Raw genomic sequence first — 144,179 nt, 5'->3', positions numbered from 1 at the left:
TCCATCTCACATAAAATCCCTTGGACCATCCTTGTGCCTAAACCTGATGATAGAGATCCCTCTTTGAAAGGGTAAGAAATTATACTAGTAGCTCTAAGATGGTAACAGTCTCTCAGTAGTTAACTCAGCATAGGAGATGATAGTAGACACCAGAATTTTCAAGACACAAGATAAGGGCCTGGGACCAACAGGAGCTCAGGATAAAAAAGAAGATGCTAAAATGGGCAGTAAATGGCATACACCTCTCCATCGCCTAGAGCTGCTCTTGTGTGCACATTCAGTTGGTTCCATTCTTCGGTTTAAATACCTTTTCCTTAATTTCACCTACTTTACCTGAGAGCTCTCCCCTCACCTCCATGTGAAACTCAGATCCCTCCCGAATACAGAGACTGGATTCTGTATCCGACCTGCATTTCCTCCCACATACTAACCCCCTCCAAATGGGCCATTGCTGACATGAAACAGTATCATTTTGTAGAGGACATAGAAAACCTCTTGTGTATGACAAGATTATGCTGAAATGACAACAATGCCTTTTATTTTATACTAGCTTACAGCAAGAACTTAACACACAGTAACTCACTTGATTTTCACACAGATTGTATGAAATGGATGGGCACTCTTATATCCCCACTTACAGATAGGGTGGCCGACAAAGACAGCAGTTAAGTAATCTGCCTAGAGTCACACCATAGATGGGGCTGCCAGATTCCCAGTCTGAGGTCTCTTGTGATTTCATTTTGTCTCTGAATCCTCTACAGTACGCTAGCTTTAACACATGTTTTGATATTCATTATCTTATTAGTTTTTCACATAACCCCATTGGGGATGAATTCTTAACCCCATTCTACGGATAAGGACACTGAGCCTCAGAGGTCGAAGGCTAACTCTTCTTTGTATGGTACATTCTAATTAGACTTTCGCTACAGAACATTCTTGAGAAGAGACGGGAAGGGGTGGCTCATGAATATGAAGGCGGAAGACAGCGTGGGATGCTAAGACATCAGTTCAGAGGAAGAGTTCCTTACCTCCTCACCCCCACCCCAACAGCATGGGGGAATAAAACTTAATCATCTGTTGTGAAGAGCTGTTTTCAACTCAAGTGAGAAAGGCTAGCCCCCTGGGAGCAGATAACTCTGGTGGATTTTATAGAATTAATGAAAAGGTATTTAAACAGGAGGATAAGGGAGATAATGAGAAAGATGACTTTACCAGAGTGAACTTAAGCACCGTACCTTGCCTCACAGAAAACCCACATACATATTTTTTTTTAATTGAGTTGAATCCAGTCCTTTGGTATGAATTTACCTCTTGAACAGTATAAGGACAATTAAAACGTAAAAGGAACAGTCTGCTTTCTAAAACATTTAGACTTTTTCAAGACTTCAGGTCCTTCAGACTCCTATAATTACCCTCACATTATTGCTACATCCCAATTTAGTGTCCAGATTGAAAAACAGAATAAATGTTTACCAGAAACCCATTTACTTGTCAACCTCGACAATGAATCTGGGATGAGAAACAATATTCTCTGAGCTAAAAGGTGTAATTTCACCACCCGATGGAGTTGTCAATGTTTCATCAATTGAAAATCAATAAACTTCAATCAATTCCTGGGATCCTATTACTTTAACCTTTGGATGGCCAAAGGGCCCTCTCTGTTCCTGAGAGCTGCAGGTCTTAGTATGGTTTTGGCTTTTTCATATAATCAGCAAAGCTCGAACTGCTTCCTGATTGAAGAAAATTGCTCAGCAACCCCTGGCAAATGATCAGAAAGTGTTTTCTTGTTTCCAACAATGACCACAGGAAGTGAATGCAAGTGGAGAAGGCCAGGTTCTCTACAGGCCCTTGTTCGTTTCTTCTTTTTCCTGTTTTATTTTTATATTTTAATATTTCCTACATTTACAGTGGTGACTTGAAGTTACCTGGGCCTCAATCTCCTCCTCTGAGGAACAGAGTGGCTTCCAAGGGAAGACTGCTTCAGGGAACATCCTGCTTTGCAGCCCCAAATATTACCTCCAGCCTTTCTGCCTGTTCTAGGAGATCTCAAGATTCTGCTAGACACTCCTGCTCAAGTTCGGGTAGGCTTTTCCTTGCACTCTTCTAGCTAAATCTTGGGATAGTCGGTTCTTCCATCTATCTGCTCCCATGTATGCTGTTTTGCCAAATTCCTTCCAGTTACTGGCCTATTGATAGCACTCTTCACTGTTTTTCAGAATAATTTTTTAACCATATTCTAAAATATGTTTTTGGCCATTTCCATAGGAACTTGGGAAGAAAGGGAACAGTTAAATATGCAGGCTCAAATCAGCATCTTAGAACGGAAGTCTTGACATCCTTTTCAAAAACAATTACTAATACAATTTATAGTCCTGTTTATGGCATAAGACAAAAAGCCCACAAAACTACTCAGTGCTGTAGGAAATGAATGGTTTATTAAACTGTTGACTGTGCTCTAATCCTGGCTTCAGAATGATTAACTAACAAATCCATCATCTGGGGGAAAGCTGGCTTGCTAGAGATTAATCCTTAAACTATTCTTATTTGGGGGCATTGTTGTTTAGTTTTTATTTGAGAGAACTTCGAGAATTGTTAAAGAACAGGGTATGTGTTTGTTTTTAAAGTTAAAATAGGAATACTTGTGTTTTATACATGGCTATAGATACACTCCATACATTTTAAATGATTTTGGTTTTCTAAATGGTGAAAAGGAAAGAATTCCAACAAAGGGCTCTAAAGGCATTTCATTAGTACCAAAAAGGAGAGAAGGTATACGTATTGGTTAGGATTAGATTGATTGCAGGTACCAGAAACCAACTTATATTAACTTAAGATCAAAAAGAGAATTTATTATAAGGCTACGATAGGGATTGGTGGGGGAGGAAGGTGAGTCTCCCAGAATGTGCAAACATAGGTGGACCTAGAGAAGGATCTCAATTACAATGTATTTAGTGGCCAATCACAGTAAACTAGGTATAATGGACTTCTTCCTGGCTGGAAGACCAGAGGTAGGAAGGGCTCCTAGGTTGCTTTGATTGAACAGGTCAGTGATGTGATCAAGTGTCCTTCAGCTGTCCACTTGGCTTTCACAATCCCTGCTTCCTCCTTACGCTATGTTCCATATTCCCATGGTCACAAGAGAGTTACCAACGGTTTGGGAGGTTAAAGCCTCCTTGTCTGTCTTGGCCTGAGTTCTCAGAGACTGAGGCAAAAACTGATGTGTTGACACTTTATTAGGGACTGGAGTGTGATTCAAAGACACAGGATAAGGGGAAAGGAGAATGAGGTAGAAAAGGTGAGACAGCAAATAAAACAGGGGGCCTGCAGAAAGGGTGCACAAGTTATTGTATCCCAGGACCATCTGTTTGGGTGCAGAAATGGAAAAGAATTTATCCACTAGAAACTTCCTGGCCCTGGTTTTCCACGAATTACAGTCATCCCAATGGAAGCTAATTCCTACTGACTTCCTGGTTATATCCCCAGGTTTCTCCAGGCAAGTTTTGGGAAAGCCGGGGCCACCCTACAGGAGCAGAGAGGCCAGCACAAAAGTGCAGCAATCTCTCTGCCAACTTCTCCACCTCTGCCAATTGCAGTGGCAGCAACAGTGACTGGGATCCGCAATCTTGGGTACAGCAAGACTGTTGTTGGGGCCTTATTGGACTATGAGCAAGGCAAGTGCATAGATCTGGGATGGCACATAAACTGAGCCCAGACTGGGCGTGGTGGCTCATGCCTGTAATCCCAACACTTTGTGAGGCCAAGGCAGGCAGATCGCCTGAGGTCAGGAGTTCGAGATCATCCTGGCCAACATGGTGAAACCCCGTCTCTACCAAAAACACAAAAATTAGTAGGGTGTGGTGGCAGGCACCTTTAATCCCAGCTACTCAGAAGGCTGAGGCAGGAGAATCACTTCAACTCGGGAGGCGGAGGTTGCAGTGAGCCGAAATCATGCCACCGCACTCCAGCCTGGGCAACAGAGTCAGACTCCATCTCAAAAACAAACAAACAAAAAAACAAAACTGAGCCCAATACATCATCCCCATCTGGAGTGGCGGATCCTTTCCCGAGGCTGCCCTAGAAGACAAAAAAAGTCTCTTTCCTTGAATCCCCCAACAATAATCCTACCCTGCAATATAGTTTGGGTGTATGCCCCCACCCATATCTCATATTGAAATATAATCCCCACTGTCAGAGATGGGACCTGGTAGGAGGTGACTGGATCACGGGGGTGGTCCCTCATGAGTGGTTTAGCACCATGCCTCTTGGTATATCTTCATTATAGTGAGTTCCCATGAGATCTGATCATTTAAAAGTGTGTGGCACCTCTTCCCTTGCTCTCTCTTGCTCCTGCTTTTGCCGTGTGACATGCCTACTCCTGATTCACCTTCCGTCACAAGTAAAACCTCCCGAAGACCTTCCCAGTAGCTGAGCGTGTTGGCCTCATGCTTGTACAGCTTGTACAACAATAAGCCAATTAAACTTTTTAAAAATAAATTACCCAGTCCCAGATATTTCTGGGATAGAGAATAGAGTAATACACCCTGTTTCATTGGCTCTACCTAGTAGCCACATTTATCTCTGAACCAACATCTGCACCCAGGGAATAGGATTATGAAAAATTTAGGCTGTAGTCATTTGCTCATTTCCAAGGGCTGCTTGGCTAGCTGTAGATATCAGAGTGAAAACTAAGGCAGTTCCCAAAAGAAGGAAGAATAAATGTTGAGGAGACAACTATAATGTTCACTTTTAAAAATGCTTAGAAACAGAACCCAGAAAAGAGAAGAAGACTCTATGCTTCTCCCCTGTATTCATTCATTTTGCATTGCTATAAAAGAATATCAGAGACTGGGTAACTTATAAAGGAAAAAGATTTACATGGCTCATGATTCTGTAGACTGCACAAGAAGCATGGTACCAGCATCTGCTTTAGGTGAGGACCTCATGAAGCTTCCATTCATGACAGAAAGCAAAGAGGGAGCAGGTGGGTCACATAGCAAGAAGGAGCAAGAGAGAGGAGAAGATGCTAGGCTTCTTTAAACAACCAGCTCTTGTGTAAGCTCATTACCACTCATTACTCTCAGGGGGGCACCAAGCAATTCATGAGAGATCTGCCCCCATGACTCAACACCTCCCACTAGGCCCCACCTCCAACATTGGGGGTCACATTTCAACCTGAGATTTAGAGAGGACAAATATCCAAACCATACCATTCTGCCCCTGGCCTCCCAAATCTCATGTCCTTCTCACATTGCAAACTACAGCCATCCCTTCCCAAGACTCCTCCAAAATTTTAACTCATTCCAACATTAACTCAAAAGTCCAAATTTTCATTTAAGACTCGAGGTAACTTCTTTCCCTGTAAAAATCCAAAACAAGCTATTTACTTCCAAATATAATGGTGGTATATGCATTAGGTAAACATTCCTAGTCCAAAAGGGAGAAATCGGCCAAAAGAGAGGAGCAACAGGCCTCACGCAAGTCTGAAACCCAGCAGGGCAGACACCAAACCTTAAAGATCCAATATAATACTTAACCCTATGTCCCACATTCTGGGCATACTCATGGAAGGGGTGGGACTCCAAAGCGTTGCACAGCTCTGCCCCTGTGGCTTTGCAGGGTGCAGTACTCTTGGCTGGTCTCACAGGTTGGAGTTGAGTGTCTGCAGCTTTTTCAGTCTCAGGCTGCAAGCTGCAGGTGGCTCTACTATTCTGGGGGCTGGAGGGTGGTGACACTGTTCCCACAGCTCCACTAGGCAGTGCCCCAGTGGGAACTCTGTGTGGGGGCTCCAACCTCACATTTCCCCTCAGCACTGCCCTAGTAGAGGCTCTCTGTGAGGGCTTCTTCCCTGAAGCAGCCTTCTGCCTAGGCATCCAGGTTTTCCCATACATCCTCTGAAATCTGGGTGGAAACTGCAAGCCTCCTTCACTCTTGAATTCTGTACACCTGTCAGGCTTAACACCATGCGGAAACTGCTAAAGCTTATGGCTTATGCCTTCTGGAGCAGTAGCCTGAGCTGTACCTGCAGCCCTTTGAGCTGTTGTTGGAGCTGGAGCAGCCTGGATATGGAAAGCAGTGTCCAGAGGCTGGGCAGGGCAGCAGGACCTCACGTCTGGCCCCAGAAACCATTCTTTCCATCTAGGCCTCTGGGCCTGTGATCAGACAGGCTGCCTCAAAGATTTCTGAAACGAGTTCAAGGCCCTTTTCCAGACACTTAGATATTAGCACTTGGCTTGCTTTTGTGCTTTCCCCACAACCCACTTGGATTATTCTCTTGAAAACAGTTTTTATTTCTCTACCACAGGGAGAGCTGCAAATTTTTACCCTCTGCTTCCCTTTTAATTATAAGTTCTAACTTCACATCATTCTTTTGCCCACATCTGATCATAGATTGTTAAAAGCAGCCAGACCACCTCCTGAATACATTTTTGCTTAGAGATTTCTTCCACCAGATATCCTAAATCATCACTCATAAGTTCAGCCCTCCACAGAGCCCGAGGACATGGACAAAGCACAGCCAAGTTCTTTGCTAGGGCATAACAAGGGTGACCTTTGTTTTAGTTCCCAATACGTTCCTCATTTCCATCTGATACCTCCTCCACTTGGTCTTCACCATCCATATTTCTATCAGCATTTTGGTGAAAACCACTTAAAATTTTTCTAAGAAATTCCAAACTTTCCCTTGTCTTCCTGTCTTCTTCTGAGCCTACCAAACTCCTCCAACCTCTGCCCATTACCCAGTTCCAAAGCCAGTTCCACAGTTTCAGGCATCTTTATAGCAGCTCCTCACTCCTCAGTACCAATTTTCTGTATTAGTCCATTTTGTGTTGCTATAAAGGAATATCTGAGACTGGGTAACTTGAAAAGAGGTTTATTTGGCTCATGGTCCTGCAGACTGTACAAGAAACATGGTGCCAGCATCTGCTTTAGGCAAGGACCTTAGAAAGCTTCCACTCATGGCAGAAGGTATAGGGGAAGTAGGTGTGTCGCATGGTGAGAGCGAGCAAGAGAGAGAGAGAGGAGGAGTGCCAGTTTCCTTTAAACACTCAGCTCTCGTGTGAACTCATTACTACTCATTATCACTGGGAGGACACCAAGCCTTTCATGAGGGATCTGCCCTCATGACCCAATACCTCCCATCAAGCTCTACCTCCAACAATGGGGGTCACATGTCAATGTAAGATTTGGAGGGGACAAATATCCAAACCATATTATTTTCCATATGCATTTATGTTTTTCATCCTAGAGACAGATTTTGTTTCATGCCCAGGGCATAAAATATGGCCTGCAAAAGCATGAAAGCTTAATTGTTTTAAATCTAGTCACACTCAAAAGACTGAATCTTTCCTCTGTATTTAATTGACCCATTTTGAGTTGTGTCCTCTTCTAGATCAATCCAATGGCAGTCAGGGCAATAGGGTCACATAAAAATGCCTGAAGAAGCTCACTCCACAAAAGAACCATGTGGATGAGAGAAGGGTGTTTATGGAAGAAAATAATATTCACAACATGCCCCCAAGAAAACCATTTTTAAAAATTTTAACAATAAATAAGTTAAATTGCATGTCTATCTCCAACATTGCCTACATATGACATCTCTGACCCTATTCAACCTTTCCTGGTGCTAACTAAATGTGGCCAATACCATTGGCCTGTTGCTGGGCAATATCCTCTTAAGTTGCTGTTACATATCCTGTTTTTATTTCATGGATAGTGACAAAACTTCCACCCCATTCCTGAAGATACTTTAAATTCAGGTTGTTAAAGTTTTACTACTTCTTGGAATATCCACAGAATCATTCTCAGCCTGAGTAGCCAATGTATTGTGTAAATGCAGGCATGACATCTTAAAAATATATTCCACTGACTTCAGGTACGTATTCAAGTATCACTTGCCAGGTAAACAGGTGAGCCAATTAATACAGTTATACCACCTGAATACTGAAGCTGCCAACCAAACACTCTGTAAACCCTGCCATTTTTATGTTGAAATAGTAGTTGAATATGCTAATACAAAGAAGCGAGAAATTTATGGTTGCCTATTAAAGGTACCAAGTAGAAGTAAAAGAGAGTCCTGAGGATTAATCCAAGAACAGAGAAGTAGAAAAGAAATGGGGCTGTCCTTTAATATGTCAGTAGATAAACAATCCTTGGTATATCCACACAATGAATGGAATGTTATTCAGTGATAAAAACAAATGAGCTCTCAAGCCACAAAAGGATATGGAGGCAACTGAAATGCATATGGCTAAGCAAAAGAAGCCAGTGTGAAAATACTACATACTATCTGCTTCCAACTATGACATTCTAAGAAAGGTAAAACTTATGGAGATGGTAAAAAGATCAGTGGTTGCCAGGGATATGTGTGATGAACAGGTAGAGTCCAGGGGATTTTTAAGGCAGTAAAACTATTCAGTATGATACTGTCATGGCGAAAGACTGACACTAGACATTTGTCCAAACCTATAGAACTGTATGACACAAAGAATAAACCCTAATATAAGCTATGAACTTTAGTTGATAAGAGCATATTGATATTGGTTCATCAGCTATAACAAGTGTACCACACAAATGCAAGATATTAATAATAGGGCAAACTATGTGTAGTGGGAAGAAGGGGTAATGGTAATGATCTACTTTCTCCTTTCAGTTTTTCTGTAAGCTTAAAACTTTCCTAAAAATAAAGCCTATTATTTAAAAAAGAAAAGAAAAAGAAAGAAAGAAAGAAAGAAAAAAGAAAAGGAATTGTGGTCAGGGGGTGCCGTGCAGGGTGGGGAAGAATGAAATTCCCCTGGATAAACATGAAGGAAAAGGAAAAGACCAATCTCAATTAGCCCTTGACAGCCTTTCCCTTGGATGTCTGGATATAGTAGTAGGTTGTTTCTAGCTCCATCACCTTGGGAACTTCATTCTTCCCCTACCATGAGACTGTTTCCTGAAAGTAGGCTTCTACCAGGAACATTCCTTATGTGACTGCAGTTAGATAGTCCCAGGAAAGGACACACCCCTCAAGTCAGGCTGACAAGACTTGAAGGGGAGATTTGGTTTCTTTGGTTATCTGTGGACTTGTAATTATATGAACAAAAAATGGCCCAGCCAAATACTCTGTTATCAGAAAATAGATTTTGCTATACTTTATAATTTGTTTCCTTCTAGAATTTTGCCCAATCTAGTCTATTAATAAAGGAAATATTTTAGGAAATAATTCAGATCTCCAGAATATAAACTCCTTGAGGATGAAAATTCTATCTGCACAGTCAATCCTTAAAAAACATGTGTTGTCCATGATAGCAACGCTAGTCATGATAATGATGATGGAGGAAGAAATTATTCAGCAAATGTGATACCAGTCCAGTCACCCATAAAATAACATTATTTTTCCATAGATGTCAAGATAGATTTATCTTTCCATAGATGTCAAGAGGATGAATCAGGGTTGTCGGTGCATTCCCCTCAGAGATGTTACTCTGCTAGCGTGAGCTGTAGTGAACAATGTGCACCAGAAGCTTGAGGCTTACTTATTGTTGAGCCACAGTCTACCCAATCTCAGCTAGCCGCTGGTGGCAATAGGCAGGTTACCAGGAAGAATAATACACAAACCTGCTCCTATGACAATGTCATTGTTACACTTACTATTTCACTTTCTCTTTTCTGGGCTGAGAGTACTTCACAATATACAATCTCTATTCTTGGTCTTCCTGTGAGATAGGCAGTCAGAAGAAAATGGGAAATCTTAGCACATCTGAACAATAGTAAGTCTTTCTTCGCAGTGTTGTCTGAAGAGTGTTGCTTGATGACATCAGCAGCCAGATCTGTGTCTTCCCCCACACAATGAGGCTGAGTTTCTGTGCATGGGTGAGAAAGCATCTTATGAGCTGAATGATAATTAGGAAAACCATTGAGAAAATGGGAGTGACATCCTGCAAATTAAAGGCAGTCGTAATGTAAAAGGAAATTAAATCTTCAGTTTTTAAGAAAGATAGGCAATCTTGCTCACAATATTTTGACCCTTTTCCTTTATTTCTTCCCAATCCGTACTTCTCCTTTATCTTTTCTTGGGCCCATGTTCATTTTCTCACTGAGTTGATACTGCTTCAAACAGTTTTGTGGTTTCTGTAGGTGTGTCATTAAAACAAGGACATGGCTTCTAGACATCTGTGATGACTCAGCGAGTCCAAACTCTATCTGCTGTGTTAGTGCAATGGATCAGCCTCCTCTTGCTGAACAGAACCTGCCAGATGTCCACGGTGCATGGCAGGGCTCTGGTTGGGCATTCATTGTTTTATTTAATCAGTTATGCCAAGGATTGTCAGTTGAGTGGCATGGGGCATCATATTACTTGTCTGAGGCTCCTAATGAGGGAAGTTTGCCTTAAGAGGCCCTTTTTTCTTTGCCCTGTGGAACACTAGTGGCACGGTGTTTGGTACTTTTCGTAGTTTAGCACCAACTCTTGTAACCATGGGTTGCTCCTTTGGGGCTGTGGTTAGACTCACCCAAGTGGCTTAGCTTGGTGCTTCCTAAACATTAACATTCATATACATCACCCTAGATCTTATTAAAATGCAGATTTGGATTCAGTGGGTCTGGGATAGGGCTGCCTATTCTGCACTTCCAACAGATGCTGCTGTTCCATGGACCACACCTTGAATAGCAAGAGTCTTGCTGATCCCAGCTGAGCACATCGTTTTACGACAACCTGCCACCATTAGCAGACAGGAGAACAGAAGTGCATGTGCCACTGGATTTTTTCAGCGTTTGACTTCCATAATAGGGAAGTCAACTGATAGAGCCTTTATTACAGCCCAGGCGCAACGCCTAGATGTCAGTATTTAATTCTATTATCCCATTGATGAGAATCTGAGCAACTTGAATAAGAAAGTGATTACTTAAAACCTGGTTTGTGAGTCCCTCCCCTTTCTGACATCATGAGTAACTAGTGTTGCTAAAGCAACTCAACAGGCCCAAGATGCCAAATCTGAGAGGAGGGGATGTCAAGAGAGACTGAGAACTCACAGCACACTACAGGAAACCCCAACTCCAAGAAAGACCTACCCAAAATAGAGGTGTGCTGATGCAAATCAGTGATCACTGCTGTTCTCAGGGTATAAGAATAGGTTGGAAACCTCTCTGGTGACTCATCAGCCTTCACAGTTGCCAGGAGTTATCTCTAGCTATAGTCAGGCAGCCAGTCACTCCCTGGCAGAGGGAAAGCCTTTTCTCAAGAACATTCTGATCTGAGGAAGAAGCTGGCTTGAGCTCATTATTCAGGGTCAGGTGGCACAATGAACTACGCTGCACCACCTAGGATGGCCTTTTCTGCAGGGGTCGAGAGCCAGATCAGGTTGTCACAGGTCCCTACCCCTTCTGGCCCAAGCCCCATGCATGGAGAAGTGGTGGCTGGTGGGTGGGAGTCGGGGGCAGGGGCAATGAGTCTCTGAAGCCAGGTAAAAACCCATTTCACTGGGATACTTCGATGTTTGGCTAAGTGGATGAGGGCCTACAGTGTCAAGATTTGCACACTCTAGGTATCACAGGGCTGGACCATGCATCAGAATCCTAGATTGGGTTCTCTGTTGGAAGCAGATGCCTTAAAAGGTTTCTTAGCTGAAAATGCATCCCCCAGACCACACATTTTTGTTCTCCTCTGACCGTTCCAATTCAGAGCTACCTCTTCCAAGGTAGGGCTCCTCCTAACTGAAGACACTAAGAGTAGGTGATTAGAAATGGCTTTTAATGATGTCAGGTCTTCTGAAATGTTTACTTCTCTGGAAAGTATTCTCAAACACCAAGCTCCTGGCCTAGAACTGTTAACAGAGCAGAATGTTTCTTTGGAGTGCTGAAAAGAATAGCATATGAGAGGATTATCAGTATTGGCTGGTAACGTATTCTGAGGATCCACTAGGGTTATGACATCGTGTTAGAAGCTGTGAGCAATAACGAAAATGACACCTCAAACCTTTATTATCGGATGTGGAATAGGAGTTATATATTCTGGCTTATTAAATAATAGATTTTTTTCATAATAAGAACCGCAGAGGAGAAAAGACTTTCCCTTTACCCTCTGAGAATTTGATAACTGAGTCTATAAAATACACTGACAGCAATCATATTAACAGGAAAATAGGCAGACAAATATGTTATGTACATGGCTGCTTCCCAGAAAAGAAAAGGGAATATTGCAAAACCCAATGAGATCTAGAAGTCTGCATGGCCTTATTGTAGGGGAGGGAGAATGTAGGTAACTTAGGGAAGAGTAAATGATTTGAGGGAAAGATGAATGGGTGGTAGATGAGATTCGAGGGCAGTAGTGGGCAGGCTAAGTGGGAGTTGTGGGGGATTCATGACGATTGAGTTATTTCAAAGGATCTGTCTTCAGGCAGATAAGGGAAGTTTAGAGAAAGCCCCTTCTTGCATTAGCTTTTCCCTGAATGCCCTCAATTTGAAGTCATCAGCACATCAAAGCAGCATATTTGGGGTGGTATATTCTAAACTCCTTCAGAACAAACATGTATGGCATGTTAGAGTTTACAGAGCACTTTCATATAAATTATGCAATTTGGTTACTCACAACTAACCTGCAAGATAAAATATACATACATATATATATATATATATATATATATATATATATATAAAGATATATAAAGATATATATATATATATATATATATATATATATATATATATATATATAAAGTGCATTTTGTTGATGAGAAAAATGAACCTCAAAGAGGTGAGGATATTTTTTTCAAAGTTAAATAGGTATCCAGAAGTGGATTTGAGATTAAGCTGAGGCATTGGTTTTTTTCTCTTCATCACAGTATCCAGGGCACTGGGGAGAAAATGGAGAGTGGCTCTTCCCTGGTCTTTACCCCTTCTCCTAGAAGAGTCCTGGGTGTGTGTATCTGGCTTATGGGAGGTGTCCGCAATCCATTTCCTCTTCCTTCTATGGCCCCTCATTCTTCAAAGGACACAGAGTTCTCTAGTGCAAAGCCCATTACCTTTAAAACACCCTGCTTCCAAAAAAGCCCATACCTCTTGTTCCCAGGACTTTACCTTGGCCTGGTCATCGTCATTTCCCTTGTTTAAATGTTAAAGAAGTGGGTTATCAGTGTGCGTGGGATGAACCACATGGGAGAGAGACCGTATTCTACCCTGCATTAGGGCTATTTTTGCCAATCACAACTTGGTTGTAATCTGTATTCTCCTAAATTGCTTAAATAAGGACTACCTTGTCTTGCCAACTGATCACCTGTCCATAAACATTTCAGATATGGGATTGTGTTTTATTCGTTCATGGAGTTGCAGCTCCTAGAAGACATTAAGATGTTAAGGGAGAGCCTTAGACAGTAAGTGTTTGATTACAATTGTCAAAAAACAAAATGACAACAAATTTGGTTTAAAGACCTTAAATTGGCTTTTATTTGTGATTCTAGAACGGGACAGCACCTCACTCTATAAAATAGAGTGGATGTTCTGATGAGTGGAGCAGAGGAATTTGGTTTTGTAGACAGGAAACAGCTGAGGAAAGCAGAAACAGAAAACAAAATACAAATCCGTCATTTCAAAATTAGTTTTCTTGTAAAGGTTAAAGTAGAAGGGACTTCTTTTTGCAGATTAAAGTTGCCCTGTTTGGTGGTTTGGCTACTATCTCTCTCATTTCTTGAAGGTCAGATAAAGATCTTAGTTTTGGCTCGGTGTGTGGGGTTTAGGGCAGGGGCTCAGTCCAAACCAATGGCCTCCTATAAATATTGTTTGACAAAATTGTTAGAGTAATTCAGGGGTATTAAGAAAAAGTCTGGACTGGGCGCGGTGGCTCACACCTGTAATCCCAGCACTCTGGGAGGCTGAGGCGGGTGGATCACAATGTCAGGAGATCAAGACCAAGCTGGCCAAGGTGATGAAACCCCGTCTCTACTAAAAATATAAAAAGTAGCTGGGTGTGGTGATATGCACCTATAATCCCAGCTACTCAGGAGGCTGAGGTGGGAGAATCGCTTGAACCCGGGAGGAGGAGATTGCAGTGAGCCAAGATCACACCACTGCCCTCCAGCCTAGGCGATGGAGCGAGACTCCATCTCAAAAAGAAAAGAAAAAAAAGAAAAGCCTGGAGAATTCCTCTTTTTGTCAGAAAGTACCCTATCATCCAGGATGCTCTTTTGTGGGGAAAAAAAATTGCAGACCATGGATTAACTCTGTCCTTGGGAATTCAGTGGCAGGAGTTCACCCCTGGGAGGTGGAGAAGGCATTCAGAGGTCTCCTCAGCTACACCACTGCTCTAGAGTCTCATTCCCTCATTCTTCTTGCCCATCCTCAGCCTGGTTAATCCCATTAGGCTCTGGACAAAGGCGGGAGGTAAATTCCCACCCAGCCCCTACCCAAGAGATGCTGGGTCTGTAGATCCGGGTGGAGTACAGCTACGTGTATTTTTAAAGGCACCCAAGGTGATTGTTATTCAGGAGGCTCTTAAACCACAGTTTGAGAAAACAATGTGTTAAACAGAAATTGCATGCAGGGCAGTGGATACCATTCCTCCGGGGAACCTCTAATATGAGTCACACCCAGTGTGGTTGCCCTTCAGCAGACAATTAAGAAAGGCATTTCTGGGTCATACGAGGACCATTCTATGGGAATATGATGCTTCTGGTCCATCCTCCAGCCAACCCCTCCATCTACTAGCTACTAATAGCAGCATTTATTAAATGCTTTCTATTTGTCAGCCACTGTGTTGGGGCTTTCACATGGGTCAGATAATCCTCACAATCACGTGATGAAGTTATTTCATTATTAGAGATGATAAACATCCAGAGAGGCTAAGGAATTTGTCTAGACACAATGTGAAAGTGGTTGTGTTGGGATAGGCATCCAAGAGGCCTAGTTGCACAGATCATCCTCCTCTTACCACTCTGCTATGCTCTCTCCCATTGAAATCACACAGGTCTGGGACTGGGGAGTAAGGGAGACTCAATGCTTGTCTCCACCTGAAGACATTCTGTCCTCTACCTATGCTGTATTTTCATCCTGTGGTCTAGTTGGAATTTTTTTCCTTCCTTGGCTGTTGGTTCAAAGGACTGAAATGAAGGTTAAGTAGGAAGACTGACAGGGAGGATGGGAGCTGGAGAATTTACTAATGAAATTGAATGAGCCTGCCTGTCTGCCATGAAATTTGCCCTTTGCCCGGTACCCCAACATGACCTCAGTGGAGCACAGGCAGCCCCTCACCAGGGCTCACCAGGGCAAGTTTCAGTGGGAACACAAGTGCAGACCAACTCATGGATGTGTTGGTTTTGGCAGGATCTGATCCATGTCATCCTGTATGTAACGTTTGCCTCTGTGTCCAAGTTAAAAAAAAAAAAAAAAAAGGAGAGAGCAGAAATGAAGAATCAGCAGTAAATACAACAGTTCCTAGGAATTGGTGCAAACTCTTTGTGACAGACCCACAGGCTATCTATTTGTTCTATATAAATTAGTAAATGTATAAATGAATAGTAATAAGTAAATTTTATTATAAATTAATAACCTCTTAGTATTTTTTTTCTACAAAATGTAAGATAGAGAACACAGAGTTTGGATTAGCCATAACTGGTGTCCCATCCTGCTTCTTTCAACTCCCTGGGCAAGTTACTTAACCTCTGTGCCTCAGTTTCTTAAGATTTAATTGTGGGTAATATCTGCTTGAAAGAGTGAGATGTAAAGATTAGAAATAATGCATGCAGGGGGGCTCTCAATAAATGGTAGCTAACATTATGATAACCACTCTAGAATTCATTTCCAAAGGTAATGGAATGTCTAATGATGAACCATATGAAAAGTATAGAGTTTTGGTCTGTGTGATTTCAAAAATAACGATACAGAGTTTTGATGCCTATATTCCTGCTCCTGTGAGCTAAAAATACTGCAGGTAAATAGCAATTCTGTATTCTTTTGATCCTTATAAAAATCCTATAGTATATAATAGGGTATTATTTTCCTAATTTAAAAAATTATCATGTTAAGGATGAGCAAAGTTAAATGGTTTACCCTTAAAATTTATAAAGAGAAGAGCTGAGACACATACCAGTCTTCTGAAACTGTATTCACAGCTCATTCTACCTGACCACACTAGAATCTATATATCAGTTCTCTTTGAAGCACCCGATGAAAATTCATACTCTTGCCTTCTCTCATATCAATTTTTAGAAAAATTGTATCCCAGAGATGGAAAGAGAGTTTATTCAGATCATACAAAAAATGAGCAAGAGGGATTGGAATTTGTAAAAGGAGACTTTAGTACGTAACCAATTAGAATGCCCAAGGGGATTCTGAAAAAGCATGAGTTCTCCTGCTTGCTAGCTGTGCAACTTGGGCAAGTTAACCATATTAGGCTGGAGCTTCTCAAGTTCTCAAGTTTGAATGAAGAATAACAGTGTCAACTTCATAGTGCTGCTGTGGTGACTGAATTCGATAATAGATGTGCACCTGGAAATCGATGCTCAATAGATGTGGGTTTCCTTTACCTCACGCCTTAGCTTGACAAGTAAGCACTTGGCAAAGTCTAGTAACCAAAGCCCTGGAGTCATGAAGCCTTCTCATGCCCACAAACTAGAGACAGTGGATACTTGGCAGGGTGGCCAAGCATCTCAGCAGTTCTCAGCCTCAGCTGTCCAAAGCAGAGCTGTTCCTAGAAGGGGCACTGAGAATACTCTGGCCTCTGAAGGGAAATTGATTCCTTCTGTAAGTGGTTTGCCAGTAAGGGTGTTAATTCAATCCAAATGTTGGAGTGGTTTGTCTGTTCTGAGTGACTTGGATGCTGATAACTAATAGATGTGGGAGCACTAAAGTTCAAGCTTAATGTGAACACATGGTCACCTAAGAACAAGACTGGGACCATTAGCTCACAGTATGAGGGCTACAAGTCTCTATGAAAGGATCACAGCATTCACTTGCTATGCTTCTGAGAGCAATAGCAAGTTGTGGGCCCCATTAACAATGATCGAAGCCTCATTCTTCTGACCCTATTGGTATGCCACCTGCACATGGGTAGCATTATACCAAAGATGGGAGTGAGGAATCCATCTGATTCTAAGGAGGCAAGCCTTTCTTGCTAGTGTTCACTTCTTCTTGGCAGACAAGGTAACTGAAGACATTAGAAAGTTTTAGCTTTCTCTGTTTGTGTGTATATGGGTATTTATGCAAGCTCATAAATTACCTGTAAAGGAGTACTGTTCTCATAATTGTCTCCTTCTACATGACCATATGGAGCATACTGTGAGTCAACTCATGTGAAGATTGTTAGAAGAGTCTCTGGGCTGGGCGTGGTGGCTCACGCCTGTAATCCCAGCACTTTGGGAGGCCGGGACGGGCGGATCACGAGGTCAGGAGATTGAGACCATCCTGGCTAACACGGTGAAACCCCGTCTCTACTAAAAAAATACAAAAAAACTAGCCGGGCAAGGTGGTAGGCGCCTGTAGTCCCAGCTACTCAGGAGGCTGAGGCAGGAGAATGGCGTAAACCTGGGAGGCAGAGCTTGCAGTGAGCTGAGATCCGGCCACTGTACCCCAGCCTGGGAGACAGAGCGAGACTTCATCTCAAACAAACAAACAAAAAAGAGTCTCTGTTCTCAAGTCCAGGCTGTGTGCATGCCTCTCAACTTGGGCTCATTTTATAGGTCTGTGGATTTGGCCCTGACTTCTTGGCCTGTAAAGTTTGATTTCTTGCAATGCCCCATGCAACTGGCCCTGGTGAGAAAATATCCAGTTATTTGTGTTTTGCTTTGGCTTTAGTATGTTCTAATTGAACATCTGTATTTCAGGCGAGGATGGCAATCAAATGATACACAAACTCCGGGCAGACTTGACTCCAGGAAGGACCTAAGGGATGAAGAAGGCCTTGTTCTCTGGTACCTTCTTCATGTTTGGTCTACTCCCACATCACAGGAACCATGACATCTGCTTGCCTTGTCTGGCCAGTGTCCCCTTTCATCTCTGGGAGTCAGCCTAGGAGGTCTCTGCAGCCCAGTCCTCATCCTGAAAGGCTCAGTCATATCTAAACCCCTCTGTGCCTGTGCTTGCTGGGGTGAGGGTGCTAGAAGCCTGAGCCACAGTGTGTTAACTTCCTATTGCTATAGTGAAAAATTAAAATAACTTTAGGGGCTTCATTAGCTTTAGTGGCTAATAAAACATAGATTTATTATCTTATAGTTCTGGAGATCAGAAGCCTCACAAAAGATTCAGCTAAAATCAAGGTGTCGGCAGAGTTGCATTCCTTCTGGAGGCTCTAAGGAAGAATCTAGTTTCTTGTCTTTTCTAGCTTCTAGAGACCACCCACATTCCGTACTTCATGGCCCCCTTCCTCCGTTTCAAAGCTAGCAAGGTGAGGCTGAGGCCCTATGCTGCCATCTCTCTTATTCTCTCTCTTCTATTTATAAAGACCCCTGTGATTACATTGATTTCACCTGGCTAATCCAGGATACTCTTTCCATCTCAAGGTCAGCAGATGAGCAGCCCCAATTCCATCTGCAACCTTAATGCATCTTACCATGTAACCTAACATATTCAAAGATCCTGGGGATTAGATGGTAGACACCTTTGGGGGGCATTATTTTGTATACCATACACATTCATCCTTTTTCCATGAGGCAGAGCTTGTACAGGACCATTGCTGAAAGCAGTCCTGGTCACATGCTGGACTTAGGGCAGCCCCACCCATTGAACTGTCTCCTCCTGGTCATTGATAAATGATGGTGATCAGCCTCCCTTGGCAGCCTTCCCAGACATGTGGTCTGAATCAGCTTCCAGGGATCCTAATGTCCTTTCCCTTTCAGCTGACACATGCTCTGTGTTCTCAGTAATCACCCTGTGACCAGTTCACCAAACTCTACCTTAGATAGAAATTTCACTTGGGGGAAACATGGCTGAACAAGTTTTCCGAGGCTTTAAACATCTGATTGCTTAGTTTGCTCCAAAAAGATTATTAGCCTTAGGTCTAGTCCTGGGGCTATTGGTAAGTCCAAAGTAGTTAAGCTGTGCTTCCCCCACCAGTCCTAGGGATAGCAAATGACTTAGGACCAACAATCAAAGTATTCAATCCTCTGGCCACAGTCCTCACCTAAAGATGAACGTATGACCTGAGCCAACTGTGGCAGAGACAGTAGTCCTCGTCTAACATTCTAAATCCTCCCTCCTGTTCCTAGTCATCTTGCCGTGTAGCTAGCTGTGGCCAATAAAATGTAAGAGGAAGTGCTACGGATCACTTCTGGACTGAAGCAGTGAAAATCCATGCCTGATTCTACAGTCTTTTCCTTGCTCTACTACAGCAATAAAGAAAATATTAAGTTGCAGATGGTGGAACTACAAATGGCGGAGTGTTCATCATCCCGGGTCCCTAATGACCAAGGATACACTGGGCATGTAACATGAGTGAGAAACAGGCTGGAGTGGTAAGCCTCGGATTTGGGATTTATCGTGCCCACAACAAAACCAGTGACTCTGACTAACATACCAGCCCAATAAGAGGGCTTCCTGAGGCTTTCCGGAGCTCTCAGGAAAGACTCCATCTCTTTTGTTCTCTGACACTGCCAGCAATAAAGACATTTTGGGCGTGGAACTTCCGGTGGCCATCTTGCCTCCATGAGGAGAGGGCCTATCTGAAAATGAAGCCTTTCAGAAGCAAGCAGAACCAAGGGATAAAGAAAACAGAATCCCGTTGACCTCATTTGAATCCTTGGATGTATTGGAACGCAAAGGCTGCAAGACCCTTTGAACCTCTCACTGATGTTGTAAAGATGTTCCCCCCCCCCTTTTTTTGAGCTAATTTGAAGTATGTTTTGTCCTTTGCAATATTGAGGGTCTTCACAATCATAGCCTTTTCTGCAGACTCATGTGACCATCTAGAATTATCTTTTTCTTTTCAGAGACTCCTTCCCATGGAAAGCAAGACTACTGCATATCAGAGTGGGGTCCTCAACACATTTGGTTGCCCCAGAGGCTATAATTCTTCTATATTCTTTATGAGTGTTCCCCTGTTGAAGTATAATTACATTCCCCTTTTCCATTTCCTGAGAAGGAAGAGTGTGTTAACAGTCAGCAGCAGGGACTTGAAACTGCTCCTGTTTTATTTTAATCACCAAATCACTCAAGGGAAAATTCACCAGTCATCAAAAATAAAACAAAGGGAAAATGAATATTGATCATCTTGACTTGCAAGTAAAAACAATGAAGAGGTTGGATGTGGTGGCTCACGCTTGTAATCTGAGCACTTTTGGGAGGCTGAGGCAGGAGGATTCCTTGAGCTCAGGAGTTGGATGCCAGCCTGGGCAACATAGTGAGACCTCATCTCTACCAAAAAACAAAACCAAAAATATTTTTAAATTAATGGGCGTGGTGGCATGTGCCTGTGGTCCCAGCTACTCAGGAGGCTGAGGTCGGGGGATTGCTTGAGGCTGGGAGATGGAGGCTACAGTGAGTCATGATCACACCACTGCCCTCCAGAGTGGGTGATAGGGCAAGACCCTATCTCTGAAAAAAGAAAAGAAAAACAATACAGAGAAACTGGTCCTGCCCTTATTCCACTATAGTACTCTCTCTAGGCATTGATTTGCCTTTAGGCATTTTCCAACCATTAGTTTGGGCCTTTGGGAAAAAGATCAAAGGTTTTGAGGTTTCCCCCAGAAAGGATGATGAATGTTCATTGACTCATCCACAGTGGCTCTCTTGTTCCCTGTCTGAACCCAAAAGGTGGCATATAGGAGACCACTTCTTGGAAAGAGGTTAGAGTCTGTGGTGGTAGAATTATAAGATAAAAGGTCCACAGAGGAGTCAAACCACCAAAGTTGACCTCAGCTCCATGCTTTAACCAACTGTGCCAAATTCTGACCAGCTCCCTGGTCAGTGGGGGGCTGACCCCCACTCCCCACACATCCTAACACGTGTTTCTTCAGAGTGCCTTGAATTGACCAAATAGAACCTCCAAACTTAGAAACGGCCAGTGGGCTGTAGGCGGCAGACTCAGAATTTCTTCAACTTTGACCACAACTGTGAGTCAGTGGATAAAACTGAGTCTTTGTCAAGTATCCCTCAAATACTAACTCAGGAATTCAGCAAGATCTCTAAGATGGATGGCACAGAATATTAGGTTCAGTTTTCAAAAAAACCCATTATTACCTGATTGTTTTTGTTTAGCAAGGGAGCACACATACATATTCCTGTGTGAATATGTATTGTTGACCTGGAAATTGTAATTAGAAGATTGCCAATCTCACTTTCTTAGTCATGCTAACCTCTGGTGAAGAGTCTTCAGCTTTGCCCATGCAACTGCTATAATATCTAATAATAATATAATAATAATAACTGCTATAATATCTAACTGCTCAAAGTTGGAATACCTTAACACTCATTTCAAAAGAATTCAGTTCTTCCTTTTAAGTACTACTAACTTGGGCTCATGTCTAACTTGGATGAAAAGAGTAGGATGCTATTGATAGTATTTCCTTAAATTATATTTCTCATTATTCCTGATAATTATGATATTAACAATATATTTATTAGTTGACAAGATGTGATGGTCCCTATATACTTTTACTTAGAGAATTATAGAATTTCATGTGAAGAAATTATCTAGCCTACATGCTCCAGTTTTCTTGGCAACATTCTCCACTACTGTCTTTCACCCTTGAATGCTGCTCTTCCACAGGCCATCTGTAGCAGGTATTGCTAGTGCCCCAGCACATTGCCTTGGCGCAGCTTGGATTTCAATCACAGCTGAGACCAGACTCACTTTGAGCTGATAGTGTCTCACATCAGCTGCTGGGTGCCCCAACTATGTCTACATCTGCCTAAGACCTTCTCCCAAACTGCTGACTATGCAAGTGTAGCCCGGACGTAAACCATGCATCTGTGGGCTTCGAGGCAGTGTGGCAGTCTACCTCCCCTCAGGGGGTTGATTCCGGGAGGTTTCCTGCAGGATTCTCAGAGGTCTCTGGCTTACAGTGGCTTCCCCTTTTTTCCTGTCTTACTCCCCCTGTCCCCTCTTTTTCGTTACTTAGGGTCACCTCCCAAATAAGTGGCTTGCATTCAAGCCCTAATTACCTCAGGCTCTGACTTTGAGGGAATCCAAACTAAAATACAGTGTATTCCATTGCGGTCAGTAAGCATGTGGACTTTGGACATACACTTCCTGACACTACTAGCTCTGTGACCTGGGGCAAGTTTCTTAAACCTCTTTGTGCCTTGGATTTTTTCATCTATAAAATGGAGATAATAATAGTATCTACATTAATATAGCAGCCATTGTTTCAGAGCTTTTCCTCATGGTGAGGTGAAATCTGTCATCCTGTAAATTTCATCCTTTGGACAGAAATGGCCAACAGCTTCAGGTCACAGCAGCTCAGTTGGTTGAGATGAGGAAATGAGTTACCATTTACTGGGGTTTCCTAAATCACTTGGTAAGTCATTTCCTCTGGGCCTGGCTTTGGCTTAGTACTAAGACCATTGGAAACAAGAAATTCTTCTCTTAGAGCTTTAGTGCAAAGAACAGTGATGGGGCAAATAGATTATTTTAATAACACCTCTAAATGAATGGCAGTTAACTGTTATAAAAATATTAACAAAATGCTATTTAATGCAATAATTTTCGCCTTTTCAATTCTTTTCTTTTTAGATGCAGCATTATAAATATCATCAGAATATAATATCTAACCTCCTGACAACCTGAATTTATTTCAGTAAATGTTCTACTGGTAACACCTGCTTCCCTTTGATACAGAGCCTAACGCTATGTTTAGATTTAATTTGCAAGTATAGAAAGTAAGTTTCAAGGAAGTGATGAAAATCAGAGACTGAGAGGCCACAATGGGTATTTGTTCAGGTCACTGAGTGGCAGATGATGTGCGTGAGAAGGAATACAGGGAAAATACATGAAATTGAAATTTTAGGCTCCTATGAGCCCTTCCCATACTTACCCAACCCTCACTTTGTCAAACCTCTTTACTGCAAGTATGATCCACGGACCAGCAGTGTCAACAACACCATGGAGCTCAATTACCATTCATAATTTATACTTTTAATATTTATCCATAGCAAGAAATAGGGCTCCAGCACATTTTTTATCTCATTTTTATTATGGTATAAGATACAAAACGAGGCAATAATTAATAGCCTACCAACCAAAAAAAGTCCAGGACCAGATGGATTCACAGCTGAATTCTACCAGAGGTACAAAGAGGAGCTGGTACCATTCCTTCTGAAACTATTCCAATCAATTGAAAAAGAGGGAATCCTCCCTAACTCATTTTATGAGGCCAACATCATCCTGATACCAAAGCCTGGCAGAGACACAACAAAAAAAGAAAATTTTAGACCAATATCCCTGATGAACTTCTATGCAAAAATCCTCAGTAAACTACTGGCAAACCGGATTCAGCAGCACATCAAAAAACTTATCCACCATGATCAAGTGGGCTTCATCCCTGGGATGCAAGGCTGGTTCAACATTCGCAAATCAATAAACGTAATCCAGCATATAAACAGAACCAAAGACAAGAACCACATGATTATCTCAATAGATGCAGAAAAGGCTTTTGACAAAATTCAACAGCCCTTCATGCTAAAAACGCTCAATAAATTCGGTATTGATGGAACGTACCTCAAAATAATAAGAGCTATTTATGACAGACCCACAGCCAATATCATACTGAATGGGCAAAAACTGGAAAAATTCCCTTTGAAAACTGGCACAAGACAGGGATGCCCTCTCTCACCACTCCTATTCAACATAGTGTTGGAAGTTCTGGCTAGGGCAATCAGGCAAGAGAAAGAAATCAAGGGTATCCAGGTAGGAAAAGAAGAAGTCAAATTGTCCCTGTTTGCAGATGACATGATTGTATATTTAGAAAACCCCATTGTCTCAGCCCAAAATCTCCTTAAGCTGATAAGCAACTTCAGCAAAGTCTCAGGATACAAAATCAATGTGCAAAAATCACAAGCATTCTTATACACCAGTAACAGACAAGCAGAGAGCCAAATCATGAATGAACTTCCATTCACAATTGCTTCAAAGAGAATCAAATACCTAGGAATCCAACTTACAAGGGATGTAAAGGACCTCTTCAAGGAGAACTACAAACCACTGCTCAGTGAAATCAAAGAGGACACAAACAAATGGAAGAACATACCATGCTCATGGATAGGAAGAATCAATATTGTGAAAATGGCCATACTGCCCAAGGTTATTTATAGATTCAATGCCATCCCCATCAAGCTACCAATGAGTTTCTTCACAGAATTGGAAAAAACTGCTTTAAAGTTCATATGGAACCAAAAAAGAGCCCGCATTGCCAAGACAATCCTAAGTCAAAAGAACAAAGCTGGAGGTGTCATGCTACCTGACTTCAAACTATACTACAAGGCTACAGTAACCAAAACAGCATGGTACTGGTACCAAAACAGAGCTATAGACCAATGGAACAGAACAGAGTCCTCAGAAATAATACCACACATCTACAGCCATCTGATCTTTGACAAACCTGAGAGAAACAAGAAATGGGGAAAGGATTCCCTATTTAATAAATGGTGCTGGGAAAAATTGGCTAGCCATAAGTAGAAAGCTGAAACTGGATCCTTTCCTTACTCCTTATACGAAAATGAATTCAAGATGGATTAGAGACTTAAATGTTAGACCTAATACCATAAAAACCCTAGAAGAAAACCTAGGTAATACCATTCAGGACATAGGCATGGGCAAGGACTTCATGTCTAAAACACCAAAAGCAACGGCAGCAAAAGCCAAAATTGACAAATGGGATATGATTAAACTAAAGAGCTTCTGCACAGCAAAAGAAACTACCATCAGAGTGAACAGGCAACCTACAGAATGGGAGAAAATTTTTGCAATCTACTCATCTGGCAAAGGGCTAATATCCAGAATCTACAAAGAACTCAAACAAATATACAAGAAAAAAACAAACAACCCCATCAAAAAGTGGGGAAAGGATATGAACAGACATTTCTCAAAAGAAGACATTCATACAGCCAACAGACACATGAAAAAATGCTCATCATCACTGGCCATCAGAGAAATGCAAATCAAAACCACAATGAGATACCATCTCACACCAGTTAGAATGGCAATCATTAAAAAGTCAGGAAACAACAGGTGCTGGAGAGGATGTGGAGAAATAGGAACACTTTTACACTGTTGGTGGGACTGTAAACTAGTTCAACCATTATGGAAAACAGTATGGCGATTCCTCAAGGATCTAGAACTAGATGTACCATATGACCCAGCCATCCCACTACTGCATATATACCCAGAGGATTATAAATCATGCTGCTATAAAGACACATGCACACGTATGTTTATTGCGGCACTATTCACAATAGCAAAGACTTGGAATCAACCCAAATGTCCATCTGTGACAGACTGGATTAAGAAAATGTGGCACATATACACCATGGAATATTATGCAGCCATAAAAAAGGATGAGTTTGCGTCCTTTGTAGGGACATGGATGCAGCTGGAAACCATCATTCTTAGCAAACTATCACAAGAACAGAAAACCAAACACCGCATGTTCTCACTCATAGGTGGGAACTGAACAATGAGATCACTTGGGCTCGGGAAGGGGAACATCACACATCGGGGCCTATTCATGGGGGGGGGGAGGGGGGAGGGATTGCATTGGGAGTTATATCTGATATAAATGACGAATTGATGGGTGCTGACCAGTTGATGGGTGCAGCACACCAACATGGCACAAGTATACATATGTAACAAACCTGCACGTTATGCACATGTACCCTAGAACTTAAAGTATAATAATAAAAAAAATTTAAAAAAAGATACAAAACATTTATCATTTTAATCATTTTAAGTGTACATTTCAGTGGCATTATAGGCATTCACATTATGTAACCATCACCACTATCTACTTTGAGAACTTTCACTTCCCCTAAACAGAAACTCTGTATCTACTAAAAAGTAACTTCCTATTACTCCATTTCTCTAGCCCCTGGTAACCTCTATTTTACTTTCCATCTTAGCTTATTTGTTCTTAATCGCCATATTGCATGTCTTCAATAAATACTATACATATTATCTATTCCTCTATTGGGCTAAGATACTATATTTGTTTTCTATTACTGCCAGAATGAATTATCACAACCTTAGTGGCTTAAACAGCACAAATTTATTATCTTGCAGCTCTGTAGTTCCAAAGTCCAATATAGGTCTCACTAGGCTAAAATCAAGGTATTGGCAGCGCTACATTTCTTTCTGGAGGTGCTAGGAAAAAATCCTTTTTATTTTTGTCTTTTCCAACTTCTAGAGATTGTTCTCATTCCTTGGCCCATGCTCCCCTTCCTCCATCTTCAAAGGCAACATCATGACAGCTCCCTGACTCTATTTCCATCATCAGAGCTTTTTCTCTGACCCTCCCCTTTTGCTTTCCTTGTTCACTTTTAAGTTGGACAATTGTGGTTACATTGGGCTGACTCAGATAATCTTCCTTGTTTAAGGTCAGCTGATTTGGTAAGCTTCATTCTCCCTGCAGCTGTATCTCCTCTTTGTCATGTAACATAAGACATTCACAGGTTCTGGGGATAAGAATATGGACTTCTTTGGGGAAGCCATTATTTTGCCTATCACAGTTACTAAAACAATGTTGCTGTTGATATCCATATATATACATCTTTCTATTGGTGCTCTCATGTGAGAGCTCTCTTGGCAATACATCTACAGTAGAGTTTTATTTTCCTCCTTTACTCTTTGAGGTCTTTTTGGAGTCAGATTTGTCTTTATTTTGGATACAACCCTTGCTGAGACTGACCCTAAGGGAACCCAGCTTTGTTCAGGTTGCATATGAATGGAGGAGTTGGCCTCTGCCTGCAAGGCCTGGCCCTTGTATGTACTCCCTCACAAGTTCATAGTTTGAAAGCTTTAAGATCTATAGTGGTAATGAAGAGGAAGATGAGAAAGCACTCCAAAAGTCCAGGGACGAGTTAGAAGCAGTGGTGTCTAGGCTATGTGCTCAAAGAAGAGCTGTCTCTGGGATAAGGGAAATTAGTACCAACAGTTCAGGGAGGAGAGTTGGCTGGGGAGCAAGGAGGTGGCCCTGACATTTGGCTCAAAATAAGCCTGGAGGTGCTCAAACCCAGGATATGTGTCATATGTGTGTGTGCGTGTGTGTGTGTTTGTGTGTATAAGTCACGTACAATAGACCAGGTGCAGCCAGAATGCTTTCCCTTTGGAGTTGATGTATAACAAAGATGCTGCTTTTGATGAAAATATTTCTGGAATTATGTTAAAACCAAAAGTACATTCTTTTGACTATCATCAGAGCAGGGAAGTCACCTTTTGAGAACAGGTTTATTTTGAAGATAACCAAAGGTAATTACAAGTCAGGTCTTACAAAAGAAGTTACCAACTGAATGACAACATTTCTGGTCAAAAAAGGACGAAAACTGATTTTCTTACGTGACCGTAGAGCAAAGTGACCACCCATTCTTGCCACCCAGTCTGGGTTTTTTATGATTATCCCAATATAATTTATTAATAGCACCCACTATTTTTCTCAAAATGCCCCTATGTGCATGATACATTATTATACACTATCCTGAAGGCAATTCTAAAAAAGAGGTAACAAATGTGTAAGCAATTATATGATTTTGGGATTAGTGCTCAAGTTGCTAACGTGACTGCTTTTAAGAACACATTGATATAAATGTACAAGTTCTGATATGTTTGCTTTTAAAAATACTCAAATAAACCACTTCCTATACTTTCCTTGGCTTTATTATAAATTCATGAACACACAGCAGGCAATAGAGTTGTGATATGACCATGACTGGCAGCAAACCACCCTCCTTCCCTTTCACACACTGTCAGAATGAGTTTTTATGACTTTCCTCCTGCAGATTGTCCTTGATATTATTTACTGTAACTAGGATTTATCTCAATAATAATGCGAGAAGAAAATGAAGGACCTTGTGTAGTATAACATGTTCTGAGTCCTATAGTCCCACAGGAATGGCCTTGACTAAGGGCATGGTTTTCTTTTGGGGGCCAGTATAAAATCAGAAGTAGTGGGTTGAACCATGACACTCTAATGAGAAAGTTGTGAGGAGAAAGCGTGAGAACTATTGCTCTAATGTGGGCAGATTATTCTTGCACAATGCCAAGCACTTAATTCCATACACACTCTAGCTTCTTTCACATATTGAGGAAAGATATAATGGCATCGTTTGTAAATATGATCTTAGTCATTATCATAATATGCTTTCCCAAAAGCCAGAGAGGGCAAAAATACTTCGTGGGGACTTGTGAATATTGATGTAACATCATGAGATTGTATTAGAAACATGAAGACATAATAATGACACTTCAGACTATTTTAAGCTAAAGAATGTAAATAGACAATGTTTCAAATAGAAATATCCCAACCCTTCTGATATCAAAAATAATAACTTTGCAACAGGCTGCATATCTGGGGGTTCTGTCAACAAAGGATATCAGAATAGAATCAGAAACCATAGTGATAAAACGCAGAATCAAAATTAAACAGTTTCAACTGTTTTTATTGAACTCTTTCCTCCCAAGGAGGTCAACATAATAAAGATGCTTGATCATCTTCCCAAGCTGGGCTCTCTTTGAGAAGGTAGTATAGGCAAGACTGGGTCAGAAGAGGGGTGGGGAAATCAACAATTGATAAACAAATGTTTCCTTTTTTAACTTAACTTTTATTTTTAGTTCAGGGGTACATGTGCAGGTTTGTTATGTGGGTAAACTCATGCCATGGGGGTTTGTTGTACAGATTATTGGATCACCCAGGTGTTAACCTAGTACCCATTAGTTATTTTTCCTAATCCCCTCCCTCCTCCCACCTTCCACCCTCTGAAAGGTCCCAGTGTGTGTTGTTCCCCTCTATGTATCCATGTGTTCTCATTATTTCGCTCCCACTCATATGTGAAAACATGTGGTATTTGGTTTTCTGTTCTCACATTAGTTTGCTAAGAATGATGGCCTCCAGCCCCACCCATATTCCTACAAAAGATATGATCTCATTCATTTTTTATGGCTGCAGAGTATTCTATGGTGCATATGTACCACATTTTCTTTATCAAATCTGCCATTGATGAACATTTAGGTTGATTCCATGTGTTTGCCATTGTGGATGGTGCTGCAATGAACATATATGTGCTTGTGTCTTTATGATAAAACTATTTATATTCCTTTGGGTATATACCTAATAATGGGATTACTGGGTCAAATGGTAATTCTGTTTTTGGGTCTTTGAGGAATCACCATGTTGTTTTCCACAAATGTTAAACTAATTTACATTCCCACCAACAGTGTGTAAGTGGTTGAACAAATATTTCTTGCACGGCTATCCTGTGCAGGGCACAGCAAAGTGGTTGAACATATGGGCATTATATTTACCAGCTCCACCACTTACTCCACTCAGATGACTGACTTCCCTTTCTCTGTCCTAGCTAGCCAACCTAATGTTGGACTAATAACAAGACCTTCTTCATAGATTTGTTATGAGAATTAATCCATATAAAACATTTACAAAGTGAGTGGCACAGAGCAAGCACCCAAATACTCTAGTTAGGAGGAAACAATATACCTGCAGATAAAAACACAACTGCCCAAATCAGGTAGCATATCATACATATGAAATGGTAACTGGCAAATTACAGGAGGAAAGATCACTGTGAATTAGAGGCAGTGGGGTTTGTCCAGAGTCTTAACATAGAGGGAGGAGAGGTGCTTGTTAAGAGCATCTCAGGAAGGCCAGGATGCAAGTGTCTCATGTTCTTATGAGAAGGGGATGCAATATATAAGCCCTTCTGGCTGAAGCATTGGGTTCATGCAGGAGAGAAGTGGGAGAGAGGTGGTAGAGGTGGTTTGCGGTTAGTTTGTGATAAGCTTAGATTTTAGCCACTTCCGGTTTTTAGGACAAGCTTGTGGATTGGTGTAAGTTGTGCCCTTGGAAGCAGATTGGGCAGGGACCCGCCAGCCTGGAGGAAAGATGACCTAGACCATGAAGATCAACTGTACTGAGCCTTTTGCACTGCAACAGAGGTCAAGTGTGGGGGTCTAGACTAGCGGGAGGCAGCCAGAAGAGAAAGTCTCCTATGGATTCAGCCTGATATGAGAGGACTCAGATCAAATTGTGCTAACTGATCCCAAGGGACCTTCTGGTGTGCAGGGAAGGACAGAGACTGAGGTCCAGCTTGAGTTACTAGAAAGGAGAGGTCTTAATAAAATGACTAGTGCTCGCACTTACTTTTTTCTATTGAACAAGAATATTCTCAGAGTGACACTACTTATTCATCACAAAATATTTGGTACCTACTTGTGCTGGAGACAGTCAGAAGAAATTAAAAAAAAAAAAAAAGATCATCATCTAAGGTCCCTAAGGATCTCAAAATCAGGATGAGGGGAAGTGACAGGCAGTGTTTGGGAAGAGGCATTTGTTCAGAAGGCCAAGTATGTGGCCTCCTGTTGTTAAGTAAGTTTCCAGTGAATAATGTGGATACAGTATGCTACTGGAAGGCCAAAAGAGATTCCTATAGGCTGCAGTGGTTATAGGAGCCTGATTTGGTTATTTGTTTTATTATAAATTAAGATTTTTTTATTTTTAGAGAGAAAAAATCCAGTAGTTGGTTAAAGTGGAGACCAAATTACAAAAATAAAATTCAAAAATGTTATTTATCTTTTTAACTCTTATGCACATTAGACTTGAATGTGCAAAGATATTTAATAATAATTAACAGTCCTTGAACACTTATTTAGTGTGTGGTACTATGGTACACTATTTACATATCAGCTTATTTAATCCTTACAAGCTGTTAATCAGGTATACTCTATTATCTTCATTTTACAAATGGGGAAAGAGGGGCTTGGAAAGAGGCTGCTTCACTTCTCAAAAGATTGGCTTTGCTGGAAGCATTGTTACTGTCCCATGACTAGACTCTGACCTGGCATTTCTTTTGTTTTTGTTGCCATTTCCACCACCCTTTTGAGACTGATAGCTTTATGTTTAGGTAGCTTTGACTGCTGGGATCCTTACACTCCCACTGAGAGGGAGTTCAGAGGCACTCAGTGCAGATTCAGTACTGGGTGTCTCACACCATCGTAATTGTCCCAGATTTGATCTACGTGTATTGTTTGAGCATTTCTATCAGCCACTGCTGCTAGCAGTTCCTCCATTACCCTCAGTCCTGGCCACCTGTTTTGCCAGGGAACACCTGTGTGGTGGTCAGGAAGCCGACTGCCTATAGAAGTTGATGAGGCATTTCTGCTTGGATCTGGTGCCTTCCTCCACTCCTTGATCATTGTCAAAAGGTTCTGCAGCTCTTTATAATTCAGTCACTTCCAGCACTTCATCTTACTAGCTGTGTGATCTGGCTAAGTTGTTTAACCCTCTAATCATCAATTTCCTTACCTATAAAATCAGAATAATAATAGTACCTACCTTGTAGGGCTGTGAAATTAAGTGAGTAATGTTAAAGCACTTAGAATAATGCCTGGCATATAGTAAGTGCTCAATCGATGTTTTTTATTATTGTTTCCAGAACTTCTCAAGTGTTCATTGGAAATATTAGGCCCTAAAATCAAGCCACAACTTAAAAATAATAATTATATATAAGAACAAATTGTAACATGGTTATAGAACAAGACCGAAAAGTGATTTTTTTTTTTTTTTTTTTTTTTTTGAGACAGTCTCACTCTGTCTCCCAGATTGCAGTGCAGTGGTACAATCTCAGCTCACTGCTACTTGAACTTGCAGCCAAGTTCAAGCGATTCTCATGCCTCAGCCTCCTAACTAGCTGAGATTACAGGCGTGTACCACCACACCAAGCTAATTTTTGTATTTTTAGTAGAGATGGGGTTTCACCATGTTAGCCAGGCTGGTCTCAAACTCCTGACCTCAAGTGATCCTCCTGCCTCAGCCTCCCAAAGTGCTGGGATTACAGGCATGAGCCACCACACCTGGCAAGTGATTATTTTACAAACATACTACCATGTTATCATTAAGCAATAACTTTACTTTTTTTAATCAAATAGGAAGTAAAGCAAAGGGGAGGACTGACAGGGTTGCAGAAAGAGAGCGCAGCACCCCATTATTTGCATGTGAGTAAAGCTGTCAGAAGTGTTGATCAAAGTGCAGTCTGAGGACCACTTGTCTGGGCACTTTAAAATATGTATATACCTGAATCCTACTGATTCAGAAGCCCTGGAAGTTGATTTCTTCTCTTTCCTCTTTCTCCTTCTTCCTCCTCCTCCTCCTCCTCCTTCTTCTTTCTTCTTTCTTCTTCTTCCTCTTCCCCTTCCCCTTCCCCTTCCCCTTCCCCCCCTTCTTCTTCCTCTTCTTCTTCTTCTTCTTCCTCCTCCTCCTCCTCCTCTTCCTCCTCCTCCTGCTCTTCCTCCTCCTCCTGCTCTTCCTCCTCCTCTTCTTCTTCCTCTTCTATCATCCATTTCTGCTTCTTCTGTTGCTGCTGCTTCTACTTCCTCTTCCTCTTTCTCTCCATCTCCTTCTTCTTCCTCTTCCTCTTCCATCCTTCCTTCCTTCCTTCCTTACTTTCTTCTTGAATAAGTACACTAAGTGATTGTTAAGCATTTGAAAGTTTGATTTGCATCCATCCAAGGATTGAGAAAGAGCATCCCACTAGGGTCAAAGTGGACTTGCAGCTGGACAAAAGCAGGCCTGCATGTTGAAGTTTGATAAGACAATCCCAATTCCTAGGCCTTCGGGACATCAATTGACCAGAGAGATAATAATGAGCTGGCTTTATACGACATTTAAATTGAGTACAGAACATATGTCATTTTAGGATCAACCTTACCTGATATCAACTCTGTAGAACACCTGGTGATCAAAGGGCATAGGGTTTACCAGCAGCAGAGTAACAATGGCAAAGCCCATTTTCGTCTCAAAACTCGCTCCCTTAATAACAAGAATTACAAAAATCAGCATCACTTTCTTTCTCATGATACTAGAAGCCAAATAAAACCCTGAAACACCAGATATGGTGACAAAAAGCAAATGGAAGATTGCTAAATGACTTAGCTAAACAGTACAAGAAAAAACTAGAAGTCTATAGAGAAAGAACTGAATTAAATCAATTCATCTGTGGGACTGTAGAAAGGCATCAAAATTGGTAACATCAAGTATTGTAATATATAGGAGGAGACTGGGGGCAGGGGATATGAAAAAAAAATGGAAGGGGGTGTGGTTAAAAGCTACATAAAAACTACTTAAACACCCTGAGTTCCACCCTCATCCTGCAGTTAGAAAAATATACTTCTGGAGAAACAAATTACCTTCCCATCTCTTTTGTCAGGAAACTCTTGGATGATGTACTGACCAACACAGGGACTAACCTAACAGAGAGGAAGACAGGGATTTTAGGAAACCGGAGACCACACAGGAAGGAGGTAAGAGGGAAATCCCAGGATGATGGCAAAGGGAAGTCCCCAAACAACAGCTGTGCAACAAGAACAAAGAACAATCAGAGGATCGCTTGAGCCTGGAGGTCAAGGCTGCAGTGAGCCAAGATCATGCCACTACACTGCAGCCTGGGCAACAGAGTGAGACCCTGTCTCAAAGAAAAGGACCTGTCAGCCCCAAGTGGAGCAGAACAGAGGGTCCTGGGAGGAACGTCCTCAGAAAAAGATATTCAAACACAGTTATCTGAGGAGTTTGAAGATGTAAAAAGTTCTATTGAAAGCCATTGTACATAGCGATAGGAAGACATGCTATAGATTAAAAAATAATAACCTAAGCAAATCAAAATTAGGTAACAAAAGTCCAGGAAAAACAAAAACTTATGTAAGATGGGAAATGTAGACAGTGTACATCACTTAACTCAGAAATGAACCATCATCAAAAATAATAAAAACACTGATTATGAATTTAACAAAAAGTTGTGGTGATAATTATAGTGAAGGATATGAGCACTAAAATGCTCATTTACCATAATAAGAATTAAATAGATTATGCCAAAGTTATAAACCAAGATATGTTAGTATACAAATATTGTTTACAAGTAGAGTGGTACATACCAAAGATACACCTCAGAAAATTGAAAGTAGTTGCCTCTGAAGAGTAGGACAGTGAAGGGTGTGTGTGTGTGTGTGTGTGTGTGTGTATGTGTGTGTATGTGTGTGTGTGTGTGTGTGTGCACTTGGAATCTACAGTTTTATTATAAAGTTTCTTGAAGGAGAATATCATAATACCATGTCTTTTTTTTTTGGAAGAGACTTGGTAGCATTTTTTTGTCCAGGCTAGAGTGCAGTGGCTTTTCGCAGGTGCGATCTTAGTGTACTACAACCTAGAACTCCTGGGCTCAAATGATCCTCCCATCTCAGCCTCTCGAGTAGCTAGAACCACACGTGTGTGCTGCCACACCAAAGAAAAACGGCTAGAGTTGAAATTCTAATGCCACTACTTACTAACTTAGTCACTTGTGACCTTAAGAAAGTTACCGATGCTCTCTGTGTGCCTCAGTCAGTTTTAACATCAGTATAGTGGGGCTGACACAGATAGTACTCAACTCATAGGGTGTGCTGAGAATTAACTGAGACTATCCTTGTAAAACATTTAGTTTGGTGTCTGGCACATAGGAAGCATTTGATGCATCTTATCCATTATCATTTCACTTTTTAAATTATGTTCATGTATTACTTTGATAAGAAAAAAATATAATTTAAAAGAAAGCAGGGCCGGGAGCAGTGCTCATGCCTGTAATCCCAGCACTTCAGGAGGCCAAGGCAGAAGGATCACTTGAACCTAGGAGTTTGAGACCAGCCTGGGCAACATAGGAAGACCCCATCTCTACAAAAAAGTAAAAAAAAATAGTCAAGCGTGGTGGTACATGCCTGCAATCCCAGCTACTTGGGAGGCTGAGGCAGGAGAATCACTTGAGCCAGGGGGTCAATCAAGACTTCAGTAAGCCATGATCACACCACTGCGCTCCAGCCTGGGCAACAGAGTAAAAACCCTGTTTCAAAAAAAGAAAGAAAGGGAAGGAAAGGAAGGGAGGGGAGGAATGAAAAGAAAGAAAGAGACAGGGAGGGAGGGAGGGAGGAAGGAAGGAAGGAAGGAAGGAAGGAAGGAAGGAAGGAAGGAAGGAAGGAAGGAAGGGAGGGAGGGAGGGAGGGAGGGAGGGAGGGAAGGAAGGAAGGAAGGGCGAGCAAGCAGGTAGGGCAAAGAGAGATCCCTGACAAGGGAGCTTTCGGGAGGCTTTCTAACCACACCAACCCTGAAGCTGCATTGCAGTTCACCATGCCTAGAAAAAGACACTAAATTAGTTGTGTTTCCTGTGAAGTAAGAGGAAGGGAACAAGGATGTGTGTGTGTGTGTGAGAGACAGCGAGCGAGAGAGAGAGAATGAAGCTTCCTGTTAATGTTGCTATTAAAAATAGATTTGTTTCAATAATATTGTCATTAGCTTTCCTGTGTTCAGATATGCAGAAATAGTCCCTCTTCTAGCTCTGTTTCTTTGAAGGTGGGCAAGAGGACAACCTGTGGATTTCTCCTCATGAATTGTTCAGGCCTTGGCATGGTCCTCTTAGTGCCTTTGTGGTGAGAGTGTGTGGATTTACAGGCCTGAGGATGTTGGGCTTTCCTGCAGCCCTGTCATCTCTCTACTCATCTAGATGAGGAAAACGACAAGTTGGGATTGGAGATACACGGAGCTCACTCACGTTGCTTTCGTGAGTGTTGCTAAATCAAAATAGCTAATTGGTACCTTTTCCAGCTCACTCTAGGTGCAATTGGCTGAGAAACAGCCGTGATAGCTGATACAGCTGGAACTTGATTGTGTTTCTCCTGGAGAGGGCTGTCTGTAGGGCTCCTATTAGCAGCACACAGCATCTGCTGACTCGTTCTGCTCTGAAGCTTTTCAGGCCAGCACTTCTCTACTCTAGGCTGTCCTCCTGTGGACCCACTGAATTCCAGGTGTCTGGAGTAGAGCTTCTCTTACTTACTGCCCCCTCAGAAGGTGTTCATTGATGTCCCTGAAATGCCACTCCCTCCACAAAACTGCACCCAGTACTGACCACTGGAGATTAGTTCCTTACTTGTTCTTATCTGGACTTGGGACTTTAAGGTCCTCCTTCCTCCTTCCCCACCCCAGCTATTCACTTAGCCTGGCTCCCTGCCCTTTGTGCACTTATCCATGACCTAAATGGGTAAATTCTTTTGTGTCTATTCACCATTGAATGTTTATTTTAGGCTCAGTGACCTATCTTGTCCATGTTTTAAATTGTGAACGCCCAAGGGTTAAGGGTTGCGTTTCTTTGCAATTCTCTTGTTGCAGTATTTGCTACAGCAATACTGTGTTTTGAATGTTTATGTATTTCCAAAATTCACGTTGAAACCCAATCCCCACTGTGGTAGTATTAAGAGGTGGGGCTTTTAGGAGGTGATTAGTTCATAGGGTCCACACTTGGGAATGGGATTAGTGACTTTATAAAAGAGGCTTGAGGAAGCCCATTTCCCCTTTCTGTCAAGTGAGGACACGTAGAAAGAGGGCTAGATCACCGGACACTGGTTCTGCTGGTGTCTCATTCTTGGACTTTCCAGTTTCCAGAACAGTGAGTAATAAATGTATCCTGTTTATAAGTTACCTGATCTAGGTGTTTTGTTATAGCGGCCCTAAGAAACTAAGACAAACATGTAGGCGTTTCTGTGCTGCTTTCATAAGTGAGGAAGAAGTGAAGGATTCTAAAGCTCCGATAGTGTTTGGAAAAGTAAAAGAAATCTCTGGATTTAGACATGAGAATAAGAAGGTCAAGTTCAGGGACCAAGCAGCATTTTGCAGTTCATTCCTTCAAAGATTGAAATCTGTGTGGAGAGTCATTAAATAAGGAGTCCAAGGCTGCTGAACTCCTTGGGAAGATGAGTGAGGTTCACTTGCTGACCTTTGGTGAGTCACTTCTAGTGTGGTCTTTTGATTTCCCTATTTTAAAATGACAAGAATAATAGTTTCACAAGGTGAGAGAAGACTGAGGAATGCTTCAGATAGCCTCCAAGAATTGAGAGTTTAAACCTCAGTACTGTAGTGTGACTTTGGTAAGCATGACTGAGAGGGGAAAGAAGAGGTTATTAACTTTAAGGTCATCAGAGGTGGGTTGGCGTTTATTGGTTCAGTCTGGAACCTGGAACACCAAGCTAGAGGGAAAGTCAGAGAGTAGATAAGTCAAAGCTTATGTCAGCCATCAAAAGCCAGAGGCAGGAGCACAGCTTGAGGCATCGTTCCATGTCAAAGACAATGGCAAACATGCCCATGCAAACTCAACAAATTCAGGGGGCATGGAAAGCAGCTTTCTGATTACTCTTATAGTTTTCTGTTTCTGCTGCAACCAGTTAGAACCGCACAAGTTTATCATCTTAATGTCTGAAGGTCGGAAGTCTAAGATGGTTCTTATGAGCTAAATGCAAGGTGTTAGTAGAGCAGCATTCCTCTGGGGGGCTCTCAGGGAGAATGTGTCCTTGCTTTTTCAAGTTCCTCAAGGCCTCCTGTACCCCTTGGCTTGTGGCCCCACTGCTCATCACTCTACCCTCTGCTTTTGTCCTCATATCTCCTGACTATGATTCTCCTATTTCTTACATAGTCTCTTGTGATTACATTCTGCTCCCCCCCCGCCCCACCAAATAGCCAGGATATTCTTTCCATTTAAAGATCCTTAATTTAATCACATCCAAAAAACTCTCTTAGTAAAAAAAGTACCATATTCAGGGATTATGACCATGGACATCTTTTTGGGGGGTCATTATGCAGCCTGCTACAACTACCCAATGAATTTCATGCTCTTTGTTAAGGGCTTTGTTTTAGTGCTAAAGCCATTACCTGCATATAAATATAAAATAAACATATCACAGATTTAGTTTAACTCATTAAGGAACAGTTAAAATGATACAACTGTTTCAAAGGAAAACTGAAAATTCCCACACATCTAAAGACCTTCAGAAATGCTGAAAGAATTTGCAGATGGATGTACATTGGTCAATATGGGACACTAATTGGGTACATCACACAATTCACATTTCTATGAACAAAATAGTTTGCATCACTATCATCAGTACTGTACAATTTACAGAGCTGTGGTTTCATTGAAAAGCAGATAACCCAGCCTGCGATCCCAGACTCCAGTCATTGTTTTTGCCCCTTTCAGTCTATTGAAATGTTTCCTGATACCTTCTACAATGAAAAAATTCCCTTGGATCCTCAGAGACCCTCCTTTGTAGCCTTCCACCTCAGAACAGTTTCCACCCTTCTTAACCACCTGCGTTCTCTCCACCCCTACATCACTAGGTAACTACTTCATTGATATTCATTTACAATGATCAGGTAGCAACTTAAAATACATATACTCCTGGATGGCTGTAAAAGCAGGAATCAAAGCTTTGTAAACTGAGTGCGATAAAGCTGAACGTGTAGGCGGCAATTTTCACTCCCCTTAGAATCACCTGGGAACTTTTTGGAACCTGTCAATGCGGGGATGCAATTCTAGATCACTTCTGAAGGTCTCCCCAGATAAGTCTCACGTGAATTCTTATGCAAATCACTGCTGTGGACCTTGCTCCTGAGAACGAGGTCAAGAGACTGGAACATGCGCAACACCTGCAGCTTGATAGAGCTATCAGGTCCCAGGACCCACCCAGACTTTCTGAATTGAATCTGGAAGATTAACAAGATCTGAGGTGCTTTGTATACATGTGAAAGTTCGAGGAGCACTGGGCCTTTCGAGTGGTCTTCTGGAAGGCACTAGGCTTTCAGGTGGAACAGTGCTTCTCAAACTTTGACCAAGCATCAGAATCACCTGGATGGCTTGTTAGAATTTCAGATTCAGTAGGTCTCAGTAGCCTCCAAGAAGTTGACTTTCTTACAAGTTCCCAGGAAACCACACTTTGAGAATCACTGGTGTAGAACATTAAAGAGTGAGAGAATTTTGAGAAAGCGTCAGTTCTTTCGGGGTTAACTACACCATACTGCTGGCTTATCCATTCCACTGAGCCGGTTGGTCCTCTAAGAAAATAACTGGACTGACACACCCAAAACTCTTCAGCACCATCCTAAAAATAGTTGCTTTTAGCCAGACAGGGAGATTGTCTTGAGAGCAAGAATGTGCAGGTGCATCTCGGGCAGAATCAAGTTGGCTGTCCCTCTAAAATCCCTCAGGATCCCTCACTCTTTGGAAGGCTTTCCTGGGAGCAAAAGGGTTGGGCCAGACCCCTATTAAGTTCATTAGGGATGGCACCAGGTGCAAGAGGCTGAAGAAGAGAGTTGGACCCAGCGAGTAAGAGATAGGGTTTATGGAGGGGAACTTACAGAGCAATCCAATGGTGGTGGGCTGGATAGGAGAACCACTGCCTCCTGCAGAAAGCATGCTGTTGAGGCTGGGCACAGTGGCTCATGCCTGTAGCCCCAGCATTTTAGGAGGTCAAGGCGGGAAGATTGATTGAGGCCAGGAGTACTAGACCACCCTGGGCAACGTAGCAAAACCTCATATCTAAAAAATAAAAATAAAAAATTAGCCATGTGTGATGGCACACATCTGTAGTTTCAGCTACTCAAAGGCTGAGGCAAGAGGATTGCCTGAGCCCAGGAATTTGAGGCTACAGTTAGCTCGGATCATGCCACTACACTCCAGCCTGGGTGACAGAGCAGGCTAAAGACCTTCCTAAAGACCTTCAGGAATGCTGAAAGAATTTGCAGATGGATGTACATTGGTCAATATGGGACACTAATTGTCCCATCACACAATTCACATTTTTATGAACAAAATAGTTTGCATCACTATCATTACAATTTACAGAGCCGTGGTTTCATTGAAAAGCAGATAACCCAGCCTGCGATCCCAGACTCCAGCCATCATTTTTGCCCCTTTCAGTCTTTAGAGACTATCTCTAAAATAAATAATTTTTAAAAAGAAAGCATTCAGTTTATATTTCATTTTCACTTAGCACCCTCAACAACTTTCACCTGACCGTCTTCATTTAACCCAAAACACAGGGCCTCAATCCTCTGTGAGGCCCACGTGCCATGGGACAAGATGGTTCAGATGTTCCTCAAAGATAAGGAATGACTTTTTGAGTGGGCCACTCCTGTATTCCTTAGCTTGGGATTCCAAACACACATTCAGATGCGTCTGCTGTGCAGGGTCATTCTCAGGGTATGCTTAAGTGACTCCTGTCAGGTGTGTCTGCCATACAGCAAGCCAAAGACTTATTTTTGAGGCTGGAGTGAGTGGGAATGATGTTCACTTATAGGTGGAGTTAGATTTTTAAAAATTTATTTTATTTCTTTCTCCTTCTCTTTTTTTTTTCCCTTCCCCTCTCCCTCTCTTTCACTTCTCTTGGAGAGTCCAGGATGAATCACTCATGGCCGGCATTTAACTCACACCTGTTATCCTGAGGCAATTTCTTTGAACAGTTCACTGCTTCATACTCCCTTCCTGGGATAACAGCAGGGGAGGGTTTTATTCACGTCACATTATGGATGTGGCATCTGAGGCTAGCCTGCCTGCCACAGTTACTTAGCCAGTTGGTGCTAAGACGTGGTCACTACCCACAAATGCCCCTGGGGCTTTTCAACAAAAAGCCATGGGTTCAGGCTGGCTTTCTTCAGCTATCCTCCTGGGAGAAAATGCTACTGAGGTAAGTCAAGGTGGGCAAGCCTGGGGTGGGGCTTGCAGTTGGGGACAGGGGAATAATGGAGGTTCCCGCATCCTTTCTTCTAAGCAGGTGCCCACAGCCGCACCTGGAGGCAGTCCAGCAGGCCTGTGGAAGAGCTAAGGCTGAAAGACAGCGATGGGGAAATTCAAAGCCTAAGGGCCTGCCCCAGCCCTGTGCCTGCTTTGAAGGGAGTGCTGGTGATAGGTGGGTAGCCCAAAGAGTTCACTGACCCTGTAGTCTGTTTCCTTCATGTCTACCTTGTTATCAAAGAGCTGACCTAGGGCTGCTTTCTCAGGGGACTTGGGAAGGTAAAGGCTTTTTTCCAGCTGTGCAGGAGAATTCATTGTAACATGTTGGTCTAGTTCTCCTTTTCCTTTTTTCATCTTGCTCATTCTGTCCACCCACCTTCTCCCACTTGTTGGCTGCTTCCTCCTCTCCTCCCCTAAAAATGGCTTTGACTCTTCTCCCCTTGGCCTGATCCAGCCATCTGGTAATATCACATGGCCAGCTCAACTTTTGATGAGGGCTTCATTTTTGAGTGACAGAAGCCCTTGTAAGGCAGTATGGTGTGGTTTGCTCTGAAAGAACTGATACTGATATGTCTTCAAAACTCTCTCATGGGCTGGGCACAGTGGCTTACACCTGTAACCAGCACTGTGGGAGGCGGAGGTGGGTGGATCACTTGAGGTCAGGGGTTCAAGACCAGCCTGGCCAACATGGTGAAACCCTGTCTCTACTAAAAATACAAAAATTGGCAGATGCCTGTAATCCCAGCTACTCGGGAGACTGAGGAGAATCGCTTGATCCCAGGAGGTGGAGGTTGCAGTGAACTGAGATTGCGCCATTGTATTTGAGCCTGGGCAAAACGAGTGAAATTTTGTCTCAAAACAAAAAACACCTCTCTCCTGTTTCCTAATGTTCTACACCAGAGGTTCTTAATGTGTAGCTTCCTGGGAACTTATTAGAAAGTCAGATTCTTGGACTCTGAGATTTACCAAACCTTCAACTCTGAGGGTGGGACTCATCAATCTATAGCAAACCATCTGGGTGATTCTGATGCTTGGCCAAAGTTTGAGAACTGCTGTTCCCCCTGAAAGACTAATGCCCTCTTAAAAGAGCACCTTCCCTCATGGTAAATATTGGCTACTCTCTAGGAAGTTCTTTGTGTACTATTCTTATGGATGGCTAACATTTGCTGGGAGTTTTCTGGCGTCAGGCTCTTTACATATTTTTTTCTCATTTAATCCTTCTAATACCTCAACACACTATTGTACCCATTTTATAGATGAAGAAACTGAGTCACGGAGGGTTTACATAAAAATGTTTAGTATGTGTTACTCCAGAATACTGTAGCTGATCTTTGTGCCAGACCCTTATTGACTTCAATAGGGATGACATCATGTTCGAGGCTGAAAAAGAGACCTGGAGCCAGTGAACAAGATATAAGGTTGAGGGGACTGATGTACAGGGTGGTGCAGCAGCAGTGGGCTGGACAGGAGAGCCACTACCCTTTGTAAAAAGCATGCTATATACAGCTTTTCACTTAGCACCCTCACCCTAGCAAACTCCACCTGATAACCTTCACTGGACCTGAAACAAAGAGCCTCAATCCCCTGTATGACCTGCGTTCCATGGGATGGGCTGGAGGTTCAGATGTTCCTCCTAGACAAGGAATGAATCCCTGTGTTGGCCACTCCTAGATTCCTTAGGCTTAGAACTCCAAGCGCACATTCTTCTTGACTATTGGGTCATTCTTGAGGTAGGCTTACATTAAGTTATTGGTTAGATGCATCTGCCATACACTGATTTCCATTAAGGAGAGACCAAGGGCAGGTTACTCCAAACCCCTGATGCAGTCAATCTTCAAACTGAGCTTTAGGCAGAGGGATGGCAGAAAGGAAGTGTGCTGAGTTGTGTGTTAGCCAGGTGAGTAGGCTACAGGTGAGGCCATGAGATGTGTGGAAGCTATAGTCCTCCTCTGTCATTAAACCTAGGTGCTTCTTTTTACTCTTTAGTCCTGGGTTTCTTAATCTGTAAAATGCAATGGTTGAGCTATACTGCTAAGAACTTTTCCAACTGTGACAGCTTGTAATTATCCAAAGGCAAGGTGCTTTAGAAAAGTTGAAGCCCCATTTGACTCTAGGTATTTGCTCCACTCCTGTGTGTGAATATGAAATGAAGCCTGCCTGTTGGAAAAGTGGACCAGTGGGGGATTTGACTTGGTATTGGCCAGCAGGATTTGGCTGGACATTCCCTACCACAATGGCAGATCTCAGCTGCAGAAAGGTGGCCAGAATAGTTTGCTATCACCTATATGCCCAACTTAATTCCTGTTTTATTGTCCTGAAGAAAGGGGTTGCTTAAATCTCTTATGTCTATGGTCCTTTCCTTGATGTGGTCTGTGCTGAGTAAACATGGTTAACATTTAGAGCCTGGAGAGCTTCCCTCTAAGCAGAGAATTTGAAGTGTGAACATAATTTAGTGGCCACATAATATTTTTTATCTACTGAAACCAGAGATCTTCTGGAAGTGGAGGGTGGTATTCAAAAAAAGCTATGATGGGGAAAAGATAGGAAGAGGAGTCATGGAAAGTATGGGAGTTTCTTTTCTATCCAAAACTTTACTCCAAATACCTGGGAAGGTCTTGAACCATGTGAGAGTGACATACCACAAATGTAACCATGGGCTGAGACCAAGCATCTAGAGTAGTCGTCTTCCCCTCGTTACTTCAAAACCTTCTTTGGAGAGAAAGATGATCAGAGGAAGACTATATCTTTGATCCCAGTGAGGGCCTAGAGATCCAAGCTGGTGACAACTTGAATAAAACTCATTCTATTAAGCTAGTGATCCATTGCTCTGGGGCAGGGAATTAAATGAGGACTCTGTCATTTTCCTTATGCCTCACTGGTATAGCAGAGGGCCACAGTGGAAAACGTTCCAATTAGAAATCAGGTAACCAGGGCCCTTGGCCAGACCCCAACATGTATTAGCAATACGATCTTGACCATGTGCCAGTGTGATGAGAGCCAGTGTGCTCTCATCAGTGGAGTGTAGATTGTTACACTGATTCTTTCTACTTCATATTAGGCAGTGATGAGGATCAACTGACATAGTGAATACTGAGATGGTGAGCATATTAGTGGCTTAAAATAACAAATATGTTATCTCACACAGGTTCATTAGGTCAGAAATTTGAGGACAGTTTAGCTGAGAGCTTTAGTTTGAGAACTCTCATGAGGTTGCAGTCAAGATGATTTCCAGGGCTGTCATCTGAAGCCTTGACTGTGGCTGGAAGATCCACTTATAAGACGGTGCACTCATGTGGTGTCAGGTAGATGCTAGCTTTTGGCAAAAGGTCTCAGTCCTTTACCATGTGGACCTCTCCATAGAGCTGTTTTGGTGTTCTCATGACTTTATAGCAGGCTTCCCTCAGCAGGCCTTCCCTTGACCATGTAAGTTGGCCCTTTACAGTACACAGGAACATGAATACCAGAAATCAGAATATCAGGAGCCATCTTAGAGGCCATTTGATAAGCTGCTACTGCAGGTGTCATTAGATTTATTGTTCTGAGAATGTTGCTGTAAGTTGGAAGTACTATCTTAGGAAAATACTTTGGCTAACATTCAGGCTGTTTCTCAGCCCAGTATCTCATTCTGTTCTCTGAATATAGGATGTCAAAATGCATCTTTCCAAAGGTCATTTGGAAGAGCAGGATGAGCACAGGTAATAGGTGTGAGGAGGCAAGGAAATGCTGTAAACACTTAATGAGTTAAGATTTAGCAAAGAAGCTCAGAAAAGCTTCAGGTGCACTAAGGCTGCAGGTTCATGGCCAGCCCTCACTGTGCTTGTTATAAGACAGAAATAAAGTCAATAGTTTAAAATTTCCACCCCACCAGACCTGTAATCAGTCTTGCCAATGAGAGCAAATGTAAGCCTAATTTCCTGTGCCTTTTCCTACTCAGCCTCTGTAAAGGGTCAGCCATCACAGAAATGGATAGAAAACGTGGCCAAAACAAAAGGTGTTGGGCCCAGCAACCTCCTTTCTGCACCATTTGTTGTATTTTTTTTTCCTGCAGTGGGAAAATACAATGAAGTCACGATGTAATCTCTCACAGGTCTTCTCAATGTATTTTCACAACTCAAAGGTTGTGTCTCAGTCAAAACTTTATCAGATAAAGCATCAAAAGAATGCTCCTTATATTTCTAGGATATGTATTTTGTACTTAATTAAATTTTGCAGATATTTATACAATACCAACAATGTACCCTAGAACTCTGAGGCAATGGTGAGAAGCAGAGAGGCACAATGAAGAGTCTATTAGGGGTAATAAAGTGTTAAAGAAAAGGCTGAAAAATACAACAATGGCAGATACTATTGACAGTCTGGCCCAGAGGCATTCAGTACCTTCTCCCTGCCCACTTCCCAGTATAGACGCAGAAGTGAGCTATTTGCTTTCCTGGCCTCACTGGAAGCTAGAGGTGACTACATAACCCAGTCCTGGTCAATGAGGTGTAGAGTCAGCTGGAGGCAGTTCAGAAAGTTTCCTTTCCCTTATAAAAGAGGAAGGTGTGAAAGGAGAGCTCACTGGCACTGCTCCTTTTCCCTCCTGCCTGAATATAAATGTGATGGCTGAAGTGGGGCAGTCACCTTGTGCTCATGAAACAATTAACATTTGGCTGAAAATCCCATACACAGAGCAAAACATAAAAGGAACCACAGTCTTGGATGGCCTTGTTGTACTACCAAACCAATTCCAGCAACTATCTACCTGCAGACTTTTAGTAGTAGTCATTTAAGCCACTTTTAGGTGGTTTTTCTCGTATTTACTGATTATTCCTGTTGAAGACTAAGGCCAAATGAGACTGTTAGAGAGTAAATGCACTGAAAGATCAGTGAGGTCAATTCAGCAAGAGCTGGAGAGATGTGAAAGGGCTCGATTGGTGGAATTGGGGTCAATGGGGAGTGCTTGAATAGATGGAAATGTAGCAGATGGGATGAAGAATAGCATTCCAGAGTGGACGTACCAAGAATTTATCACTGAATCCATATCTCTAAAGACAAGGTTGTCAGAGGTCCCTGATCCCTAAGATGTGACACATGGCTGGGCCATTTTGTATAATTAGGGGCAGCACAACATGATATGTCACATCGAGGGCTCTTGGACTAGATAGACCTATGTTTGAGTCCCAGCTCTGCCACAAACCAGCTGCATAACTTTGAGCCTGCTGCATAACCTACTTAAGCTTCAGCTTCCTCATCTTTCAGTTGAGGGCAATAAAAATTAAACAAGGTGACATATGCAAAGTGCTTAGTATGTAGTAAGCATTTACTAGCCTGAGTGGTAATTACTACTATCATCATTATAGTGATCAGATATTATATCCATCTTTACATGCCACCATAGGGATGCCTGCTTAACTCTAGAATCCAATTTACATCTATCAGATGGGAATGTCATCTCTCAAAGCTGTATTACCTGTTAAGAAGGATCCTTGAGAAAGTTTCCTCGAAACCAGTTTGCCTGGAGTGTGTAAATAACTTACAGCATTTTGTTATTTTTAAGCCCTTTAAGTAGATTTTTGAGCTAAAAATCACTATGATCTCCCCCATCCCCCCACCCCCAGCAGAAGATACAAGAATTATGTAAGGCAAGAAGATGAAAACTTTAAACAATGACCTTTAGACTCAGTGAAGGGTTCAGGGTTGCCATTGTATGGAGTAAACTGGCTTGGACTTTGGCAAGTTCTAAAGACGTTTGGACTTCAAGGCACACTGTGGAAAACTCAAGGGCAGGAAGCTCTTTTCTGGTAAGACCATTTTGTTATGTGCTGTCTCTACCATCCGCAAAGGATGGGGGCTAGAAGGGAAGGTTGAGGTAGAACAAAGATAGTGTCAAGAAGAAACCTGGAAGGTACCATCTGAATGTGCTCTTGAACTCATAAATTCCCTCACAGTAACTCAGTTACTGGTTCTTCAGGTATGTGATTGGATCTGAGGCTGTAATTGTGCATGTGCACACGTGAGCACACACACACACATACGTACATACACACACATTCCTACCCCTCCACACCTTTCTTCCTGCTGCCATCCGGTTGCCTTTCAAAATCTTTTCCCTCACTTATTTACAGTATCTCATCAAAGACTTTTTGACACTCCCAATTAAATTTACTACTCCTGTGCTTCCTTAGACATTTGCTTTTAACTTTTCAAATTCTGTGAGTGTTCCATGCTTGCTGAGGAAAAACATACATTCAAAAAAATCAACCATGTAATTTTATTAACTAAACCCAATAGACTTCCAGAATTGTCATAAACATACTCTATAAGATATAAATGTATACACATATGTTGAATGAAATGGAATACTTTTTCATTGTTTAAAAATATATTTTGAATACATAAAACATAGATTTATTTACATGCCAATAAACAGGATATGAATGTATAACTTTTTAATTGCTGATGGTATCCTTCTGACTTATACTATACCATTATTTATTCAATAAGTCATTTAGATTAATTTCAGTATTAAAAGGAATGTACCAATAAGCATCATTGCTCCTTGATATTGACACACTTGCCTAATCTCTCTCCCAGCTCTCAGGATTATTAGAATAGTTTGAACTTTTACATCCATCTTAGTTTTTTAAATCTTAATTTATCTTTACATATATTCTCATTCAATACTTTCCTTCATTATTTTTCATAAATATGTTAACTATTATTTGGATATTGGTTCCGTTACTGCTATCATTGTTCTCTACCATTTTTAGAAGACAACTTCCTTCTACTTGTGTTCTTTTTATTTGCTTTTCATTTGGCTGGAAGATTTTTAGGCTTTTTTTTTCTCTGAAAAGGTAAAAGTGGTCACTCTGGCATTATGTCTTAAATTTTTGTTGCCTCCTAAACATAAACAGTTATTTGTCTTATATAGCTGTTGTCATATCCTTTTTCTGTCATTAAGTGCTATGAAGAAAAGTCATTATTAACCTTTTTTTTTTAAGTTTTAAATTTAAGAGATGGGGTCTTGCTCTGTTGCCCAGGCTAGACTTGAAATCCTGGGCTCAAGTGATCCACTCACCTCAGCCTCCCAAGTAGCTGGGACTATAGGCATGTGCCACACTGCACTTGGCTTAAAAATTTTTTTTGTAATAGTAGCCTGTTTTTGTTTGGTTACTTATAAATTTTTTCCTTGAACCCTAAGAAAAGTTACCAAGCAATTTGGGTCTTATTATTTTATGCTACTCAGTGGGTCCTTGACATGTGTAGGCTCAATCCTTATTTAGCTCAAGAAAATTTTCTTCTATCAGTTCTTTGATTAGTACTTCTCGACCTGCTCTGTTGTCTCCTGAATTCCGACTGTGCATGTATTAGATCTTTTCAATCTATTCTCTAGGTCATCTCTTTACTTATCATGGTCATCTCTTTTCTCTTATGTCTGTATTCTGAGAGGATATCTTGAATTGTAAATTCTATTTTACTAATTTGTCTCTGTAGCATCCAATTTGTCTTTTACTGATAACCCTCCATTTTTAAATGTGCTAATAGTGTTTCATGTGATAGCAATTAGCCCTGAGCTCAAAACTTTTTCCTATTAATAAATACAAGTTTCTCAAGTTTCAGAGGCGTTGGTTTGATTTTTCCCCCTTTTCCTAGAGCCAATTTGTTTTGTATGGGAGACATTTGCTCCAACCCTTCTTTTTAATTACTGAAACATTTCATATGCCTTGTGATTGGCTGTAAAGCTTCTGTAGCAGGAAGGAGGTTACTGTGTGACTGAGTAATGAGAATCCATATGAATTTTGCCTGAGATTATATAGGTCTTTGTTCAAATCCTTTAACCCCAGATATCGGAGAGGGGTGAGGAATTATATGTATGTTTTAAATAATTTAAAGTTTTTAATTTAAAAATATTTAAACTCTAAAAGGTTTGATTTTTCTAGACTAGATAGGAAACATTTTTCTGTGAAGGGGATAAGGGAGAACTTGCACTAAATTTTTTTGTATGTTTACTGTGATAGACCTCAATGCCAGGACATAGTCTGTTCCTCCTAACTGATTTTGTTAGGAACCTGATATGGAGCTGCTTCTGCTTTTCTTAGCAAATATCTTTCCAAGCAGAAGCTGGATGTGAGGTCCACAGCCAACTGGTGGACGTTGACATCTAATGCATGTCCCAAAGCATCCTTAAACTTAAGATTTTGCCCCTTCCAACTGCCAGGGTGTGCTGTGGCCAACTCAAACCAAACCCTGAGAGCCAATGGCTACATTTTTCGGGCATTTTGTGAGCTGGTTGTGATACACAGCTATTATTAAACATTAAATGATGTAAGCTTAATATCACATAAATTATAATTACAGGCATTATTAAAAATTAAATCATAAATTTACAATCAAATACTAAAAACTCACCACTTCCTAATTGTTTCACTTTGTTATCAATACTCCTGAGATTACTTTTCATCGATTGCTTCTGGATGGTGGCAATACTATATATTGGTGTGCTACTGTGCACCTCCTCCCAATTGTGTTCAGTGACATGCGGAAGAGCTAATGATTGAACGTTTTCCGGTGCACCCTTGCTGGTTCACCCTAAGCCCTAGCCTCAATTTCTCTAAACTAGGGAGATGTGGGAGAATATACTGTGCAGTTTTGCTAAGGATTTACAGCCACTTACCAGAGACACTTTCCCTTATATGTTATAGGCTGGTTAAAACTTCCTTCATTCTACTGTGATTACCGACTTTTGCAGAAATTCCTCAAAAGTTCTATATATTGATGACAACCCTTCTCCTTGGGAAAAAGCCAGAAAACTTGAACTTCCAGTTTACGGGGTGTTATTAAAATGTATCATTGGAATGTATCTTTGAGAGACAAAATTTTAAAAGTAGTAAAATGAACTTGAAACTAGGATATTCTGTGGGGAAAATGATGAATGAAACATAGTGCCACATGAAGTTGGGCTCCAGACCAGATGAAGCTGATGTCTGGATAAGAGAGTGGAGTGGCCAGTCCCCCACAGCTTTGAGATTTGGCACTGCCTGAGATGTCACAAGGACTTCCCGAAGAGAGATTCACCACTGAGCTGCTGGCCTGGAACAGTCTAGCAAATAATCAGCGGCCCTGATTTTGTTGGCCTTTCTTTCTGTAGAACTTGCAGGGCAGCTTTCTCAGGCATGTTGAAGTGGGTGCAGCCCAAACAGTACTAGGAAACAGGCAAGATGCACCTCGAGCAGAGTTCTGAAGCCAATGTCACAGAACCTCCTTTCTAGGACAATATTCTGCTTCTGCCACAGACTGAATAAGAAAGCACCATATGGAGAATGTATCTGAAGAACCATTGCTAATCGAACCTTGTGTAAGAGGCGCTACCGCTTGCAGAGATCTCTTTGACAGATTCCTCTCAAGTGTCAGGGCAAGAGGATCATTTAGTTCACACTAAACTGACAAGCTTCCTCCTCCCAGAGCACTGAAACTATGAAAGCATTGTGTGCCCCTTTTTTTTGCCTGGCTAATAGGAAGCTTTGTTTTCCTTCAATTATTGAAACTTTCCTTAGAGACAATTAGTTTTTATTTTCAATAACATCTCCCTTCCTTTCTTCCTTCCCTACTTGTTTTGTGTCTATTTCGTGGCTTTACTTTTTTGTCATACTTGTGTTTAATATTATACAATGTATATTAATGTATACAATGTATTTAATGTTATAAATACATTTAATGTATTTAATGTTATAAATACATTTAATGTATTTAATGTTATAAATACATTTAATGTATTTAATGTTATAAATACATTTAATGTATTTAATGTTATAAATACATTTAATGTATTTAATGTTATACAATATTTCAGAATAATAGAACAGCCAATCACATACATCGGTGATTTTTAATCCATTAGATGATGAGTAAATCAATGCTGTGTACCTAAGAGCCAATAAAAGGTAAATACTTCCTGGAAGTAGGTACAGATATGAATAAATATAAATATCTTATATAAAATATCTTAAAAGTTATACATTTTGGGTGGTTTACCATGTGTCCAGCCAGCCCTATCCTACAAACGACAGGAAATCGAAAGCGATAGTTTTGGGGAATGTAATCTTGATAGGCAAGACTTATGACTTACTAACAACCATATGTATTGCTTTCCATTGATTAAATGCCAGCCATGTTGCAGGTGCATTCCGTACATCTTATTTAATGCTCACTCCTAGAGACTCCAAAAGTTAGGTTTTCTATTAAATGCATACCCAGGTGATCCTAATGTTCAACTAGGGTTGAGAATTTCTCATGTAAAATAAAAGGAAAAGGTACAGTTGCATGCAGATCACATCTAATGTGCCAAGGTAAAGAGCCAACTGAGGCCCTGGCATCTGTCCCTGGACAGGGAGAGAAGTGGCTTGCCTGAAGCTGAGGTGTGTGATGTCAGCTGTCTGAACCACCTGCAGCATGGGAACTTTAGATAGGAACATTCAACTCTAGAGAACTTATAATGTAGATAATGCCTTTGACAGTACTGAAAAACCAAACATGTCACCTGAAAAGTGATTATATTTAAGAAGTGCAATGGTCTAGGCTCAATAGAAGTAGCTTCCATGAAGGCTGGTGGGAGGAGCAACCACCAGGAGTACATGGGCCTGTTTTACTAGAGTAGGAAACATTTGAAATGTCAACTCCTCTCTGAAGCTTGGCCTAGCTCCTCATGCAGGCCTACTTGAGACTTAATGTTCATTCCTCTCTGTATCTCTTATGATAGAGGGCAGTTGTTTGAGTTTGCTTTCACCAGCAGACTGTAATCTTTGATTTCACCTGTTTTATCACTGGACCTTCAGAGGGAAATACAGTGTCAAGCAAATAGTAGGCGCTCAATAAAGCTTTGAATGAATCAGTACATTAGACACCTCATCGGATGTCTTATCCTCGCACATCCAAAGAAACAGATCATCACCACTGTCAACAAAACTGTTTTAAATAGTTTTAAACATGGCACTGGGCCTCTGTTAGAGGACAGTAAATATGGCACAAAGTGACTAGCACATTGTCTCCATTGTGATGAAGTTATCTATATTTTCTGGTTTCTGAGGGCTTGGACTATAAATCACTGAGCTCTGAAATGAGAGCTCCATAAATAAATTGGTTCCAGTGAGTTAGTCTTACAACGTATGGTATATTTCACAGTCAAAACTATAATTCTAATGAGCAGTCGTGGTGATGAATAGACCTCCCTTGTAACTTTCTTCCTAATGTGATTAGTGGTGGTAGTTAGAGGTTGACTGTCCTGTTCTCATATTGTAGGCCAAACCTTTACACCTGTCAAGACAGGTATAGATTTAGAATATTTTATTTAACAAGTTAAGCCTGAGGTTATGCTTCAGACTGTTATGATTGAGTGCTACAGAGAGAAGGGAATTTCTCATTTCCTTCTGGAAAGCAAAATGCAGATTAGCATGTTGGTGATTACTCATTTATCCTCCACACCCTCCCTCCCCCAAAGCATCTCAGCGGTTTTCTGTTGAGTTGATTTATGACAGCAATACCAAACTGGGGGTTACAAAGTGCTATCTTTTGAGAAGATAATCTGAAGTTTGGATAGTGAGTAATCAGTTCTATCTATTTAAGATATTGCAATTGATTTTTATTTTTAAATAGACTTTTTAAGGGACAAGTTCAGGGAAAAAAAGTGTCTTAAATTGACTGACACTGTATCAGGTCTTAACAGACTCTACTTCCCTGCCTCCCACCATGCCCCAGAGGGTTTGGTAGGCCACATTCTTTTAGCACTTCATGCTTTAGGTAGATGGGCAGAGTGTCATTTCCAAATACACTCCTCTCCACACTGTCAAGAACTTGGCTGCCAATTTAGATTCACCTCAAGTACCACGTTTAAGATGTCAGCAAGTAAAGTATACCCCAATTCTAGGCATGCTTTCACTTGGCCATAGTCACTGGCAACATAAAAGACCACGAGTTGTGGGTTAAAATTGGTGGTCAGGTTGTAAATGGAGAATTGGGGGACTGAGAAGCTTCATTCAGCTCACTTAATCACAGCATATGCTCTAGAAGGAGTCCCAGAGGCCCAAACCTTTATCTCACAGATAAGGAGTTGGAGGCCTGGAAGGTGCCTTGAATTGGCCCACTTCCCACAGCTGCTTAAAGACAGATAAAAAGACCAGGCTGGGTCTCCTAAACTGCAAATCAATCTATTTTCTTTTTTCTATGGCCTATACTATGAACATAAATTATAAAGTAACATATCACTCATTAATGGCAATGGTTTTTAGTTAAAATACTAGACGTACTATTCCAGTAAGCAGGTGATCTAAAGTCGTGTTCTTCAAACTTTAGTATACATTAAAATCACTCAGCTTGTTGAAACAGATTGCTAGGCTCCAGTGTCAGAGTTAGTAGGTCAGGGGTAGGGCCTGTGAATTTGTACCTCTAATAGGTTTCCAAGTGAAGCTGATGTGAATGCTGTTAATCTGGGAACTACACTTTGGGAACCACTGGTTTAAAGCAAGCCCAGGCTATTTCCTGCCATTCATCATTGGCCACCTGTGCACTGTCTACTAATTAAAAGCCACATGGTTACCTCCCCAGCAAAATGTTAGCAGTGAGCTTTTTTTTTTTTTTTTTTTTTTTTTTTTGCCTTCTCTTGTGCATTTTCCCTTGAAAGGCTGTTACATTACAGCATAGGGGCAAAGAGCTCTGGCTTGAGAAGTCTATGCATTCAACTCTGCTCTCAGATGCTGCATGATCTTGAGCAAGTCATTTCACATCTATGCCTGTTTTCTCATCTAAAAAATGGGAATATAATCATCTTACCCACATAATTGTGGAAAGAGTAAGACAAAGAGTTTAATAGATGATGATCACTTGATATGTCAGAGACCAGTAGGGGGAAGGGGTGGGAATTACCCTAGCTCTTACTGGAATAATTGAATGATGATAATTACTTGGGTGAGGGAAGGGCTTGGAAACCAAATAGGGGTGGTGAGGGAAACCAGACATTTAGCAACAGCATAAAGCTGCAACCACTTCTTGAGCTAGAATAAAAATGGGAGGAGGTAATGTTTCCAGAGCCTTCTCCTGAGAGCTAGAGCAGAGGGGGTTTGCTCAGACCTGAAAACGAGGGTCTATCTGGCAGGAGCTAGAGTCAGGGAAGAGACACCTAGAAGTCGGAGGGCAAGAGATCCAGGGAATATAGTTCTCTGTGATACCAAACAGAGCAGGGGGAAAGCAGAAATTCAGTCTTGGAGCTACTGCCCATACTCAAAAAATATTAATCATTGTTGCCCTGAGAGTAACTATTTGTATGTCCCTCTCCCCTCTACTACTAGACTATGTCTTCAGGTCTAGACCCTCACCTTCACATGTGCCTACATGTAAAGTAAACACCATGTACATGCAAAGCGGTATTGCCTTACATCCACTTAGCAATAAAAACAAATGGGAAAGTTATCTACAGTAAGACTTGTGCATCTTGACTAGGTGATACAGTGTAAAATCTGCGTTTGGGGTATAGCTTAGCTGTGGTCTACAGCCCCATGTCATCCCTGCACTGTGAGTATTCAAAATGTGCAGACTGCACAACAGAGACAAAACTAGACACTTGGTTCTTAAGGGTGATTCTCAAGGTTTGGGGATGAATGCAGAGGCGGCGAGAATTGAGGGATGATGGGCATTCTAGTTTTCCTATAGCGAGAACATGCCTTGAAAGGACATCACCTAGAGGTATTTCCTCATTTAAGATGGTGAAATTGGCCGAGCGCGGTGGCTCATGCCCGTAATCCCAGTACTTTGGGAGGCTGAGGTGGAGCGGATCACGAGGTCAGGAGATCAAGACCATCCTGGCTAGGTGAAACCCCATCTCTGCTAAAAATACAATTAGCGGGGCATGGTGGCGGGCGCCTGTAGTCCCAGCTATTCAGGAGACTGAGGCAGGGGAATGGTGTGAACCCGGGAGGCGGAGCTTGCAGTGAGCCAAGATCACACCACTGCACTCCAGCCTGGGCGACAGAGCAAGACTCTGTCTCAGAAAAAAAAAAAAAAAAAAAAAAAAGGTGAAATATATTAACAACAGCTCAATATTACTTACATGTGAACACTCAATGTCCTTCTCAACTTTGTAAAAATGAGATACTGTGATAACAATCAAAGGGGGTGGGTGGGAGAAATAGAAATAGCAGCAATATTTATAAGCCAAAAGACAGCTGTTTTAGAAAGATTTCTTAGGTGGTAAGTGAAATTCCAACCCAAAACTTAAGTTTCAAAACAACCTTTATTCTGTTTGAAGATCTAATACAATGCATTAAAGCAACTTAAAACAAGACATAGCTCCACTGAATCTATAACTTGAACGAAATGTCAAGGAGGCACACTACCCCCACCCCCCACCCCAGTTGCCTTGTGAAGGCAAAATTACAACTGACCGTGACATCCTCCCTCTCGTCAAAAGACCAACTTTATTTTAACAATGTCATATAAACAGATTTGTAAAAACATTGAACTGATTGTAGCTTTAAAAAATACACAGGTATAAATGAGTTTGTTTTGCTCTTTTTTTAAATATATATATATATATTCATATATATATATATATATATATATGTATATATAGCAGCATCCTGGGCAGTTAATGCTATCTCATGGTGACAAGTTTCATGTTAAGTTGGATAGTCTTTCCAATTGACTCAATTCTATTTCCTCCCCACCAGTATTTTCTAGAACTAGTTTTTTACAAAATAAGAATTTGGCATTTTGGAACTTTGTCCCATGTGAGACATTGTGCTTTAAACTGCCCCTTTCTAAAAATGACCCTAAACTCAAACAGATCTCAGGGTCTGCGATTCAACTAACTTGGATACCATGCATAGCAAAAGCACAGTTGTTAAAACCAGCAGAATTTTTCTTCCAAAGGAACATCAGTAGGACTTCCCAAACATGTTACTAGTTCATAACCAGCTATATGACAAAGCAATTGGTTCCCCACAGTGACAGCTCACATAAACACATTTTGACTCGACACACTGAAAACAAGGATTTCCAAGCTAAGGAAGTCATCTGACCAGCTCCCTAAAAGGAGTAACTTTTAAAAACACAAAAAAGCCAAAGAAATATGAACTTCTCACTTCACTTGCAAACAATTTGCACCTTTGTAAGACAAAACAAAGCAACCTCAATGGGAAAAATCCCATACACATATATAAGAATTGTACTAGACGTTTGCTTGTTATGTACTTGAACTCAACTACTGTGGATCTGTTTTGGCTGAAAGGTACTGGAAACACAGTCCATGCACATATACATATATACATATATCAAAAGGCCGTGAAGTTATCAGATGTTGCAAACACATGCTTTTTGCTTTTTCACGTGGTTATGATCTCTCGTGTGTGTAATGTGAGGTCCCAATGCTCCCACTTCTATGCCCTATCACAGCCTCACTGCAGCTTAGCTTCTGGCTTTATCTTTAGGATGCTACACTGGGTGGGAAAAACTGATGTATGGATAAAATCACATATCAGGAGTGCCTCTGCTGTTATCTATTCATACTCAGCCGTTCAGACTATTGTTAGGAGGACTGTCTGATGAAACTCAAAGTGCCCGGCTAGCAAAACATCTAAAAAGACAAATGCGGTGAGCAAGCTACACCGCAATCAAAAAGGCATTGGGCAGAATAGGTCTGGTGTAACTCAGTCATATGGAATGATGAATCCTACTTTGCTGTTCAATGAAAAGATCTATTGCACTTATGTTTGTGAGATGCAAAAATAAGGCAACTGCCTAAATACCATGTCATCTTGCAAAGACTGTTGAAGCAAAAATTCACAAAACTGTAGCTTTTAATAAAAATAGTCAATCTCAGATCTTATATTTTAGAAATAAAAATTTGTATGTAATAGCATACATGTGCTACCAAAGAAAACCCACAAACCTAGTTTAAAAACTATTAACCAATTAACTGTTAGACTTGTGTGTGATCTAGAAGGATATCACAATAACTTTAAAGCAGAGACACAGACTAAACCAGGGAAATCATCAGTTGTCTGGCGATGAGAGGGAGATGGTCAGATCAGTGAAGTCAAGTTTGAGGGCTAACAGTCTTGCTGTAAGACTGACTTTTGCTTAAGTATGAGTAGCTTCATGTAAAGAGGAAAAATACATTCTACAGATGATTCACTCAGCTGCAAGACTGATTCTTTCAAAAGGAACAACATTAGAAAACAAAGGAACAGAAAACCCTCACCCTCGTACTTAAACAGAAATATAGCTGTGGGTAAATCTAATATGGAGAAAGGGAAATTTGAAATTGCAAGATTTCATTTAAGTCTATTAGGGTAGTGACCATATTATGGTTGCTAATTAGTCTTTATTCCTCCTAACACATGTACAGTTCCTACTGAACATACCAGCTTTTGCAGATCTAAATCAGGAAGAGAGATCTCTCACTCCTGCCCTAAACGGGAAACATTATGCTAACTATGCTTCCTTTTCCCCGTAGTGAAGCACATACAATGATTAGGATGAATTAGAAGGACTGCCACTTGGATTCCTGCAATGGCCATGACCTTAGCGAGCTCCACACAGTCCAGAGCAGTGACAGTACGATTGTGTCCATTTGCTTTATGTTCTAAACCGAATGGAAAGCTAGGAGTAACCAACATCCCACCAAAAATATTTTTTCAGATCATGCTTTTTTTTCCTAAAATGAGTATTTGCTGGTCGTGATGGATAGTCCAATGTGACAGAGATCATCCCTTTAAACCACTGTTCTAAACAAAGGTGAGCATTGTTCCAGGAACCCAAAAACAAGCTTGGCACTTCCTTCCTAAGAACTGAAATACCTGACCAGTCACACTGTGTTAGTTACAGTAGGTTTGTAATTGTCATTAATTGATAACTAGCAAATCAAAGTGAGAAAAGACTGAAGTAGAAGAAGCAACTTCACTTTGCAGTTATTCACTTCTCCGTAAATCATGAGAAAGACAAAGTGCATATAACCTTGCCTCTCCCTCCCACCACCCGACCTGATACATCCCTTCACTACATTCCCCCCTCCCTAGATTCAAGAAGTTCACAATTCTTTATGAAATAAACATTGCCAGGTACCGTATTTTAAGAGTCTTAAAACAACATTGTTGGACTCAGCAATACTTTGTCATATTCATATATCTTTTTCTTTTTTTTATTGAATAAAGCAGCTTTGAAGCTTATCAGGCACTGCCCAACAAAACAGTCCAAAAAAAATCTGTTATGAACTTTTTAACCTTGGGCTAACAGCCAAGTACTCTGTACAAGAAAAACTGTAAAATATTTCATAGTTTTAATTCTGAAGCCATTTTTTTTTACTGGCATCCTGTACATTTCTTTTAAAAAAGGATAACAAAAATGAATATTAACAAAAATCCAGGACAACAATATTTTCAAGCAACAAAAACTGGGGCAGGGAAGCTTATTCTGAAGGTACATTTAAAACTGAAATAACAACTTAATGAAAATTAAGAATTGCATAGCGCTGTGAATTTAGCCTTCAGCAAAACAAAACAGAAGCTATTTGGTATTGATACAAATCCATCTATTTGATAGTTAGTCATCCAATGTTATGTACATATTTTATATACTGAATGTCATTTTAAGTCCTGTTTTCCAAACTCCATTTTTCTGTTGCTGGGTTTTTGTTTTTTGACAAGTTTAAACACTTTCTGGCACTTTCTATGACAGAATTTCTTCTGAACATACATGAACTGACATTCTCCCAAAGCGTCCCTTGTGAGTGGAAGTGCCTTTCTGCTACATATCGTTCATTTGTTAGAAAATGAAATAATCCACAGTGCGATGTGTCTGGGTCCACCGTGCACAGCAACATCCAGGCTAAACGAGGCTGGACCGAACCTTCTCAGGCCAGGATTCTTCTGCCTCTCTCTCCTCCTCTCTCCACAGTCCCAACTTTCAGCTGGTAAAGCTTCAGAAAGCATTAACAAGCACCATGGTTAAAGGCCTCTTTGTCCCTGCACGCAGAGATTTTTGCATTTCTTTTTCTCTTTGTGTTGTATGTGGTTGTGGCTTTAAATTAAACCAAAGAAAAAAAGAAAAAGAAAGAAAGGATAAGCACTCCAGCTTAGAAACGTGTGGTCATCATACAGCCCTAGGCTGCATATCTTCCCCTACTTCTTTTTTTGTCAAAGAAAGCTCTAGTCCCATCCGAAGACAGATGGCTTCGTTTCTGCAGCTCAATTCACAGATCAGACTGGAGAGGAGCCCTTTGCTTTCCAGAGGCCTCAGGGTGGCTGAACTTCAGGAGAAGGATCAGAGAGTAAGCGCTTCATCGCCTCTGCTGTGCATATACTGGGTAGGCTAGTGTGACATTGAGGGAGTCGTTGTGCTGCACGAGGGAGGTGTGTTGGTAATGTAGCACCAGTTCTTTCAGAGAGCTGTACAAGTTATAGGGCTCGGCAAAGCCATAGCCAGTCGCTGTTTTGTTTATGACACAATGCTTTACTTCGCCGTCCACCCTAGAGAGGAGAGAAGAAAAACTGTCTTTTGAGCTTGCCCAAGACAATTCACAACTCTACAGAGCATGTTTAATAAAAAGCATCATTGTGCAGTCTCAACTTGGGGAAAGGGTCCTAGGTTACAGTAGACTCTTGGCCCTGTCACATGGTAGACACTTGGCTGAGTGCCTTGGGTAGGTAACCCAGCTTCACTGACCTACTTTATTTTCATCTTTAAAATGGTTTAAAGGGAAGACAACAGTAAAATGTATGTAATACAGTTACTTTGAGAAATGAAAGGAGATCATGCGTGCAATATGCTTGAGAAAATGCCTGACATGCGGTAAGCATGCAACAAATGGTAGCTTCCAACCATGATGAGGACAACTATCAGCAGTGCTCCATGACTAGCAGTGTTACTATTACTCCCAGGACGATTATTCATAGGATTCCTTCTTTCTGGCTGTCCTTGAGGTGTCTGCACAACTCTCCATCTCTGCATGTGCCCTTAGACAAAGTAAGGACAAAAGGACCCTTCTTTGCTGTAGGAATATTTCCCTCATTAAATGAAAGGTGATCATGGAGTATAACATACTTTTAGAACCATTCCCTACTAGAGGACATTAATTTCTCTGAAATGGTGATGTCAGTGATCCATGTGGGTATACCTGTCTCAAGGATAATGATCAGAATCCTTTCTCTTTTTTGACCTGTTCCTGATGAGTATTTTTCCTATGGGTGATGTTCTCACATAAATTACCTCAGATTCTAACTATAGTAGCCTTGAGAGGCAAAAAAGGCAGGCATTGCCGCTTCCATTTTAAAGACGAGAAAAAAAGGTTTAGCGACGTCTCGTGATTAATTAGCACTGAATGGGAATCCAAACCCTAGTCTTCCAGCTAAACAGTAGGTATCTATTAGACTGTATTAACATACATGTATGTTTCTATTAGATTGTATTAACATATACTTCTGGCTAGACTTTAAAATGGTATTACGTCTGCTTTGGTTTCTCTTCTACATTACTGTACTATAAGCTTATTCAAGACTATTTCAAAACTCAATGAATGAATGAATGAAACATCTCTTCATGAGATGTTGTGAAGAATAGTTTGCTGGAGATACATACACTACAGAGCAGGCGTAGCAGCCCTGTTTACTGCTCTCCCGGACAAGAAAAGTGCCATCTCGCTTCCCTCGCAACAGGTTTTCAGCTTTGTTTCGGTTGCTGCTTCCAACATTCCACGTCTTCTCATCATGATGGGGTAAATCTTCATCATCTTCCACCAGCGAATATTGGCTAGGCAGGCAGGACAGAAAGTTTCTAAATGAACAGTGCCAGAGCCATCAGCCTGCCTTGCTGTCTTCCCTAGGCATACCCCCCTCACTTCCCTCTTGGCCCCTATGGCCATCACATGCCTGCCTCTGCCTGACCTGAGTTTTCCTCTCCTGGTATTCAGCCTCCAGTGCAACCTCCCAGGACAAAGAGTTAGCAATCAATTGTACTATTTCTGTTTTCAGGCAACCACACTCAGGTACCTGGGCAGAGTGGAAGGTATTAAAACAATCTTGTTTATCCAGTTTAGATCAGGAAATTGACTAGGAAGATTGCCAGTTTTTGAATAATTCAAACAAAGTATATACTTAAGCTTTAAAATATATTAAGCATAATTATTTTTTCTCTGGCTGTTCCAAAAATATTTTGGGATTTTTCAGATGTTCGGGGACATCATTATGGACACAGAGTTGTTTCACAGCATTATGAGTAAAAATAAATCCTAGTCCTCCTTAGCTAAGCTTTCTTTTTTTAAAATTCTGGATAATGGCACTGAGTTTATACATTTTCTCCTACAAGATGTTCCAAACTCAGTAAAATTCCTCACTTGTTCTAAAAACAAAGCAAGTCATGCATTTTCCTAAAATGAGAAAAATCTTCTGCTGTCACCATCTTTAGTAACTACTTACTCTTCAGTGTTTTCATTGCCCAACCACTCGTTCAACTTCTTTTGCCGAACACCTTTTTGAGTCAACCACCTGAAAAACAGTTGTGAAAAAAGAACGCATTAACTCATCCTGAATTGTAGCAATCACCAGTTATTCATGTATAGGATTCCATTTCAAATACTTACATCAAGTATTGGTCTCTCGTCTTTCTCAGCTGGATAAGGTCTGGTTTAATGCTGTTCATACGTTTGTCAATTTCTCGATACTCAGCTGCCTGCTTCTTCAAGTCTTCTTCCAATCTTCTCCTACTGTCAATAATTTCACTGATTCGAGACTTCAACTTATCATAATTATGCATAATCCTGCAGGCAAAAGAAATGCATTTGTCATTATCTGGGTACGTCATGAACAGTCCCCAGAGTTTATGAAAAGTTTCACTATGGTTTCCCAGCAGTTTTCCTCAGGTAAAGCGTGGCTTCTCTTCCTGTCATTTTTAAATCATTCAAAGCACAGAAAGCAAGATCATTTTTAAACGGTTTTAGAGGATTTTGGTTATCTCTAGCACAAGAACAAGGGAAACAACCATGGTTCACTAACCTTTGTATTTCTTTCTCATTGCCCTCACGTTTAAACTTTTCTATGTATTCTTTGCTGTAGCGCTCCTGGGTCTGGCACTGTTCTTCAAATATTTTGATGGTTTCATTAAATGCTTCAATAGCTGTCCTTTTCATTTGGATTTCCTGCAACATAATTTTAAAAAGATAATGTCACACCTTTCATAGAACAATTTCTTACTGCAAGACACTACCAGGACATTTGATCTGTATTATTAGCAGAGTGGGACTCAAATTCATAAAATCCATTAAAATAGTATCCCAGAAACAAATATTTCCTCTGGAGAACCTATGAAAAATGATTGCTTGGCAATTTCCCATACTTTTTATCTTCCTAAAAGCTATTGTAGTTTCTATAGCATCTCTGTTGTTTTCTATTCCCTCTGGCATTCCCAGATACATGAGTGACCAGTGAAGAGTAAGGGTCTAGAAAAACACAGCAGTAAATGTAGCCCTTCCTTTTTGTTGCAGGATATATATGAATGCCTAACTCTCCGTTTCAGGGATTAGACAAGTCTGTGAAACTTCCAGTTATTACTAACTTCCAGTCTAAATAGGATCCTTCTATCAGGAATTAAATCAACTTGAAACACAGTGACTGCTTCAGGTATCACGTGAACTTAATTTATTATTCTGATACTTAAAATTTTTGGTTTAAAGGTTTAGAGATATGCTAGAGTAATCAACAATGATTCACAAATAAATGATCTCACCCCCACTTCATTCATAAAAACCTTTTAAATTCTTTTTTCCATGTTAGTGTTTAAAAACTAAGAGTTCTAAACTTTTAATCTGATTTTCATAGAAAACTCACCTGGGATGTACGGGTATATTCTTCATATAATCTATCATATTCTCTACTTTTTTCTTGAAACTGAGTGTTATATTCATGTAATTTTTTCCCTACAGCTTCAATATTATCTTCTTTGACAACTTGATCCTAGAAAGATTAAAATAAATTCAATGGATGAGGTATTTAATCAAACAACAACTGTTTAACAAAATAGCTGACATGGAAACATCTTTAAAATTGCAATTATGTAATTACAAATGTAAAGTTTTTTAGACTTGATTACATGTAATTCATCTGTTTCAAATGTTTTCTAAGTATTCAAAGTATCTTGTCTAAACATCGTAACTGGATAATTCATTCAGTTTTTATTACCTGTTGGTATTTGGATACTGGATAAAGTAATTTCACATCCAGCTTGGGATTATACTGAGCTAGAGATTCATTCCGGTAGTGGTTTATTAATTCAACCACAGAATTGAAGGTTAATGGGTCAGAGAAGCCATATTTCCCATCTCGATGAAATATTTTGATTAATTTGTTATTTCCCCCTTTCCTGTAAAAATAATATAAAAATAAAGGTATTAACATTTTCAAATAAAGAAATATGTTTTACTATCAGCCCAAAACCCTAATTTCAGCTATATTCCCCGGCTTACCTTAGTGTAAGAGTATAATCACCATGCATTTTAGTAGACGCATCTCGTACCAAAAAGGTCCCATCTGCTGTATCTCGAAGTTTTTCATTCACTTCTTCCCTGAAATGAAAACACAAAACAATGCTCATCTTAAGGTTCAGTGACCACAGATTTATATTTTTTCAAATAGACTATTTTTTAGAGCAGTTTTAGGTTCACAGCAAAATCAAGTGAAAAGTACAGTGAGTGCCCATATTCCTCCTGCCCACATAGATTTAAATGAATTGCATTTTCAGAGCTTACTAATAAAAGCTTACTAATAATTTGTTTAAATAGAAATGTCAGCAATTGCAGTCTCATCACAAACAGGTGCATATCACTTTCACTACTGGTGTATCTGTGGTACTAAGTTTTTATTTTTTCAAGTAAACATTACAATCTCTCTGACAAATGAGCACATAAATTCATGATCTCAAAAAGGTTTCTCCAACCTTACTCCCCCTTCCCAAAGCTAACATAAAATGGCATTGTTTTCTTACTGTGTTAGACAAGAATTCTTAGAGTTGTGCTTAACAGATAGAGTGCCTTCACACTCTGTCAATAATGAAACTTCCCAGGTATTTAATTTCCTGTGGCATCCAGCACCCACAGTTCTCCAGCGCTCAGTGACTTTTTCTGGTCGTCTTTGGAAGAGAACCAACTATGCTTCATGCTTATGTTGGATGATATCCTAAAAATGGAACTTAGCAAGCTGGTGCTTTTCTTTCTCTTAATCTAAAACTCTCTGTATCTAGTGAAAACGAAGTTTCTGTAGCCTTACCTTGAGATATCTCCCCAGTACCATTCAGCATCTTGTAAGGACATATTGTTATTCATACCGTTGTTGGCTACAGTAGTGGGTTTTGGTGGTTTAGGAGGCAGTGCTGCAGATGAAAAAGAAAAAGTTGTTCACAATCCCAACTACATTAGAACTAAATTTCTTAAGATGAGTACCTTTACTTTAAAAAAATAAAAAAATTAGAGTAACTGAAATATACAGCATTAGTTCACAATTCCATGCAATATGGAAGAGAATTTTCTTAAAAAAAAAAAAATATTTCAGAGCATGGCTCAAAAAGAAATGAAACTGAAAAGGAGAAAAGAGAGAGAACCTTAGAAAGTGACAAATAAATTGGGCTGGCCATGTGAATAAATTTCAAAGTAAATCCAGAGTCATGACATTCTATACTTCTAGATTCTAGTTATATTAAAGTTTCATGCCTGGTCAAATCCATCTACAGTAAGAAACTATGAACATATGAGTAGCAGGAATAACATGAGTTGGCTTTAATTTCCTCCTCTTATTTAATTATGAAAGACAGATTTGGTCTCTGTCCTCCACAAACGCTGTTGCAGTAATAAAAAAGCTCATCTACAGCAGTATGTTTTCTACAGCAGTATGTTTTAAGAGGAGGAATTGGGTTTCTCTAATCTTAGTATTTCAGGCACTGTTCTGCAAAAAGCCACTTTAAGAAACTCTCATCTGTGCCCTAAATCTCTTTAGTATTTACGTTAATATTCTGTTGGACAAATTGTGCTCTATATGCCAGGTATGATTAAAAACCATATCCCCCTTCCTCAATGTCAAATCAGTATTCATATATACCAATTGGTGACAAATAAAAGACTGCAATATTCCTGAATATCTTAAATGGGGGCAGGGGAGCTAACATTGGAATAAAACAACTTAGGAAACAAAACAAATCTAGGATTTTTAGGTAAATTCTGTCATAAGTTTTAAAGCACTGTTACTATTTTAACTTATGCAAAAAATGATTTCAGTTATCTACCAAGAATATTTTACAGACTAACAATAATGGAACATCAACTTCCTTTTTCATTATAATATCTTAATATAAGAGAGGACAAGCAAAGTCTCAACATCTAGAGAACTGAGTTGTAATCACTGCTACATTTTACATGCTTTCTAAAGTACTGTTATCACTGCAAAGTGCCACACTGTTCTCATCCACTGGCAACAGAGAAAAGCAGCACAAAGGATGCATCATTTTAATTACAGGGACAATAATCCCACAACATAACTCACCCAGGGAAGGATCTCGATTAACAAAAGATACCAGTGAAAAACTGGAGTTCAATTCATATCCATTCAAGTAAGAATAAGCATTTACCACACACAGCCTGAGCTGCTTGCTTCCAGACAGTCAAACAATCTGTTTAATTTTTAAGCCATGAGCAAACTAATTTTTATCAATGAAACAAATTAATAAAAACAGAAATCTAAAAAGGATCTTTTTTACAGTAGCTTTCAAAAAATTAAAAAGCCACGAAATTAACTAATTCTAATACCGCAGTATTACCTGGTGGGTCCATTTCTATATAAAACATCAAGTCTGTGCCACAATTTATATCTGTCTTGGCATATTCTAAATCCAGGTCTTCCATATTCCAAACAGTATTGTACATTTGTGCAAGAGTTTCCTTGGCTGAGCTCAGTTATAAGAAAAGAGTCCGGCTTTCTTTGTAATGGTGTCTTGGAATTCATTTTAAAACCTATAAGGGGCTGCACTGAAACCTATTACATCACACACCCCAGCCAATCAAGTCAGAAAAATGTCACCAGACCACTCCTGCTTCATCAGTTCTCTTCTATACCAGCCTTAATATAATGCCAACCTCACTGAGAAGCTACATTTAAGAGAACTGCAATATATACACGCTCATCCTTTCAAAAAGGTGTTTAATTTGACTGTTCTCCTCCAGCAGCGAGTTTTCTAATTCCTTGTTTATTACTCCTTGCAGCATGGTACGCTCTGCTGTTGGCAGGTTGACAAAAGCTGATATGCTGCAGCTCCGAGCTTTTCTCCCCACTTAGTGCATCTGGGTTTATAGATAGCCCAGTCATTCCTTGGTTTAAAAATCTTACAAAGGCATTAAAAGGGTATACTGAAGCTATATTTTATAGTCCTTAGATCTCTCTCATGTATAAGAGAAGCAGAACGGACTACTCGTGGTATTTAATTTCAGTCCTCCGTAATTCACTGAAAACCCAGAATTTAAACACTGTCACAAATGTACCATATTAGAAAGGACAGTTAAAAGAAAATGTGTAGATAAAATGTCCTCCTCTACCAAACATTCCAAAGTTAAAACTAGACTTTATAGACTAACAATGCAAATTCTGAATAGGAATGCAGATGCTTATTAGCAGAAATAATAAACGTAATTGTCAACATTATTAATGAGAATTTTAATGTGACTGCCTAAAAAAACTGGGCAAAGAAAATGCTTCTTCCAAAAAGAAAGAGGCTATAGATCAGAATGCAGAGTAGAGGTATATTTATCTTTGCAAAATGTTTCACTGATGAACCCATCTTTACTACTAATACTGCTTGAACGGGAAGATGATGTAATCACTTTTTTTTTTTCTTTTTCCCCTCTATCTCAAATGCCTCACTCCGGGACAATTATTCCTTCTTAGCACCACTTAATATAAATAAATCAATTTTGGTTCTTCAAAGTCATTCTGCATATAATTCTGTCACCCTTATAGGAGCCTACTGTACATTCTCACTGTGAACCAATCTCTCTTTACATTCACAATATTATGATGGCAGGGGGAGGGCTCTTCCCCCACGTAAATGTGGCTCATTTAAAAAACTATAGTGGGCTCTGATCTATGTACACATGTATGTCACATATGTGTGTGACCATTTAAAAAACACAGAAACCCTTGAGACTTTCTGTAAAATTTGGGATCATAAAATATACGAAAAAGCAGACCAGAGGCAAGGCATTCTGTTCTCTGACGTCCCCCGTCTAGTTTAATTCATTTTCCCATTATTGGGAAAAGCAGGCTCACCTTGTCCCCTCCCACCCTCTCCCACTTTTCTATTTGCCTAAGTTTAGATAAACCTGAACTCAAATTCAAATAAAAATGGTAAAAGTGGCGTTGTGCCCTCAGATAAGATTCAGAAAAACATTCTTTTATAGTTTAATGTCGACCCTCCCCCAAAGCAAGGAGACAAGTTCTCCGAGCAGCTGTGGCCGGTGTAACAGCCCAGAGTGCCAGTCCATGCATTTGGGAACCGTCGGTGCAAACCAGTCTGGCTGTTGGATCTGCTGTGGCAAAACCCAGGGAGAAGGCAGGGAGACAGGTGATTTTCCATGGTCTCTCCAAGCCCTGGCCTGGCACCAACTTCCAACCAAACACGTTGTAATTAGTACCTTCTTCCTGAACTTCCAACCTAAACCCTATCTTTCCCAGCCACTGTCCCTCTCGAGGACAGGGGGAGTGTCTCCCCTAATCTCCCATCTGTCCTCCCCAGGCAGCGCTTACAGGGGCGCACGCACACACACGTACTCCAAGACAAACTACAGAAAGGCACCGCTCAGATAAACCACAGGGAAGGAACAGAGAAGTGCACAAATTCAAGGCAACTTACTTTGCAGGTTATGCATTTCAACGGTTTCCCTTTGAAATGCCTGTATCCGACAATGAAAAAAAAAAAAATCCCCAAAGCTGTTCTTCCACCAAGTGGGCCAAGCCCCCGCACCTCCCCCCCAGCCTGTTCCGGGCGGGCAGTGCTCGTGCCCGGCGCCGAGAGTGCGCGCAGGAGCGGGGGCGCCGCCAGGACCCTCCGGGCACGCACAGTGGAACAGCTCCGCTCGGCTCGGCTCGGCTCGGCTCGTCCCTCCGCCCCACGCCCCGCCCGGCAGTGCGTCCGGGCGTCCGGGCGTCCGGGCCACCGCCGCTCACCGCCGGCTCCTCATTGAGAAGCCAACTGGATTTCGCTACTGTACTGGGGAGGAAAGGAGTCCAGGCGCTCGCACGTCTCCCTTAGATAAAGATCGCAGCTTCATGATTAACTTGGGCAGGTTCAAATATTTGCTGAGCTAGGGATTTCGGGAGGGGGAGGGGAGCCCAAGTCAAAGTTGTCATCGGCTGACAAGTGGCCAGTGCAAGACCAACTTGATCATTTTCGCCTAGGAAATGAGAAGGCCATTGTGAGAGGACCTAAAATAGTCTCACTGGCTGCTGAGCGCGCTGGCTGGCTCGCGAGGCTCAAGTAGCCGACAGTGAAGCGAGGCACTATGCACCGCCAAACACAGGAAGTGGCTGAGCTAGTTCAGCAAAAAATAGAATCAAAGCCTCACTTGTAAAGGCCTGAACCTCTTGGAACAACCCAGAACACAGTGCCTCGCTCGTGTCTACCTCTTGCACCTCCTCCCACACACCAGCACAGACAGCCCCGCAGGTGTAACAGGAAAGCCCTTGTGAACAACTCGGGCAGGGAGCAGATTACAAAAGTGTTCAATAGTAAGTAGTAGGAGGGCATCCTCGGACGAATATTAAACCCCACACCACATGCATACTATACTCCATGATCATGTGACGATTCAGAAAAAAAACAACACTGCGGCTATTTTTATGAGGTTGATTGCAACTCGCATTTAAATGGCCATATGACCTGCTAATTAAAAGGTGTCTCTGCATTAGGTTTATGTGCCAGCTAATGGGGTAAAGGATAGAAGGGCAGAGAAGGGCATAACTTTCTAGTGGATGTTTGCCCTTTATTTGAGAAAATGGGCAACAGACAAGACTTGGGATTATTGACTACTATTTAAATAATTAAAATTTGATCTCAGAAAATTTTCAGTTGCATCAGCATAGATAGCTTTAAGGTTATCCAGGGAAATCACCAAACTTTACACCAGAAAGTAATTTAGAGATCAATCAATTCCTTCATGCCATGGGGGGGGCGGGGGGGACAAAATCTGACCCAGGGAGGTGAAGTGGTTTGCAGAAGGTTATGGCCCTAAGACTAGAACCCCATCTTCTGATGGTTTCAAATGCCCTTTTCTACCCACTGTCCCTGGTCCTCACTTCTCTTTGCTAGAGAAAGTAAAAAAATGGACAAAACTGAAGTTAATCTTTTAAGCCACATGCAAAAAATTTCACACCCCCAACAAAACTCTAACTCTGTTTTCTATTTTTAGCTTGCTTAAATTAAAACAAAACATTTCATTCCCTTTGAAGACATAGGTTCTTTCAATAATACCCTCATACTCTGCAAGGGAAAGTGATCCAGTGGTCACATAAAGTCCACACAGGCCAACAGCAGGAACCAGCTTCAAGGTTACTCGAAATATCTGGCAAGTGCTGTTAAACCCACGATGAAAGTGATTTTACAAACTTTCCTTTCGTGCAACTGATAAAATATTGAAAAACTTTCCCAATGGAAATAAGTCTATAAGTGAATCTGCCATCTGATCACAGGGACATATGGTTAGTTCAGAGAATACCCTTGCATCCTGAGCTGCATAATCTTGCCCTACTTTTAAAAATAGCCTTTCTAAAGCTAGAAACATTGGAAACATCAGTCTCCTAAGCATACCTGTCTGGATTCACATGATGTTTCATGTCAAAACCTTCTAAGATTAAAATGCTCTGTTAAGTCCAACAGTATATTTTCTGTTTCAGAAGAAAATGAGCCACTGGAAAGCAGTACTCTCTCAATGCATAGAAAGTTAAGTCTTGAAATAGGTTGGAAAAACTTTGCCTTAAACAAATTTCTCACAATATGTACAATCATCTACCAGAGAAGTCCTATTATATTAGGAAAGTGTGAGCTGAATCTTTTTCCCGTTTAATTTTAGTGTTTAAAAAGTGATCTGCAAGACACATGTTCTTTATTAGCTTAAAAAAGGGAGCCCTCTGCTGGTAGAAATGAATCGGTAACTCCTGCTTTGGGAGAAAACCATCAACTTTCTGTATATTTTGTATGTCCAAATTTGACACAAACTAATGCACATAGTTATATTACTGTCACTTGATCTATATGACTCACTAACAAATAATCAGTAAAAAGTACACTTTTCACGAAGCTGATAGTCTTTTAGGAAAACTTGTATTTTAATGTCAGCATTTCTCTGGGACCTCAAAGGCCTAGACACACTGGAAAACTAACTTTACCTTCTGGATACTTGAAAACAATATGGATCATTTTCCCTTTCCTCCAAGTTTCAGAAAACTCATTTCAGAGGCCATTATTTCACATCTCAGCAGATATAGTCAGGAAAATGTCTCTTGATCCTTAAACTGTTCAAAAGTTACAAACTGAATACTGTATTTCATACGTGCAAATCACCATCAAGTGGCAAATGTTGCACAAGCAGCTTTCAACCTAGAACACTTCTTTTTGTGGGACATCATTTATGAACAAAGACCATGAAGAAAAGAATAGACAACAAAAATTAATTAACCAAAATCTTCATCTAAGGGTAAAATGAATACCTCCCTTCATAACTTTAAGACAGTGTAGAACAGAGGGCCTTTTAGGGTAATTCAAATTATTTGCTCCATATCCACTGGTCTTAATTGATGTTGTGCTACCGAAAACATCCATTTAAGTGTATAAATAAGCCCAGGTTTACATATGTATAAAATCTGACACATTCTACCAGATTTCTGAAAAGGCACCCCCACTGCTTAGCAGAATAAAGAACTCCCCCCCCCGCAATTCTCCCTCAGATCCTGTCCCTTGAGATAAAGAGAAGTCTGCACTGTGAAAACAAAAGTAAAACTGACTATATACCCCTCCTAAACACATACATACCAAAATACCTGTGTCTCTCTTTCAGGGCACAAATAAAACTATTGTTTGACAAAATCTAGCGTGGCTTGCCTGTTTAGTTCTACACATCTAAAAACATGTAATTTTTCAAAGTTGCATTTTTCGCCTTTGAAGCAACCCTCTAACGTCAGACATTTTAAACCCAATAAAAATTAAATCAGAGAAAAGTAAAACCCTTCGAATGTCATTTCCCTCTACCTTAGTGCTTGCCTTTAGTCTGGGTTGAGAACCAAGCCCAGAGCATTTAAAACAAGATTTATGAATCAGGCTCTTCAGGATGAATGTTTTGCAATGTGCCAGTGGTTAAAAATTAACTTTGACAGGTGTAGAAGGGCAAGGGGGAGAAAGAGTCATTTATTTTCCACTCTGGGCTTGAGGGTGCAATATTAGACTTCAATTATACTACATTAATATTTCTGAATATATCCATGAAATCTGAAATATGTAAATACACTTATAATGGGTTTCATTCAAAGGCACCCTGTGTTAAATAGACTTATTTTTACCTTGGTTTGCCTACAGAAATCTACTTTACCTACCTAAGTATTAATTGGGTAAAGAGAACACAATGATTCAAGAAAACTTGTTGTTTGGCTTTAAATATTTTTAAGACTTATTAGTAACAAAATAGAACAGCAAACTATCAACAAAGCTCAGAGAGCTTACTGTGTGCCCTACCTTTTCCAAATCTTAGCTTCCCTCCGTAAATGAAGAGAATCCTTATTTCACAGGATTTCTGGATGCACTGGATGTGTTGATGTGTGACTATTCTTTGAAAGTTGGAAGTTTATCAAAGAATAAATTTGGATAATTATTATGCTGTATCTAGTTCTCTGCTAGGAAGAGCTCAAAAGGAGAAGAAGCCTTTACCCCTGCCCGTTAGAAATGTAATTAAGTAGATTAATAGGAAAAACTATAGACAGTTAAATATAAGATGACAGAAAGCTTAAAGGCATAAACATACTGAAAGGGTCGACTTAACTTGCATATAAAACAGGGGAAGGACCTACTTGAGTGGAGATAAAATGGATGGCACTGCTTGGGGCAGCTACGTATGGTTGCATATGTTGTGCACTGTGCAAAGGCACCTAGGCAAGATGGAGGAATGGTGATGAAATCTAGGCTGCTCCATTCACCAAGCCACATATAGAGGAAGGGCTTCATACAAACGCACCTTCCTCCCTCCAAGCAACATACCCACATCAGGGAGGCAACTTCCCAGAGTGTCTCTTTTTGCCCCCTACAGGCTCCTAGAGGCCGTAGCTCTGCTGGCTGGGAACATGGCGTAAGGAAAAAGGCCTGACAGAATTCACACAATTAATGAGGAATAGGTGGACTGAAGGAATCAGACCTGCTGAATGAGGACAGCTCCCATAAAAGCTAGAGTTGATGCGATAGATAGTAGAGAAATGATCAGTTCATTAAATCTCATACCAACCCCAGGAGAGAGGCATTAACCCAGTTCCACAGTCTGGAAAACAATTTGGAAAAGCTGAGCTTCTGGAAAGAGTTGAGATTCCAATCCAGATCTATTTGAGTCAGAAGCCCACTGTTTTTTCCACCGCATGGCTCATGGAGTGATTTGGAGCCTTATCCTGAAAAGTATAAACATTGCCCTGACATTGTTTACTATGTGTGACCCATGGGGGCTAATTTCACATATTTTTAGTTTATTACATGCTGGAAACTTCAGAGGAGTTTTTGACTGGACACTGAAAGCAGCCTCATTGCTCATGAAGATTCCAAAAACCCAGGCAGCAGGGGCATGGCAGATAGAACGGGCTGGAGTGTAGGAGGCGGCTCCCGGGCAGACCCGGTTTGGGCCCCTGCTGGCTGGGTAGCACACAGCAAATCTCTGTCTGTGGGTCTCGGTTTCCTCATGTCTAAATTGGTAAAGCTGGACAATGCTTTCAACTCTAAAATGATGCTTCTTTTGTGATACTATCACTTAAAATATGTACTGCTTTTGTAAAATACCAAGCCATTATTTTGTACTGTGTAATTTATTTTGAATAGGTCTTTAAACTCCATGCATCAAAATGCTATTTCTCCTTTGCCTATTCAAATTGTACCTATTCTTCAAGACACATTTCAAGCCCTATTTCTTCTATGAGCCTTTTCTGTCTACTCCATTACCCTAGATAGTCACCAGCTGCATCTCTAAAGTCCTTTTTGTAGAGTATGTGCACTCCCACCTACCATTTAATTAGATACTATGTGCTAATGGGTCTTATTTGAACTGATACTTTGCCTCAAACATCATAAGCTTTGTCATTTCAAGTTCTATCTGGTAATAATTAGAAATGCTGTCTATCTGCCCTATAACAGAGTCTTGCTTTTGTCTCCCTTAAATATCATTCAGGTACTCATTTGTGTTCACAACAACGTTACTGTAAATGGCCATTCACTGGAGATGTAAGGTGCTATGCTTTCAAAGTTCTGTCTGGTACTAGCACATGCTGTGGCAATGCTGAAGGACTCTAAGAAATTATTGCATTTTTTAAACCAGGCCTAAGAATCATTTCTTCAACCCAGGTTGCCAAACTAGTCATTTGTACTGGAGCCATTCCTGAATACAAAGATGTTCTGGATGGGGATGTTTTGTTCCTGGAGTGGGCAGTACAATGTATGCACACGTGACAGATACTACAACAGCCATTTAATTCCAAAGGTCCTATACAAATCACACAAAGTTCCTGGGAAAACGGCTCAAACTAGAGTTTAAAACCTACTTGGATTTAATTTTTTAAAGAGGCCACATAAATACTGGGATGATCCAGCAAATGTTCAAGGCTTTGTCATTCTTTAGCAGAGCTGATGGAACTAATCCTCCTTTGAAACAGGCGCACCAATTGCTCAGTAGAGAAATATAGGGTCCTTTGACATATCAAACAGCTTTCTGGGTGGCATTATGAAAATAGTGCAGATACCCATTTTTACTTTGGTGGAATTAGGATGCAACTAACAAAGACATTAAACCAGGTGACAGCAGTCAGGCTAATCAAACTCTACCACTGATTCTACTATACCTTGTGTAGTAGAAATTTTCCAAAATTCCATGTGATAAATTCATTTGTGGGTATCTGTCAAACCCTGTCTGGCATTGCCTTCCATGTGTCTCTTCCCTCTAGAGGGGTGGCCACTGAAAAGATCAGGACTACCCCCACTAGCCTTCACTTAAAGCAGGGTCCAGCTCTCCCTAGTCTTTAACATAAACCTCAACTTAAGTGCCACATGCCACATCCCTATGCCCATTCTTTCCCACTAAGTCCAAAGGCAGCCTCTGAACACCAGCACAGAGCTGTCAAATCCATTCACAGTGACCTGTGTACTCACACGAGATGAAGCCTTTTGGCCACCCCCTGGACTGAAGTCCTAGGCCCTACCTGTTGACAGTCTTCTTTGACGTAGTTTACCTAGAATTCTGGGCACCCTGGTAAACATTCTGCTTGCTGTGATTTGGAACATCCCATGCTTGCCTTATCTACTATACCTGATGCTTCTCACCTCTGGTACCACAGGTACCATTTTGGGCCTGTCCACATATATCTTTCCCAATACCCACATCTTCAGTGTTTACCTACCCGATCCTCTATCCTAGCCCCTTGCAGGTGGCTTTTGAGTCTAGGCCCTGGCCTCTCTTAGGCTGCCCCATCCAGATGCAAGTAACCAAGCCTGGCTGTGCAATACCCAATTAAGAAAAAGCACAACTTAACTCTCCATTGCATGATGATGAAACTGAGTCCCCGTGCCTGTTCATACCGAGATAAATATGGTAATCTGCACATATTACCTATAATAAATATATTCATGGAGTTTCATTTAAGTTCCAGGCATAAATTAAGACTACAAGCAACACCTTTTACTCGTCCTGAAACTTCACATATAGGACCCTAATCACTATGCTAAATCACCAGTGACGATTAGCTAACTTTTAACTAGTATATAGCAAAATGAAGTTGTTTAGACTTTCCACAGTAGAAGAAAAATACATCAGTTTAAATTAAATGCATTGCTAACACGGTCTACATTTCCTGCTTTGTTAAATGGCTAACTGAACAGCAACCCGCTTTCAAAGAAGTGTCTGGCTTGCTCAAACTTGCTGCAGTGAACGCTCTGGTTTCATACTGCTCGCATTATTGAAAATGTTTATTTTGACAGGCATTTCTCAGCATACCCACTTCCAAAAAACACATTCTAAAATACTTTAAATTATATGGTAATTATAAATCCCCTACTTTATAAGTATTAGAAAGAAAAACAAAAATGTCAACAACTAAAATGAACTCCATAAATTTCTTCAACAACCTGAAGCATAAATGTTGAAGGGTACAGGGAACTCTCCAAACTCTCACCTAAAACCAAGTTTAATGTAAAATCCGCAAATGTTGAAACTCAGATAATAATTAACATATACACTATCACTCAGCTATTTTTTTCTTTAAATCACAAGGTAACATATTACCACCATTCGTAATTCCACAAGAAGCTGTATTACTTCAAAGGAGGTTTACAGCCACCATTTTTTAAGGCTCTAAAAAAAGGAACAATGAGAGAATGTTAAGTGTTCAAAAAGCATTACCTGGTGCAGGCTGTCGTTCATTCCATTCAGTTGAGATTAAAATTTCTATAACTTTTATGAGGTTTTCAGTATTATCAGAGCTGTAAGAAAGAGAGTTTATTAGAAACCTTTTCCCTAAAAGCAAACTCATTTTCATTATATACACTCAAGTGAACGTGTGTGATAGCATTTGGGCATGCATCTCTGGAGTAGTATATTTAGAATACATTGTCATGACTAATCCATTTAGGACCACCCTCATCACCCCAAACTACATGTTTGTCTCCTTTCACTTACCTGGCTGCTGAGAATCTGAAAAGCATAGGGCTGAAAATTTCAGAGAGTACTCTTGCATTCAACAGATTTTTGCTGGAGGTTTGAGAGAGCTTGAAGAAATGTTTTAACAAATACTGAAGCGTAAGCCAATACTGATGAGGTATGCTAGGCGACCTAATAAGCTTCTTCAATAGCTGAATATATTCTTCGGAGCTTTGTACTTCTACAAGTTTAAAAAAAAAAAAAGAGAGAGAAATGAGTAAGAGACTATTTCCAGGTATCAGTGAATAAACACCGAGAAAAGCTCTGTTCTTTCTTCAAGCTATAGGAGTCATTTAAAAAGCTGTTGGGAGAAGCACACAGTACATTTGTCCTTCTCATTAAAAAATGCATTATGAGAAAGAAGAAATCTCAGGTCAAATGGAAAAGCAAGAAGCTTAGTGTGTAAAAAAAAACCACAAGCTGTTTAGGGTGTGCTGGCAGCAACTTACCCAGTATTGAGCAGCTTCAAGTGTGATTGGCTAACTCAGAGGAGCATCAGATAAGTATCACAGGTTTTAACTTTGAAGGTTACGAACCACAGTTTCCTGTCCCCAAAGCACTTAACTGAACCTTAGCTCCTAAAACTGAGAGCCCTCTTCCCTCAACACATTCTGTTATGGCCACTCAGGGAAGGTGACAAGAACATCCCCCATCACTGGATCCTAGTCCCGGTTCCTTGAATCTGACACTAGTACTTGGAAGACCATGTCCTTCATGGACGTACAAACTTTGTTAAGACCGATAGGTTAACAATGAGCCATTTCTGATTCTGACATGCAGACGGGCTTCGCAAGCAAATGAGAATCTAGGTCTTCTCTTGGATGCTTGGGTGGAGGAGGAAATTTGAGGTGGTATTGTTGGGGGAGGAACAGGTGGCTACTATTACTATTTTCTAACCACTATCTCTATATGCAACACATATACAAGCATGTCTACATCTCCATGTATGTCCAATGAGGTTCTCAGAAGAGAAAAAACAAACCTTGAGCTAAAGAAATCATTTCACTGTAAACGGCTGCTGGAATGACAGGATTTGGTAAGTCCAGGAGATAGCGTTTGAAAGCGTCGGCCAAAATGTGCACATCGATCATTTCCAAGTCCACAGAGGCTGTATCTAGGAAACATTTCAAGAAATATTTCAGACATTTATTTTATAGAATACATCAGTTGGCTAATTTTCTGAACATCTGACTCGTGTGACCAAAAAAAAGGAAGCAATATGAGGATAAATATGACACAAAGTATTTGTTAGCTGTACTTCTTGTAGGAGTTGATCCTGGCATTTGGGGTAGAACAGTTTTTCCTATAGAAGTCTGTCCGACATATTGCAAGCATTTGGGATGCCTGACCCCCTGCCCATGATGCCAGCAGCAGACCTCTGAACTTTGGGGCAACAAAAAATAATACCTTTGTTATGGGCTGAATTGGGCTGCATCTTCAGTGGTTACCTACCCCATCCTCTATCCCACCCCTCTAAGCCCAAACCCCTAGTGCCTCAGAAAGTGACTGCATTTAAGTTGAAATGAGGCCATTAGAGTGGACTCTAATCCAATCTAATTGATATCCTTCTAGGAGGGGAAATGACACAGAGAGACACGCTAGGGATGCACAGGCACAGAGGACAAAACGCTGTGAGGACACAGTGAGCAGGCAACCACCTGCAAGTCAAGGACAGAAGCCTCAGAAGAAACCAAACATGCCTTTATCTCGGACTTCTAGCCTCCAGAACCACAAGAAGTAAGTTTCTGCTTTTTGAGACGGAGTCTCGTTCTGTCGCCCAGGCCGGAGTGCGTCTCTGGTGTGATCTCAGCTCACTGCAACCTCCACCTCCCAGGTTCAAGCGATTTCCCCTGCCTCAGCCTCCTGAGTAGCTGGGATTACAAGCGCGTACCACCACGACTGGCTAATTTTTGTATTTTTACTAGAGACAGGGTTTCACCATGCTGGTCAGGCTGGTCTCGAACTCCTGACCTTGTGATCCAACCACCTCAGCTTCCCAAAGTGCTGGGATTATAGGCGTGAGCCACTGCGCCCGGCCACGTTTCTGTGTTTTAAGCCAAGCAGTCAGTGGTAACTTGTTATAATTGCCTGAGCAAACGAATATAGAATCCAAACATTTCCTAACACCCTGTGAGGGTGGTTCTGCCCTGACTGAGAAGGGTTCTGACTAGGAATGGTTAGTCATATAGTAAATGTTTCCTAAAACCTCAACTGGAAAATTTGAAAGATGCATAGTCCCAGATTTCCTAAGACTTGAGTTGATACATCTCAGAATTCATGTAAATGTCACCGACAGAGTGGCGGATTCAACAGTAAGATACTACAGACTTTTAGCAACCAAGCTCAACAATATCTATGAAAATAATTTCAACATTTTTATAATATGTCTCCCTAATTCTGGCTGAGTATTACTCATCTAACCTGTGGACATCAGACTATCTCAGAAAATAAGATAAGCATACCTGTCCAGTAAATGCTGCAGCTGGGAAACAGGTCAAGCGATCCAATAACGGGGGTGATACTAATCAAAACCACTCTCCAGGCGCTCACTATGCATGGCACTCTGAGTACTTGGGTTGGAAAAAGACACAATGCCCCGCAGAAAAAAGAGATGCTAGAAACAAAGATCTGGGGGCAGGGGTGACCACGGGCCTCCAGAAAAGAAGAGGCCTTTGGCTGCTGCTGAAGGATGTACACTAGCAATGTGAAGGGTAACTTGAGGAAAGTGATCTGGGGACTTGTGTACTCAGTGGAGAAAAGGTGGGCTGATGGGCAAGATACTACATTTGTAACAGCTTTACTAATGACAGTGTTAAGAATAAATTGGAAAGGAGTGCTGCTAGAAGTAAAACTACCAGTTTTAGTTCTCTGAATCAAGGTGATGGGGGTCTGAATTCTAATGCAGTTAGAAATGTGCAAGATATTATCAAGACCTCAGTGATTGACTGCATTGGGCTGTGGCCTAGGAGAGAATGAGGAAGTATGAAAGTTTACTGCAAAGTGTTTGAGTATAAGTGAGTGGGAGAAGGTAGTAGCCTAGATACCCTTCAATGAAGTATGATAGTACAAATCATTCGAGGTTGAGCCTAAGACTACAAAAATTCCTTGGACATATCGTTATCATAAACCAAACCTGCCCCACTAAGTAGGCTGACGTTCCAAAAGTGAGTCACCCAACCACAGAGCTCTAAGAAAAGTCAGACTGGAATAGGATATGGACAGGTCAACTTGAGGAAAAGAATTACTAAATTTAAAAGGTGAGAGACAAAGTGTTAAACCACTTAAATGTCCTACAAACAACTAACCAGAGACCTATCACGTGTTTAACAAATGTAGGAGGGGCAATACCATTGCAGGTCTTTGCCTAAAGGATCTATGTTGAAGGTAATGCAATTGTGGGCATAATTAAATACCGCCAAATAAAATCGTGTGTGTGTGTTGCTATAGGAATTCTCTATGGTCACCACTCTTGGCCGTGCTTCTGGTTTCCCACACACTTTTGCCCCTGTGTGTTTCATCTAATGTCTCTCTGCCCGGAAAATTAGTATTACTGAATTTGCTTATCCTAAAATATGTGATAAAACATTTGGTGATGCAATATAAACGTTAAGATAATAAATATACACACATCCCTCCCTCAGGCAGGGTCTCCCTCTGTGCTTTTGCAGTGCTAATGAGCCATCGCTCTATCAAGACACTTCCCAAAGAGTATAATCATCGTATGGGATTATGTTTCCCCCTACTAGACCAAGGTATGTCAAGGGCAAGGACTGTGGCTGTCACCTGCTCTTCTCGCATCCCTCAGTGTCCAGCACATACAACGTGTTAAATGTTTGTGGACTGAACTAGAAGGCTCTTAGAGTGAAGTTAATTTATCAAAGCCCTTCTCTAACACATGAGGTATATCAAAAGAACTTTTATAGTGTATGAATAAAATTATCTTATGCAGGTCTTTGGGTAAACTTGCCTTATGTCAAATTCTACTAGAGTCAGTGACAAAGTCTGTTTTATTTATCTGACTTCTGCTCTCTAAGAATCCTTTTCTGCACTGAAACTGGCCTAACATGCTCTCCCACTAGCTATTCACACGTGTCATGTGATGACTTTTGAAGAGCTACATAATCTTTAGGTCTTGGTTGGAGGAGTTTGCATTCTCTCCTACCTCACTTTTCACTGAGTCTACTCGTGACAGGTACCCCGTAAACTCTCCAATTCTTCACTCCTCCCTCCCTCCCCCTGGAATGGAGTCCCCTCTTCTTCAGGTCTCTCCCTAGATGTCTGGAGACATTTCTGATTGTCACAACTCGGGGAGAATGCTGCTGGCATCTCGTGGGTAGAGGTTAGGGATGTGGCTAAGCTTAATCCCACAATGCATGGGACAGGCTGCCACTCTTCCAGCAAAGAACTATCCAGCCTAAAATGTCAATAGTACCAAGGCTAAGAAAGCCTGAGTCAGGTTAGAAGAAACCAAAAACTGTCAGGTGAAAATCTGAATCACTAAAACTTGCATGAGACAAAGAAACAATTTATTTTAGGGCAAAATTTAAAAACAGAAAAAATTCAAGGACTTTTGGAGTCACTCAGCTACTGAAAACTGTGAAAGAAATTATTGACCTGAGGGTCAGCTTTCTTTTCTGGTGAGTTAAAGTTACTAGGATGTACATCACAAGGTTAGTGTGTGGATGAAATAGCTTAGCAGGTGCTAATAAAAGTGGGCTATTGTCTGCCATGTCCTGTCCTTTTCAAACACTGGTAATTCATAAGGTTAGTTAAAAGCCATAATTTTTTTTTTAGGTGTAAGTGACTATTTTGGAGCTTCCTCCAGGGTATTATACAATATTTTTATGTATTGAAAAATCTTTGAGTTGGAAACAGACCTGGCAGATCTACTCCCAAGTTTGGACAACATTTATTTATATTTGGTGGGGGGGGCACAGAATTCACTTTTTTAGCACAGACTCCAAATGAAACCACTTTTCTATGTGTTTTGATCTCACTGGGGAAGGAAAGCTGTCGGTCAAAATGTACTGCTGACGTGAGTCTTGGTTGTTGACTCTATCTTGCGAGTGGTGTGAAGAGTTTTTTTCTTTTTTTTAACAACTAAACTGCATCATTTTGTGTTGATCACATTACAAACCTAACCACTATTTCTCAAATAACTTCCACTTCATCAGGCTCTGATGTCTAAACTTTTCCTGTGACTAAACATGTTCATAATTTGACCAATTTTCTGACCCAAACATGTGTCTTTATTTCAATTGGCTAAGGACAAAATTCAGCATTTCCTTAATGCCCTGATAAAGCTGTCAGAAATACCAAAAAACAAGCCTTTTCACCTTGAGTGTTCTGCATGTTAACTTCTAATGATCTGCTCTGTGGGAGGTGCAGGAGGCAGAGCAGCAAAGAGGATATGCCCTGTTCGCATGCAACTGATTTCCATGTACAAAGGAAAAATGAAGTTAAACATTTTTTTAACTTTTAAAACATTTGGTCAGAACATTTCAAGTGTAAGAATTTACTGATACTGATAAAGGTCTAGTCTCCTCCTTTTCTCCAAAAAGACCTCTTTTCTAGAAAGTCTCAGAAGCTGCCTCATTTTGAAACTGCCTCACGCTTCAAATTCTCATTTACTATCATGTGGGCATTCTTTGTACAATTATACCTCTGAAGGAGTGCAAAACTGGGTTTCACTCTTTTCGGTTTAAACACCTAAGTTCAGTTAAAATGATGTGAGGCAGTATATAATTTTTGTTAAGTGTTATGAGGGAATGAAGGATCTTGAGAGATTTTAGAAGTCAATATAAGAAGATGACTTGCTGGAATGCTAGCAAGTAAATTGATTTGTAGTTTTTTCTCTATGCCAAAGGAGGAAGTGGGTGTGTGGGGTACTAACGTCCTCTTGGCTAAATTAATTAAGTGTCATTTAACCAAACTGTCCTCAATTCTTCCCAGTTCCACATCCAGTGACATGTTGGTTAGCTTGAAATAAGCCCCGGTGGGAATATTCATGCCACAAAAATTGGCAGACGCTACAAACCAGGGCCTTTTTCTTCCTAGAGAGTTGGTTTATCAGCACACCACTGAACATAACAATATCATGATGTTACTTAATGTACTCAACACAAGAAAAAGCAAGAAAGAAGGCAAGCCAGAAAGAAAGGGAAAGGGAAAAGGAAAATGGAAGGGAAAGGTAATAAAAGAAAAAGGATGTCAGAAGAGACATTTCTTAAGTGACATAGGCTTAAAAAAAAAAATATATATATATATATATATATATTTTTGGGACGGAGTCTCGCTCAGTCGCCCAGGCTGGAGTGCAGTGGCGCGATCTCGGCTCACTGCAAGCTCCATTTCCCGGGTTCACGCCATTCTCCTGCCTCAGCCTCCCAAGTAGCTGGGACTACAAGCACTTGCCACCACGCCCGGCTAATTTTTTTGCATTTTTAGTAGAGATGGGGTTTCACCGTGTTAGCCAGGATGGTCTCGATCTCCTGACCTCGTGATCCGCCCGTCTCGGCCTCCCAAAGTGCTGGGATTACAGGCTTGAGCCACCGCGCCTGGCTAAAAATATTTTTTCACTGCTTCACATGAAATAGATGTAGCCAAATTCAGGGTCAAGGAAAGATGGTAGATATACGGAGAGAGAGAAACATCAAGAGGTGGTTTCTCTCCTCTGCAGGACCCAGGGCCTGATGGCTATGATGATGGCCAACATGCCTGAAGGGAGGCATGCACACACTTGCAGCCCAACTCAGGAGAAAAATGTCAAAGGTTTGCACTGTTACCATAACAGGGCAGGGGGAGCTGTACATGATTTGAGTTCCCTTTAAATTTAGAACATTGCATAGATTAAATTCAATTTTTTGTGTGTGTGCATTACCTGAAACAAAAAGCCAAGACCTGTCTTTCCCATTTGTATTTCTAGCTCTGTGACACTTACCACAATCAAGAAGCTGTCGTAATTCTGCCAGGTTGCTGGAGCTCTGTGTTCTGTATAGAGTTGAACATTCCAGACCTAGGACACAAAACAGACCACAGACTATGTATGCAAAACGCAGCTCTCTGGAGAACCTGTGAGCCTGCTGCCAGAGACATTCCAGTTTCCATCCAGTATCTGTTCTAGATGCGTACCAAATATTCTTGGAAGTCAACTCCTACTATTAATCTTATCTGGCATGTAGATAATTTTGGCAAAACCATCTGGCCTCTAAGAAGAAAGTTAATCGTATTTATTAAATTATGAAGAATTTAATAGTTTCCATATGGAAACTACATGTTAATCTAGAGTTAGAAATTATAGACCAAGACATTTTCCCCAGTACTTAGCCCTAAACAGTTTGAGTGTCCAGCAGAGTATCTGGACATAGCTGATAGTAGGAAATTTACTTAATGAATGCACAAGAGACAAATAACAGCCATGAAATAAGGGTGAACTGATGCCCTCTGGCAGTCTGGTTACCTTTCTTTTCAATGGCTTCCACGAGCTTGATAAGAAGAGGCGGGGCAACGTCAGGAGGGGCAAACTGCTCTGCAAGGTCCGGGAGAGTCAAAGCTGCAAACAACAAAATCCTACCATTGTATTTAATTTGGATAGTTGAATGCATTAGACCACAATGAAGGACGTACAAAATAATTTAATTACATCTGATCTTAGCAAACTCAGGCCCGAGCAAGAAGAACCCCCGCTCTGGGCTTTTGCACTGTCCAGGCCAAAGTGATATGCCCACTGCTTCTCACCCAGAGTCTGTTCAGAGTAATGCCCCAAAATTTCCTGCTAAATGGCCTCTTACGGCCTTTCCCCCAGGTCCACCCTCCCCAGGGCAAACCCCCCTGTCTAGGTACACCCCTGGGCCCCAAAGTTGAGGGGAGTGGCAGGATGGATGGGAGTTTGGATGTGCAGGGAGAAGCCAGGGATGAACCAGGATCCAGCTCTCTGCATAATACCACACTCTAGGGCAGAACTCTCAGGAGCCCAAGAATCTGAATTCAGATCTCTCCTCCTGGTTATTAGGAAGAAATAACTGTCCAGAAAGGACGGGACAGATTTTATTGAACAGATAATAAAATTTTATTGGACAGATTTTATTGATTTTTTTTGTTATAAATCATGTTGACATGATTTGTAACCAAAATATTTAGGCACGGGTTACTTGGGCCTCTTTTTTGCATTCTTGCCCCAAGCCTCACAAATGCCAGGTATGGGCTGAGTCTCAGATCCAGAAGCCAATATGAATGAGTACTGCCCACTTGATATCAAATTAAATTTCTGTGTAACTTTGTCAAAGCCTTTGTTTATATATTTTTTGGTCAGTTAGTAGTTTTTAAAATGTGGTGTTTTCATAAACTTTTTCCATGCATTTTAACCATTTGTAATGATACCAAAAAATCTAACTGGATGACACTCATAAATAACATTCTTCAACATTACATTGATAATCTTATTCTCAGTCCAAAAAAATAAAACCATTGTAAGCAAAAAAATTCTCAAATTATGCCAGAAGAGGGAGCTAAATATATTCATCTTAAATTTGTGAAACTGTAAAATAAAGGTAAATTAAAGTCATTATGAAAATATATGTACAACCTGTTTATTAGCCTCATCACTTGCAGTCTTTTCTAGGAACAATTTATATAATCTGAGAAAGACTAAATATTTGCAGTTTTGTTTCTGTGAGATTTTACCAGTAGAGCTCTTTATTATAAGCCATATACTATGGTAAACAAATTTCCTTTTTTTCTTTTTGAGACAGAGTCTCACTCTGTCACCCAGGCTAGAGTGTAGTGGCATGATCATGGCTCGCTGCAGCCTCAACTTCATGGGCTCATGTGATCCTCCCACCCCAGCCTCCAGAGTAACTGCGACTACAGTGTACAGCACCACTCCCAGCTAATTTTTTGTATATTTTTAGTAGAGATGGGGTTTTGTCATATTACCCAGGCTGGTCTCGAACTCCTGGACTCAAGCAATCCGCCCACCTCAATCTCTCAAAAAGCTGGGATTACAGGTGTGGGCCACTGCACCTGACCAACAAATTTTTAATTAAGCCTGTATTTCAAGTACTAAAAGTCAACATAGAACACATTCATGCTACCAAAGTAGTGTTACTAAATTTTGATCTCAGAGAATGAAGTATGATTAAGTCATTTTGCAAAAACACTCAGACTGCAGTACGCAATGTGCAGGACATAGATAGACACATGATCTTTCCACCTAATTCTATTTAGCATTGCAACTACCCAGGATAAAAAGAGAAGAGTTACATTATGAAGGAAAATCTTATAGCAGCACTGTCTATTAGAGTTTTCTGTGATGATGGAAATGTTCTACAGCTGTGCTCTCCAATAAAGCAATGCCTAGCCACGGTGACTATTGAGTAAAATGCAGCCATTCCAACTGAAGAACTGAATTTTTTGTTTTAACTGATGTAAATGGAAACAACCATATGTGGCTAGTGCCCACGGTATTAGAGAGTATAGTCTTATCTGCCTGCACAAGGGCAAATTTTGTCAATGGCAGATGAAAGATTCCCGAGTCGGCTTTGTGTTACAGACCCCACTCTAAAGCTATCCCTGAAGACAAGGCATCTTAACATAGAGCTAATCAATATTTGAACTCAAAGCCCTGCAATGTTTACCACTCGATTTCCTGAGTGACTTTGTCCTACTGCAACATCACTGTAACACATCTTAGGTTTCATAAAAGCATGAACGACCAGCCATTAACTTTCCAGTCACTGTGCAGAGGGCTGGGTGGGAACTTCACCATTCTCCAGTGTCTCCCACACCTGCCAGAGCTAAGCACCACCTGGAGAACGTGCTAGAAATACTGATTCCCAGGTACCACCCTAAATCTTCAGAATCAGAACATCCAGGAATGGGCTAGTAATCTGTTTGGGGTTAGAAATAAGCTTTAGGACATACTCTTTTGATAAGAAAATTCGTGTGGGTGATCCTATGAAAAAGTTCAGCAATGACATCTCTCAAATCTCTATATGTTAAAATGTAAATATATCTGAAAAGCACTTAAAATACAAATGTCTTAAAGATTTCATAGTCTACTTAAAAGCATTAAAAAATTTAAAAGAAATATTATAAAATGAAAGGGTACACCATTTCATTTCCTCTGATAAATTATAAGCCACTTCCCTTTGCCTTAATATCAACTCACAAAAGTATCCTCTCTCACAAACACCTTCTACACTGAACACAATGAAATATCCTATCAGCATATATAATAGAAGGGAAATATACAGGTAGAGAAATGATGTAGAAAAGTGTTATTAAGATCCATTATTGTGTCATTCCTTAGGACTCTCAAACTAACAAGACTTAGCACACCCCAGATCTCAAAAAGCTAAAGATCACATAGTAAATACATATCCATGCAACTCTCATGCAACCAACATGCCAATTCCTCTTCCCCTTTTCTCATAAATTACACAGGCATTTTTTTTAATTAAAAAAAACTTTAATGTTGGCTCTGAAAAAAGAATTACTTAATAAAGGTTTGCCTCAATCCAGAGTCTTATCAACACAATCATTTCTGCAGGCAAATATGAAAGTTAAATTAAATGATAATTAAAGATTTCATCTAATTGTGATTGAAATACGCATCCAAAAGTTGTTATATTGCTGGGCTGGCAAATGCTCATACAGAAGGGTTTCCAGCTCTCTCTTTCTTCATTAAGCTTGAAAAAAAAATTTTAAAAAAGCAAAACCTGCTTGCTTTCCTTTGTCTTTTCAATGTTTTTTTTTTTTTTGGCAAAAAGTGTTAATTTACCTGCAGTATCCTGAGCTACAAAACATCGTATGTTTTATGCATTACTCATTCAGGTGTTGGACGAAGTTTCTGAAAAGCACTGTGCTACACCAAGTCAGGTGTCTGTGAGAACACTGGAACTTTTCTCAAAATGCACACCAGACTGCTTTAAAAAGAAAAAAAACAAAAAAATACACATAGGTACTAGGAAGAATAAGTACTCTTTTGGTAATGTATTGAGTGACTCCCCACTGAATTTTTAATATTGAAAAAAGCTTTATCGCTCAAATGTATGAATCATCATAGCTTGTCAGGATTTTGCAACTGGAGTTTGAAAATGGTAAATTTTACAAGGTTGTTTTTTTTTAAATGGCAATTCAAAGATTTTCTATTCCTTAGTACAAAATGTCTGTGAGTCAATCCGTTTCCTCTTTAAAATATTTAGACTTGGGGAATGTGAAAGTTCTATCCAAAAAGCTTTAAAGTTTATATCATCTACTTCCAACAATAGGATCAAGTACCATTGAAAGTCTAAAAAGTATTTTAAAACAAAATATTAATTTTTATGACAATCCTAAAATCAACTATGCCTTTAATTTTACTAAATACACAAGGTCAGGAATCACTTTTCCATTAGATTCAATTTTAAGAAATTCCAACAGGAAATGACAATTGCTAGGAATTACCAAATTTGGCAAGTTGTTCTTTGAAAAGTCCACGATAAAGCACCACGTTACGAAGTTTGATGAACCAAAAAATAACAGGACTAAAAACAAAAAGATGCAAATATTATCAATTATATGGGGGGGTATGGAACAAACACAGATTAACAGAGCACCATCCTCCAACAGTTTACATACAAATTATCATTGCAGTTCAGCTTTTGATTTTTATACCTGAATAAGTAATGGGTTTTGGTTGTGAAGCTTGCTGTAGCACAGTGTATAAGTCTGGAGAACCAACTCCACTCTTCAGAATCAGGGCAAATTTGTTGATTCCTTTACTACAACCCAATCCCAGTTTTTCACTAGCTGAATCATTTTTCATTGAGAAATCAGTATTGATTAGAAAGAAAAGGATAAATATCAGCAGAAATGTTTAAAACTAGTGAATCCAAGACATGCATTATTTCAAAAGAAAGGAGGATTCAGCCTTCAATGTTGACCAGAACACCAATGAACTAGGTGTTCCAGGTTGTAGGAAGAATATTTGATGACACATCCGATGCTGCATTTTCCACTAGTTCTGGTTTTCCCCCTTTGCCCTGGTGACAGCCAATCACATGGAATAGAAAAAGAGCCTTCTCTCCAAACTTCAGCCCTTCCCAAACCACTGACATGGACAGGCCTCAACAGTCCTTGGGCACCAGCAGTGTGTGGGAGACAGTGGCATTCTTTGCGTTAAGTGGTGCCAACACCGTTATGAAGTGCAAAATGAAACCAGCACACAGCTGCACCTTCGGGAAGCATTCTCCATAAAAAAAGATATTTTCAAGTTAGTGCCTGGCAGGGCAGAGTGGAAAGTTTAAGCTGAAACACTGGGACTCCAGAGGCTGCCCAAGCCAAATATTTCATTACCGATGGAAGCAGTTTGGAAATGTGTGAAAAACTGCCACTTACCTCTAAAAATGTAATACAAAGAAAAGAAAGTGTATATGCAAAGTGTGGATCAATATTATATCAAGATGTCAGTCTGTCTGCTAACTGCTACTGAGTCAAAGCTATTTCTGTCTGAATCTCTCTCAGGACTTCAAGTGAAAAATGTATATTCTGGTGGGCAAATCTAATCCCAATTCTTTTCTTAAACAAACCTTTTAAGTATATTCATACTTTATGCTTATAATGATTAACACCCTGAACTTTAAACGTATTAAGCTTTATGGGCGACACTACAACAAATGATGGCCTGTGTTCTTTAAGCAAAAACAAAGCAAAAAATCCAACGACGAGTTCCTTAATTTTGGGACACATCTGTTTAATCAGTAGTAAAAAAGTGATTAGAAGCAGAGCTTTAAAGCCAAAGAAGCTTAGGTTTTAATCCTTGCTTTGCCACTTACTGAATTCAGCAATCTTGGGCAAGTTAATTAACTTGAATCCCATTCATTCATCTGTAAAATGGGAATACTTATGTGCAATAATAAGGATTAAATGAATAATATATATATATATATATATATAAACATGACAAGGCTCGTGCCCAGTATGTAGAAAGCACAAACTAATAGGTAGTTATTATTGTTAGAATTAGTCATGTAATCTTTATTATTGTTTAGATTATGGAAATACACCAATTGCAACTGCAGGTTTTAAGACCAGAAATGATCATACTTAGAGTCTTCTCAATACTCTTCTAAGGAAGCAAGCTGGAAGCATATTTGGTAAACACTTGCATTTTGCCTTTGTATATATACATAATACTCAAAATCCTCGGAAGTCAAAACCAAAATATTTTCAATTTATCACACTTTTCCCCAAAAGGACCACAATACTAATATATTTGAGTCACTAGACTTCTTCACATTCAGAACACTGAATGTGAAGAAAAAATGAAGTTGGAACGACTGTGTACTAAATTATATTGAGCGTGGTGGAAACAAGAACTTTTTCTTTTTTTTTTTGGAGGAAGGAGAAAAAAAGTATGGGCAACTGAAAATGAGAGTACAAAGAGTAGATGTGGAAATAAATCTTCAGCCATAACTATATTATTTTCAGAGAAAACTAGCAGGAGTGAATTAAAAGACTTGCCAACAGATTTAAACTAGATGTTTGCAAATCTCCTCAGATACCCTAATTAGTCTTTAATATCGTTAAGTTTATCTTCTCCCATTTATCTCTCCTGCTGCACAGCTAAAAACAAATGAAAGGGATTTGAGATCCTCTGTCCATTCGTTTTATTTCTAGACAACAGACTGGCATAGAAAACAAACAGCAGGCAAAAATCTTATTAAACATAAGCAGACCTAACAGCTTTGTTTCTGATGGCCTTAGCTAAAGCCTCAGAGTTAAGAGGTAACTGAAATGCAAGATTACATTTAATCTTTGACAGGCTAGCCTAATTAATTGTGATCCTTATCACCTAAATTGGAGTTTGATTCTAAGATTACAATTTACAGTGTGTAGCAAATTAAAATGCCAGGCAGGATATAAATGGGGAAGAAAGGGGCTTCCTCCTCTCTTCACCAGAAAAATAATTTATACTTGAGTCCACAGGATTTCTGAAGCCAACGATTTATAAGGAAAGTTGGTCTTTCGGTGTGCTAAGAAACATTTCATACAAAGTGTGACCCAGAAGCCCCCAAAAAGAAAAAAGACAAGTCATAGGCCATACCACGCAATGGGCGGTAGGCTGTTTGCTGAATGAATGATTAGTACTGAACATCAACTAGAAGCCACATTCCCACAGTAAGTATTTTACAGAAATATTTTCATTTATTTTTCATAGCAGTTCAAAGGTATATAGTCTCTATTATCCCCAATTTAAAGGCAAGGAAACTATTTGGCCAATGTCACAAAGTTCTTAAGTAGTGCCTAGGTATTTAGTTTGGGCTTGTCTTCCCTGTGCCACAGTATACAAGTGCCAGTCAAGGAAAGAAGCTTATAGTAAGTTTCCCAACACTTCTCGCAAGCCTCCCTTCTTTAAAAGGTATCTGCAATAAGGGTGTTACGAAACACACAGATATCTAATGGTCAACTCCACAAGGGAATAACCTTAATACTTTCTGATTATGTTCAAGTTAAATGATCTTGATAATAGCAGTTTTTGTACTTCTTCCCCAAATAACAAGTTAATATATTCTCTCTCGTTATGAACTACTTTGAAATGCAGATAATTAACACTGTACATGGAAAAGCAATAGGAGCCCCTATTAATAACCAGAGAAAGGCAGGGGCATTCCAGATGAACCACACTATCTCTGGCTGAGGGCAAACTTGTAGAGACACTTCTCTCCTACTTATATGTGATGATAAATTTCGGAGTCAAACTTATAAATGTCATGTTAGAAATGCTTAAAAATAATAAAGCAGAGTCTTAAAATGTAACTTGAGAAGCTGCGATGTCACAAGCAATTGAAAGATCCCTTGATTAATATTAGGACAGGGCAGGGGATGGAGAGGAACTGGACAGAAAGATGCTACTGGCAGACTAGAGACCAGAAAGAAGCTTTGGATACAGGCTGGGACCTCACTGACAGAGCAGAAACAGGCCACTGGCTGACCAAGGAGAAAGTGAGTGGGAAGAGAGAAAGGAACTGCCAAAAAGGCAAGTTTGTCCAGCCAGACCGAATAAGCACTCTTAAGAAAGCCTGGATGGAAATGAGGAGAAAAAAGCAGCACCAGATTCCTTTCAAATAACTACAGAGAGTAGGGGTTTTTTTCTCTGACATTTTTAAACATCCTGAAAAGTTGAAAGAATTGTTTAGTGAACGCCCACATTATCTTTCACCTAGATTCTATAATTAACATTTTATCATATTTGCTTTATTTACATGTTTATCCGCCAGCACATCTTTTTTTTTTAAAGACGCATTTTAAAGTCAGATGCGAAGTCAGCTGCTACAGACTGAATTGTGTCCCTTCCCCCCAGATTCATGTTGATGTCCTGACCCTCAATGTGATAGTATTTGGAGACAGGGCCTTTGGGAGGCAGCTGAGTTTAGAGGAAGTCCTGAGGGCAAGTGCTCTCACCACGGGATTAGTGCCTTTATGAGAAGCAGCACCGGAGACCTTTCTTCCCACCCTTCCCATGTGAGATCACAGTGACAAGGCAGCAGCCTGGGGGCTAGGGAGAGAGCCCTCACCAGAACCCAACCACACTGGCACCCTGTGAGAAATAATTTCTAAGTGTCTATGGTGGTACAGACATAAACACCAGTCTGTGGTGTTTTGTTATGGTAATCCTGACCTAATACATCAGTACACTACACCCAAAGAAAGGAATGGAACCCTGTTTAGAAAATGTCAATGCCAAACACAAATTCTGTAAGTGTTTAGTAAATACCCTCTATGTGTCAGAATATTACCAAGAGCAGTGGTTTGAGGCAGTGGTTTCCCAAATTTAATGTACATATTAACATCCTGATTCAGGTCGGGGTGGGGTCTGGGATTCTGCATTTCCAGCAGGCTCCAGGTGATGCCCACACTGTCAGTCCTTCCACCACAACCACACTCTGAGTAGCAAGGATTGAGGCTGACCCTACCTGCCACAAAGAGGAAATCCAGACCACTGTGGGAGACAGAATCCCAATGATTGACCTTCTTACTGATAACTTGTTGCCTACATGCCTGAGTTTTACAGGCTGATCTTACACCAGACCCCAGCTGATGCTTATGGACTGGAGGGTCTAGCTATCATATCAAATTCGGTCTGATACCACAATGAATTAGGTATCAAAAGAGAGACTAGCAGCTGGGAGCTCTGCTGCCCTGTGCATTGTGTACTGATGAGTGGGGAGGGATTATGTAAGCCACAACTGGCCCAAGGTCCCACAGGAAGTTCAAGCCGAGGACCGAGGCCTCCTGATGCCCATGCCAGAGCCTTTCCCACCTCACCACATTCAAGAGGACTTTGCTCTTTGTATTTCCTGTGGGGTGGGAGGAGTTAGGGAGGGACGGAAAATGTTAGGCTGATGACAAATTACTACTACTGATGATAATTCCCACGTAGTGAACACTTAGTGTAAGAAACTCTGCTCAGCGTTTTATCTCATTGAATCTGTACAACGCTTGAAGGAATTATCATTGTCCCCATTTTACAGGTGAGAAAACTGAGATTAAGAAAAGTTAAACAAGTTGCCTAAAGTCATACCAGTAGTAAGAAATAAAGCTAGGATTTTAAAGAACAGATGGGACTTCAAAGCCAATTGTAACCCCTCTGAATCTAGGTTGCTTTTTAAGGCAGACATGCTGCGTGACGCCATATGTGAGGTTAAAAAATCTTTACATGACACTGATGGACAAGCACTTGGTGACAGTTGGAACCCTTAGTGACAAGAGGTGCATTTTTTCAACTTGAGCTTGGACTAGAAGGCCAGCTTCTCACCATCACCTCTGCTTTATCAGTATTGAAGCCTTGCCAGCCCACTCAGCCAGGCTAAATATTTTCAAGACAGCATTTATTAAATATTTTCTCATAAAGCTAAACAAAGCACATTCTTCCCCAAGGATGTAATGGGTTTTATACAGCTAAATATAGCTGGCTAACTTATCACTTTTAGCAAGGTACAAAAGACTCTTCTAGTTAATCATCAGGTGGACAGAGGGCCCCGCAAATAACTTTTTAAAAATACATATTTTGTAATATATATTTGCAAGCACCCCAAAATGAAATCTTAGTAAAATATGCTTAACAAATATATGAAGGGATTTGAAGCACCCATGATCAAAAAGGGAGAGAAAGGGAAAGCAATGACCTGCATGTGGAATTGTGAACAAAAATAAAGGCAAGAAAGGCAAGAGGCCTGGAAATATTGTACAGAAAATTCCCTATCAGCTGGTGCGGAAGAAATGCTTAAGATAATATTTATTCAGACTTCATTTTAAAAGTTTGAAAAGATCACTGATACAAGACTATATATATTAAAAAGTAACAATTTTGAGATAAAAGTAAACACAATCCTTAATTGTGTAAGGAATCAGAGTTGAATAAAATGAGGCAATATACTTTCACTACCTCAGACAAAAACAGACTGTGATCAGCAGTGAAATGAACAAGAGGCTATTCACCTCTCTGCTAAAGAAATTAATGAGCTTCTTCTGGTTATGGTTTTAGCATTATAACTTGAGATGGGTCAATCTGGGCAGATGTTGGACCCTATCACTACATTCTCAAAAAAGCTCAGGGTAATAAATAGTACTACAGTTACTTGTGCCAAACCAATGCACTTAAAAAAAAAAAAAAACATACAAAACTGATATACAGAAGACCCTGTAGATAGAGTAGAACCAAAATATAGAAAATATATATATATATATATATATATATATATATATATATATATATATATCGATTATAGAAAGAAGCCTGGTCATGTTCTCAAAAAGATTCCCAGAAATAAGCCAACAGATACAGAGAGGTGATATTTGAGTAGTGAGTGAATTCTAATAATTGCTCAAAAGTCAGCAGGGAGAAAGTTATGTCAATATAGACTAGAACTAACTGGTGAAAGGGGTAAACTAAAAGCTTCACTCAGAGAGGGAACTATTCAATCGTTCATTTTAATTAACACTTTAGATTCCTGATGGAAATACAATGTTAACAGTCTGTAGATTGAACACAGCAAAATGTTGGCTTCCTATAATGAAAATCCGTACGATGTTGTTAATGAAAAAGTAGCAGTGACTCAGGCTGGTGGACGGCCCAGAGGTGAAAGCAATCATTTATCACTGCGGGGTATTCCTTTCTGCATTATCATCTCAGAGTCGCCTCTTCCTTAACAACCGTAACAACCTATGCTCCACTTCTCTGTTGCGCCATTTCTGTCTTCAGCTGAAAGGGAAGTGATAGGGCCTGAACCACAGGAGGGAGTTTGTACATTTTGTTCTATTAGATTAGGCCTCAGTAACTTTATGAATTATAAGCTGTCAACTACTTTTTCATCTGCTATAGAATATGCTTCTTAGAAATTGTGGCTATAAATAAAACAACAGATGTTTTTTGTTGGCTCTAATAGGAGCTTGAGTAATTTTTTTAAAAGGGCTAGAAGTTAAGCAAATTATCTAAAAGGCTGTTTCAGGTTTCCCCCTGTTGGTCATCTTTTATGTTAGCCTTCTGAAGACATTCATTTTAGCCCATAAATTACTTTTTGGGGCCATTTAATGTAACCTACTGGAAAAACTAGAAAGGGGTTTTCAATACAATTGCTTTCTTTGACTTTTTTTTTTTTAAAGAGTATTGATTAAATCTCCTACCTATTTATGATTGTCACTGTATCATATAAAAAGCAATTGAAAAGGCACTGTGCTAGTAGAAAAAAATCAGACAATAGATGAGGCCATATGTTCCAGATTTTTCTGCCAACAACATGTTGGTAACTTTGGGCAAAACATTTAATGTCTCCGGGCCTCACTGTCATAACAGTGAAGTGGTAGAGGTTTAACTAGATGTTCTAAAATCATTTATAGTTCTTAAATTCTGTGTTTTAGAGAAAATGTCAAGGAGATCACATGTCCCAACATAAAATTACTAAATTTACATTTAATCACAAATTACTTAAAAAATAATTCTATATTATCTTTAGCCACTATGTGTTGAAAATCTGGAAGAAATCACAGGCATCTGGAGAATGACTGGAGTTGGCACCAAGTGAAAATTACTTCAAATATGGAGGGAAGGAAGTTAAATAAATGGGAGAATGGCAACATTTAATTATACTTCACTGGGCTACACTAACTTATAATTTCTAACCCAGGGGATAGGTGGTTTAAAATAGTGTTTTGGTATAAATTTTCACTTTGCCAGAATGAACAGTAAAATTCAAAATGATGAAAACATTTCTGTGACTTCTGTATGTGGATCTAACAAAAGACACCAATTCCATGTTCTTAAATGTATTCCAAAGTTACAGCAGCAATAAATCAGAGAATGTAACTTGGCTTCTATAAATCATGGGGTTGGGGGGAGGAGGAGATCATGAAACTGAGAGCAACATGAAGAGAGAGAGGTGAACTGTCACTACCCTAGTCATTTAGGTTATTTCCTTGAGTCATGATAACAGCCTTGTGAAATACATCAACCTCATTTTGTATGTGGGAAAGAGACTCAGAGGTTTGGTGACTACACCAAGATCACTTAACTCATGTTTGGCAGAGCAGATATTACAACCCCTGTCTGGCTGTATCCAAGGGTCCTTCTCTTGCTACTTCATCTTTGATTTTTTTTTCTCCTCCCTCTTTGAGTTTCAGCATTAAATTGCTAATAAATGCAATTCATTTGGATAGTTTTGAGATTTTTAACTAATGCATGCACAGCACTGCTGAGCTCTAAAAGATGATGGGAGGGGAGAGTCCACGCAAAATTAGCTCATGATCTACACAGTGAGTACAAATGTCAGGGATAAAACAGATAAAGGGGCTTAATTAGAAGTCATGAAACTTAGAGGAAACAGCTCCATTTCCAAAACCTCTGTGGGTTTATCCATTCCCCTCTGAGAGTCATTTAATTCTTTGGAAAAGAATACATTCTTAAAAATGTGGTATTTCTGATTACACAAGATCAGAAATAATACACTAAAAACTGCCCTTAGTATCTGAGGCTCTCATTACCAAGAAGCCAATAATAATCATGGCCAACATACACAACATACTTAGTATGTATCAGGCTCTATGCTAAGTTGCTTTACCAAAATTATCTCAGAAAATATAATCTTTCACAACATTATAAGAAAAGTTCTATCATCATTTTCATTGTACAGAGAAGAAAAACAGGCTCAGACGTGATTTGTCCAGGCTCACACAGCTGTACTAGTCAGCACCAGGATTTAACTGATAAGAGATGACCTGGTTTAGAGGACATAAAGGCAGCTCCCTTCCAAGAGATCCTTATGTACTAAATGTCATCCCATGAGGTCCCACAGGGCATATGGTTTCCTTACAAACTACCCCTTTTGGGGGGCAGCTCAGTGCACTACTTTGGACGTTAACTGCCAAAAGCCAGGCAACAAAGTTAGAAAAAGAGTTCTCTAGCCAAAAAGACCTGGAAAGTAGAGAGTTCAAGAATAGCCACTCTTTGATCTATTTCTCTACTTACTGCAATTTTCTTTTTGTAAGATATTCTATGGATGTTTAGCATATCTGGTCTATGTTTACCAAATGAGAACAGAACCCCTACCCTTCATGGTGACAACTAAACTTCCTCACTCTTGAAAAATCACAGTAGGAGATAAAGTGTTTCCATAGTCATGCCTTCTAGCAACTTCATTTTGGAAGAAAAGGTGCAGAAACACAAAATAGTCAATGAGTAGAGTTTAGATAAGGAATTAAGGGGAAGAATGACTTTCAGTGCTCTGTAAATAGTGGGGTCTTGCTGTAAGCCACACATGTAATTTTACATTTTCTAGTAGCCACATCACCAGCAAAAACAACAGGTGAAATTTAATCTCTTATTTAGCCCCATATATCCAAAATATAATCATTTCAACATACAATCAATATAAACATTATTAAGCAGATATGTTAGTCTTTATTTCTCTCGTTTTCCGCTCATAGCACATCTCAATTTATAGCAACCACCTTTCAGTGGCTCAGTGTGGCTTTGACACGTGGCTGGTGGCTCCTACATTGAGCAGCATGGCTCTAGAGGATGGCCTTCAATTTTTCTTTAGTGTGAACTTGGTTACTTGAAGAATGTGTTAGCTTTGAATTCAAAGATAAGTATAAAGAAAAAAGTACCATATTCCTTAGATGTTAAGAGGGTCAAATAAGAGTTCTGTGTCCTTTTACTGTTAGCATGCATTAGATTAAAACAGTTTAACTCTATTGGAAGGCATTTAGTCAAAGTTGACAGGGGAGCTGGGGGCACTGATAGTGTTTGTTATATACTAAGAACCTGCTGGAATACTAGGAACTTGGCATCCTGGCGTTTGTCACAATGCAGGCTGTGGAGTCAGAACATCTTCAGAAATGGCGTGATTAATAACAGTTTCATCTGATGGCTCTCCATCTGCCACTGGCTTCCCTTAAAATAAGCACCAAAAGTATCTGTGCACCTCTCATTAGAGACAGTCTGCTGACAGCAGAAGACAGAAGGTTCCATGATCAGGGAAAGACTTGTATGGTTCAGCTATTAAGTCAGAAAACCGAAGGCCTGCTTAGTTTCACATCTTGACATTATGAGCTGCAATAATTTCATTTATAAAGTTAGTGGTCATTAACATGTCCGATACTGGCTACAAGACAAATGAAAAGAATTTAAAGAGGGCAGAGGTCGAAATATGTACCTAGTATTAGAGGCAGAGGCAGGCACCTTAAGGAGCTGCTTTTCTTTCTAAGATGGCTCAGAGATGTATATAACACAGGAGCCTCAAATTCAAAGTCTCTAATACATCCTTTTTCCAGAACATGCAGTTTAATGAATCCATCCCTATAGAACATGGAATCTATTTTTCAATTGTGTTGGTTACAATGTTAAGTGCATCCTGGGCTTCAAACTCCTGCTAAAAAGGTAGCATCCCAACGAGCTGTGGAGGATTTTGAAGCAATTTAGCACCTCGTGCTGTCAGATGCTTTCTTACAACAGGTGCCCACAGTGCTTGCTCTAGTCCTAAAACCTGACTCTAAGTGCATAGACTGTGAAGCTTCAACCCAGCTCCTAATTGACTCTTCTAAGAAAAAATGTGCTTCACAGCTATCTGCTTCCAGTTTGGATCCCCAAGAGAAAACTGTCTTCTAAAAATTCAGGATGCTATTGTTTTCCCTAAGTATCAAATGTGTTTTAGGTGTCAGAAACTGGAAGTGGCAAGCAGTTCCCAAACTCAGATTATATGATAACATTATAAATAGCTAAAAGGTACTGAATCAAAAATTATTATTCAGGAGAGGCAACAAGAAGAGAACAGGGAATTATAGGCAAGGGAGTTTCCTTTGGAAATGTTAGTTCCTGGGGAACAGAGGCTATCTACAGTGGATGTCTGAAAAAGGCAATGAGGAGAGGACAGGAAATTAATATTATAGACACGGAGTCTTCTTTGGAAATGACAGTTCCTGGATTTTAAAAGTGCTATATATAGTGAATGTTTGAAAATGTTAAACTGCTCTGCAAAAATTGTCTAACAAAGGAAGGAAAACATAACTTTCCAGCATAGGAGTAAAAGTATTAGCAGAACATAATAAATTCAAAGTGTAGTACAGCCCATCTCTCCCAACCCCAACTGGCTGTCACAAATACATTACTTCCCTGCAGGGCCTGTCTTTGCACAGCCAGCCAGCCAAAGGGGTAAAAAGAACAACATTAAATTATAATTACCAGCCCTTTCTTCATGGGTTACTCCTCCATGGCTATGTCCGCATTTCCACAGGATTTCTGGCAGACAAGATGGGGTGAAATGTGTGGGTAGGGGGAACTTCATGGCTCTTCCTCTGGATGGAGCAGCTATCAGCCACCTGTTCAGATTGCCTTGTGTTATGTATACTTTTACTTGCTCCTATAATTTAAAATGCTGAAGGGAAAAAAGCCGTAAGATTTTAGGGTAATCTGGGCTTGGCCGGGCCAGACAGCTCTTGCTTCTGTGGTGCTCCCACCTCAGACTGGACCATGAAAGGTCCTGGGATCCTGGTGGCACATATCACAGTAATGGCTGAGTAGGCCCCATACAGCATGTGTTCCCTCTCCCTGGCGTGGCCACACCCTGAGAAACATGCCCTGTACCATAGGACAAGTACTAATGTACTATGTCCCTGCCACTTGCCAGGTAACCAAGTTAGCTACAACTGGCCAGGTGAATGTACTAACCTTCTTCAATAGGGCTAGGGCTAGGCCAAACTGAAAAATAGGAGGCTTGTCTTGAGCACCTGTTTTTTCTTTCCCAAATTTTTTTTTTTTTAACCCAGCTTGGCATTATTTTTCGTTCTCCATTATCTCACACTCTTGCTAATCACGCCTCTCAATCCATGAGACTGCATAGCGCCTTATGGTCTTCTCTAGTCTTGCCCCACTCAAAAGCTAGCCTCTTAGAGAAGAGTCTATTAAACTCAATCACACTGAAATGAAAAAACAAAAATGAAATGGAAAAATGACCAGTGAAGCTTTATGTGTTATATTACAGAGATGTTGCTGATTTTAACAGGGCCTCAAGCCAAATTCTAATTGTAGAATTTCAGGCACAATCTTTCTTGAAAACATAGCTCTTTAGTACTTTGCTGTGAATAAATCACTGAAATAGGTCTAATTAATATCATTAAAATGCTCCCCTCAATAGTGAATTTTGTTGTTTTTGCTGTTGTTGTTTTTTATTTTTTTGAGACAGGGTCTTGCTCTGTCAGGCAGGCTGGAGTGCAGTGGTGAGATCATGGCTCACGGTAGCCTCGACTTCCTGTGCTCAAGTGATCCTCCCACTTCAACCTCCCAAGTAGCTGAGACTACAGGCACATGCCACCATACCCAGCTACTTTTTGTAGAGACGGAATTTCACCATGTTGTCCAGGCTGGTCTCAAACTCCTGAGCTCAAGCGATCTGCCTGCCTCAGCCTCCCAAAGTGCTGGGATTATAGGCATGAGCTGCTGTGCCCAGCATGAATAGTGGATTTTGCACAGCTGAGACTAGATGGTCATTCTGAATAACCATGCATGCATACTGTTGGTGCTTCAACAACAATCAACTTCGTAAGGTAACAGAAAAGAAGTATAGCAATAATACCTTGAATTTATGTAGCACTTTAAAACATTACAAAATGTTGCTGGGTGCGGTGGCTCACGCCTGTAATCCCAGCACTTTGGGAGGCCGAGGTGGGTGGATCATGAGGTCAGGAGATCGAGACTATACTGGCTAACACGGTGAAACCCCGTCTCTACTAAGAATACAAAAAGACTAGCCGGGCATGGTGGCAGGCGCCTGTAGTCCCAGCTACTGGAGAGGCTGAGGCAGGAGAATGGCGTGAACCCGGGAGGCGGAGCTTGCAGTGAGCTGAGATGGCGCCACTGCACTCCAGCCTGGGTGACAGAGTGAGACTCTGTCTCAAAATAAATAAATAATTACAAAATGTTTTTATACTTTTTTTTGATACTCAAAGAGAAAAGCAGAGTGGGGTGGTCATAATGGAGAAAGACCCAAATTAATAACCACGTTCAGGCTGTTTTCATTAAAGAACATAAAAACATCTAGTTTAAGGAATCAAGGTTGCTTTGAACTACGCACTATTTTGAATAAACAGATACTTGGTGTTAAAGATTTCTGTGAACATGCCCCTATGAATTCAGCATCCCACTCCTTTCAACCAGGTGCTTCAGTAGAAAGAATAAAACCACACCACAAAGGCAGTCAGTTACCAAGCCTGCAAGGCCCATGGCTCTGTGGTTTTTGAAGATATTATCAGCATTTTAATGTGAACAGTCTTGCAGACCCAAAGCCCCAAATAATCACCACTTTTTGGGAATCTGTAATTTTCCAAATGACAACAAGAGCATTTATGACTCTGTACATTAGAATCTGTTGATTACAAGAGCTATTAATGACAAGAGAATTCCAGTGCTATAGGCAGCAGCTTTTTCACACTGACAGCCAGTATGTTTCACTTTCGCCATCTGATTTCCTTCCAAGTTAGAAAAAACAGTGGAGACAATGAAATAGGCTAAGAAGTAAAATGAAGCTAGAGCTCAGAAAAGCAAACTTAAGTGTTTTCCTCAACTCCCATTATCTTCATAAAATCACTAACTCATTTCCCCACAAGCACTATTTTTGGGGGCAGGGCTTCAAGTTAATGCATAGTCTATAAAGGTCACGAAGAAGCAGCTAACAAGTGACATTTGTTTTACTCCACTGCTGAAGCACAGGATGAGGTTGAATCAGAGGCTGACCCAGATAATGATGGTATTGGGATATAGCTTAATGGAGAATGAATACCTCCAAAGACTCCCAAGAGCCCCGAATCACCATTTATTCCTTTACAACACTAACTTCCCTTTATCAGTAAGAGTGGGTTATTTATTATATTCATGGCATGGAAAAATCTTTATCTGATAAAAATTTTGAGAGGACCAAAAAGTGAGTACTTTGCAAATCAGGGACTGAAACAATTCTCCTTTGGTCATTTTAGAAAATCAGATGCTGTTAAATTTCATCACCTACTTAGAAATCTCAGAAGCTCTAATAAAGCTCTAGAGCAACCCAACGACAAATGTTCCAGGCCATTCTAGATTCATTTCCCTTGAAGGATCTCTCACCAGTAAGTGCAGCCTCTGAGCAGCAGCTCGTCCATTTGCAGGAAAAAAAAATTGTGGCCTGACTTGTGTCAACTAGGGACAAAGGCAGGAGAAGAATTTGGAGGTTACTCAGTGGAAAATTTAGGAATGAGAATCTGGAACCTTAAGAAACCTTGATTTAATTTAAGATACTGCTTTGTTTGCATCATAAAAAAAAAAAAAAGAAAGAAAGAAAAAGACTGTACTGATGCAATCTACTCCCCTGTATTATATAAAATTTTAAGACCTAAAAGAACACGATTATGGGTATGAACCATAACTAAGCGTTTCCAAGAGTGTCTTCCCTTAAATCACATTAAAATTGTAAAAGTAAGTTACAACTGGTGACGGGCCACTTATCAATCCATTCAGACCAGCTCCAAGATAACAATGACTTAAATATCAAACCAATATTCCGTAACCCTCTCTTTAGAATTCTTGACATGAGGTCACTTTTTATTGAAGGCTTCGCTAAAATAAAGTCTTTGTAAAGATACCCTTGGGGTTAGAGGCCTAAGATGAAAATACCTTAATAAGATTTCTCCTTTATAGAGAGATTCCAGTGTCCCAGCAATGGATCATTTATTCTTTGGGGGGGTTTCATTTTTTATTTTTTGGCAAGTTTGTAGTAGATGATCCCTCTGGTCTTTTTCAAATCTAAAATCCCACGATTCAAAACTCTTTTCAGTAAACTTCCAATTTCCATACTAATTGATGAAGACAGAGAACAAGAGAAGGGGCTTGACCATACAAAAAAATGAAACATCTCAACAGTTTATATGTAAGTTAAGGATGCAGAATAATTCTTTTCTTGGGAATAAGTCTCTCCTGGTTTATCTTTGTATTTGGTGACTGTGCCAGAGAACAGGGAGTTCACAGAGCAATCCTGAGAAGTTTTCTCCAACACTGACTGGTCAGCTGATTTATATAACATTCGAGTGTGCAGACTCACATTTACTTGCTGTATTTATGACCAAAGGGCAAACATTTAAAAATCACTCAAGATTCTGGAAAGGTCATAAAAAAAAAAAAATAGGGTCCACAGGAAAATAAAAAACATGACATTTATTAGCTCTTTCTTCGAGTAGATATAGATGCGTTTATAGTTCATTGTTTTCAGTTATCCTCTCACTAAATAAACTTTCCACCTGCTTAGTCAAGTGCTGAGAGAATATGACTACACCAAAGGATGTATGAAGCATGCATTTAATTTATTATAAAGAACTGTAATAAGGCAAATGTGTGCAGCTGGAACTAACTTGTACCAGATTTCACCAGTCCCCAAGCTCAAGGTAGATACTTGCAAACACCTCCAGAAGTTCCGGCTGTTTTTAATTAATAGCTCATGTTGGGGGCATCTTGCCTGTGCCTGACTTACTAGAATGTCATTTTATTTAAAATAGGGTTCTGAACCTTAAAAAAATATATAGATAGATAGATAGATAGATAGATAGATAGATAGATAGATAGATCCCTTTATTTTCAAGTCAAATAAATGACCCAAATAGAAATTTAAGTTTGGCTCTTTTAAAGGCAGCAATATTTCACATTGAATGTGCTCCTGAGGCCAGAGGAAATGTTCTTTCCTTTCCTAAAATTTCTAGCCAAGTACTCACAAACCCAGTTTCTTCCCAAGAATATTTGTTTTTTCATTTCTCAGAGCCTAGTTTAAAAAGGCTGGAACCTTTCACAAGTCAGAATAATTCCATTTGCTAGCTGGCTCTTTCTCCAAGTCCAGCTTGAATCCTATGGGACACATAAATCCTTATCTGAAATGTAGGATAAGTGTCATGAAACATGCTAGGAAATTGGTAAACCACAGCTCAAAGCATAAATACAAAGATATAAGCGAAATCTACTCTAAAGTAAAACTATGACAAGCAGAAATACCACCAAGCATTAATTCTTTAGCTAAGGTAATAAAAATATTCAAGGAAAAAGTATGTGCTTTATGACAAATCAGGGGAGAAAATAAAAATGCAATGCAGATAAAAATTAGTATTGCTAGAAAAGACAAGGTAAAGAAATGCACATTTGCCCTGAATTACTTAAGCCAGACATAAACTTGATTTTTCCTGTCAAGTACAGTGTCAGGTGCCATCTGGGAAAAAAACAAAACTGGGAGCATCTGAGAAAGGTGGAATCTGAGGGAGAAAAGGCAGAAAAGGGCCTATTTTATAGCTACCATGCTGTATAGCCAATTGCCACTGGATGGCAGCGGGGTTTTACTTAGCAAAGTTGCGAAGAGCATTAGGATTGGTCATTCAGTATCTGCCCTACATGTTCGGCCCCAATAACTCAAGGTTTCAGGGAAATATAAAGTGCTCCTTCCCACCCCCAAAATTGGGGATCTGTCCTAGAAATTGCAAACCTTTGTTCTGATTATCAGTAAATCCCTTGAAAATTACTAATTTACTATCAGAGTACATTAAATTGGGAACTAAAATTAGAACTTCTAATAACTTCTAGGATTTTGAATTCAGAAAGAAAGCACACATGTGCTCACATTTGCACGCACACATCCCTCCAGTTTACTATTGCAATATTATCATCTTGAGCCCAGTACAACAAATTGAAACCACATTTTATTCTACTTTTTCTTGTTAACTTGATGGCTTCACCACACTTTTAAATGCTACACACTTCCCTCCCTCTCCCTTGGCATCTGATCCCCCCCCCTTTTTTTTTTTTTTGTAAATTCAGTAATCTCACCAGCAACAAGCTTTGCTTTCAATAAGTATATCTGCCAACTTAAACAGCATCTCCTAAGGCAATGGAATAATGAAAGACACATGTAGGTACTTGCCTGTCATCAGATGCAAGCTCACGTCTGCCTGAAATTGGGCCTGTAATTCTGCTGATCCTCGGGTTCAGGACAGCGTGGCTAAGAGTGGTCTAGAATGTGGCCCTTAGTCTAAACAGCAGATGAAGGATGCAAGGGGCCAACCTTTTTCATCCCTGCTGGGCTCTTGACCAGTCGTTGCTCTTTAGTTCAAGGGGGAGATGTGAGGGATTGCTCAAACACTTGGCAGACAGCAAGGTCTTAAGACAGCAAGTAGTGAATTCTGCCTCATTCCTGCTGATGAACTTGAGGCAGTGCTTTCCAACCAAGCCCAAACTCATGATCCAACCAGAACATCTCCAAGAACAGTCACTCCTGCACACAGCCAAGGCTCCACCACCCCCAATCGGGCAAGGGTCCTACACAACTCCTGATCTGAGCCCCTCCTCAGATGAGACAGAGTTTGCTCCTTACCCTCTCATAAGGCAGTCAACTGTGTGCTTTCCTTTGAGGAAATACAAAGATTTTGTTTAAAAACTTGCAAAGTCTGAAGAATGGAAAAGTGTGAAAAGGCTGAAAAACCTGAAAGAAAGGAGTTGCAGTTCTGTCCATAAAAAATGCTTCCTACTTTTTTGCAGCTGGGGTTACCATCAGAAATCAGTGGCTGATTCATCCAGGCCTACAGGAATCCCCTCTTTCCACCCTGCCCCCACCACCTACAGACTGACTTGAGCACCCTTTTATGCCCTTCCTATAAGTGTTAGTGAGCGGCTTACAAACGTCCAGTGCCCTTAGTTCTGCCAAACAAGTAAAAACTTCAAGGGCTGTGAGGGCTCACAAAGACATACTCATTATAAAAGTTATTATTTTTTTAAAGAAGGAACCTAACAGGGTACACTGAAAAACCAACTCATCAACACAGTTTACATCTTCCACCTTCTGAACTGGCAGCCTAAAAGTCATCTCAAGCACAGTGCTACCAGAGATGCATTGCCAAGTGTTTTTTTAAGAGGTTTCCACCAGACATTATTAAATTACTATTTTAAAATTAAATCTAGGATCCAGGAATTTTACCTTCCATAATAACAAGGGTGAGAGTAATATAACCACTGTATCCTCCACCTTGAAGAATCTCTTCAGATAGTTGAAGCAGGATCCTTATCAGAAAGCTGTGGCAGTAACCCATTGTGTGCGGACTGGTTTTTATCCTATCTGGAAATCAATCATTGCCCTCCCTTCCCTTCTCTCTTGGGGAATCACAAAACAGGCACCGAGCACCAGATTAACTTTCCTATGTTCACAAAAGGAAAACACACACGCTCTCTTGATTTAAAAGAATCTTCTTAAGGATATGAATTAGGTCTCCTTGAGCTCAGTACTGCTGGTAAACAGGTTCTGAAGTCTCATAACTAATCTAAAGAACTCCAAGAGCACCAATTCAAGCTCCTCAAGTAGTGCTGGTTTTAGGAACTTAGGGCTGAGGACACACAGGCCTGATAACAAAGCAAGGGCCCTCCTCACAGGGTTGAATGCTAATAATAGGAAGTCTCCAACTTACATGTGGATTGTGTTCCCAAAGCTCATTTGTAAGTTGGCTGTGCAAAATCCAGAACACATTTCCCCCCAAAAAACATTATAAATGGTGATTAGGTCCCCAGATTAGACCCCTGAAGTCTGTTTCACTCAAGTGATTTTGCATGACTACAATGGCGATGACTGCAAATGGGCATGTTTTGGTGACATAAAGGGTGATGTAAACTTCAGCAAACAAACATGGAAACCTAACTCACTTATTATAGCTTCTATTATATGTCTAAGTCTATCAAGGCCAATGGAAATAATCTAATCCCCCCATCCCTGACTTTCATCATTGATGTCAGAGGCAAGGAGCTGACAGAGCTGGGGAAATGCAAAGGGCTGGGAGGCAGGTGGCAGAAGAGGTGTGGCAATGCCAGAGAGCAATGCATGGGTTTCCACTGACTTCCCATGCCGGGGCCTGTCTCTAGGGACCCCATGTCCTGTGGCAGGCACCCACTCCCTGCTTCTGCTCCAACAATCTGAGGAGCAGGCAGTGAAGCCTAAGCTCCTTAGACCCCAGAGAGAAAAGAAACATAGTGAACTGGAGAGGAGCAAGTGTTAAGGGCAAAGGAAGACACACACCACTGGGTGTCTCCCGGCTGTTGCCAAGTTGTGCTGCTCACCCAGCTGGGTGGCACACTCACTCATGCTCTCAGCTTCCCTCCATTAAGTTTTTAGCTACCCTCAAGGCAGTGAAGATTTTCTCTTCCCTTTGGTGACCCCAGAATCCAGCCCAACATTTGGCATACAGTAAGCACATAATAGATGACTGTGAACAGTGGTGGCCAGGGAATTATCTTCAGTCCTTTAGGGGTTCCCAGATGGGTATTCATCCAGTTATTCATTTGCCCAAATAGTCTATGAACTGTCTTCTACATGAAAAAAATTCAATGGCTACTTGACTGAGAAAGTATCTATGTTAACGCCCCTCACCCCACCACAAGCAGTCTCCTTTCAAAGAGTACCTGGTAATTGAAATACCTGGTAATTGGTGACTATAAACACCTATTAAAATGCAGCTTTATGGGGAGCTAAGTCATTACCATAGTAGCATAGTAGTAGAAGCTACTGGGTTAACAGAATTCCTACAATGGCTTGTTGAATTAACCAATGACATTTAAGGAAAGAAATAGTTTAGTTAAGAAGTCCAATGCCCAACATGATGTTATTTAAAAATGAAACAATTTAAATACTTCAATGAGTGTCTAACTGGATTTTGTGACAGGACCACTTAGTGCCAGGGTAGATAATATATCCAAGCAGTATTTTAACAACCCCGTACCTCGGGTTTTATGGAAATACAATACACAAAGACCAAGGAGAGATACCATGATACAGAACTGATGGTTGAGAGAGTAAAAATTAAAAAGGGATAAAAGTTGATTGAGTAGAAAAAGCAGAAATAAAAGTTTCACATGCACCTAATTCTACTCTTCTTTGGTGGTTCTAGGAACAAAACCAACTGCAACAGGAAAATGACTCTGAATTTTAAATAATGAGTAAGCATATATTCCTTTTCCTAAAGGAAGAGACAAAAATAGAAGAGAAAGAAGGTACCATTACTGGTAAATGGGCAGGTCTTGACAGAAGGAAATTACACAGCCTGATTATAACAATGCATTTCAACCTCCCTACATAAAATGCTCATGTCTTAAATTCCTTGGTGTTTATGAAGCTATCTTATTTCCCCTCTATCTCACCTTTTTGAATCATGCTGCAATACTATGTATGAGCCTAATGCTGACATCCATAGCAGTATGCTGGAAAATACAAACATGGTCATCTCCTTCAGAAAATATCTCTTGGTTTATTATGGCCTCACTCCAACCACTCTTCTGTTCGGTTTTTGCTTTTATTATGCTCTACTCATTTAAATTCATCAATATGTTGCTTTGTAACAGTTTACATTTTTTTGCACACATATATAGGTATACTACATAAAAACTGAAACAAATAACATATGGGTCTTCCAATTTCCCTCGTATGACCTCTTTCTTTAGCTGTTACAGTGCTTAGTTCCCAGTGGCGGATAAATAATTTTTGCCAAAATAATTGACCAAACATGTAATGCCAACAAAGGGTATCAAATGATTATTTGGGTAGTGCCTCATATAAAAAAGCTTAGATTCCAAATATGAACAGACGTAAAGAAAAAATAAGGGCACTATACAAAAGAGTATTGGCTTTATTTATAAATTTGTTAGGGTGTCTACCAACACACACTATCACAAATAGAATACTGATCTATGGAAATTGTAATTTTCTCAAGAATTGAAGGGTGTTTAGATACAGGGGACAATGGGGGAGGTGGATTTAAGAATCAAAATCTGCTACGCTGGTGTTTTATATTTAAATCTAAGTCATCTTAGTAACTGAATTTATATATCCATCCAAATAGTAGGGAAAACACCATTAAAAAGAACATCTTTGGCCATGCGTGGTAGCTCATGCCTGTAATCCCAGTGCTCTGGGAGGCCAAGGCAGGCGGGTCACTCTTGAGGTGAAGAGTTCAAGAGCAGTCTGGCCAACATGGCAAACCCCAGCTCTACTAAAAATACAAAAATTAGCCAGGCTTACTGGCACAGGCCGGTGGTCCCAGCTAAGGCAGGAGAATTGCTTGAACCCAGGAGGCAGAGGTCGTAGTATATCGAGATCCTGCCACTGCACGCCAGCCTGGGCAACAGAGCAAGACCCTGTCAAAAAAAAAAAAAAAAAAAAAAAAAAAGAACATTTTCCCAGTATGGAAATACTTGAGAATTTTCAAAACAAAAAACTTTTTTTGTTTTATCAAACACACCTTAAGGACATTCAATGACTCTGGGGAAATGATGCCGTTTAGGGCAGTCGTCTTTGCATGGTGCCCATGATCTGGAAAAACAGGCCCTGGGACCAAAGGCCAATGTCACCACTGGCCTGTCCCATTTCAGTTGGGCAGGAAATAATGGATTTCAGAGGCTGGAATGAAGGAAAGCCCAAACAAACAACAGAGTTAGAAAAATGTTTTCAGCCTGTAGTCCCAGCTACACCAGAGGCTGAGGTAGGAGGATCACTTGACCTCAGGATGTCAAGGCTACAGTGAGCCATGTTCACGCCACTATACTCCAGCCTGGGTGACAGAGCAAGACCCTGTCTCAAGAAAAAACAAGGCCATGTGCAGTGGCTCACACATATAATCTTAGCACTTTAGGAGGCTGAGGTGGACAGATCACTTGAGACCAGCCTGGGCAACATGGTGAAACCCCATCTCTACAGAAAAATCAGCCAGGCATGGTGGTGCACGCCTATAGTCCCAGCTACTCAAGAGGCTGAGGCGGGAGGATCAACTGAGCCCAGGAGGTTCAGAATGCAGTGAGCTGTGGTGGAAAGAAAGGCAGAAAGACAGAAAGAAAGAAAAAGGAAAAATGTTTTCAAAAATCAATCACCAAGCCTCTAAAATGTGTCCAATTAAAATCCACTTATCCATTAAAATGGAATTCTATCTCAAAAATATAATTTTAAGACAGACCATGAGAGCAGCATACCTTCTCTACTCAAAAAACTATTATGACTTAGAGATGAGCCATGACAAATTCAAAACAGAGGGAAAAGTTCCTTATCAAATCACAGATTTCCAAGTCCCTTATCCAAGAGCACCACTGAAAGAATTCTATTTCGATCACACTAAAACTACCTGTAAGAACAGCAAACACCTTTGAGTTTTAGTTCTTCTTTTTACCAATAGGTGGCAATCTTTATTGCTAAGGATTTAGGCAAAGGCTTCAGCTTCAGAAAGACTGCCTTTCCTCTCCCCTCTTAAGGCTCAGCATTTTTTCTCTTACTAATGAGTTATTTGACAGTTAGTAAGCATATAACCAAGATACTTGTTATTTATTAAGCTAATGCAATTCTGGATTTATAAAGGAAAAAGAAGTCCCGGAAATCTTTTTAAAAAGACATACATGGCCAGATGCGGTAGCTCACGCCTATAATCCCAGCACTTGGGGAGGCTGAAGCAGATGGATCATTTGAGGTCAGGCGTTCCAGACCAGGAGGGCCAACATGGTGAAACCCTTTCTCTAAATTAGCTGGGCATGGTGGTGGGCACCTTTAATCTCAGCTACTTGGCGACCTGAGGCAGGAGAATCGCCTGAGCCCAGGACGCAGAAGTTGCAGTGAGCCAAGATTGCGCCACTGCACTCCGGCCTGGGCGAGGAGTAAAACTCTGTCACAAAAAAAAAAAAAAATACACACCAAGTAGACAAAGCAAAAGAGACTTTGCAGGGGAGGGGATGGCTAGGCATGATTTTGACATTACTATGACTTCCAAATAAGTCATAAAGTATAGAATACACCCATACAGCATACTAAAGACTCTGGAATGGCTCACAACCAACTTGTACAGGTGATGAAGACATATAATGTAAAAAGAATAAAGGTGTTTACCAGAAAACATCCTTCAAGGGACAAGACTTATAAATGCAATGGAAACTATGTCTCAAAACAAAACTTTATTCCAGTGGTCTCTTTGGGGAAACATGTACACAGGTGTTCAGCAAATTCACTGTCACTTTCATTGCAACTGAAGAGAATACTCAATTATGTGTCTTCAAAAGAACTGGTCAGTTCATGCTCACTAACTTATGTAAGCCTCCAATAATTTAACTTCATTTCTTCTTTGGACAGCTTCAAAGAAGGTGAAGAAGAGTTTATTACTACTCTCCATAAAACACTACTTCATATAATTTTCAACTGTTTAAATTGGTCCTTGGTCTTTATTTTCTGTGGCTAAACAATTTCAATTCCTTTCATTTTCTTCAGGTTTAAATGCATCGCTTCAGTCTAAAAAGTAATTTTTTTCATGTTTGTCCAAATGTATTTTTGTTTTTAATTTTTATTTTTGAGGGCCTCACTGAAATCCTTGGCTTGGTAGAGGTCATCAATTCTATTTTACAGATGAGAAAACCAAGGTTAAGTATGCTACCGTCTTTAGGTCACACAGCACATTAGTCACAGCAATTAGGACTAACGGTTAGCCAAGGGCATTGTTCAGAACTCTGAGATGTCCAGCCTGTTTGCAAGTGCTCCACGTAAGCAAGAACAATGAATGGAAAAGAACAAAAGTGCAATGCTGCGTTGGTGATTCTATAACATCAGTAACAAACTCTTTCTCCTATGTATCTCCCACATGCTCATAAGGATCAAAACAGCATATTCAAAACTCAACCAGCTTTGTTTTAAAAAAAGTATATTTGTCTAAATTCTTAAACTTTCCAAAATGTACAACCACTGCTAAATATATTCACGTATAATGCAATAAAGAATTATAAAATATAACGAAGATTTGCTGATATACGTATGTAGTTCAAGCTTTTCTTCCAACTAGGAGGCTCTCTGGATTAGAAAATAAGAGATAGCTAATAAGACCCATCATATATTCCATACTGTATTCTTTTCTAATGTTGAAATCTATTTCTCCTTTTGAAGTCAGCAGCTGAGTCTCAGAGAATCAACCCAAAGCAGAGTGACTTGGATGCCTGACTTAATCTGGCAACTAACTGTATGAGTCCCTTTACCCCTCTGTTTTTCCCCCTCAATAACAGAAAAATTACTCCTTGTGCCAAGGGAGGCAGAGAGGTTGATAAAACTGCATGCTACTTTCTTAGAAATTGTCCATGAAACTCACGGAACATGTTATGAGATGGAATATCATAGATGATGTTCAGTTAAACATATGGTTTCTTAACGTCTAGTCCCACAGAGTCACATTACATCTGACAAGTTCAAACAAGTGCATTTTTTCTAAAATACTTGTTGCCTTATAACTATTATTCCAAAACAAAGGAAGAAAACTTCAAATTAACAAGGGATATGACCAGTTAACTATTCAGTGAACAGCAGCATTCATATATTCAGCACGAATTACAATGTGGTTACAGCTAAAACTCATTTTTTTTTTTTTTTTTTTTTTTGAGGTTCGGAGCAGAAGTTTAATAGGCGAAAGAAAAAGAAAAGCTCTCTGAAGCAGATGGGGGTCCCGGAGAAATGAACGGCCCTAAAACTCATCTTCATACTCACAAAAATTTTGTTACTTGATATAAAATAGGCAGTGAGAGAAAAGTTTTCACAAGGACCACTGAGTAAACTTAATGTTTCTAATTAAAATACCCATAAATAAATCCCAAAGTCTTTAATTATGACCCATTTTGTCAAGAGACTTTCAACACATGATTTTTGCTAAATCCCACCGGGGAAAAAAAAAAGAATTTTCTGTCACTCAAGTCCTGTACCTATGAAAATACACTCCATACAACTGTTTTCTGCATCCAATTCATTTTTCTTCTACTTAACAGAGGGAAAATCAAGTTAAATTATTTCAATTTAAAAAGGTCTTTATATATAAATAAAAAGTCACCAAGGATGGCTGGTTAACGGAATTTTGGTTTGCCCTGGATAAATATATATTGCTGCTTATATCCATCTGCAATTTAATCTTAGTAGAAAATATAATTAATGCAGCCACAGAACACTCTAGATTAATGCTTTAAACTACAGCTGTTTAATCTTCTCATTGTAAGAGACCAGAATACCTAACACTTGATTCTAGAAGAGCAGGAAGTAAACAAGAGTGGAGAGGAAACTGAAGTTACTCAATTGTCCATGAAGCTTAAGGAGCCATTTTACATAGTTCCAATTAAGTAGCCCCTCATCACTCTCATTCATTTAATCGTTTCATGGTATACTATTCAGAATCTGCATCCCAAAGGTAACTTGTTTCTGCCCCTGATCCACCAAAATTAATTGAGCAGCTGCTTTATGCTGAAGCCCTGGGCTGGGAGTTAGTCTTGATGGTACAGTAGCTTCTTCTGGTTAACTAATTGAACCGTCACTAAAGGAAAAGAAAAGCTGCAACAGATATACTTGTTTGCAGTTGGTTTACACATTTTCTCCAGTGACCATTCTGGGAAAGAAAGGTGCAACTATTAGCACAAATTTGGTAGAACAGAACTTTCTGACTCCAACCTCTTTTAATTCATTGCAACTTCCCTTGAAGAATTTTCTAGGTTATGACCTCCATAGATGGTTCTTCCCAGGGCTGAATTTTCTCTGAGGAAAATCCTCTCATCTAGTTAGAGTTCATAGGAGAAGACATACTTTTTTAAAACAGGAAACAGAACATCAAAACTTTTCCAAGTTTTATGTGTCTAATCAAAGCGGTGGAACAAATCTTTTTTTAATCAAAATTATACTTTAACAGAGAGCCTAGTAGATTTTACATGTTCAAAAACTAACAATTCTGATACCAAGAACAGAAATACAAGTTATGTTTCACATAATACAGAAGCAAAGGGCTCAAAATGGGCCTTACTCTTTCATCGTGGCCTTTTGTAAAAATTGCGACAGTGGACCAGTGGGATTTCTGGCAGGAAAGAAGTCCCATCAGAGGCTGGCCTTTGTGTGTGTGTGTGTGTGTGTGTGTTTTAAAGACTTGCTTATGCAGAAAATTCTTGCTTTTTCCATTATGTGGTGTCTGGGGGAGGGTGGGAAGAGGAAGGCTTCTTTCTATACTTGTAGAGCACTGTAATTTAAAATGAGTCATGCAAAACACAAATGAAAATGTTAACCTCTGAGATGGGGGTCAGCAAATTTTATTCCCGCTTAGATCCAGTTTTCTCTGGCCAACTTGACTAAATACAAACCAGGGGCTTTCCCTGGATAGTCACACTCCAACTTACCCAGACACTGAGGGCCAAGTTCAAAAGAAGGCAAGCTCAAGAAGGAGGCCTCTAGAATTAAGAAATCCTTGGCCATGGCTCAGCTCATGGACAGGCCTTGGGCTATCCCGTTCAACCAGCATACCTCCCATTTCACAGGTGTGATTTCTACCTCCCATCACAGCTCCTGGGGATACCCTAACTCCTTAGACAGATAGAATGATCTGTCCTGGTGGTAAGCCATATCACAGTCCCTGACACGGTCTCCTGGGTCCAGTCTGGGAAAGCATTTGAGTTCCTATCTACCCATGCCTCTCTTCTGGGGCCTGCTGCCTTGCCTCACTGGAAGTCATGCTTCCAATAAAATCATTAAACCTACGTTCATGATTTAATGGAACCACTCAGCAACTAAACTAGGACTTTTCTTTTGGCTTCATACATCATGACTATGATGTGAAGTTTGACCACCGTGTATTCTCTGAGCAAGATTCAACTTGAGGCCACATGAAAAACTTCAGACACTTGATCCATGTTCTAGCCTCAAGTCCTCTAAGTCAGAGCTGTTTCTTTCCTCTATGCCAAGATTAATATTTTTGCCTAACCCATCAATTAAAACACAAATCTTTTTCTAGGTTGGAATTGCTATAAGGAGTACAATTCCATATTCTCAAACTAACAATATTCAAATATCACAATACTTTTGCCTAAATGGAATGAGGACATTGCTTTAACCTGTGATACTTCATATTCTGCCCTTTTTATTTCAAGTAAACTTTGAAAGAAGTTGATGCATTTTGTCCAAATGTGTGTGCAAATTGTCACAAATAATCTCTGATTTGACACATGCTTCTAGTACCTGATTTTCACAGAAATGAGACTGGCCAATCAAGCATTTTTAATATCTATAAGATTCTTAAATTAGTTTGAAGGTAACTGGTATCTGGATAAAGATCACAGAAATGTGAGATTGTATTTAAAAGTCTACAATGTACAGGCAACTACTTGCTAAGATTTAGTTAATACCGCCAGAGGTTCCTTTCCTCCTGTAACTCGTCTTGAGGGTGGTACAGTGTGGTGCTGGGAGGAACCCATCCTGAAGTGAGAAAAGCTAATGCAAAGACCTGCTCTTTACCAGTTACTAGTGTTGGACTCTGGGCAAGTTTCTTTTTCTTTCTAAGCCTCAACCTGCAAATAGGACTAAGTGGACTAAGTGAGATTAGGTAGGTAGAGCACACAGCACGCGGTGCCTGGCACAAAGCAAACGTTCAATGCGTGCTTGCAATTGTGTTAGTAAGGAATCACATTAAAGAAATTTCAAATTTTTCATCTCAGAGGTAAAACATTTTATCTTGCTTGTATTTAAGAAAAGGAAAATGTAGCATCTAGATGTAATGAACTAAAAACAGTAATGTAAAACAAAAAAAAAAAATTGCAACTACCACCTTTTCAGCAAGTCAAAATTTCAGGTAATTATTCAACTACATGCCCAGAATAAAGTAACAAAATTAATCAAACATGCACTGGGATTTTACTAAAAATATTAAGTATCAACTCTTCTTTTTAACCCTTATAAACAAAAGATTTTTTTTCCTCTCATTTTAGGAGGCTTTAATTACTATTAACTAGTAGTCATCAGTATTATTAATAGTTACTATAACTATTAACCCCTACTACGACCATTTCCTTCTCTTAGGAAATTATACATTAAATGTGAGACAATATAATCTGAAGATTACTACTTACAATTGCTAAGTTATAATTTAAAACATTTCAATATGTGAACTAAACAGCATTTAGTGCTGGTGAAAGATGGTCCCTTAGGAGTCCACTGAATCAAGAGACTCATCATCATCTAAGCAAAACCCTCAACTATATTTTAAATGTGTTCTAGAAAATAGAATGAGTGGGGTTGCCTGGGAGGTAGAGAGTGACAGTGGTTTTGCATTTTGGAAAAAGATCACTGTGAAACTCACCCCATCATTCTCTTCTAGAATATATGAAGGGCAACTGGTCTCACAGCTAGACTATAACAAAACGAGGAAGGAAAGAAGAAAGGAAGGAAGGAAAAAATATTTTCATTTTTAAAGAACATAATTACCCAAAATATTAAAGGGATGTAACAACTAGGTTGGAATTCACTGAAAGTAGTTATGGGAATAAAAAACAGTTACAGTGACAATTCACTTAGTTGAATTTGACAATTCACTTATTTGGGGTAGGCAAAGAGGTCTCAGAGTCTGCTGCACAGACTCAGGTTCCTGGCAAAGAAAACAAGAGTAAACATTTTTTTGCATCTTGTCAAATTTTTCCTTAGTGAGGGCCAAAGTTAGATGATTCCAATCACAGAAGGGCTGCAGAGATGTGGTCTGACAAGAACTGGAGTTTCGGTTAAACAACTGTGAATGTTATGTATGGTCCAATATGTTTAAACTTCCTCTAAATGTTAAAGCTGACCAGGTTTCTCAAGTTTCCCCTAAGGGGAAGATTAGACCACAAGTGACAGTTACAATATAACTGTGCATGTAACGCCAATCCAAACAATGAAGGCTAGTGAAGTAGCAAGTTAGAGCTAGCTTTCAGTCCTTTCTCTAAAGCTGCTTTTAGTGAAACAGCATACTCAATTATAAAGGCAGATTTGTACAGTGTACCCAATAACGGCTTTTCTATATGATGGTTTAAATATAACATTTACTATATATCATCATATATAAATACATATTATATACAAATACATATTTATACATAAACATTTATATATAAGTAATATATATATAAGTTGAATATTATATAAATCTATAATGTTATCTACAACATTAAGAAGTACAAGCCAAGTGAGGGCCACACTGAAGGTTAAAATTTTAGCCAGTTAAGAGCCACAGGTTCCAACATGCAGAAGGAATGAACTGCCCTTTAAAAGTAATCACCTCTTTCCAGCCTGTGGTTCTGATGAGGTTCTTTTGCTGTAAGGACAATAACTCACACATCTGCTTTATTCTTTTTAGTTGTTCTTGGGCGTGTTTCCTGAGAGGAAAAATCTGCTTGCTTAACTCACTTTGTCATATCAGACTGCATCATACGTCACTGGCAAGCCAGGGAGTCATCTGCCTTTGGCTCCAGGGTGCCCTGTGGCTGGTCAGAAGTCAGCAGCATGAAGCAGTGTGAACATTAACCCCCACCGGTTCTTTCGCTGTATTGCACAGTTGCTTAAGAGCATTGGGTCAACAGTCGGACTGTTTGGGGTGAAATCCCAGCTCCTCCACTAGCTGTGTGACCTTGGGCCATCATCTAAGTACACTTGTTTATCTTTAAAACAGGTATAATAAGGCCAGTGTCATAGAGTTCTTAGGAAAAGTAAAAGTCAATGGAATAAAAGGTTAGTGCAGTACCTGAAAAATAATGTGTGTGTTGAACACATAAATACATGTATATGGTCAATTTTATATGTATATGTGTATCTATGTACATACATATGTTTATGTCTGTATTTCTTTAAAATATTCATATACAGTAAACATTTTCCCTGTAATATTTTTATTCTTTGTTGCCTATCTTTTGGAATATATATTTCTACGTGTTTAGAAGATATATACTTTATAGTTTTATTTTGATAATTACTTTTTAAGTTAACCAAAATGAATTACTTTTAAATGTATACCTTTTTAAATTATAAAGCTTAACAATCAAAAGGCAACCTTTAGGTCCTCCCGCGTGAACAAGAGGTATAAATTTAAAAGTAATTCATTTTGTAACCTCCTACTGATTAGAAAGGCTTTGTCGGAGAGGACAAGGAAGAGGGGTGAAGAGCATTCCTGAGGACAGTTCCCTGCGCCCTTTCTGAATTATGGACAGAATTAGGGAGGGGATGGGTCTGCCCTGCTATTTTTAGGTAGTCAAAACTTATCCTATATTTTTTAACCCTGGTTCTGTTGAGTTTACACTATGCATTTCTCCCCACTAATTCTAGTTTTATGTATTTAGAATAATTTTTTTTTTTCCTATCTTCTTCAGACTGTAGTGAGAAGAGGCTCTCTTGGAGACTCTCAAGAAGCTGTCTCAGGACTACTAGCCAGAGGCCTTTTTAACTCAGAAAACATTTTTTAAAGGTTTTTTTAATTCAATGGGAAAATAAGTAAATAAGCAAAAATAAATGCATTCAGAAAGTTCTGCTGGCACTCACTACCTTTGAGAGACGATCTCTGGGCAATGTCACACTGTCCTATTAGACACCTGAAAATAAAATTCACCTGTGCCTTTCACTTACCCCCCTCAACCACCCCTCTGCCCTTGGAATTCAGGTAACAGAAACACAAATGTTATAAATTTGGCAGTGGCCGACTTTCCTGAGAAATACGGTTTGGCATTCAAAGGAATTTGGCAATTTGTACTCAGTCTTTTTAAATGGCATTTACTGCTAACCTTGACATAATTCAGGTACAAGACTTCAGATTTATCTGAGTCAACTTCAAGTTTCTTGTTTTTATGGATTTCAAGCAGCTGCTATCCACAGGCCAAAACACACAATTCTTATGCAGGATACCCTCAAGTTTTTGGCTTTTAAGCAAGTATAACTCCAGTCTGTGCTTCATTTTAATCAAAATGATATAATTATGAGTCTGAAGTAAGAAAACTTGAAACGCAGGGAAACATTTAAAGCAGACATTTAACTTCTTCAAAAACAACAGAAATGAAGGTAAATCTATTTATCAAGGTTATAAAACTTTTGAGTTATCTGATCATGGTGTATTTCTTCCTGAGAAAAATTGCATTTACATGCATATACCCAAAACTTTGTCTTAGCTTCATGGCCTTATCCGTCTCTCTGTAATTCAATCCTTTCAAATACTTACCAGACATAAGAAAATGTTGTAAGTCACATATAAATTGGAGGTAAATTTCTGGAGTTGTATGAATGTAATAGCTAGTGAAACTTAACAGATAGAGCAGACATAATTGAAGACCACCCAAAAAGCAGAATTCAATTACCGATAACTTCACAAGGGACTGCTTAAGGTGATCCCCACGACTGCCTGACTTGCCCAAAATGTTCTTGAATCTTGTGAATGCACCATCACTATGAAGTCCCCTTTCTTTTTAAATATTTACACAATCACATGACCTTCAGTTTTTAAATCTCAAAAATGGTCATAATACGCCATCTTTGCAGGGTGGTTGTGAGGGTCAGATGAAAAATATCTATAAAATGTCTAGCAGGGCCAGCGTGGTGGCTCGCACTGGTAATCCCACCACTCTGGGAGGCCGAGGCGGGTGGATCTCCTGAGGTTAGAAGTTCGAGACCAGCCTGACCAATATGGTGAAACTCCGTCTCTACTAAAAATACAAAAATTAGCCAGGTGTGGTGGCGGGCGCCTGTAGTCCCAGCTACTCAGGAGGCTGAGGCTGGCGAACTGCTTGAACCCAGGAGGCAGAGGTTACAGTCAGATGAGATTGAGCCACTGCACTCCAGCCTGTGCAACAGAGCAAGACTCTCAAAAAAAAAAAAAAAAAAAAAAAAAAGCCTGGCAGGATAATTAGCAAAGACTAAATTTGCAAATGTTTAAGGTTCATTTTGAAGAAGACATTTTCAACAGTTAAACAGATCCACAGGGAAGTGTGAGACAAAAACTATAATATGTACTTTGATATACTCTAACCAAATTCATTATATCTCATTCCTTGGTACTCCACAGATATTCCTTATTATTCAGCAATAAAATCATCTTGTTCTAACTTCTTCAAATACTTCTGAATAAATAATAAACAAACTTACTTTTTGCTACCTGAAAGAACATGGTAAGATTTAAGTTAACAATGTGTAAAATGCTTTGAAATTATGCATTAATGATGCCACAAATATTCAGCTATATTTCTATAGTTGGGACACAAGAATGCAAAAAAAAAAAAAAAAAAAATTCAAATGAACTGTTTACTGATAAAAAAATTCTTAAGCATTGAAAATTATTTTTATGCCAGGCGCGGTGGCTCAAGCCTGTAATCCCAGCACTTTGGGAGCCGAGACGGGCAGATCACGAGGTCAGGAGTTCGAGACCATCCTGGCTAACACGGTGAAACCCCGTCTCTACTAAAAAATACAAAAAGCTAGCCGGGCGAGGTGGCTGGCGCCTGTAGTCCCAGCTACTCGGGAGGCTGAGGCGGGAGAATGGCGTAAATCCGGGAGGCGGAGCTTGCAGTGAGCTGAGATCCGGCCACTGCACTGCAGCCCGGGCGACAGAGTGAGACTCCGTCTCAAAAAAAAAAAAAAAAAAGAAAAAAGAAAATTATTTTTATTATTTATTTATGTATTTATTTAGAGACAGTCTCACTCTGTCACCCAGGCTGAAGTGTAATGGCACAACCTCAGCTCACTGTAACCTCCACCTCCCAGATTCAAGTGATTCTCCTGCCTCAGCCTCCCTAGTAGCTGGGATTACAGGCATGCACCATCACACCCAGCTAATTTTTGTATTTTTAGTAGAGATGGGGTTTCACCATATTGGCCAAGCTGGTTTTGATCTCCTGACCTCAAGTGATCTGCCCACCTTGGCCTCCCAAAATGCTGGGATTACAGGTGTGAGCCACTGCAACTGGCCTCAAAAATTATTCTTTTAAATGGAATAAAAATAAAACCATCAGTGTTTAAGACTAACAATAGCTAAAAAGTTAACATACTATATCTAATATCATAAAAATTAATCTTATTAATGCCCTTGAGTAATTCTGAAAACTGCATTTTACCAAAAAACCAGTAGCAGGCTGGAACCAGTGCTTGCTGTGGCACTGGTCTCATGTGCCACGTCTGACAGCATTATGTAAATTTTCTTCTTTAGGAGAAAGCTTGGAAGATGACAATGACAACCCCAGACAGTCACTCTGACTTCACAATGCAGCCTTGTCTAATGCTTAGGCTAATGTGTTACCTCTTAGGTAGATTTAGAGGGGTCTGAATAAACAAAACGTTATAACCATCACTCTCTACTTACCTTGCAAAATTTAACAAATATGTATGAAACAAATCTGTAGGAACTCTGAGCACAGATCATGTCAACGAGTTTAGCTCTACTGCACAGATGCCGTTCAAAGGAGGCAGTAAGTCTCACACCAGTTTAGATACTAGCAATTGCTAACTGCCCACCAACAGAGGTAAAGCCTAAATATTCACACTGGTGAAACATATCTTAAAACCATACACCACATGCATTTGCAAAAACTTGGAACCAGGTAGGAACTTTCATAAGCAATAATCCCATACAATCCATGGATCAGTCTCCAATCAGATCGTGCAATGAGATCAAGTAAATACATCTTTCCGACCATCATAGGCTGCTTCTCTGCATAAATCCTCTCACTGCATTCCCTTATTCTCATATACAGGGCTTCTGGGTTGCATTATTGGGGAAACACTACTAGTGAGAACCAATTTTTCTGGGTCTTATTTCTCCAACAATTCTTCTGATTAGGAAGAGAAGGATTAAAACAAAAACTCTGCCAAAACTCAAAAGAGACAGCATTTAGCTTTTCATCTTACAATTAGAGAACACTGGAACTAGAAGGTTAAGAAATGTATAGAAAGCAAAGCAATGTGGAATTTCTGATTCAAATAATATGTCACAGATTTATATTTCACTTATGTCTATATTCTTTACTCTCTTGGATATCAGATTTGATCATCAAATTACGTCTCCTGCAATATGCTATAATAAATTCACAGTTATAACTTCAATATGAATCAAACTGTGACAGGACAGAATAATCTATAGGCATTACATAATCTACCAACTGAGAATAGAGAGATGAATACAAACACATTGCAAACACCTCCAAGCAAGAAACAGTCCAGAGAGTGTATTCCTGAAAATCACAGCCATGCTTTAGGTGGTATAAAGTCTTTGGGAGAAAGTTCTGCATACATAATTAAACAAAGATTTGCAGCTAATTTGTGTTGTTTTAAACTGCAAGGATATATTGTAACAATGTATACACTACGTTATCCATTATATAACAACGTATACCATGTTTTGTTTTTAATTCAAAGTTATATTTTAACAATGTTTCTACTACAATAATCCTACCCACTGTATACTGCATGGAATTTTCATAGTAAAAATAAAATATCATGGTCCTTTACATAAATTGGTAAGAAGGAATAACACATTTATAAAGTAGTCTGATATTTTGTTAAACAACCTGACATTTTAGGTACACTATACCCAAGTAATTGAAATAAAGCCCATTTCTAGTTCGCTTCATCCCCCTCCACGTGTCCTCCTCTATTGAAAGCCTGAGGACTGCTTTGATATTGAATGATGTAAACTCAAGACCTCAAAACATTCAGATATAATCCATCATGCAATTATGCTTCTCATTTCAAGCTATTACACCACGTTATTTTCACCTATCTGAACCTTCAGACCAATGTTACATCCTTCCCCATGGAAATTTGTTAGCAACAAACATACACATATAGGCAAGAGCCAGCTGTACTAACATCTGTTTGCTTTTTACTAATCAAAACATGGATATGCAAATAATGTCATATTTGGCACTCTTATTTGCCATAGGTGAAAAATTCTCCCCTTTTTGGGTGCTACTTAGCAGATGTAAGTCACCATTTGTTGTTGAATTTCAGAATTTCTAATTTTTTTTCTCACTCAGAGAAGAAATTCTTACTAATCAGAATGTCTCTTCTGGCAGACAAAGATGCATTCATCTAGAAACCAGAGAAGACTGACATCAAATTTATCAAAGAATCTATTGACAAGTTAAATAGAGAGTTCCATATTTATAACAAAGAAAATTGTATTCGAATATCAACATTAACTTAGTTGCCAAAAAACAAAATATGCTCCCTCTAGTTACATAACTCCTATTTGAATCAGAGGTGTGTGAGGGCTTCACTTAGGATGTACATATAAGGACACTGGACCCTTTTCCCATTTTTGAAAAAAGAACACAGGAAGAAGTGTATAGAGCCAGAAGCCTTAACAAAAGCATCTGAACAAACATTCTAAAGGACGGAGGCAGAAACGGACACCTGGCAGAAAGCTTCCCCTCAAATAATGTCTTATTCTGCAAGCTTGGACTTAACTGTCACCAAAGCTCTAGGAGAGAAGTTCAAGTAATTCCCTTCAAATAACAGACTGGGAGAAGGAGGGAGAAATGCCTTCCTGTCCTCTCTGGGCGAGAGAGCCTCTCTACTCACAGGCCCCTCAGAGCGTGCCTGTGAATTCCTCAAATGGCCAGGCTAGCTCAGGATCAGAACCCTCCTGCTAAAAAGCAATAAAGGTGAGAATCCTCTTTTTGTCAATTTCGTTTTCAAAAAACCATGGATACACAAATTGTTAATTAGGGCTACTTTCCTTTCTCTTACACATTTTTAGGGAAACAAAATAACTAAAATTAACAGAAAACATGTTTTTAAAAAATCGAAAATGTAATGAGAATATAAATAAATGCTCATGAGAGGGTGAACTGTGTTGCAATACGTAACTTAATATGCAAATGACATATTCTCTGACCCTAAGATAAGTGGTTAGGCTAATTTGATTTTATTCAAAATAATTAGCACATTTGTTTTTTCCAGACACACTCTTTAATCAATTATATTCATTACATCTTTTAGAAATATATTTCATTTCCTACTGAAATACAGAGGGCCAACACTTAAATTTTTATGCCTGGGTAGAAATCTCCATAATGTCCTGATGAACTTTTCTGGTTGGTCAGAAGTTAGAGACAGAGCTCAAAGGCCCTTATCTTCTGAGATCCTGTAACTGACCCAACTTCCTTGCAAAAACAAAGTGGTTGATAGATGCAGAACGAGCAGTCAGCACCATAAATTGGGTGATTTTCCCCATCACTCGGGCTTAACAAGACAAACCTCCAAGTTCACAGCAAAGGCTTATTTAAGTAGGAAGGAAGGTGAAGAATGTTATGAGAAAGTATATTCTGAAAGAAAACAGAATTCATAAAGGCAGGAATTTGTGAAGCAAAGCAAATAACTTGCACAAGCACTATTTGCCTGAAGGAGACAGCAGGAGGTTATGACCAACGGGCTCAGCAGAGGTGTGTAATTTTGGATCAGGTCACTATTTTCTGTGACCTCTGTACAGTGTATCAACGTTTGTGATTTATTGCAGCCCTGCTTTCTGGACAGGGAACAACCACCATGAAGGGACACTCAAATGCTGAATGTCAAAAATGTAACAATAACATGCCTCAGGAAACCATGAAAACCAACACCAATGGCGGACTCTTTTTTTCTGTTTAGAAGGGATTTTGATCAAAATTTAACATAAGCCATGCCAAATGCACGCTTTATGTCTTACGTTTGAAACCAGCTGAAATCCACTGTCAGAGTCTGCAGGAGGAGCCAGGGAGGGTTGTGTAGGTCAGGATGGAGGTGGAGATGCAGTAAGTAATCTCTTATATTAGCAGGTTTCAGTGCACTCCACAAACTAACATGGGCACAGACTCACTCGTCTAAATATTCTGCATTAGTATGACTTTAATTAAAGGATCTCAAAGTATGAGTTAAAACCACTGTCCTGAGAAATAGCCTCACTGGTACGGCTTACATATGACAGAGGAATATATTTTTATTCCCATACCCCTATATCCCCACTTTCAATCAACTCATTTCCTTGTGTACAATAGAAAATATAGGATCCTGGCTGAATGGGGTTGTGTGCAGCGGGACGGGATGCCAGGATCTGAGCAGCCTAAGCCAGAAGATTGCCTTTCAATAGCTGCCTCACCCAAGAGCATGTAACACCCACCTTGCACACCCAGCACACTCTTTATCCAAACAAAACATGGAAGAGGTTCTCTCCAAAGAACATAACATAGGGCTCTACTGGTTTGTAGAAAAATGAAATGTCATCGTCATATTGGCAATTTTAGCCCCCATGCAAAGGGAAGGAGATAAAAGGATGGGAGAAAGGGCACAGAATTTGCTCTGAGGATACTCGCTGGCCATGACAGACCCTCTACGCACTTGACTTAAGTGACTGAAGGCACTATCAGCTTAACCCACTTTCCCACCAGCAGAACTACCTGTCCTAGGCCCTGGGAAGAAAATGAAGAGTTCTGGAGACATACCAGGCAATGGTGAAGGCCAAGGCAGAATGCCTCAGATGTGGAGGATGTGGATAATAAATAAGCTGTTATTTTCTAAAACAAGATGGGCCATTAAGCTTTGTATGATTGCACATGACATTCAGAGCACGTGGTCAATTTCAAAAGCAATGCAGAAAGTGAAATAGTTAGAAGATGAGCTGCAGCAACCCATGTTTACCAGCATGCTGGGAACCTACCACACTGTCCTAGATACTTAGGATAATGGAGGACCACAAAGATCCCTCCCCTTACGGAGCTTAAAAATCTAACAGAGGGAACAGTCAATGAACAATAAACATAATAAGTAAATGATATCATGGGTTAAATAATCAATGATTTGCAAAAGCAGAGAGGTAGGTCCCAGCATGGAATATCGTGAGCAGAGTCAGACTCCATGAGAAGAAAGATTTGAGCAGAGAAGTGAGAGTGGGTCAGTCTCAGATGTCTAGGGGAAGAGCTGTCCAAGCAGAGGGGACAAAGTACAGCTCTAAGGTGGAAGAGAGGCATGAGAGAGCATCTCAGGGCATGCTGGCTCTTGAGTCTTGATTTCATCTTTTATCTTTGCTTTCTAGTGCAAAATAAGGACTCGGGCCATGCTTACTAAATGTATTTAAGTCCCAAAACATCCAAGATTATCCAATTAAAACAATTCATTCAATCTATATGCCAGGGCTTCCTAAAAAACTGCATGCAAAATGTATTGGAAGAAAGTACAGCGCTGTATATAAGATTTCCTAAGGGTTTCTGACTCTTTCTGTCAAAAAGTAAAATGTCACAGCTTTATTTCCAAGAACATACAAGCAAAGTAGAAAATTAAGACTCTATCGTACAGGGAGGAATCTCTCACAGAATGTACTTTTGGCCAGAGTCTAATGACAACTTCCTTTCAAAAACAGAGAGGGTAGCAAGGCTCAGCAGGACACAGACACATGATTGGTATGCAGGCTGTCCTCACACCCTCTATCTACCCTGCTGCCCATTAATGAGGTGTGCCAAGTCCACAAAACAAATCCTAGACCTGCGGCAGGGGGTTGGTGAGGAATGACCTTCTAAATGCAATAAACACAGCATAACATGAAAAACTGGCTAAGTGAGGTGGAGGTGTAGGGTGTTAAAAGGAAAAAAAGAAAAGAACTAAAGAATTCAATTACAGTAAGAACAGAACAGAACTATCATTTCTTGCCCTTCATACAATTTGTCACTACAAAAGCTTTTCAAAGAAATACAAACGGAGGCAAAAGAAACCAGTCTCATAGGTTCCAACATATAAAATTTATCCTTATAACTACTTTCCATATCAATTCAACAAGCAACTCATAGGAGCTATTGAATTCTCACTTTGTAGGAATATTTAAATGAGAATACAAGACCAACATTTCTAGAAAATTGAATGTTTAGTATTATACTCCCCACATGACCCCCCCCCACTCTCTTTTCAACCTTTCAGTTATTCCTAATTTCTCATTTATATTCAGGCTCTAATACTTTTATGCCATTATCATGAGTCTCTTTCTTGAATTCTGCTAAACATTTTCATTTCACTCCACCTTTCCATGTATTAAAGAAAAATGGAAAAGCTGCTAAAAATCTCAATCGTCATCACATTACATGAGAAAGCAAGCATTATAAAATAGTTTAGGATATAAAAAGAAAAAAATGACTTTTTCTATAAGGAAAGACTTGCTTTTCTGTACACCATATCCAAAGAAACTTACACCTGATAGCAATTATCAAATGCAATTTCGTTGAGAAACTGCTTTTATAAAATTGTTTTGGAACTATTCTTGATAAGGTGCCCTTATTCCACCGTGTAAATAATCTTCTCTAATTCAACTGAGATATTTTTATGATTCTGTGAAGCTCTGTATTCTGGGAAAAATTAAATCACTTTTCCTTTTGAATTAGCCTACTGAAGAAAATGTTTTTAACTTAAAAAAATAAAAGGTGAAAAATATATAACTTGGTGCAGAAAAACGATTATACATATGTATCTTCAATCTGCTAAGTGCTGCAATGGTTGACAAAATCACTTATGTATGTGTGGAGAGTCATGGATTTTTGATTCATCTGCAAAAAAAAATTAACTTTGGCTTTTGAACAATATAATAAAAGATGTTATTTGAACATTATAAAGTGTAACATTTATGAAATAAGTATCCCTTTTGGGCTGGGTGTGGGAAAGAAAAGGGCTTCTCTTCAGGTATCATTAGTAAATTCCTTGACTTTAACACAATGTTCCCAATCTATTATTACTCAGTAATGAAAGGCAGCTCTTACCCTTGCATTCTGTTTCTCTGTTCTCATTGTCTTATTCACTTGTGTTAGAATAAGGCAACATTAAAGAAGGCATAACAGCTTACTAATGGTACCAGAATCTCTTCCAGAAATATCCTGTGATGCCAGTCAGGTCTCCTCAATATATAACTACTGCAGTTAGGCCCACCCATCTTAAACATTCCTTCCCATTCCCTTCTTAGATCCTAACAAAAAAGACTACAAGAGAAAAAAGAAAAATGCATGTGATTTACTAGTGAGGAAACCAGTATTTGACAAAGCTGATAACACTAAAGCTGAGCATAAGGCTTGTCTCTGTGTGAAACCAAACAGAAGATAAACCTTAAAGACACAGTTGTGCCCAAAGCGCAAGTATGGACCATCTCCAATAAGCAATAAGTGGTTTTTGAATGAAGGTGGTTTCCATTTAAGAAAAGTATTCAGTGAATGCTTTTTCCCCTCATGAAGGTGAACCAGACTATAGGCATTACTGCTACAAATGACACTACCCACAAAGGAAGTGAAATCCCTTTACTTTTATACTAACCATAGGATTGGGTTTCAGCTTTGGCCACAGTGATCCTGGAGAGGAATCCAAGAGGTAGATACCGGGTTATAAAAACAATGGTTTCTTCTCAGCTGAGTTCTGTGGTCATTTTATTACTCTCTACATTTTTCCATACAAACTATGTTAAACATACTTATATTAGACTTACCCTCCACTTTCCCAAAATTATTATTAGATATACACAGGTTGAGTATTCCTTATCTGAAATGCCTTGAACCAGAAGTGTTGTAGATATCATGTTGTTCTGGATTTTGGAATATTTGCATTATACCCCTTGACCACTCTTAATCTGAAAATCTGAATTCTAAAATGCTCTAATGAGAATTTCCTTTGGGTGTCAAAAACACAAATTTCTAGTTGTGTAATGACTGACCAAGCTTTTTTGCACCACACATCAATTCAGGTGCAGTTGCCAAGATAACTTCTGCCCAAAACATAACAACTCAACCCAAACTTAAGACTTTTCCTTAAAAATAAAAAGAAAGGGAGTCATTAAGCAACCACTTATCAATACTGACCTTGTTGTTCAACATCTGCTTCAGTTTTTGAAGAACCTGGTGCAACAGGAAGAGGCCGAGGCGGCCGGGGCTTTGGCGTGGGAGGCGAGATTTTTTTCCTTCCAATATATTCTACATAAGTTCCCGGAAAGTCCCCCCTTTCCCCTGTGGTTTCATTATAGCCATTTAACCAGCCAATTTCTTCAGGCCTGGCTTCCTGTCCATCACTGAATCCAAGAGCTACTAAGGACCCTTTATTTACAGTCAATATGTCACCCAAGTGCAAGTCAATATCTTCTTCTCTTTCTTTTTTATAATCATACAGCGCTCTGTACTGGTACCCCTCAGCACTCATGTTTGCAAATCTGCTACCATGCAACAGTTGAGCCTGGCTGTACAAAGCAGTCTGATTTTACGTTTTTATGAAAAGTGAATTCAGACAGTGTGTTAGAATTCCTATTATGTGTCCAGCAGAGGACAAAGGACCACTCTCCAAAGGTTTAAGAGGAGAGGTGACTGGCCATACGGCTGTCCATCTGTCCTCCATCAATGGTGTGACCGAAGACAGGGCTCCACTTCCTCTGCGTGCCACAGTCCTCCCACTGGCTTCCTTTTCAGCAACTTGTCAACACTTTGAATCCAGGCTGACTCTCACAGCGAGGCCCAATCCTTTCTGACACTTTTGTCACACTGTCCATCTGTCGTCTGATTGTACCGTGGCACTCCACACACGAGCTTCACCTAGGAATGAAAAAACGAGACTTAAGAATGAACACCACACTTTGCCATCTGTATTAACTGGAATTTCTACTTCCATTCAACAAGTACTTAATCGATTTGGCAGACAGACACAGGCCAGTGTGCTATTGCTTGACACAATATACACAACAAAGATTAGTAAGGCAGTCACTGCCTTCTAAGAACACTGGGCGGGGGCAGAGGGGAGGAGTGTCGGCATGAGGCAATGTCTCAGTGATAAGACTAGTACACAAAGAGCCGCAACACTAGTACATGTCATAAGAGAGGCAGAAACTAAACATTACAGAGTTCAAATGAGGGAGAAAGCACACTAACTGCAGGAATCTGAAGACAGAACGGAATGTGTGGTGGGATGTTAGTTACAGAAGTGACTAAGAAAATGTCATATTCTGAGAAGAGCTAGAACCGGCAGTCTGAAGCCAAAGAGGGAGCAGTGGGATTGGGGTTAGGGATTTAGGTAGGGGCTGTAGGACATCACGCATGCCCATGCTGAGTTTGTGAGTGATTCAGTCCACCATGTGGAACACTGACAGGGCTTGGTGAAAAATGAGCAATAGGATCAGAGCTGCACTTGAGGAATATCAGTCCAACCACAATGTGTGAGAAAGGTATGTTGCAGAGGTCTGGCCAAGAGGCAGTGAGGACACAAACCGAGGTGGCAGCAGGTGTGGAAAGGGGAGGAGTGAAATAAACACTGCAGAGAAAGAACATGTGGGATGTGGCAAATGCTTAAATGTAGGGCGAGAACGAGAGGAGCAAAGGATGCCTGATCCTGCATGAATGAGAGTTTGTAGCACTATCAGGCAAAGAGAAGCCAGGTGACCTGATGTGCTGACGGTGATTCTGGGCACCCCTGTGCAAGTGTGCTAGTGGCTGATAAAACCCTGGTCTGTGATTCAGAAGAGGAAACACACTAGGGATTTGGCAATTAGCCAAAATTAGGCAAGGCTGAACTCAATGGAATGGAAGCGATCACAAGGACGAATTAAAAGTTAAAAAAAAAAATGATCCAAGGGCCAAATAGTGAAGTTCAATGTATGTAACTGAGGAGGGAAAGTCAAGGTTTAGAGACAACGTCCCAAAAACAAGGAAGAAGAGTTCACGTAGGAAAATGTGATCCCTAAGACTAAATCCTACAAAGGCATCCAGACAGGAGAGACTGAGTCAAGGCGAGATAATTTGGGGCTTCGCCCATGATGGAATCATCACGCAGATTCCAGTCCAGTAGTGAGGACAGTAAGAACGTCTTAAGGAGTTCAAAAATATCAGAGAGGAAGTAGCAATGGCTGCTGCAGATCACTCTATAAAGAGAGCTTGATGGAGGAAATGGGAAATGGAAGTGTTTTTCTTTTTTGTTCTTAAACATAGTGGAGGCAAGGGAATTAGAGAGTTACTAAGTCAGAGTAGATGGCTGAGAACGGCATGTACACATGTACACTTTGTACTCCAGGCATTTCTCAATGTTATCTTTATTATAAAGAGTAAAAGCCACCCAAAGGTTTCAGTTAAGCTGGCTGCACAATAAAGCAATAAAAACAATAGCCACACAATTTCAGTGGGCTATATCAAAGAGAGCTTTTATAAGTTTTAAAGAGTGGAACACTTTAGAAGTTTAATATTATAGGCACTCATCAGTGGAGGCATCTTAAGAAGCAAACTCTAATCACAGATTAATTGTTATGTTGGCATTCAGAAGTGTAAAGTATTCAACTTTACATGGTTAAAGCCTCTTAGCTGTAATACAATAACACACTTAGGAGAGTTACATATTAAAAGAAGCAAAAACAAACACTGGAAGTCTTTGTGGAACAAGAATATTAATTGGGGACAGTACTCTACTTTGCATTTCAGTTGTCGGAGAAAAGAATTAAAGCAACCAGTAGACCATATCAGAAAAATAAGCCATATTATTTGTTTAAAGAAAGCCTTTCCTTTCGAAAGATCCAGAATCAAATTGAATATTCACTGCATAAATTCACATGAAAATGTAGAACTAGCAAATCTCATTTTTAGTACTAATGTACTCTGTACAAAAGAGACACAGACCTCTAAAGAACACGAACATTTACATATCCCTAAATGCTTAGAAACCAGGCAATATGCCTAAAAATAATTTAATTCCTCCAAATCTGCCTTGAAATTTTTGTTAGCTTTTCCTGGCAATGTATGTCTTTTAGGGGAAAAAAAAAATCCTCAACCAGTAGACTGGGTAGATCTTTATGCCAGCTGCTTCCTAACACTTCCTTTATTCCAGCCACCCAGTGGGCCAGTTTGGTGGGATTCCTAATAGAATGGGAAGTATAATGAACAAACTCTCCCCCATCTTCAATCCCCCAGGAACCATCAAGCAAGCCCCTGCTCACAGCTTACCTCTGAAGCTGTTCCTTGACAGGGGGCTCTGTATTAAGAAAAGGCTCCAAGTCTTGTCAAGGTTTTACAAACCTAAAAGCTGTGCTTGACTCTGCCTGAGGCTAAATTTGTGCAAAGGGAAATAGAAACCTAAGGAACATGATGACTTTTTAGAGGCTAGACACTAGAGAGGCAATCCCTGTCAGAAGTGACAGAGAACTAAAGGTCTCTACAAACTCTCTCTCCCTTGCCACCTGTAAGAAGAACCTTACTTTGTGTGTAAGAAGAACCCTGTGCAGAACTCTGGGTCCTCATCTGATAAAAAGAACCACAAATCTTCTATGACTCTAGGATGGTAAATGGAACACACCATTTCTGTCTTCTGAGATCCCAAAGCAAGGCCAGGAAGACGGATACAAACAGGGCATGCATCCATTGATGCAGACATTAATTCAAGGCCAGCCATTAGTCAGTGTCAGTTAAGTGGTCTGAGGGCAATATTGTTTTTTTTTTTAAAAAAAAAAGGAGAGCAGACAAGTCATTGGGGTGGGGACAGGACCACAAGGTGATAAGGTGTAGAGAGCCCTTAGCTAGATAGAGAAGGCAGCCACCCCTACTCTTTTGCACGTTGTACACTTTCTCCTGACTGCCATGTCCATTTTGATGTCTGTCATTCTTGAGGATTGAATGGGTTAATACACATAAAGCTCCAGTTAAGCATTGGGTGATGATGATGATGATTGAGTTTGTACACATATAGCTCCCAATTAGTATTAGATGATATGATGATGCTGACTATATATATATAGTCATATGTGTGTGTGTGTGTGTGTGTGTATGTGTGTAGATAACTGTATAAAAACAGGTACTATCAGTAGTCTCACTTAACATAGGACAGAGAGTATCTCTGTCATGATAATACTCAGCAATTGTGAAGAGGAACTAGAATTCAGATCCAGGCAGTCTGACTCCGTAAGTTCCATTTTTAACACCTCTAGCATCTACTGCCTGAACTCAACTTGCTTTGGTGTCAATGATGCAGATTCCTGGCCTACACAGGCTGATCACTCCAATTAACCTTAACTGTCTGTGTGCCTCCTCAACTGTCTCAGACAGCGGCTTCACTGATAGTGTATGTGGCTCTTTCACACTACCTGCACACACAAAAAAGCTATTTTAACTCGGCAGCAGTTCCATCAGCTCCAAAACCCAGCATCTCAGCCATGCAAATTTTCTTCCAAAGAGACTTCATTAAAATGTGTCCCTGCCAAAGAAGTCCATAAACTAGTGAATAAAAGAATACTGGGCACACCACTTCTGGAAGGCTGCCCACTTCTGGAATCCTGCCTATTTCTGCTCTATAAGCTTAGCTTCTGCCACCTGTATCCTTCTTAGCACCTCTGCCTCCTGCCACTATCCCAGGCCCCTCCACTGAACAATTTCCAACAACTCAGCTCCTACTTGGGGGGATATGGCACTGCCACAAGGACTGTTACATTTAGAGGACTGGGAAGTCCTCTTTTCTCTCATCCTCAAATTCTTCACAGTACTGCACCCAGCAGCTTGAAGTATTTGGCAATACCTGTGTAACCAATCCCCCGCACCGAGATGGACCTGGACCCTAAACTATCCAGATCAACAGGATTTTTCCTCAGATTCACTCTATTATACCTCCATTCTCTTTCGCTACATATACCTGCCCACTGAACGATTTTCACCCAGTTTTGACATGATTATTCACATAGCAAAGGTTTTTTATATGTAGATAACATTATCTACAATGTAATATTTTCAAATAACCAAGGCAGTTTTTTGATATAGGCTCCAAGCTAGTGCATGCATAAGTTATTGTAACAAAGGGTATAAAGGAATCCTACGAACAAGTAAACTAACTTACTCTTATACAATATCATATGCAACAGTTCAAAATTTTGTTTAAGGAATTTTTCTCCAGTCTTTCAATCCTTCTAATGAAGGCCTGCAATCCCATTAATCAGAAGCATATTTTCTGTCCCTGCTAAGATAGAGAGCAATTCTCTTTCTATTCCCCAAAATAAAATTGTTTCTGATTTTTGACAAGTAGCAATCCAAAGCTACTTAATGTACAACTGCTGTAAAGTAGATTTTGTGTGTAACCCTCTAACCTATAGGCATTTTGGCAAATGGTCAAACAAAAAAGCCCTCTCTGACTTTGTTGAGTTACTCCACTCCCCTTTAGAAATGACAAGAATTTGGAAAACGTGATGGAGAGGCAGGAATACAGGATATTTCTAAATCACATTAAATTGATCAAGAATATATCCAAGTCATGTGATTCTATCTCCCAATGAAATTAGCAGTTCGGCATTGGATGGCAGAGCAAAATGGGTCTTCAACCACGGCAGGAGGGTATGGAAGGATTCCTGGGCCCACAGCCCATATCTCTCTACATTCTGTCTTTTTAACACCAGTGTGCTAGCTCAGAGTCTAGGTCAAGTTCCTCACCTAAATTCATAGTCTTCTAAAAAATCATTATTTAAAAATGTTTTACCTTCCAAATCATGGTGTCCCAGAAATCATGAAAATCAAGCTGAACAAAATTAAAATATCCTAGTGCATTTTGTGTTGTTATAATGGAATTGCTGAGACTGGATAATTTATAAACAACAGAAGTATATTTGGTTCTGGAGGCTGGAAAGTCCAAGAGCACAGCACTGGCATCTGGTGAAGGCCTTCATCCTCCCTCCTCTTGCAAGGGCAAGACAGCAAGATAGGGCCAAACTTGAGTTTATAACAAGCCCATTCCCAAGATAACTAAGCTACTCTTGCCATAATGACATTAGTCCATTCATGAGAGCACAGCCTCCTATTAGGCCCCACCTCCCAACACTATTGCATTAGGGATTACATTTCCAACATGTAAATTTTGGAGGACACATTCAACCCATAGCACCTAGAAAACATAATAAATTGCCTTCAATTTGAAATGATGAACTTGGGTGAATTTTATGGTATGTGGCTTTTATATCAATTAAAATAAAATGAAAATAATGGGCTCAGATTAACCCCAAATAATAGACATCAAATTCATTTCCAAACCAACTAACTAAACAGAATGTGTTGCATGCTGCCATGCTCAGGGCTGGGTGTGTGGTGTGGGGAAATAGGGTGTATAGGCTGTAATTCTCACCTACAAGCCCTTTTGGTGTTGTGTTTATGGGGCAAGGGAGAGGAGAATAGGTAGCACAAGCCCAGGTAACACAACAAGGAGACAGGGCTCTTCAGAAAGCAGCCAACATGATGGGAAGGCACTGCAGGAGACACAGAGGAATGACCCTGGCCCAGGTGATGGCAACGCTTAGGCACGCAGTAGCCATTACGCGGAGGCTGGGAGAAAGGGTGACGTAGCTTCTGGGACCTGAGGGACAGATCCTATCACCCAGAAAAGGCCATGAGGCTGACCATTCCGGTTCTCTGCATCCTCACAACAGAGAGGACCTGAGGGGGCAGGAATGAGAAGACTGAAGGGGATGATTTTAAGTCTCACTTCTGAAAAAAAAAAGATGCTATTCTGTAAACTTCTTGGCAAGGTTAGTGTGAACACTGAGCTTCAGATTCAAGCAGCTGCCCCAATCAGTACCTAAATATGTAACCTCAGGAAAGTTACTTAAACCTCTCTGTGGCACAGTTTTATCATCTGTGAGACAGATATAAGCAAACCTACACCTCACAGAGTCACTATGAGGATTGACAAAATGACATATATAAGGCACTTAGCTCCATACTTGATAATAGGAGTTTAGGATAATTAATGCTAACATAGTACTTACTATGTGCCAGGCACAAAGTTCTCAGAGTTGTACATATATCAACTCATTTAATCATTACAACCACTCTAAGTACAACTATTATCTCCATTTTACAGATGAGAAAACAAGCAGATAAAAGTTAAATACTTTGCCTAAAGTTACATAGCTAGTAAACTGCAACTATGATATTACTGTTATTTCTATTAGTACTGAATGTCACCTACTGTCATTTATACAATTCAGATTTAACAGAGGAACCAACATTTGTGAGGAATTTTCTTCTGCATTGCCTCTTAACTCGCAAACAGTTCTAAATGAATCCTGAATCTAACTAAAATAAAACTCCCTGCTGTCTTAAACCCCTTTTGGAGTAAATAGATAAAGGCTAAGTGTGGACTTTGCCCATGTAGTTCTCTCCTTACCTGGGGTAGAGGACGGCTCTGCAGAGGTCAGGACAAAGGAGGCCTGGGAGAGGCCAAGGGATGTGTCCATGTGTGCGCATCTCCAGGATGTAGAGATAAGTAGCTCATGGTACAGCCCTTGATCCTGGGGCAGAACCCCAGGCTGGGACACTGGGACATCCAGGGAGGAAGACAACAGGCAAGGAATAGCTGGCCCAGATGCCTTGGCTTTATTAGCTCACTGCACTCACTGGTGGAGTCTCCTCACACTTTGGCCAGACTCCTGTGACTTCAATACTCTGTTAGATGATCATTAACCTGACAACTATTTTGACTACAGGTGCCTGTGGATATGTATTTGATTTACTTTAAGGAAAACAATGTGAGCAGAATAAAATCTCCAAAAATGTTTCTACAGTAGACTTTTTTTTCTAGTAATGCTATACTACAATCACTCCAGTCTTTCAAATAAACAAACACCTAACACCTAAATAAATAAATGCCAAACAGACAAGTTTATAAGTAATTATATAGTCTACTTTTTCAGCTCATGTGGCCTAATGTACATGAAATGGTCATTAATTGCCACTCTTTTAGGCAAGTAACTCCATACAAGTATTGGCAGAATCATGGCAAGTAATCACATTAGGGTGTATGTAAAGGAGGCATGGGAAAATGCAGTAAATGATATGAATACTTTGAAAATTAATTACAACCTAGGTTTTTGATAAAAAGCTGTGATATAATTTATATTCTGCTTTCTAAAGTAAAAACTAACTTGATAATTCCTTCCACTGATAACTAACTTTCTAGGCTTCCAGGACTTCATTAAAATGCTTCATTCTCTTGCCTTCACTTGCAAACCCTGTGCCCTGCAAGAGGGAGAGCTGGAGGAGCCCATATGAAACATACAATATCATCTGCATTGTGTATGCCTTGACGTGAGAGAATTCTAAAACCCAACACAAACATTATCTCAATTGGCTATATTCTACTTGAGCATGAAAATCATTTTTTTTTTCAGCCTGCTCATTCACCATCTCTTTATTCAATAAAACAAGCATTTTGCAAATCACAAAATGCAAACACAATAAAAGCTGAACTAGAATTGTTCCTGTTTTAATGATCATGTGAACAGTCTTTCAGACTGGATGCCTTTTTACAATACTCCCCTGAACAACCTAAGAGAAAAAAGGAAATTTCAATCAACATATCAACCTAAAAATTACATGACATTCATGGAAAAATGTAAAGAAACGGCCAACACTTTTAACGGTACAAAATTTTGGTTAGTTTGAGTAGGTTTGCATTTACAATTCAAAGTCCTTCAAAAATCATTTTAGGTGAAACTGACATTACCAGAAGATAAACGCATATCACCATCATCACTGTCGATAATCAAAATATGTATTCCTATGACTTATTGTTCCACTTCTGTTTCCCAAAACCAACTTTATTCTGTGAGGATTTCCTGCACTTAGTACATTTAAACTCAAGAAATCGCTAAAGAAAAAACATTTAATAAGTGGGAAATAAAATGCTTTTTACACTGACTATACAGCATCATGGATACGAAAAGACTTACTGATATAATTTTTTAAAAGCAGATTTTAAAAAGCAGATAAAACATCAGATAGTAGTGTGTACACTGCAGAGTTCTGTTATGCAACTAAGAACAGGTCCCAAGTCAAGATGAAAGTTAAAAGTAAATGCACATTACACTTTGCAAGCCAGTATCAGATACATTAAACTTTCTTCCAATCATAAAAATCTATATACACTTCTCTGGAAAAAGCAGTATGACCTGCATATAAAAGCTGAAGAGGCAAGCAGTGACATTGCCCAGCAGTTCTGCAAGGCAGGGAGCCTCCTCCACTGGCCTTTCCAACTTAAACCTTTACTCTGAACCAACATTTCTTCCCAAACTTTAGCCGCGCGCGCGCGCAAGCGCGCACACACACACACACCACATTACTCTTATTTTCTTTATACTGGTCAGAAACATTTGCTTCCCAAAGTTTACTCAACTTTTGCACCTAAGAAAACTATTATCTGCTTGCTTCTAAACTGTTTTTCAAGAACAGTGTAATCTGTCAAAAAGTTATAGCTAGTGAGTTGCTTTTTCTTCCTTTTTCAATGTTAAAAGATACCTGTGGCCTTCTCCTGTGCAGAAGTCACCAAATACCTAGTAATTCAAACTGTGGCGATCTAATACTTTACTAGCCTGCTTAAGAAATTAACCTATCTGCCTATTCCAACCCTTCCTACCTAATATCTAACCATCTTTAAGGTTGCCAAAACGTAACAGAACTAACGAAGTATTAAAATATAACTCTACATCAAGCCTTGACCAATAAGCTCTGTGAATATCCCGCCTGATTACTAAAACTTGAGCCTCATCACACCAAAATGACAATCTTATGTTGCATTCAAAACCCGGAACTGCTTTATCCACTGGTACTTCGCACTGGCTGACAAAGAGGAAAAGAACAGAAAAAAAAAAAAAAAAAAAAAAAACCCTAAAATGATGAAGCCCCCAAATAAAGAGCAGACTCACACTCAGACACCAACAGCGCTGCAGCTCAAGGGATTAACGGTGGAAGTGAGACCTTTCCGGTATTAATAGCGCCCCGGGAAACAGAAGAATTCCCCCAAATCCAGTTGACACACATTCTGCATTCAACATGTAACAGCCATTCTGCGTATACCCTTGCAGTTCAGGCTCCAATTCTGGTTCCCAAAGTGTATTTCTGTACAGGAGTGCCTGGCCACAGGTTTTCTGTTCTCTTTGTCTTGTGATCTGAGGGGCAGTTTCTGAGCTTAGGTTAGAGCTGTGGTTAGAGTTCACTAGTGTTAGAGCTGTGGTTTCCAGAGAATTGCCCACGATATTTTAGCTCCGGGTTGCACGCTCCCTGGCTTTCCCCAGCCGGCTCCATATTGCTGGGCAGGTCCCTCCCGTCTCGCCCCATGTTCCAAAAAGCTGGATTTCCGGGCTGTTCCAAGACCCCACTAAACATACCTCCAACAACCTGCCCAAGCTTGGCTGGCACTAGACGCCGAGTTAGGGCCCCAGCGACCAACCGCCCCGAGGCGCACTTCCCCCACCCCGGAAGAGGAGGGCGGCAAACTTCGGAAGGGGGGGTTAGGGGACGAGCTCTACGGACCACCGCCGCCTCTCCCGCCCCGGGAAGGGCCCGGGCAGCGACCCTGGCTGCAGCTGGAGGACCACGGGCGAAGGGAGCGCTCCTTCCCGCACCACGAAAGCAGCGGCCAGGGCGCTCTCCTCCGGTGAGGGGCCGCGGAAAACTGCAGCAAGCGGGGACCCTCGGAAGTGTGCGATGATGGAGGGTGGGGAGAAGCCCAAGCTCGCCGGCAACTCCGGGGGCAAATGCGACCGGCGGCGTGCAGGACCAGCTCACAGGAGGACAGAGGAAACGGGAGCCAGGATGGCCGGGATCTCGCAGGACGCCGGCAGCGAGAAGGGGGAGTGCTGTCCGGTGGCCAGGAGATGCCGGAGGCGGGGAGGGCCGGTGGCCGGCCCGCTTCCCCCCGGCGGGGCTCTGCAGAAGGAGAAGCGGCTGCCAGTGACAGGAAGAGAGCCGCGGCAGCCGCGCACACATGCACCGCCTCCCCCGCCCGAGCACACACACCCGGGGCCACCGCTGCCTACCTCCCCCGCCCGCCGGCTTCCTTCCTCTGCGGGGCCCGCGCTGCAGCGGCGGCCTCCTGCCCGCTCGGTTCCGACGCGCCTCCAGCCCAGCTGCGACCCGCCGGCCGTGCCCGATCTGTGCTCGCCGTCTCCGACCGCTAGCCTGCCGCCGCAGCCGCGGCCGCTGCTTCCTCCAACTCCGCTCCAGCTGCCAGCGACTCCTCTCCGTGCGCCGGCAGCTCCAGCGCCCGGCGCTGGCCCCGCCTCCGGCCCGGCCCCGCGCGCCCCGCCCCCGAGCCCACACCAACCAGAGCCCGCGGCTCCGCCCCTTTCCGTCCGCACAGCTCCGGCCTCCGAGCCGGCGGCCGGCTGTGGGGGAGCGAGCTCCGGCCTGGCGGACCTTTCCTGCCACCGCCCTCGCCTTCCGCCCCCAGCCACGGGGATGCCCCGGACAGCCGTGCTGCGCGCTGCCTCTGCTGCGGAGTGCTCTGGCTCTGCGCGTCCCGGGTCGGCCCGGCTGCTGGGCGTCTCCCAGCGCAGAGGCGGAGGGGTTCGGGGAGGTCGAAGACAAGTTCAGACCTCCCCGGAGGCTGGCTGCGTCTCTAATCCGAGTGTCTTGCAGCCAACCCCAGGCTTTTTCGAGCCCCTAGCGCCCCAGCAGAGTGGCTGGGGTGGGGAGAACTCGGATTCCGGAGCTCGCCAAAGCGGGGAGGCCTTGCAATTCCTGGCGTCGCCAGCACAGCCTCCCCAGTGGGCGGAAAACCCGCGCCACCCGCTTGGCGCTCCGGGGGTGAAGGAGGGGTGAAAGGGTGAACCGGAGGGACGGGCGCCCGCAGCCTGCCGCTGGCTAACTCCGGCAGCCTGGCACCGCCACCTCCGGGAGCCAGGCGGACCCACGAGAAGGGAAGAGAGTTTTCTGAGGGTGTATGCTGATGCCTTCCAGTCCTGAGATGACAGAGCAAATGGAGGTCACTTAGGCAGACCACGGGCCCCTCGGCGTTCGCGGGGTCGGTGGCGGCGGGCAGGAGGGGTTCGGGGGGAAGCTCGGGTGAATTACATTGTCTCTTAAAGGTGTTAGTTTTGAAATGCAGATTCTTCAAGTAATAATTACCTAAGTTGCTCCAGAAAAAAAATTGATGTTGGTTCAAACCTTCCACTGATGGTAAGATGGAATGCCAGCACCCCGTGTGTGCCACTCTTTCATATTAAAACATGTGAGAATCTGCTTCCTGAAAGCTCTTTCCAGATTCTCCTTTCTGCAACTTAAAGCCCTGCACCTGCCCACGCTGCGTGCCTAAAGCCCTTTTATAGTTCCCTCCCAGTTTCCTTGCAAGAAAACTCTTACAAACAAACAAAACCTAAGCACTTGGCCTCTGTAAAACGTTGAATTTGGTGGTTTATTCCCGTAGGCGTTGGAAGTAGAGGGAAGAACGTCCTAAAATTCATCGATTATCCTTAAAAAATACAATTTTTAAAGGTGACTCACCTAACAGAAAAGTAAGCTTCACTTTAGGCTATTCAGACACTGGTGTTTCTATTATTCCAAGTTGTCTCTTGAAGAGGCGACACGAAAACAGGCAGCTTCCCACATCAGGTTTAAGAATACACTTTATCTAAAAGCAAATATGAAATTTACCAAGGTACCTCCTTCACACTTACTGTGTGAAATGAAGGACCTCATGCATTCTCTGTCTGTAAATGAAATGATGTAACATGCCTTGCAGTAGAATTGCTTTGATCCAATCCAATAAGCTGAGATGAAACTGCTGTGACCTTCACAGTATTTCCTTTAGGTTCCGCTCTGAACAAACTCCAAGAGTGAAAACCTTGCTCCTTCTTTTGGAGATAGCTGGAAAGAGCCTTATGCACTATTACAGTGGGGTTCTGTTCACCCCCAAACCTAAAATCAATAAAATTCCCAAATGCACCTCCTCATTTAGACAGTCTTTAGTAATTTATTTCCAGCGTACGTTGTATTTCCTTTACGGTTTTTCATCATATTTGAACATATAAGTCTGAAGAGTGTCCCAAGGGAAGAAAATAAGGCTCTCTTTTCATATACTGAATAAATTCCCTATTTCATTTGTTTTAAACTGATGATATTCCCCCCATATCACTAGTATTAGCATTTTTTATTTTCACCTTCAATCGATTTCTATGAAACAGAAGCAAAGGCAACAAAACAGCAATATTCAAACTTTTTTAAAAATAATCTTTTTATTTAAAAATATCTAGTCTAGAATCCCCAAATACAACTGCTATAAGTTAAGAAGTCATGTAACAAGGCCAAGAGGCCCATTGCACCACCTCCCTTCCTTCTGTCTAGAACCTCTGGATCCTTGGACTAGAAACATCTGCATCTCCTGAAAATTTGTTGGAAATTCAAATTGTCCTCACTGAATCAGGAATGCTGAGGGTGGAGCCTAGCAATCTGTGTTTTAATAAGCTCTCCAAGTGATCTGATGCATGCTATGGTTTCAGAACTATTACTCTAGGGCTTCTGGAAACACTGAATGAAAACCTCTGCAATAAAATACTCACATAAGTACCCAAACACCACAGTTCAATCAGTGATGGCCAAACTGTTGGCTGGCAGGTAGTGACACCAGCAAGGAACTGGAAATAGCAGAAGATGTACAACTTGCAACAGAAGGGGTGATACAGGGGTGTCACAGGGCATAAAGGTGAAGGTCTTTTGGAAGTCAGCCGTAGGAAGTCAAGGACCCCCAAATGTCAAGAAAGGCTTTGAGTGGCCACAGGCTGAGAAAGAATTCTCCCCAAAGTATGGTAGGATACTCTCATTTGGCATCATCATTCCCGCTACATCAATATTGTGAGTGCTAGAATTAGCTTTCATTAGACTTGAAACCTAAGAATGTATCTTAGGGTTCAAAACCAACATGAAATACAAATGGCTTAGACCCTTCTCAAGTGAGGCCCATAGACCAGCAGTTTTGGAACCATGTAAGAGCTTGTTGGAAAGGCAGAATCCCAGGCCCTATCCCAGGCATACTTAATCACAATCTGCATTTTAACAAGATTTTCAGGTGATTCCTATGCTAGTTAAACTTTGAGAAGCTCTATCTTAGACAGGGGTTCTCAATTTTCTCTACACATTGCAAATACCTGAGGAGCCTATAAAAATCTCAATACCTGGTCTGTACCCCAGATGGATTACATCAAAATCTCCGGGGTGAAATGCCGGCATTAGTAACTTTTAAAGCTCCTCACATTATTCCAATGTGAAGCCAGGTTTTAGGAACCACTGCCTTGGAGGAGCCATTTAAGAAAGGTACCATTAGGAAAGCCCTCTGGGTACGTAGAGTACAAATGGCTGGTCTTAAAGAGAGCAGCTGAACTAGAGTTTAGCTAATTGTTAACACACAGGAATGTGAACCCAAATTTTCCAATTTTCCTAGAGAAGCTGGAAATCCAGATTTTTATGAGCAATTTTCCAATTATTGAATGCTGGCAATGAATTCAACATTTTTTGAAATATGGGTTAGGCCACATTCGTGTGATTTTCTGAAATGTGGGTTAGGTTAGTGTGATGTTATGATGCTGCACATCACAAAATAAAGTGGCCAAAAAAAAAAAAAAAAGTCACCCAAGAAGAGTACTGGCTTGTTGGAATGTCAGCCTGATGATCTAAAGAATCAAGTATTTTAAATGTGCCGTTCTCTAACAGAACCAAACACTGTAGGCATTCAATGACTGGGAACTGGTAATGGGTGAGATATCAATGCTTGCAACCCTGGGGCAAAACACTGTGGTCTTCTGTGCAATATTTTTATTTTCTCTTTCTCCTGCCTGCTAACTGATGGTTTGGGGGGTGGGAAAGTGGAATGAATCTTTGCATTACTTAGCTTAAAATCTACACCTAAATCAGCATGGGCTGTGGCTTCAGAGGGTGCAAGTCCCAAGCCATGGCAACTTCCACATGGTTGGGACTGTGGGTGCACAGAAGTCAAGAACTGAGGTTTGGAAATCTCTGCCCAGATTTCAGAGGATGTATGGAAATACCTGGATGTCAAGGCAGAAGTTTGCTGCAGAGGTGGAGCCATGATGAAGAACCTCTGCTAAGGCAGTGCAGAAGGGAAATGTGGGGTTGGAGCCCTCACACAGAGTTCCTACTGGGGGACCACCTAGTGGAGCTGGGAGAAGAGGACCACTGTCCTCCAGACCCCAGAATGTAGATCCACTGACAGCTTGCACCGTGCCACTGGAAAAGCCACAGACACTCAATGCCAGCCTGTGAAATCATCCGGGAGGGAGGCTGTACCCTGCAAAGCCACAAGGGTGGAGCTACCAAGACCATGGGAGCCCACCTCTTGTATCAGCGTGACCTGTATGTGAGACATGGAGTCAAAGGAGATCATTTTGGAGCTTTAAGATTTGACTGCCCTGGTGAATTTCAGCCTTGCATGGGGCCTTTAGCTCCTTTGCTTTGACCAATTTCTCCCATTTGGTATGGGTGTATTTATCCGATGCCTGTACTTCCATTGTAATCTAGGAAGTAACTCACTTACTTGCAATTTTACAGGCTTATAGGCAGAAGGGACTTGCCTTCTCTCAGATTAGTCTTTGGACTGTGGACTTTTCAGCTAATACTGAAAAGAATTAAGACTTTGGGGGACTGTTGGAAAGGCGCTGTTGGTTTTGAAATGTGAGGACATAAGATTTGGGAAGGGCCAGGGGTGAAATGATATGGTTTGACTCTGTCCCCACCCAAATCTCATCTTGAATTATAGCTCCAATAATTCCCACATGTTGTGGGAGGGACCTGGTGGGAAATAATTGCATCATGGTGGTGGTTTCCCCCATATTGTCCTCATGGCAGTGAATAAGTCTCACAAGATTTGATGGTTTTATAAGGTGTTTCCCCTTTCGTTTGGCTCTCTTTCTCCCTTTACCTGCCACCATGTGCCTTTCACCTTCTGCCATGATTGCGAGGCCTCCCCAACCATGTGGAATTCTGAGACCATTAAACCTCTTTTCCTTTATAAATCACCCAGTGTCGGGTACATCTTTATTAGCAGCATTAAAATGGACTAATATACTACCAGAGTAAGAATTCAGAAGGCCAACAGTACTATAATTCCCATTCTGTTGTTTCTGAGATTTTACAAGCTGTTATTCATGTTGAAGCATTAGAAGGAGAGGAAACTTTAATGTATCCCAGAGAGCAAATCAGATAATAATCACCTATACTCAAAGGTCTCTGATAACAATGCATACTCTAGGGATTCTTGTCTCTTTTAGTTCTTCAGTCCTCATACTTGAGGAATAAGACTCTGAAAATAGTCAATCAGTATGGAATGGAAGTAAATGAGCCACCTGAGTTACAGTTTCAGTTCAATGTTGCTCAATATCTGATCCTAAAATCACCTGCAAAGAAAAAACAACTCGCCTTAAAAAAATT

General features: G+C 40.5%; 1 protein-coding gene across 5 annotated transcripts; it reads right to left on the bottom strand.

The window, feature by feature from the left end:
* Positions 1–54,930: 54,930 nt before the first annotated feature.
* Positions 54,931–138,914, bottom strand: PIK3R1 (phosphoinositide-3-kinase regulatory subunit 1). Of its 5 annotated transcripts, XM_010380204.2 has the most exons (16): positions 138,779–138,914; positions 127,833–128,552; positions 83,121–83,213; positions 82,602–82,676; positions 76,644–76,775; positions 75,641–75,842; positions 75,365–75,444; positions 63,966–64,068; positions 63,167–63,265; positions 62,883–63,063; positions 62,532–62,657; positions 61,701–61,843; positions 61,289–61,465; positions 61,125–61,193; positions 60,289–60,459; positions 54,931–59,180 (listed from the first exon to the last, which is right to left on the bottom strand). In XM_010380204.2, the coding sequence occupies exons 2-16, from the start codon at positions 128,164–128,166 to the stop codon at positions 58,991–58,993; spliced, it is 2,175 nt and encodes a 724-aa protein (XP_010378506.1). In that variant the 5' UTR covers positions 128,167–128,552; positions 138,779–138,914; the 3' UTR covers positions 54,931–58,990. The 5 variants fall into 5 exon arrangements, with proteins under 5 accessions (XP_010378506.1, XP_030782859.1, XP_030782860.1 ...); XM_030926999.1 differs by lacking the exon at positions 138,779–138,914 and having other exon boundaries at positions 83,121–83,230; positions 127,833–127,940; XM_030927000.1 differs by lacking the exons at positions 127,833–128,552; positions 138,779–138,914 and adding an exon at positions 127,294–127,324.
* Positions 138,915–144,179: the final 5,265 nt, after the last annotated feature.

Source organism: Rhinopithecus roxellana, chromosome 3, assembly GCF_007565055.1.
Source record: "Rhinopithecus roxellana isolate Shanxi Qingling chromosome 3, ASM756505v1, whole genome shotgun sequence".
NCBI lineage: Eukaryota > Metazoa > Chordata > Mammalia > Primates > Cercopithecidae > Rhinopithecus > Rhinopithecus roxellana.
This window is presented reverse-complemented; position numbering and strand designations above follow the sequence as displayed.

Excerpts from the sequence above, each read along its gene's own strand:
- PIK3R1 (XM_010380204.2), bottom strand. The coding sequence starts at position 128,166 with ATGAGTGCTGAGGGGTACCAGTACAGAGCGCTGTATGATTATAAAAAA. Across the intron at positions 63,266-63,965 it reads TACTGGGGAGATATCTCAAG|GGAAGAAGTGAATGAAAAAC; the intron begins GTAAGGCTACAG and ends TTTTCATTTCAG. Across the intron at positions 62,658-62,882 it reads CAGTATCCAAATACCAACAG|GATCAAGTTGTCAAAGAAGA; the intron begins GTAATAAAAACT and ends TAATCTTTCTAG.